Below are 144,179 nucleotides of genomic sequence, written 5' to 3'. Positions count from 1 at the left end.
TCACAACGTGTACCTCAGTGAGATCTCCCAGCTTGTGTTGCTGCTGTGTCCTCAAGATCTTAAAATCAGACAAGCTGAGTGCCTGAGGTAAAGGTGACATCCATTTCCATGGGAGTCAGTCACCTCACCTACCTTCCTGCCACTGGGGGCTCCCTCCAGGGAAGGAAGACACCTCACCACAGTCAAACTGGTCTTGCTCTCAGCTCATCAGAACTGTGCCCTTTCCTAGCACAGGGCTTGACTTTATTTACTGCGCTTTAAGTGTTTCCCATGCCCTTGGGGGCTCCAAATGAAAGACTCCTTTGCTCTATCTAAATCAGGAGGGTTTAGGCATAGGCACAGGCAAGGGTGGGGGGCTTTGAAAGTGCCCTCACAGACTCTCTGATGCGGCTGGGCTACATCTGTGATCAGATTGACTTCAGGCAGTAGGAATTTTCTGGCTTGCTGTTTTGTTGAATAAAGGCACAGGAATTAGAAAACAATGTAGTTGGAGAAATGAGCATATTTTACTTTTATTAACAATTATTGGGCCTTAGAATACAATTCCCAAAAACATAGCACCTTGGAAACTGAGAACATTGCAGAAGCAGAAAGGTCACTACCTGATCTTCCCCAGCCTTTCCATGTGAGAACTGAGCGTAAAGAAATCCTCTGGCCTGCCTCTTGAGGAAAGGTCATAAGACCCTCCTGGAGCAGGGGTCCTGCCCTATGGCTGGGGCCAAGGAGATCGAGTGGACAGACCTTGCTGGGCCCCTGCCCAGTTTATCACCATCAGACCCCACCCTTTTGTCCAACCATACTCCGTACAGTCTCTTCTTCATGGAGCCTAAGCATAAAAATGCAGTTTTTCCTGGGCATTTAGAGCTTCATTTCTGAACGTTCTTGTGTCATTTAAAACTTTGGTTAAATAAATTTGTTATGCTTTTCTGTAGTTAGTGAGTCCTTTGCTATTGGAAGCCAACCATAACCCATGTGAAAGGCAAGAAAAAAAATTACTTTTTCTCTACTACACCATCATACTTTGCAAGTATTAGGAATTTGGGGGAGATCATATACTCCTCCCACACAGCAAAGTGAAGATTTGCTGATAGTCTGTCCACAGCCACTAGTATCCTTGGGGGCTTCCCCAGGCACCACCAAAACTGCTTGGCATAAAGGCAAAGTCAAATGTGTTATATACTCTGGTAAGGGAGAGTCCAAAACTCAGAGTGTCTTGGAAAACAGGGGGCAAAGTAGGGGGTGGCTGAGGGTTTGAGTTCTGAGTTAAGTAAGTTTTTGATGTGGGGATGAGTTAGAATTGGGAAAGTTTGGGACCTTATAGTTTAGGATCAGGCAGGTAAGGATTTGGGCTATACTGATGATCCTGAGAGGGGGTTTAAGTAGACTGCATTGTGGGAAGTTCCACAAACAATAAAGTGACCTGTAGTCTTCTCTTCCCAGGGTTCCTGTGGCAATGGAGTCAGTGATGCAGAAGGTACAGGAGCAGTTGTGGGAAGACTGGCAAGGTACTGCAGGCACATGGATGGTCCCTGCTCTTCCCAGGGCCCCCAGGAATGCCTTTGTGGCATCTTGTCCTCTGTCTTCATGACTAGCTTCCCTCTTGCAAGTTCCTATCTCATTGAGCACAGGCATCTTTGGAACCAGTGTTTTCAGACAACTTGTATCATAAACTCCCCTTCTCTTCTTTCTCTCTTGGACACAGACTGGCCAAGTTTGAGATGAAGAAGGCAAGAGGTTCCTGGGCACCTGAAAGGTGCCTGAACATTAGGCCTTCAGTGCACACGAGGAAGCATCCTGACCAGGTGGCAGGCCCCTGGGAACCTGTTGCATCCTTAGGGCCCCCCAGCTTCCCTGAGGCACCAGCGATCTGCTGCTGGGGCAGCCTGATCAGTCTCAAAGGGTCCCTGAAAATTTCAAAACTTGTCAGACTTAATTTTATAAATGTATATTTGACAAATTAAAATATATTTAAAGTAGTAAATATGTAGAGAAAATTTCCCTTTTGCATACTTTTAAAAAATTATGTTAAAATATACATAACAAAATTTACTATTTTAATCTTTTTCAGATGTACAATTCATAATGCTGTGCAAACATCGCCACCATCCATCTCCAGAACTTTTCCATTCCCTCAGATAGAAACTCTGTCTTCATTAAACAGTGTGTTAGTTTTCTGTCATATTACAAACACACAAGGCAATCAACCTAGAAAGAAAAAAAGGCCTATTTTGGCCCGAATTTTAGAGGTTTTATTCCATGATTGGTGGGCACTGTTACTGTGGGCCTGAATGGTGCATCATGGTAGGAGTGCATAGCAGAGCAACACTGCTCACCTCACAGCCAGGAAGTGGGAAAAAGAAAGGCAGGAGACTGGAGGCTGCAATTCCCTTCAGACCCGCCCCCCGCAATGGCCCAAAGTCCTCCCCCTCACCTCTTACAGTTTTCACTCTTCCCAACAGCACTAATCTGGGGGAACTAAGCAATTAACACATGGGTCTTTGGGGGACATTCAAGATCCAGTCTGCAGCAAGCAGTAGTTCTCTGTTCCCACCTCCTCCACCCCTGGAAACCACTATTTTACTTTCTGTGTCTATGAATTTAACTACTCCAGATACTTCATATGTTATCTCTGTGTTGTGTGTAATCATACAATATGTGTCTGGCTTATTTCACTTAGCACAATGTTTTCAATTATGTACAGTTTTTCAAAAAATGTAAATCTTACTCAACATCATCTCATAATCATTTAAATTTTAAAAATTTAGATAGCAATATATCATACATATGCCCCCCCACTTAATATATCATACATACCCATGTATTTAATTGAAGGTAATATTTTACAGCATTTGTCTCATGATTACTTTTGTAAATCTTTACTGAGCCATGTTCTGCTGATTAATAACCCAATTTTACTTGCAGCTCACATACAAAGAGAAGCAGTATAATATAAATGTTAATACGCAAATAAATGCTGTAGCTGCTGGCCTGAATTCAGATTAAGATCCACCACTAGTTGTATGACTGTAGACAACTCACACAACTTTCTGGGAGTTAACTTCCTTCACAAGAAATTGGGAAGATCCTAATAGCATCTACCTTATTGCTACTGTCAGGAGTGAATGAGTTGGTAAATGACTTACACTGATTCTAGTAACTTCTAATTGTTAATTCATTCAAGACATAACTGCAATTTCTTTGCAGCCTCTTTCCATTTCCTTCTACTAGCCTCATGTTTTAAAACTTTAAAACATCTGGTTGATCACTACTGATTTCCTCATTTGTCAAAACAATCGGGTCTGGCTTTGGCCTTTGTCAGTCAAGAAGAGCTAGCAACTGCCATGCACAGTGGTGCACACCTAGAGTCTCAACGACTCTGGAGGGTGCAGCAGCATTGCTCGCTGCTCCCAGCCCTCATGCTTGGTGCTCCTCCCAAAACACATGGGAGGTTTTACTCAAAGTGAGGTCCCAGGAGATGGAGGGACCTCAAAGAAGCATTTCACAGTGTTCGGGTGTGTAAGGGTCTCTTATAGTAAGGAAGAGAGAGAAGAGGGAATACAACGAAAGCCTAGACAACTCCAATCTTGTTTCATCTACTCCTGGCCCTTTTAGGCTTCTTTCCGCTTGGTTCCTTCCCTAGAAACCAAACTCTAACCTCTTGGGGCCAGCATCTGCACATTCTGCCCATTTATCTCAGCGAAGAAGAGGAGGCAGTGGTGGTTATATCCTCAGCCTAAGGAATTTTGGAAAAGTAAGTTGTCCCTAAAAGAAGAAAATTCCAACTTCTTTTTTTTAAAATTAATTTTATTGGTACATTTTAGGTGTACAGTATAATGACATTCATCATTGGAAATTTGTACCTTTACATAATCTCTCTTGGTTCTTATTTTTTTCCCATTCCCCTGGTCTCCCTTTAACCCCTCCACCCGTCCCTATTTACAGACACTTTGTTTCCATTTTTTCATTTTCTCATATTAATTCCATTCCCTTCTTTCCTTTCCCCTACCCCTCCCGCTTCCCCTTTGCCCCTTTTCTTCCTATTTCACATTATCTATTATAACTTTTAGTTCTTATTAACACTTTCAGTTTCTCACACTAGAGAAACTACTTGGTATTTACACATGTGTGTCCTATTTATTTCACTTAAGAGTGTCAACTCAATGTGCATCCATTTGGCTATGTCTCTAATTTCTCATTTTTTATGGCTGAGTAGTACTCCATTTTATAAAAAAAAAACCAGTCTCCAGTTGATGGGCAATTGGGCTGCTTTCAAGTTTTAGCTATCACAAATTGTGCTGCTATGAACATGGGTGCACATATATCACTGTGGTATGATTCTTTTAACTCTTTGAGGAAGATACCCAGCAGGGAGTAGCTGGGTCAAATGGGACTTCCTGTCCTAGTGTTTTGAGGTATCTCCATACTGATTTCCACAGTGGTTGCACCACTCTACACTCCCACCAGCAATGGAGAAGGGTTCCTTTCTCCCCACACCCCTGCCAGCATTTGTTATTGGTTGATTTCATGATAGCAGCCATTCTTTCTAGGGTGAGGTGGAATCTCAGTGTTGTTTTCATTTGCATCTCTTGAATGACCAGTGATATTGAACAGTTTTTCATATGTTTATTTGCTATTTATTTCTACTTCTTTGTCTGAGAAACGTCTGTTCATTTCAGATGCTCATTTTTGGATTGGGTCTTTAAATTTGGGAGGTCTGATTTTTTAAAGTTCTTTATAGATTCTAGATAGTAGACCTTTGTCTGAAGAACAGCAGGTGAAGGTTTTTTCCCACATTGTGGGTTGTCTCTTCACACTGTTGGTGGTTTCTCTTGCTTTGTAGAAGCTTTTTAATAAGAAGAGATTTCACTGGTTGATTGTTTGTTCTAGTTCACAGGCAACTGAAGTTTTGTTCATACAGTTTTTTCCTACACCAATATCTTCAAGAGTTCTACCTAACCTGTGTTCCAGCTGGTTCAGCATTTCTGTTTTAATATTTAGATCTTTAATCCATTTTGATTTTAGTTTAGTGCATGGTGAGAGATACAGGTCTAGTTTTAATCTTTGGCAAGTTGAAACCCAATTTTTTCACCACCATTTATTAAAAAGGCTATCTTTCCTCCAGTGAGAGTGTTTGGTTCCTTTGTTGAAGATGAGGTGGCTGAGTGCGTCTGGAGTTGTTTCTGCATCTTCTAATATGTTCCACTGATCCTCGAGTCTGTTTCTTTGCCAGTACAATGCTGTTTTTAATCACAGTACCTTTGTAGTATAGTTTCAGGTTGGGGGTTGTGATACCCCCTGCCATGTTTCTGTTGCCTAGAAATGCTTTTGCTAGTCTAGGTCTCTTCTGGTTCCAAATGAGTTTTTGGATTGTTTTCTCAAGGCCCATGAAGTATGCTGCTGGAATTTCAACTGGGATTGCATTGAATCTATGTAGTACTTTTGGAAATATGGCCATTTTCACTATGTTGATCCTTCCTACCCAGGAGCAAGAGATGTCTTTCCATTTTCTGATATCATCTTCAGTCTCTCTTTTCAGAGTGCTATAGTTTTCAGAGATGAGGTCTTTTATTTCTTTTGTTAGGTTGATTCCTAGGTATTTCAGTTTTTTGGATGCTTTTGTGAAAGGAATTGTTTGCCCTATTTCTCTCCCAGTGAGTATGTTGTTCTTGCAGAGGAAAGCTATTGATTTTTGTGTGTTGACCTTGTATCCAGCTACTTTACTAAATTTGGTTATTAAGTCTAGAAGACTTTTGGTGGCGTTCTTGGGGTCTTCTATATAGAGTATCATGTCATCTGCAACTAGTGACAATTTGACTTCTTCATTTCCTATCTTTATTCCATTTATTTCTTTCTCTTGTCTAATTGCCGAGGCTAATGTTTCCAGAACTATATTGAACAGGAGTAGTGATAGTGGACATCCTTGTCTTGTTCCTGATTTTAGTGTGAAGGATTTCAGTTTTTGACCATTTAGTATGATATTGGCTGTTGGTTTTTCCTAAACGGCTTTTATCAGATTGAGGTAGAGACCATATATTCCAATTTTTTGTAGGGTTTTTATCATAAATGAGTGTTAGATTTTGTTTAATGCTTTTTCTGCATCTGTTGAGATGATGATATGGTTTTTGTTCTTGGCTCTCTTGATACAGTGTAGTACATTTATTGATTTGTGTATGTTGAACTATCCCTGCATCCCTAGGATGAACCCCACTTGATCAGGGTGTATGATCTTCTTGATGATCTTCTGCATTCTATTTGCCAGCACCTCATTAAGAATTTGTGCATGTATGTTCATTAGTGAGATTGGCCTATAGTTCTCTTTTGCTGTTGCGTTTTTCTCTGCTTCAGGAATCAAGATGATGCTTGCTTCCAGGAATGAATTTGGGAGTACTACTTCCCTTTCAATTTCATCAAAGAGTTTAAACAGTAGTGGCAGTAGTTCCTCTCTAAATGTCTTGTAGAATTCAGCAGTGAAGCCATCAGGGCCCACAAATGCTAACTTCTAAAGACCTAATTTGCCCTGTCAGTTATAGTGGGAGGAATGCAAGTCAGGTCAGGCTGGGCAATTTAGCAAGACTCTGTGTCAAAATAAAAATTTTAAACAGAGGACCGGGGAATGTAGCTCAGTAGTAGAGTGTTTGCCTATCAAGAATTTATTCTCCAGGACACCCTTCAAAAAGCCAGAGACCCCTTGCCACCCCAGCCAGAACCCCCGTGGGGTTTCTCCCTAGGTGGTCACTTCCAGCCCTGGAACATACAGTCAGTACTCAGAAGTCCCTTTATGAATGGTACCTGCCATTTGCAAATTCTACCATACTGTTTGAAAATTGAACATCACAGAACCCCCAGTATAATTTAACAAGGGGATGAGAAGGTAATGCTTTTTAAATTTGTACGTAAATTCTGGAATGATTTAACTTCAAGGAAATAATTCTAATAGCTTCTCCTCCATCCTTCTCTCATCCCCAGTTCATTAAAAGAGTTTTGCCTGAATGTAATTACTTTTTAATGTCATTTTTAACAGGAAAGATGTCTTATAAGCCAATTAGATGGCAGTCAAAAGATGAAAGGGAAATGCTTATCTTACTTAAGTATTAAGACAAATGTTTTTCACTGGTGCTGCTCTTCAAATAAAGTGCTAACTACACATAATTTCTTATTAGAGGAAAAAAATCTAAAACAGGCAAAATAATTTCTGTTATATGGTAAGGGTTCAATAAAGCCAGTGATGACATTAACTTTGCAGCAACTAATATGCATCTGTAGTTCCGTCCATTCACATACACAGGCACACAAGGACAGACATGAAATTTGGACACCCTCAATAATTCAGGTAATTCATCAGTAATAATTCACCGGTTTCCTCTTTCCCCAGTGCACACTCACCTCTTATTGCAGTGGTATGTATATATTGTTTTTTGCTGCCCATGCAGACCCAAGCTGGAGCTGATTGTGTGGACATGCTGCCCTCTGGAGGACGTTGGAAAAATTGCATGTTTGGCCAAATGAAAGAACCGCCAAGATAAGAGCTCAGCTATCACATTACAATTCTATTTAACAGTGAATAGATGAGGAGAAAACTATGAAGGAGACAGAAGAGGAATGGCCAGACGAAACACTCCAATAGGTCCTAGGTCAGCGAGGAACACCAGGTAGCCTCCAGTAGATATCTGTTGATAGATTAAGAGGATAAGTCTTGGGGCTTCACGTGGTGTTGGTTCCTTGGAACTCGGAGTGGAGCTAGATGCTGGCAATGGCAGTGACCGAGTAATTCTGCATAAGAACAAGAAATCCTGCTGAGTCTTGAAAAATTTGAATATTCATTTCCAGTAATCACTTAATTCACTCAGCACTGTTAACAAGGTGTGAGGCTTCTCTCCATCAGCTCTTTGAGTTACAAGCATTGGAATAGCCAGCCATTTTCCACTCAGAGTTAAAGGGTTTAGAGATGAAATATGTATTCTTGACAAGTGCAATCCAGGCCCTGGAAACCTCACTTCAACCAGGCATCGATATTTGATGCGCAGTAGCAGTTTTTCTCAGATTAATTTCAAGAAGGAAATAACAAGTTTTTTGGGAAGGGGCAAGCCAGAGAGTTGAGAATTTAGTGTAGAGGTAATACAATTACAGGTCAGGATAGACAGGTCCCTGGCATGTTTGCCAATCTTCTTGCAGAAAGATTTGCAGCTTTTAGCTACACTTGTTCCTAGTTTACTTGTCATAAATAAGATTAGCACCTTTTCCCAGGACACAAGCTGTTGCTGAATGAAGAGATAAGACAAGATGCTACCAGGTGCCCTCAAACTCCGAATCAGGCTTCAGTCTCCTTTTCCAGCCAAAGCTTAAGGGGGAAAAGGATATCAAATCCCATGTAGAGGGTTTTCCTAGAGTGAAGATAGCTTTTTTGCTTATGTGATGCATAGACGATATTAGAGCTGTTTACAGGTACTTTGGCCTTGTAAACATTAACAAATTTCTTCAAAAGATGACTAAATAGGAAAAATACCATTTAACTCATGGAAAAAATGAAGGAAGACCCTGTATTAAAGTCACTTTGCATATTATAGGACAAAGGATTGTAGGAATTAAACTTACCTGGGTAGGACAAGATCTAGGGTGGTTCAATGGTGGGGATGTTATGGAAACAGAATGTCAGACTAAACCCTTAAGTGAGTGATTCTCTAACATTTGGTAGGAAACTGCTGCAGTTCTCAAGAAACTCTGGAAAATTATACCCCAAACTTGGTCCTTGCTGAGATGCTTGAAAACCACTATGAACCTTGTGTCTGCTGTGGCCACCATGACTTTCTGAAGAAAACCACTTCTCCTTGCTTCCTGTTTCCAAAGCTCAGATGTGTTCCTCTCATTGAAAAACTGAAGTTGAGCTATACAAGCCAGGGAGGGGGAGTGCAGTAAAGGGAAGTCCATTAAGAAGTGGACGGCAGTGGTGCAGAACTGACAGTGGAACAAATAACTCAATCCCAAACCCTGAAATTCTACCTCCTAATTATGTGGGACTAATTGTTTATTCATTCAATAAATACTGAGTACTTACTATGTACCAGACTTTGGGTTAAGTGATAGAAAAAGACTTAACTACCAATATGTAGAAGGATTTCTTCCTGCCTCTCATATAAGAGACACAACGTGATATTTAAGCTTGTGGGTCTGTTTTATTTTACTGAACATTGTGGTTTCAAGTTGCATCTATTTTCCTACAAATAATTCAAATTTATTATTTTTATGGAAGAGTAGTACTCCATTGTGTATAAATACCATATTTTCTTTGTCTAATAATCTGTGGATAGACATATAGGCCACTTCTAAGATTTAGCTACTGTGAGTTGTGCTGCTATATACATGAGTATGCATGTATCATTGTAATATGACATCGTTAACTGTTTAGGGAAGATACCTAGAAGGGGCATAGCCGGGTTGAATGGAAATTTTAGTTTTAGTTTTTTTTGGAATCTCCATATTGATTTCCACAGTGGTTGTACTAGTTTACATTCCCACCAACAGTATGGAAGAGCTCCTTTTCCCCCACAGCCAGCATTTATTATTCTTTGATTCCTTGATGTTAGCCATTCTTTCTGGAGTAAGAGGGAATCTCAGTGTTGTTTTAATCTGCACTTTTCTAATAGTCAGAGATATTGAACATTTTTTCATGTGTTTGTTGGCCATTTGTACTTTTTCTAAGAAGTGTCTATTCATTTTATTTTCCCATTTTTTGAATGAGTCTTTTATTTTTGGGGGGTGTCTAAAATTTTTGGGTTCTTTGTATATTCTAGATTTTTTTTTATTAAATTCTTTTATTGGTACATTGTAGGTATACAACACAATTACATTTCTCATTGGGAATTGTACCTTTACATAATGCATCTTGGTTCTTATTTTTTCCCCATTCCTAGCCCTCCCTTCACCCCCTCCACCCTTCCCTATTTACAAAGACTTTATTTCCATTTTTTCCATTTCTCATCATTTTGCCTTTCCCTTCTTTTCTTTCCCCTGCCCCTCCCACTACCCCTACCCCTTTGGACCTTTTCTTCCTATTTTACATTATCGATTATTCATTCTAATCATTGGTACATTTTAGGTACACAATAAAATGACATTCATCATTGGAAATTTGCACCTTTACATATTCTCTCTTGGTTCTTATTTTTCATCCTTGCCCCACCCTCCCTTCAACCCCTCCAGTCCTCCCTATTTACAAAGATTTTGTTCCTATTTTTCCATTTTCTCCTATTAATCCCATTCCCTTCTATCCTTTCCCCTAGCCCTCCCACTTCCTTCCCCGTTGCCCCTTTTCTTCCTATTTCACATTACCTATTATACATTTAGTCCTTATTTACACTTTCAGTTTCTCACACCAGAGAAACTATTCGTTATTTATTCTTGTGTGTCCTATTTATTTCACTTAAGGGTATCACCTCAATGTGCATCCACTTAGCTATAAATGTCTCTAATTTCTCATTTTTTATGGCTGAGTAGTACTCCATTTTATTTAAAAAAAACCCACCTTTTCTTTATCCAGTCTCCAGTTGATGGGCATTTGGGCTGTTTCCAAGTTTTAGCTATTACAAACTGTGTTGCTATGAACATGGGTGCACATATATCACTGTGGTATGATTCTTTTAATTCTTTGGAGAAGACCCCCAGCAGTGGAATAGCAGGGTCAAATGGGACTTCCAGTCCTAGTTCTTTGAGGTATCTCCATACTGATTTCCACAGTGCTTGCACCAGTCTACACTCCCACCAGCAGTGGAGCAGGGTTCTTCTTTCCCCACAGCCCCACCAGCATTTGTTATTGGTTGATTTCATGATAGTAGCCATTCTTTCTGGAGTGAAGTGGAATCTCAGTGTTGTTTTCATTTGCATTTCTCCAATGACCAGTGATGTTGAACATTTTTTTCATTTCTATTTTTTTGTTTCTATTTCTACTTCTTTGTGTGAGAAATGTCTGTTCATTTCAGATGCCCATTTTTGGATTGGGTCTTTGAATTTGGGAGGTCTGATCTTTTTAAGTTCTTTATAGATTTGAGATAGTAGACCTTTGTCTGAGGAAGAGCAGGTGAAGGTTTTTTCCCACATTGTGGGTTGTCTCTTCACACTGCTGGTGGTTTCTCTTGCTGTGCAGAAGCCTTTTAATAAGAAGAGATCCCACTTGTTGATTGTTTGTGCTAGTTCATGGGCAACTGAGATTTTGTTCATAAAATCTTTTCCTACACCGATGTCTTCAAGGGTTCTACCTAACCTCTGTTCCAACTGGTTCAGACTTTCTATTTGAATATTTAGATATTTAATCCATTTTGATTTTAGTTTAGTGCATGATGAGAGATACAGGTCTAGTTTTAATCTCTGGCAAGTTGAAGCCCAATTTTTCCAGCACCATTTATTAAAGAGGCTATCTTTCTTCCAGTGAGGGTGTTTGGCTCCTTTATTGAAGATGAGATGGCTGAGTGTATCTGGTGTTGTTTCTGCATCTTCTAATCTGTTCCACTGGTCCTCAAGTCTGTTTCTTTGCCAGTACCATGCTGTTTTTATCACAGTAGCTTTGTAGTATAGTTGCAGGTTGGGGATTGTGATACCCCCTGCCATGTCTCTGTTACCTAGAATTGCTTTTGCTATTCTGGGTCTCTTCTTGCTCCAAATGAATTTTTGGATTGTTTTCTCAAGGTCTATGAAGTATGCTGCTGGGATCTCAATTGGAATTGCATTAAATCTCTATAGCAGTTTTGGAAGTGTGGCCATTTTCACTATATTAATCCTTCTTACCCAGGACCAGGGGATGTCTGTCCATTTTCTGATATCATCTTCAATCTCTCTTTTCAGAGTGCCATAGTTTTCAGAGAAGAGGTCTTTGATTTCTTTCATTAGGATGATTCCTAGGTATTTCAGTTTTTTGGATGCTATTATGAAAGGAATTATTTGCCCTATTTCTCTCTCAGTGAGTCTGTCATTGGTGTAGAGGAAAGCTATTGATTTTTGTGTGTTGAGTTTGTAACCAGCTACTTGACTGAATTTGGTTATTAAGTCTAGAAGACTTTTGGTGGAGTTCTTGGGGTCTTCGATACAGAGTATCATGTCATCTGCAAATAATGACAATTTGACTTCTTCATTTCCTATCTTTATTCCTTTTATTTCTTTCTCTTGTCCAATTGCCGTGGCTAATGTTTCCAGAACTCTATTGAACAAGAGTGGTGATAGTGGACATCCTTGTCTTGTTCCTGATTTTAGTGTGAAGGATTTCAGTTTTTGACCATTTAGTATGATATTGGCTGTTGGTTTTTCATAGATGGCTTCTATCAGTTTGAGGTAGAGACCATCTATTCTAATTTTTTGTAGGGTTTTTATCATAAATGAATGTTGGATTTTGTCAAATGCTTTTTCTGCGTCTATGGAGATAATCATATGGTTTTTGTCCTTGGCTCTATTGATATAGTGTATTACATTGATTGATTTGCATATATTGAACCATCCCTGCATCCCTAGGATGAATCCCACTTGATCAGGGTGTATGATCTTCTTGATGATCTTCTGCATTCTGTTTGCCATTATCTTATTAAGGATTTTTGCATCTATGTTCATTAGTGAGATTGGCCTATAGTTCTCTTTTTCATTTGGGTCTTTCTCTGCTTTGGGGATCATGGTGATGCTTGCTTCCAGGAATGAATTTGGGAGTATTGCTTCCCTTTCAATTTATTGAAGAGTTTAAACAGTAGTGGCAGTAGTTCCTCTCTAAATGTCTTGTAGAATTCAGCAGAGAAGCCATCAGGGCCTGGGCTTTTCTTAGTTGCTAAGTTTTTAATTACATTTTCAATTTCTTTTGTTGATATTGGGTTGTTCAGAATTTTTAGGTGTACTTCATTCAACTTTGGTAATTCATACTTATCTAGGAATCAGTCCATTTCTTCTATGTTTTCTATCTTACTGGTATATAGGTTCTTAAACTAGGTATTGTTGATCCTCTGGATTTCTGCAGGGTCTGCTGTAATTTCACCCTTTTCATTCCTAATTGCATGGATTTGGGCCTTTTCTTTCCTTTTTCTGTTAAGGTTGCCTAAAAGTTTGTCAATTTTGTTGATTCTTTCGAAGAACCAACTCTTGGCTTCATCAGTTTTTTTGTATCGTTCTCTTAGTCTCCATTGAATTGATTTATGCTCTGTTCTTTATAATTTCCTCCCTTGTATGAGCTTTGGGTTTGTCCTGCTCTTCTTTTTCTAGAAGCTTGAGGTTCAGCATCACGTTGTTTAATTGGGCTCACTCTGTTTTCCTAATGTGAATATTCACTGCTATGAATTTCCCTAGTAAGATTGCTTTCATTGTGTCCCATAGATTCTGATATGTGGTATTGTCACTGTCATTTAATTGAAGGAATTGTGTAATTTCTTCTTTAATTTCCTGTGTGACCCATTGGTTATTCAGAAGTGTGTTGTTCAATTTCCACATATTTATGAAATTTTTTGAGTTTCTTTTGTTATGGATCTCCAATTTCATTGCAGTATGGTCTGATAATATACAGGGAATAACTTCAGTTCCTTTGCACTTACTTAAACATGTTCTAGGTGTGGTCTATTTTTGAGAATGATCCATGTGCAGCTGAGAAGAATGTGTATTCTGATTTTGTGGGGTGGAAGACTCTGTAAACATCTGTTAAGTTCATTTGTTCAAGGGTTTGATGGAGTTCTAGTATTTCTTTACTTACTTTTTGTCTAGTTGAGCTATCTATTTGTGACACTGAGGTGTTGGGGTCCCCCACTACCATTGCATTAGTGCATATATGACTTTTCATGTCCATTAGTATTTGTTTTATATAGTTGGGTGCACTAGTGTTTGGTACATAGATATTTATGATTGTCATCTCTTCCTCTTGTATTGTTCCCTTTACAAGTATGTAGTGTCCTTCTTCATCTCACTTAATCAGTGTTGGTTTGAAATCTACTTGATCTGCCAAGAGGATAGCTACTCCTGCTTTTTTTCGGGTTCCCATCAAATGCAGTATTGTTTTCCACCCTTTAACTTTCAGTCTATGAATTTCCTCTTGAATGAAGTGTGTTTCTTGTATGCAGCATATTGTTGGATTTTGCTTCTTGACCCATTCTGCCAGTCTATTTCTTTTGATTGGTGAATTGAGACCATTAACATTGATGGTTATAACTGAAACGTATTGACTTGTCATTGCCATGTCTTTTTCTTTTTGTTGGGTTCTCCCCCTTTACATTTAATTTCTTGTCATGCCAGATGGGTTCATTCTGCTTTGCTTCCTGGGGTTGTGATCCTCAATGTCTTTTCCTAGGATATTGTGTAAAATTCTTTGGAGTGCTGGTTTGGTATTCATGAAGTTCCTAAGTTGCTCTTTGCCATGAATGTATCTTATTTCTCCATCCATTTTGAAAGATAGTTTTGCAGGGTACATCCATCTGGGTTGGAGGCTATTTTCTTTTAGGGCTTGGAATCACTCCAAGCTCTTCTTGCCTTGATGGTTTGTGTTGAGAAGTCTGCTGTGATTCTGATGGGCTTTCCTTTGTATGTGATTTCCTTCTTTTCTCTGACTCCTTGTAGAACTTTGTTCTTCTGTTGTGTTTCTGGAATCTTAACAATTATATGCCTATGTGTAGAGTTTTTTTGATCAAGGCTATTTGGAGTCCTATATGCCTCACTTATCTGTATGTCAAGCTCTTTTCCCCTGCTTGAGAAGTTTTCTGCCATTATTTCTGTGAAGAGATTTTTTATGTCATCTCCACTCTCTCCTGTTTCTTCATTGAACCCAATCAGTCTTATGTTATTCTTCTTTGCATAATCTAGCAGCTGCTGGATTGATTTCTCATGTTCCCTTATAATTTTGAAGTGATTTTTCTTTTCCTGGTCACTAATTGCAATCTTATCTTCTATATCTGAAATTCTGTCCTCACATTGACTCATTCTGCTGTGTAGACTTTCAATGGAGTTTTTCATGTCCTGGAAATCTATTTGCATCTGTTTTATGGATTCCATTTGTTTCTTATGTTGGGATTCCATCATGTTCCTCAGCTCCTCTCTAGATTTATTAATCATGTCTTGCACTAGGGGCACAATTTCTCCTGTTATCTGAGAAATTATTTCTGATTTCATTTTTTCCAGATCCCCTTTTGTTGCCAGTTCAGTGGGTTCAGGTGGTTGAGTATCAGAGTGTTCCATCTCATTTCCCTTTCGGATTGCTGTAGGTGATCTGGAAGCCTGGCTTTGAGATTTATTTACTTGTTTTCTCATTTCGACTGAGGCGGGGGTCTGTTAGAGCCTGCACGGATTACCTCCTCTGAGCTGGGTGAGGTGGGACAGGGGCCGGGAGCAGAGGTAGGGATGGTGGCCCAAAAGCCCTTTCCTGTGGGCTGGGAGCAGCCGGAGGGATGGTGGCCGGGAAGCCCCTTCTTCTGGACCAGGAGCAGTGGGACAGTGGCTCAGAAGCCCCTACCTCTGGGCCTGGAGCAGCGGGACTCTGTACCTTGGTCTGGTGGTCTGATGTCTTCTGTGTCTTTGTAGTGTGGAACCAGGTGGCTGCCTGTCTGCAGTGGAGTGATTCGGCGTCTTCCGTGCGACTCGGGAGCTCGGTAGCACGTGCACGGACCTTCCTGTCTGCAGTGGGCTGATTCAGTGTCTTCTGTGGGACTAGGGACCTCGGTGGGACGTGGGGAGACCTACCTGTCTGCAGCAGGCTGATTCGGCATGTTCCATGCGACTCAGGACCTCAGTAGGGCGTGGGCAGACCTGCCTGTCTGCAGCGGGGTGATTTGACGTGTTAGGCTCAACTCAGGACCTTGGTAGGGCGTGCACAGACCTGCCTCTATTCTAGATATTAATCTATTCGTGGAATACCTAATAGAACTTTTTCCCATTCTGTTGGTTGTCGCTTTTCGTTTTTGATTGATTTCTTTCCTGTGGTGAAGCTATTTAATTTAATATGACCCCACTTGTTGATTCTTGATGTTTTTTCTTGTGCAATCGGGGTTCTGTTCAGAAATTCCTTGCCTACCCTATGTCTTCAAGGGTTTTATCTATTTTATCTTCCAGTATATTAAATATTTGTATTTTAACATTTAGGTCTTTGAACTATTTTGACTTTATTTTAGTACAGTACATGGTAAGATACATAGGTCTAAATTCAGTCTTGCATGTGGTAGCCAGTTTTCCTAACACTGTTTATTATAGAGGCTCTCTTTCCTCCAGTGTCTGTTTTTGGCCATTTGTCAAGCAAGGAGTACCCTCACTCACCTGATTTGAAGCTTGGAGAGACCATATGACTTGCTTTGGTCAGTAAAATGTGAGCAGCAGTGATGTGTAACTTGCATGTGGAAGGTTTAGGAATGGTGAAAGATTCTCCAAACTCTTTCTCTCATGGTAAATTTGTTGAGCTGGAGCTTGGGATAGTTTGAGTCTTGAGAGATGAAGGACAATAGAGCTGACTATTCTCTAAAGAAAATCAAAGAAAACTGATTAACTAAAGACACAGAGCAGTGAGCAAAACAGACCTCAAAAACCAAACCTTCCTAATGATACCCCTAATCTCTTCCTCCCCTTTTGTATATGGTATTCATAGCCTCTCCTTCTGGTTTGATTTCAGATGATGGCGAACTACAAGATGGGTGAAGATAGAGTAACAGTGTGTGTGTGCTTTAACTGTTTTTAAGATGATAATCAGAATAAGAACAGACTGAAAAAAAAAGAATCAGAGTAAAGAACCATAAGATCCCAAGGATGTGTATCCAATTTGAAGACTGGTCAGTAAGCAAGATGGTTTAATGCTTATTTGGGGGGCATTGATAAGCTTCTAGCTAAGTATCAGTCAAGCCTATTTACAATACACAGGAATCAAAACACAAAGATCTTGTCACAAGATGATGACAATTGAAAGTTTTTAAGTTTATAAATGCATTCTTTTCTGATCATATCTATTTCTGATATGTATTTTTATATATGTAAAGAAAAATATTTTCAATGTTTGTATTATACTATGTATAGTGTTTTACATATTTTCTAACTTTCCTTTTTCCCTTACTACTGTATTACTTATGCATTTAAATATTCTTTTCCCACATAGAAACAACATGAAATATTTATTATACAGACACACTAAAGAGAGTATACTCTATACACTGCTTTACACTGGAATTTTTTCATTTGCTATATTGTGAACATCTTTTTGTGTTATTAACTATTGTTCTAGGGCATCATTTTAAATAATTGCTGTGCTTTATCATATAAGCATTATTTAACTAATTCTCAGTTGTAGGAAACTTATGGCTTAATATTTGTGCATAAACATGGTTTTTTTAAAGACTAAATTACTAGAAGTGGACTAGCTGAGTCAAAGTGAGTACATCATTTTAAGGATTTTTGTGTTTCCAAACTACCCTCATGAGTTATTCCAATATATACTCTCACTCACAGTATATTGGAGTTACTTTTTCCCCTCAACCTTTCCCGTCCCGACAAAATGGACGAAGTCTTGTCCAACAAATATTAAATTTTGTCTCATTTTAATTTAAATGTCTTCTATCTATAGCAATGGATACAATTGGTTATTGTTCTGCACTTCCCATTGTGAATCCAAGGTCTTTGGGTTTGGGTGCTACCTGGCTGAGCGCTTCACAGGGCTCCTCAGTACAGCCCTAGGCCCTTTTCGAGGAGGATGGGCGACCCCTCATCTTGCTCTCTCCCCTGAGCTCAGCTACCAACCACCACAGTTGGTGAGCATGAGAATCCTTAAAACTCTACCAAAATAGCAGCATAGGGCACAGTTTGTTACAATACATGTTCCATATTTTCATTTCATAGAAAGCTTTCCTAAGGTCCTACACCAGTAATGGACAGATCTGAAACCGGAGCCCACATCTTTGAACTCTAAGCTGGTATCTTTTCAGGACCTCTGAAATCCAAGACAAATGAAAGTGGCCAGGGGCAGTGGAAACAACCTGCAGGCCTTTCTCCCCTGACAGATATTCAGATAACCATTTTTGACGACCTCAGAAAGGTTGAATCATTCTTTCAACACGTACTTATTAAGTACCTACTATGTACCTAGAAAGACAGTGTGCCTATATCAGTGAGCAAGAAACAAAAATTTCTGCCCCAATGGAGCTAATTATAAAGTGGCAAGCATTCCAGTTTCCCATAGCATAGTTCTGGGTTCATGTGTGGGTTCATGTGAATTCATTTGGGATCCCAGGTGCAGTACTTGCACTGTCTGTTCCTAAATGTTCCCATCTCTAAGTGGGGATAATGATCATAGCTAACAGATATAGTTGTAGGTTTAAATAAGATGAGATGATACATGTGAAAGCCCAGCATACGTGATCAGTACTTGCAAATGTTGATCATGATCATTACTGCAATTCTTTCATGGAATCTCTACAGATGAAAGCATTTATATTCTTAATAAATAATAGCTAATATTATTGAGCATCTATAAATCAGCATGGACTTGGAAGCCTTACATCTGTTGGCTCTTTATGAAACAGCAGTGTTTTCTCAGCTTCCTTGATGGTGATAATCCTTTGGGATGTTTCTTAGAAAAATATTCCCAGATTCCCCAATCTCCAAGTCAGAGCTTGCTCCAGAGAGTTCTGGGAATCTATGTTGTTTTTATTGTGGTAAAATATGCAAACATAAATTTACCACTTTAACTACTTTTAAGTGTACAATTCAGTGGCATTACAACATTCACAGTGTTGTGGAATCATCCCCATTGCCCATTTCTGGAACTCTTCATGTTCTCAAACTGAGACTCTGCACCTGTTAAACATCAACTTTCCTTTCTCTCAGCCCCTGACAACCAACATTCTGTTTTCTGTCTCTATGAATTTCATTCTTCTAGGTATCTAATATAAGTGCCATCTTACAGTACTTGTCTTTTCATGTCTGGTTTATTTCACTCACCCTAGTGTCTTCCAGGTTCACCTGTGTTATAACATATGCCAGAATTTTCTTCCCTTTTGAGGCTGAATACTACTCCACTGCAGTAACTACCACATTCTGTTTAGTACCTGTTCATTAGTTGATACATATTTGGGCTATTTCTGCCCCTTGGCAGTCTTGCCTCTAACCCTACACATCACAGCAGCAGGAACCACTCATGACTTTTCTGGCTTTGTGGGGCAGGGGGCAATTCATCTGACAAGTTCAGACTCTTTTTGAGCACTTAGCACCTGTTGATCTCATGTGTGAATTGAATAATTCATCAGGTTTAGAGAAGGGTACTTAATTCCTATCCAACAATCCTTTCCCACATCACATGGGTATTATTGGCTGAAACAATTCCCTACATGATGCCATGACACGGGCCAAGCCTGAAGATGGCTCTTCGTCCGTTCCCTACTCTCTTTTTCCTCCATGGAATAGGTGATCCATAAACTATCAGTCCACATTCCATAGACTGTGTCTGTTCGACAAAGATTGTAGACCCTGGATGGCACAGCCCCAGGAGACAGTTATATTATGTATCCTTCTTCCTTGTTCCCTTTCTGTGCATGCCCTGTTCACGAGACAATCATGCTACATTCAGCCTAGGCCACATACCACTATTGTTACCCCACCTTCTCTTCCTGTTTGCCTTACGCTATAAATAAAGAGCATGCTGGACCCTAGGTGGCCATTAGCTCAATGGGCTATGATTTCACCTGGTCCCAGCTTTCAAGCATAATTTTGATACGTATCCTTCTTTCTTGTTGTTTTTCATCTTTCTTCATCTCTCACCGCTCTCCCCAGCTTGGGACCCTACACTGTGTGGGTCGTGGCAATGCTAGGCTCCATGCCTTGCTCTGTTCTTGGAGCTGTGGGACACTCTTGGGCATATGGCTCAAAAGCCATGTTGGCCATGGCTCTGACAACCTGAGCTCTGCTATGGTTTTCTGTAGCTCCATGACCCTTTATTTTGGGTGCTGTTCATAATGAAGCCACAGACAAGTAATAGCTGAACTGGGTGTATGGTCACCCTATCTGCAGGATAATTTCATCTAAACATTTTCTGGGTTATGGCTGCTGCCTGAAGAAGAGTCAACACTTTTAATCAATGCAAACAGGTAGCTGAGGCTGCTGCGGTAACCCCTAGCATACCAGTGCTCGTCAGCACACCTTACCCCTGTTGCTCTGGCCCTTTGGAGTTCTGATAGCAATCACTGTCCTATCATATGACGAGGTGCTGGCCCTTGAGGATGCATGAGGTGGGAGACCTTCCAGCTCTCTCCTGGTTTTTGCAGTGGAGGAGGCAGCTAGAGACCTGGTTCTTGCCTGGGAAGGAAAAAGTCAGAAATACTGTGATCTTCCTATGAAGGCCTGCCTCTAGCATAGTTTTTCCCCTCTATATCTCTACTCCAGGTATAGGAGAAGAAAAGCTCTCCTTCATCTGGTTTTCTTTCACCTTTTTAGTACTATAAATGAAACCAAACCATCCTCTAGAGATTGCTAGTTACCCCCTGGCCCTCAAGTACTATAAACAGAAGTTGGAGCTGACCCAAATGCACCATAGGAGAGATCGTATTTCTCAGCCTCCTGCACAGCTCTGGGTTGCCATGCTAGATAAGAGTGAAAGGACCATGCAAACCCATTCCTCTCACATTTTCCTACTGACTGAGTAAGGATACTTTATTTTGAGCCACCTTTGACCATGCAGGCAAGAGCAATGGCCTAGGGAAGGAGACAGCAGTGAGCTGGTTGGAGCCTGGACCCCTGGATGCTCACGTGGTGCAGAGGCGTCTACCCAGATCATTGTTCTCTGCATTGTTATATCAGAGAGAAAGAAATGCGTATTCTTTCTTTCTTTTTTTTTTGGTACTGGAGATCAAACTCAGGATCTTGTGCTTGGGAGGCAGGTGCAGTGCCCCTGAGCTAAATCCCAGGCCCCAGAAACACGTATTCTTAACTGTGTTATGAAGCCAAATAGATTCTGTAATATAAAACCTTCCAATTGAAGAGAAAAGGGAAAAAATGGGAGGGAAGAGAAGGTCTGCAAAGAGAGGGAGAGAAATAGAAATGAAGACGCAGATAAAGGAAAAAACTGGGCAGGCAGATATTTTTTCTCATCCCAACCCCAAAAGCACTCTCAGGCTTAGCCTTGTACCCAGAGATTGGAACATCACACTAACCTTTCTATTGATCATTATATAAATGTTTGATAAAGAAACATACATGGTATTCATGAGAAGAATATGTCTTTGTCCTGAAAGCCCTGATAAAATGCTGCAGTATGTTACTGTGAAAGTAATTAAGAATAAGATTGAGTATCTAAAGTTGTCTTTCCAAATATTATATAAGTGACTTCTAATTATCCATCTTCATTTTATATTTTGGGAAAATGACACCTATTCCAACAATGATTTATGAAATGAAATTTTGGGTAATGTAATCTGTTTTACCATCAATCTTACCTGAATGCACCTAGAAAAATAAATGGACCAAGATATATCCTGTACTTCACATCAAATATAAATGATTTAGAGATTATTCCTAAAAAAAAAATTCTGTTCACTGGCTACCGTCACATGAGGTACTGGCCCCTCATTGCACGTGGATGGTCACCTTGGCTCTCACAGAGTGGCAGTCTAATACCCTGGTGGCCATAGGGAGCTGTGCCTTCTAGGGTTCACTCCCTCTCTGGTCCTCTCCTCTGATCTGAGCTGGTTCTGTGGTTTGACTAAGTCAATAGAGTGTGGCAGAAGACACGTGGTGGTATTTCCCACTTCAGCCAGAAGGCTTGGTAGTTCTGCCTATGAACTGTTGGAAGCCCTGAGCAGCCATATGAGAGTGCCAGCCCCTGTGCTGGAGAGACCGTGAGGAGAGGGAGAACCCAGCAGCCCAGCTCCCTGACTAAACCCAGCCCCAGCAAGCCCACCACAGAATGTAATTATAGAAGTGTGACCAGCATGCCCTGCAGAAACACAGCAGTCTATATTGCACACGTGTAAACTATGTCATGACGGTTGTTTTAAGTCAATATGTCTTGGGATGTGTACACATTGTAATAATAAGTGAAGCACTAGGCTTCCTTTTTCCCTCCCTTTTTTTGTTCCTCTTTCTTTTCTTTTTTCCCTCCCTTCTTTTTCATTTTTTTTCTTGTGGTACTGGGAATTAAACATAAGGAGTTTGCACTAAGGGACATTCCTAGCCCCATAACTTTTATTTTTTATTTTGAGATAGGGTCTTGCTAAGTCACTAAGTCACCCAGGCTGGGCTCAAACTTGCAATCTTCCTGTCTCAGCCTCCCAGAGCTCTGGGATTACAGGCATGTGCTACCAAACCTGGCTAGCGCTAAGCTTTCCTGAAACTTACAGAGCTCCTACTTATGGTTGGAGTGGAATTTTCTCATATTTCCATTTGCCACATTATGTTGTGTTCTAAGTTTATAAGCAGTTAGAGTTGCCATATGTTTGTGATTGTGTGGGTTGTGGATTAGCTTGTTAAATAAAGCAGGATGGCAAAGCCATCTATATTACCCTGCTTTTGGTGTTTGTATATGGAGCTTCAAGCCTGGGGAGGCTTGGAGCTGCTCTGCTCCCTGAGTGGGGACCAGGCTGTGCACCATCAAAGATCTCTATTCACTTTACTTATTCAGTGATCCAAAGCACAGGTCTGAGTCAGAGGAGCTGGTCTCCAGGGAAAATTCTTTTCCTTACCATTCACATCACAACTGGAAAGAGAAATGTTCCAATACACTGTGCGAATAAATGGACCAATGTGACACGGGATACACGTTGTCGAACTTTGTAATCTTACCCTTCATTAAATATTCAACACAATTATTTGATCTCTTCCTTTTCTCAGCTTCCCTCTTCTTCCTCCACACTCTTCCTTCATTTCTCTCACCCACCTCTCTCCCCTGACATTTCATCCACCTTCTAGGAAGTGCTGAGCTGACTCAAAATCACTTTTGTGTCAGGGGTGCAGCCAAGGGGATTTCTAGACATGCATTTAGAGAATAAAGGTATCAACTGGTTTCTTTGAGTCCTTTATGGACCCCTTATGGGAAGTGCAATTGTAGGTTCATGGGATTGAAGCAACCATGGCCTTGAGATGTGTGTACCACTGTGTGACTATTCCAGGCTACACCTTGACAATAAGTGATGAACCTGATGGTAGGAGAAAAGATGAGGTGCTCAGCCGAATCCATGCCAGAAAGTCATGGGGTCCCTAGACAGGTGCTCTGTGAGCATGTGGGCTGTCTCTGACAGCATGGCCAACTAGCACCTCAGTGGGCACCTCCCGCGATGTCCAACGTGATGATTACTCAGGCCAGCCCATTTGAGCCTGTGGATCTTCACAGATACTGAACAATGCAAGGCCTCTTGAATTATGACCACATCCAAAATATATGCCTGGGATAATAGTGTGGGAACTCTATGGTGGGAGATGCAAAATAGAAGTAATGATAATAACATTTTTATATTATTATAAAGTACTTTTGATTGAGAAAATGTAAGTTAAGTGAGCTCTATATTGCCTCATTTTTGTTTATTTTTATTGTATATATTTAGGACACACAACATAATTTTTTTCTCCATTAAGTTTATTGGTACATTTTGGGTAAACAATACAGTTACATTCATCATTGGGATCTTGTACCTTTACATGATGCATCTGTAATGTTTTAATATACATTTCTGAAATGTTCATCATATCACATAGTTACCTGTCTTCTGGGGGGCAAGAGCACCTAAAATCTATTATTTTGGCCACCCCACAGTATGATGCAGTATTATTAACTTAGTCCTCATGTGGTACATTAGATCTCTAGACTTACTTATCCTATATATCTGTATCTTGCAGCATTCTTCACAATAGTCAAGATATGGAACAAGCAAAGTGTCCCCTGATGAATGGACAAATAAAGAAACAGTGGTGAAAAAGAAAAAAAAGAAACAGTGATGTATGTATACAGTAAAAATTATTCAGACTTAAGAAAGGAGATCCTGCCAGGAATACTAGTATATACCTATAATCCCAGATACCCAAGAGGCTGAAGCAGGAGGATCAAGGCCAACCTGGGCAATTTAGTGAGATTCTGTCTTGGAATAAAAAGGACTGAGTTTGTAGTTCAATGGTAGAGCACCCCAGGTTGGATCCCCTGTACTGGACTAAAAAAGGAAACCCTTTTCACTTGCCACAACATGGATGGACCTGGAGAACATCATGCTAAGAAAGAAAAAAATTCTGCGTGATCCCATATATATGTGGAATCTACACACAAAAAGTTGAATACACAGAGGTAGAGAACAAAATCATGGTTGCTAGAGGAAGAGTGAGAAGGGTGGGAGGAAATGGGGAGATGTAGGTCAGAGGATATTTTATTTAAGCACTCATAATATATACTTTTGATTGAGCAACAATGAGATGTGCTAAGCACTCCCTCTATATGATCTCATGTAATCAGTACAGCAACCCTATTCAACAGTTGATATCTATTTTTGCAGATGAAGCATCCAAAGTGAGAGTTTAAATGATTTTCTCAAGCTAGTGGGCAGCCAAGCTGAGAATCAAACTGAATACAGTGAGGCACAAGCTTACATTTCTTCCTGCCATCCTGCTCTGCCCTCAGGGTATTAGCATCACTACAATATGAGGCTCCACAGGAGAGGCAGGTGTTCAGTCACCCTCTTCTACATTTGCTGCTCAGGGTCACCTCTGTCTGGCACTGCTACAGAGAAAAGCCTCTGGATGGCTCCACCACTGTCCTTGAATTCTGCCTTTAATTTTGAGAAATTCTAGAATAAAGTAAGGTTAGTACTGACTCACTTTACATGGATTGTCTGGTAAAAAAAATTAGAGATCTTAGATACTTCTACAAGGAAGAGCAAGTCTGTGTGTACTCCACAAGGAATATAGCCCATAACTAGGTTGGTGTGCTGGGGCTGGGCTGGGCTGAGGACCAGCCTCTTCCCATCTTTGCTCAGGTGCTCCTCCAGAGTCCTCCATGATGCCAAGAAAGAATCAAGCCCGGGGTGCCTGATTTGAGATTTGAAGGGCATTTTTAGTGTCTTCAAAATACTTCATAAAACTTCAAGGTGAATTCATACCCTTCTTATAGTTGAGGCCATGAGAATAATCTAAGCTCAACAGAGGCAGCCACCATGCTGTTTGAATTTCCTTTATCCTGCAGTGATGACAAGTTTTTGTGTAGGAAGATAGCATACTCTCCCCTTGACCACTTCTGTAGGAGCTCCAGGGGAGGATGGCTTTGGTGCTGGCTTGGCACAGCAGGTAAGGAGAGTCAGCTAGTTGGATCCTGACAGCTGCTAAATGTCCTGTCCAGTAATATGCTGCAAATGCTTTGCAAGTTGATGTCAGTATAATTTTCTCTCCATGCTCTTCACAAGTCTGGCCTTTGGGAAGAATCCAGCAGGGAAGTAAGAACAGAGAGAAGGGAGGGGAGTACAGAGGGAGGTTATTTTATTCACTTTGTGATGGAGATATTAGGTCATGAATGACATTCTGGATGGGAAGGCAAATGTAATATTTATCTATTTATGCTTTTTCTCAATATGTGTAGGATAAACATATTCATATACCTACCAGCATAATTTACTGAGAAAGACTGGGCTGCCACAGTCCCCGGACACCTATGAGAAGAAATTTCTCCAGTGGTTGTCCATTTCAGTGCTTTGATATTGTGCTCAAGTGAAACCGGGGAAATGAACCAGATTGGGACCTCCTAGGAGCCCTTGATATTGGTGATTTTTGCATCAGTGGCAGCAATGGGGCATATTGGCCTTGAAGCCAGAACATCTAGACTTACACAAGTCTCATAGCCTCTTCAGGTTACCCCTTCTTCATCTCTGAACTGATGACTACCAAAGATGGTAATAGAAATGACCTTTCTCTCCCAAGGAAGCTGTAAATATTAAATAAATTAATGTCTGGAAATGCTTCATCAGCTTGAAAGCCCTCTGCAAATGTAAGCCTTAAATGCTTTTACATATGAGGGGCTGTGTCCCAACAGTGCCTAACAGAATGCCACACACAGTGGATACTGTCAGTATGAATGCTTTTATAATGTTATTTTATAGCTATGTACGTAAAAGGCACAGGTATTATTTAAGGGCAGGACATATTTTTAAATGTTTTTCTTTGTATCTGATAAAACTGTGAACAATATTTCTTTCAAAAAGTAAAATAAGGGCCAGGGATTTAGCTCAATGGCACTGCACCTGCCTCTCAAGTGCAAGGTCCTGAGTTCGATCCCAGGCACCAAAAAAAAAAAAAAAAAGGTAAAATAAAATAAATCCCAGAAAATAGCAAAGAAGGAAACTGTGCTAATACGTCCATCCATCCATTCATCCAATAACACTTCTGTATACAATTTCTGGGGTTCACCACCCCTTCTAACTCCCATGCTAGCTTAAGAAAATGCCTGTCCTAGAGAAATACAAGATTCACCTCTCCAAATGCAAGCCTAGGAGAAATAGATTGTGTAGAGAAAATGAGTACAATGATGATGTTTAGCATCTGCCTGAGAAAATCCCTAGGGGAAGCATCCCTGGGAGACTAATGTACTCACACAATGCTCTTGACAAAATAGTCTATGTCTGATTGCAACTGGCCTAGATTAAAATGTGCTTTGGCTAAAGAATGAGTCTATCCCACATATGTAGCCAACCTTGAGCTCACTGAAGCTTTTGTGTGAAAAGTCGTGGTCAGGATACCTGAATCCTCCAGGCTCCACAAAGGGCTGCTATCCGGTGACTGCTAGGAGGTCCCCTTACTGTAGGGTGAGGCTCCTCCAGAATGCTTGGGTGCCTGCCCATAGCCCGGCTTATCAGGGCATCTGCAGGCCCCTGCCAAGGGCCCTGGCTGTATTTGCCTTGGCCCATTTCGGGGGACTGGATTTTACCCTGAGCAACACGCGATTTTTGGCTGACAGGTGTCTGCTAAGCAGGATTTCATTTTGTACTCAGAGAATTCAGCACCAGGGCCAGCTCAGCCAACGTGGAAATGCAATAATTCACACCAAAGGAAGTCAAACAGAAAGAGACCATGTCCAGAGACGGGAAATGAAAAGGAAAAGAAATAACTGAGCAGGTAAAGCAGATTGTCACATTTTCCCCATTCAGCTGAATCCTTCCATGGAAGAGCATAGAACATTTTTGCACCAAATTGTTTGCAAGGTCAGCCAGGCCCTTTGCTTTTGAGCTCACAGCGATCTACCCTCCATCTTCAGATAGACTATGTAGCCCCCTGGTTATTGGATGTGAGTTTCCCCCCATGAGATACGCGCAGCCAGCCAGACGGCGCTCGCTGCTATTGCAGAGATCGGAGCCTTCTGGAAGGCAGATGGCTCAGGCCCTGGATGTCGGCTCCTCTACCCCCAGCTAGATCAAGTGGCAGCAGCGAAGGCAGCTGGAAGACACCCACGGAGAGAAACCAAGCACCATGTTCAGAAAGATCCACTCCATCTTTAGCTCCAGCCCGCAGAAGAAGGCGGCGGCCGAAAGCCCCTACTACACCGGAGCCGGCTCAGGGGTAAGGCTGATTCGTAGCAGCTCCATGTATGTGGTCGGGGACCATGGCGAGAAATTCAGCGAGTCATTAAAGAAATACAAGAGCACGAGCAGCATGGACACCAGCCTGTACTACCTGCCTCAGGAAGAGGACCGCGCTTGGATGTACTCGCGCACCCAGGACTGCCTGCAGTATCTCCAGGAGCTGCTAGCCCTGCGCAGAAAATACCTCAGCAGCCTGGGCGACCTCAAGCCACACCGTGCCTCTCAGGGCATCTCTTCAACCTCCTCCAAATCCTCCAAGGGAGGGAAAAAGCCCTGTGGCCAGTCCATCCCCAAAGAAATAAAGGTAAGTGCAGCTGAGCAGAGCAGTTTAGATGGGGTTTCTTCTCAGAGCCGTGGACACCCCTTTGAAATATTCTTGCCATCTGTGCAGGCTTAATGAATCTGACAGACTCCCAGCAAGGGGGTCAGTAATCCTCATGGACTTTCCGTGGGTGTCTCTAGTGGAATAAGCTGATTCCACTCTTAGTTTTTAATGCTGAAGGACATAAAGAGGAGCACTTAGTGGTGTCCACCAAGGAGCCTGGTGGGACAGGCTTAAGCTTTGGTGGTGGGCGCTACTGAGTTGGCATCACTTTTTACTCTCTGACTTTATAGATGAGATAATGCTTACATGGAATTTGGGTGGTGGCAACTAATTTCTCAACATATTATTGTTTCTGTAAAATGTATTATGATCACATCTAAAAATCCCAGGGAAAAGGAAATCTTTGAGGCCTAGGAGTGCACCTCAGTGGTAGAACATTTACCTATGTGCAAGCCTTAAGCCTCTGGGTTCAAATCCCAGCACTGCAAAAAAAAAAAAAAAAAAAAAAAAAGAAGAAGGAGAAGGAGAAGAAAAAGAAGAAGAGGAAGAGGAAGAAGAAAAGGGGAAATCTTTGATTGTGATAGGTGATTTAAAATACTTCTGTGGCTACTTCCCCTCTAGCAGTACCTTCAACTGAGATGCTCCGACAGCTCAGTCTGTGGCTTGAGGAGATTGCAGATGGCTTTACTGGGTACTGGGGCTGTCAGCCAGACACAGCCATGTAATTAGTAAGAGCAATCACTTGCATTGTGTCATTGTTAATACTATCATAGTTTCATAAATATTATTTTTTGAGCATTCATATAATGCCAGTGCTGAAGGTGGAGAGGAACTCCCTTTTCACAGAAAGGTAAACTGAAGCTCAGTGACTCTGTCTCTGCCTACTGGCTATGTGACCACCCCCCATTCACTCTGTTGTTCTTTCCTTCATTTCCTCAGATTGGTTTTATTCCTAATGCCTGTGGTTTACATCTCCTTTGTCATTTATTTCCATTCCCCACTTTCCTGATGGCTAACTTGAAGGTGTTCAGAGCAGGCCTGCTTCCTACTTCCTCACTGGCCCTCAGTGTCCTGCAGCCTGTATCAGTCCTATTAATGTTGAATGACTGATTGGACTGCTATCAAATCTCAAGGGCTTGGCTTAACCAACTGGTTTCAACTGGCTGCATTTAATACCAGGTGGGAGCAGTTTAAATAATTATTCCCACTGCAAAAGTATGTCAGTGCTGGGGCCTGTAGGGAAGGCTCCTAGTTTTGGGTCCCAGGGATGACCCTACCTAAACCTTGATCTCAGACTTCTGGCCTCCAGAATTGTCTTGCTTGAAGCCACCTAGCATGTGGAACTTTATTATAGAATCCCTAGGAAATGTGGACTTCTTCTGTAGAATTAGCCTCTTTTTCTCTTCTCCAGTCTTAGTGCAAAGCCATCTCGGTTGTCACACCCTAGTACATGAAGTTTGTTAAAATGTGTTAGGGAGGTGTGAGGCAGTGTTGCAGTGAACCTGGTAAACTTGATGAAGAAACAGTATCTTTTCCATTTTTCTACCCTGGAACATAGCAATGGACCCCATTGGTCATTTGCAGGTGCTTTGTAACCTTTGAAGGTCTGATGTCTTTGGTGCCATAGGTAGGGAAGAACAGGGTTTCCTGAAGAGTGAGCCATGTTCTCTGGAGCCGCAGGGCACCATGGCAGCCTCTCCTTCCCCCTCCAAATGTTACCCCCTTGCCAGGCCACAGAACCCAAGTTTCCTTGTCTCTTCTTCTTTCAGAGGCAAGATAGTGGCTTTTTAACTATTTTGATTAAGACCAACAATAGTAAGAAATATATTTTATAAATTGACCCAGTTTACCCCAATGTATAACCAAAAGTTTCATAAAATAGACTTATTTCTGTTCCTTGCTTGGTACTCTGATGTTTTCCAAAACATTCTGTGCTATATTATTTTATTTTTAAATTCTGGTCATGACACACCCATTTAATTTCACAAGGCTGTACAGGATCAAGACTTGCAGTTTTTCATGCTCTGGGGTAAGGCATTTTAACAGACCCCAGTGAAATTCTAATGATGTCTAAGGCATTAAGGACCAGGGGGCCCGATGGTCTGTGACCCCAGCCCCTGGTGAAACCCTGAGCCAGGAAGGGCACCCGTGTGGGTCAAAGAGTAGAAGTGAGAACTGGAAGGAAAGTGCACCTGGAGTGGGTGGATCAAGTACCCCTGGAACCCTCTATGGTGAGAGTCCCAGCCCGGCCCTGTGATAATCTGCTCCTCCCTCAGAATGGGCCCTCATTACAAAAATGAATAAAAAACATTTTTTGCAACTTTAAAAATTAAAACAACAAAAATCCATACCTGAGGACTTTTGTGTGTTGGGCATGAGCTATTCTGGGACTTGTTATGGTTTAAATTTTGAAAGTCTCTTGTTCAGAGGTGGGGCCAGTGAGGTCAGGGGAGGCAGGTCACTGGGATGTATTCTTGTCATTGCCTCCTCTCTCTCTTTCTCTGTTTTCTGGCTGCCATGGAGTGAGCAGCTTTCCTCTGCTATGCCCCTTTGCCATGCCATTTCTGCCTTGGAGATGACCAACCATGAACTGAATCCTCTAAAGACCATGAGCCAAAATAAAACTCTCCTCCTTTAAGCTGTGGGTATCAGGTATTGTGTCCTAGCAAAGGGGAAGTGAGTATTATAAGACTAATTGAATGCTTAAATATTAGAATTTCCACAGGGCATAATGTATATGGTAGGAAGAAGCATATTTAGAATGGATCCTGTCCTGAAATGCAGTCTCTGAATCAACAGGGCAATATACCCCTCTGCTGTGGGCACTATGGGTGTTTCTACCAGTGAAGAGGAGTGGTCTACCATTTCCCCTGCTTATGTACCACAGTCTAGGCAAAATCAGGGACAATCAGCAGTTATCCTTGACTTTAAAATGCCCCCAAAACTGACATGCAGAGTATTATCCCCATTCTATCAATGAGAAAACTGGGACTCAGAGATATAAAGTGATTTATGTAAGACTATGCACCTGTCAAAGAGACAGCCAGGATTCAAACACAATTTGTATTGTTCTGTGATTTATTTTCTTGTCAATGTATCCACAGCATCTTCCCATTGGAAAACATATTTTCAGCTCACATAACATTCAAGATGTCAGCGTGTGCACAGGATGCATCTTGGAAACCTGGGCCAGGGAAAGTTGTCAGAGTGGGGCCTGCCCTGCTTCTGCTCATGGACTTGGTGCTGGGGATGTCCCCCAAGTGGAGCTGCATGACCCAGGCTGTCTTTGTCCAGAGAATTCTGGTTGAAAGGAAGTGACTGGAAGTCATGCTGTTAGCTGCCCCCTCTCCACAACCCATGGATAAAATCTTCTAACTCACATGGCTATCGCTGATTCCATTTCACTCTGGTTCTCCATAGCATGGAACTACTGAATTTGTACTACCTACTTTTGCACTCTCAACCTACCCTAAGAAAAGCGCTGGGCAATCAGTGCAGGTCCAGTTACCAGGGGTGCTTCATTATAGGTAGGCATTGAGTCCTCAAATCACTTCAATAAAGGGACTCCCCAGCTCATCCCATAAAGTATCAGAAATGAACCACACACCAGAATATTGAAGTAGCCACAGAGTTTGGAAAACCAGGAGAGAAACATCCAATGAAAATTAACACCTCTGAAAAGAACATGCAGCTCATGCGAGCTAATTTAGCTGCTATAGATGAGCTTAGATTTGGCTCTGTGAGTTGGACTTGTTTCAAAATTCTGATGATCTAAGGAGAATTAGACCCATTGCTTAGGAGAAGTGAACTTATTTCCTACCTTTGAATTCCAAAATTTCTCATATGGTTCTTGACATAGGGCATTTGTGTGATGTGGTTGTTAATGCCCTCAATAATATTTTGATAATCATTCATTGATACATTATTAACTCATTCATCAGTGCATTTTTATTGAGCACATGATGACCAAGACAAAGTCCCTGTCCTCATCAGGGAATCAGTCTCGAGAGAGTGACAGCAATAAACCAGTGCAGAGTTCTTAGTGGAGAGTCTCAGAGCCCCAGCTGTGATGGCCAAGGACACGGCCCTGAGGTGCATCTTGGTGAGTGTTGAAGGATAGCACCTGACTAAGCTGCTGCCAATCCCTCTGAGCTCAAGCAAGAATTCAGGTGCCCAGGGTATGGGCACCCTCTCACATCAGACTTTGTCGGTTTTCTCTAATGATGTGGTTCACCCTGGGACCAAAAAAAGGGTAAATAATTGTTCAGCTGTGTTTCTTCCTGTCCATCTCCCATCCATTCTAGTGTATTAAAAAGCCACGTGTCCCTCTGTGACTTGTTCTGGACCATGTCTGGGACAGGATGGGCTTCAGCCTCTTTCTTTTCCTTCTTCTTGCTCATTTCTTCAAGCTGTAGCCCCTCTTCTGCTGTGAGGGCCTCTGGAGTGTTCAATTCCTCTCTTTTTTCTTCTCCTCGTAAACATCACTTCTCTCAGCTTGGCTTTAAAAAAATAATACATATAATTTACCCTCATAAAATCAGTGGGCTTTTGTTGTTTTAAATTTTGAGACAGGGTCTTGCTAAGTTGCCAAGACTGAGCTAAAACTCACAATCCTCTTGCCCCAGCCTTCCAAGTGTTGGCATTACAGGGTGCACAGCCTCACTCAGCAACTCTGTGGCTTTGAGTCTATTCAGAGTTTTATAGCTGTCACTGCTCTTTAATTACATAATATTTTCATCATCCATTTCAACTTCTTTTTCTTCTTTCTTTCTTTTTAGTGTGGTGAAATGAATGTGCCTTTACCATTTTCAACCTGGCACTTCATAGTTTCTTTAAGTGAGTGCTTTTTAGTGTCCTCAGATTATGAGTGGTATATTACAGTTAATGAATTCTTCAGAAATTAAGTACCTTTCTTTGAATAATTTTGCAGCAATTTTTTAAAAAGTAAAAGTGGATAATACTAAGTATCTTTCAAATAATTAATTGCTAGACAAAAGCCAGGGTATTTCACATTAGATTTCATGAACCTTTCCAAATTATCATTTCTGTAAACCCATAATAACTCATCCAAAGACTGTTAAACTCCAGTTAACATATTTTAAAACACTACAGAAGTATTGCTAGTAGTACACTAGTAAATGAATCTCTTAAGCAACATGAAAGCTCTAAAATACTTCATTTAGGAATCAGGAGAATGTTTTCATAAAAGTTTTAATAATTACTTCTTTAAATATAAAACAATCTTTTAAAGTGGATTACTTAAAAATTTAAAAACTGTAGCTAGGGGTGTAACTCAGTGGCAGAGCATGGGCTTAGCACTGGGAGGTCCTGGGCTCATTCCCCTGCACAAAAAAGAGATAAATATTTTTTAAATTACCTTTTAAACTTTTTTTAGTACAATTCAGTGGCATTCAGTACAGTCACAGTGTTGTGTAGCTGTCATCACTATCTAGCTCCAGAATTGTTCTCATCATCTCAAACAGAAGCTTTGTCTCTATTAAACTCTAGCTCCTTATTTCTCGCTCCCCTGAGTCCCTGACAACCTCCTTTCACTCTTGGTATCTATGAATTTGCCCACTCTAGATACCTCATATCCAGTCAAGTGCCGTGTAATGAGAGGTCTGCATTTTGAGAAACCTGCCATTCGGTGACTTTGTCATTATTCAAAGATCATAAAGTGTATTTACACAAACTAAGACAGCTACGATGTCCCTACACCATATAATCATATAGGACCACTCTCAGTCATGCATTCGACCTGTTGCTGACTGAATTGTCAGGGTGTGACATGGAATCATATGGGATTTGTCCTTCTGTGTCTGACTCATTTCACTGAGAGTAATGTTTTCAAAGTTTGTTTATGTTTTAGCAAGTGTTAGAATTTTCTTTATATGGCTAATCACATGATTTTGGGGTTGATTTGGGTTTTTTGATGGCAAGTGAAGAGAGGAAATTTGAGATTATGCTGTTTTGGACAAGTGTTTCCTGGCATTTGGGGTCCTCACTGAGGAGAGTTCTCACACCTTTAGGACCACAGGAACAAGTGCACAGCCAGCATCCCACCATGGGAACTGGGCTACATGAGTGGACTTGGCCTGAGTGGACTGCAGCAGAGAGCCTCAGGGATGCTGGGCACAGAGCCAGAACTGGTGGGGTAGCCCATCTAGGTAGCCAGGCTGCAGCACCCTTTGGAAACCTACAGGCCCAAAGTATTTCCCAAGGCTGGAGTTACTGGTCACCCACCACAGTCAAAGGGAATCTCATTGACTTTTCCCTGGACCACCTAGTTCTGAACACCTTGAGCTCCAGATATGTCTCCCTGCATTAATTGGTTGCAATCCTTCCCTGCCCCCAGACTAAAGAAATTCACCTGCTATCAGAAAGATTTTAAAAGACCCAATTGAATTTTGGAGAAAGCTAGCCAACAGTAATTGATTTTTCTATTAAAATAGTTTTATTCTGACAGTAGTTAGCTTTCAGAATCAATTTTCTATTGTGGTCACTTAGTCTTGGTTCATAAAAGAAGACCCTATGTTAATGGCAAATAGAAGACACCCTCTCCTCAAAGGCCACAGGGTCTGAATCTAATTCAGCTAAAAAGATTCCAAAGCATCCATAGATAAATTGTATGTCAGATGAGAAGCAGGTCCTGGATCCATTTTTCTCTGCTGGGGATTGTTTTTCAGATCTGTTAAGGAGACTTTCTGCAAATGTGGTGAAATTAAAATGCAGATTTTCTGTGAGCATCAGTTACTAGGGGGTGGGTGGTGGAATCTCTATCACTTGGCCCATATTTGGTTTGTGGAATTGAAAGGCAGTAAAAATTCAATATGGGCTGCAAAGAATATTCCATTATGGTTGGCAGAGCTGTCTGCAAGGCAACAGCCAGTATAATAATGATTGATAACAAAGCATATCTCCTGCAGCCCCTTTCAGTCAAGCCGCAAAATATGTAATTATTTTTCCCAGTCTTTCCTCCTAGTACAAGCTGTTTGCAGTCCCTAGAAACAATATTTTTTTTCTCCCTCTTTTCTCTCCCCTCCACCCTGTTCACTGTCCTATCTTCTTGTCCTTTGAGCACTCCACCAGGAAGCCTTACATCCACTCTCCGGCTCAGGTATTTCCCTCCTCCACCTCAGTGCTCAACACAATGGCTGTAATTGCACAGCCCTTTTGTTTGCTTATCTCTGTCACTGCGTGTGAGCTCACTGGGCAGAAGCTTCACATGTTATTGCTCTTTTTACTTCCAATCTCCAGTGCAATTTGCAGCACACAGTAGACCCTCAAGAAACAAAGAGGCCAAGAAACTCCAATTGTAAAAGAAGAAAACAGTTACAAAGTTTGATGGAAGGTCTAGAAAAGTCATGGGTTAGTGATTTTGCAAAGTACAGGTTTGTCTTTTCTTTTTAATGGAGTAGGATATAGTTTGTGTACCTTTCTATGGAATCACATCCTCAGGATCAAAATACTCAGTGTGTTGTTGACCAGATCCCTGTCTCAAAAGGACATCTTCTGATCTACACATTTTTGATGGTAATTATATTTGCTCATTAGGTGAAATTTATAAAACACAGAAAGTAAAAATAACTTAAGAATTTTATCATATAGAGATAACCATTATATAATCTGTAAGTGCACAGTTTTTCATTCATTTTGTTCCCATGTATATTTGTATATATGTATATTAGGGTTGCAAAATAAAATAAAGGATGTCTAGTTAAATAAGAAGTTCAGATAACTGATGGATAGTTTTTTTAGTGTAAACATGTCTCATGTGACATTTGGTAAATACTCATACTTAAAAATTATTCATTGTTTATCGGAAATTAGAACTTAATTGCTATCCTGTATTTTATTTGCAAAACCTGGTAACCCTAATTTGTGTGTGTGATACATATATGTATATAATTTTGAATTTTCTTCAATTAATGTTATGTATTGTGGGTTCTTTTCCATCTCCTACTTTTTGTAAATGAAGGTTTGAAAGGCAAAATTTTAACAACTCATTTTATTTTTATTTTATTCATTTATTTATTTATTTATTTTTGGTACCGGGGATCAAACTCAGGTCTTTGTGCTTTCGAGTCAGGCAGCGGAACCACTGAGCTAAATCCTCGGCCCCAACAACTCATTTTAAACAATGATTAAACACGATAAATAAATACATCTTAGACTATAGATGTTAAGGCATTTTAAAAGCAAAGATTCCTAAAACAAAAGTGAAAATGGAAGAAATGGAAACAAAGCTTTTGTACATAGGGAGGGGAAGGGGCTTGAAGGGAGGAATGGATAAAATGAAATTTATTGAAAAGAAAAAACCCCAGAGATTCCTAGAATTGTGACGGATAGGTCATAGATTAAAGGTCATTAATTGTTAAAGATTCTTCTACATATATGTGATATTGTGAAACATACTGTTAGTCTTCATGTTTCTTTCCTAAAATTCATCTTCTGAAATCTTTGTAATCTTCAAAACAGTAAGGGTTTTATTGATTGACTGTTGGGTGGCAGTACCGAGATAGCTTAGGATTGAGGACCAGTCGTAGAAAAGACCAACCTCTGGGCAAGAGAGAGGGGCTGAAGTTAAGCTGACCACCAGAGGCCAGTGATTTAATCCATCATGCCTATATAAAGAAGTCTCCATAAAAACCAAAAAGACTGGGTTCAGGAAGCTTCTGGATAGCAAAACACCTGGAGTCCTGCAGTGTGGCATCCACTGGAGGACATGGAGGCTACTGGCCCTTTCCCCCATACCTTGCCCTTCCCGTCTTTTTTCTAGTGCTCATCAGAATTCTGTGTAAGATCCTTTACAATAAACAGTAAATGTATTTCCATGAGTTCTGTGTGCCACTCTAAGAAATTAGTCTAAGATGAGCTGAAGGTTGTAGAAAACCTGATTTATAGCCAGTTGGTCAAAAGCACAGGTAAAACAACTTGGGGCTTGCGATTAGCATTTGGGGGGAGGCAGTCTGGGGACTGAGCCCTCTACCTTTGGCATCTGTAATTTGCCCGTAATCTATCCAGGTAGACAGAGTCGGAATGGAATTGAATTAGAGGAAAACCAGCTGTTTTCTGCCACAGAATCGCTTGCTTTCTTGAAGTCTGAGGAGATTCCCTACACATTTGGTGACAGAAGTCTTCTCAGTTGATAACACTGAGTGAGAGTATAGTAGGGAATGAAGGTCATTTTTCTCCTCTCACAATATTGACTTCCAGAAAAATTTTGCCAATCTTCACTTTTTCAACAGTGGACTATTATTACACTTTATCAGCAGTACTGTCATTAATTTTCAAAGTTTGTCAGTTTGATAGATAAATTGTTTTTTGAAGGCACCTTTGTTTGATTACTGCTTGAGTGAAAATGACCTTTTTCTTTTGGTGCCGGGGATCCAACTTGGGTCCTTGAGCTTGCAAGGCAGGCGGCAGAACCACTGAGCTAAATCCTCGGCCCCTAAAATGACCTTTTTGATTGTACCAGTGCACACTTCTTGCTTAGTTGATCATATATTCATGTCTTTATACATTTTTCTTTTGGTGATGCTAAAGTTTTATTATTTATTTATAGGAACTCATTATATTAAGGCAATTAGGCCATATGTGTTAAAATATTTTCGCCAATTTATGTCTTAATTTTATGACATTTTATGATGTACAGATGCTGATTTTTATGTAGTCAAATGTAACAACTTTTTGTTTTTGTCATTTCTTCCATTGCTTTCATATTTAGTCCTTTCATGTCTCCATGTCTCAAGGTCAAATTGTATACTTGCTACTTTTCTCCCTTTTTTATAGTTCTATTTTGAAAAACCAAGTCCTTTTATCTATCTGCGAATTATTTTGATATGTAGTAGGAGCTAACACTCCAACTTGATTTTTTTCTCAAACAGCAAAGTTTCTCAACATCATTTATTGACAACTTCATCCTTTCTTCACTGGAGAATGATGTTTTACTTATTGCACGTGAAGATTTTACACTATGTTTTGAATATGCTAATTCAATTCTATCAGGCTTCTAAATGCATAAATGTAATAATTTTTTAATCAGTGTTTTGTTAAAGTCCAGTGATCAATTGATGACGTATAAAATAAGGTTACCAGATGCTTGTAAATGAAGTAATGGCTGTAAGATTATAAAGCTGGGAAGAAAAACAGCTAACCAATCAGTTTAATCCTATGATCCTACAACCTCTGTTTCCAAAGATAGACATGTAGTTTATGAAACAAGAATTATGGATATAAAATACAAACTACTTAGAAAAATATACAGTCTGAAATTTAGAGACAAGATAAATACTACTTTTGATCTGTTCCTGAATATCCATCTGAAGCATGGCAGAAAGCAAGGAGGATAAAGTAGTTGGAGACTTTATACTGACAACCTTCTTTTGATGATGTTAAATTTCTTGTGGATAAATGTGTGGTATTCTACTTTTAATTTCACCCAGATAATGATTAAATGTTAAAACCATCTTGCCAATGTAGACAAATTCTACATTTGACTTTGTAAATTACATCAATATTGACATTCATATTTATAAGTATGATTAGCCCAGTGGGCTATTACCAGTATTTCATAGAAATAAGAAGTACAGATGGTCTGCAATTTAGGATGGTTACACTTATGATTTTTCAACTTAATGATGTGAGAGTGTTCCCACTCAAGCATTCTCTTTTTCATTTTCATCAAAGTATTCAATAAATTGCATGAGATAGTCAACATTTTAGTATAAAATAGGCTTTGTATTACATACTTTTTCATGTGTAGGCTAATTAAGTGTTCAAAGTACGTTTAAGACAGGCAGGTTAGTGCTCAGTGGGTTAGGTGTATTATATTCATTTCCAACTTATAGTATTTCCAGCTTAGAGTAGGCTTATCAAGACAGAATCCTGTTGCAAGGTGAGGAGTATCTGTATAGAATTCTTAAAATTTGTCAAGTTAAATCTAAGAGTATAAATTTGCTCAAATAGACTGCGGACTGTAATCACTAAGTAGTGACATGTATATAGGACACATTCATTCACTTAATAAATAGTTTTATTCCACATCAGGCACTGAAGGTGCTCAACGTTTACAGATGAAGACATGTTTGCCCAAATACAGCCCACAGTCTGAAGTGGTAGCTGTCATGATCATTGCCTGAACCACAAAGGTGTGTTGAAGATCCTTAGAAGAGAATAGGTAGAATTACAACCAGAATGTTGGGAGTTTCCATTATTCTACAAACCGTCTCATATATGTAGCAGCTGGCAGGGAGCATCTATCAAAAGGAATTATGTCACATTTGTGAGTATTACTTGCTAAAGGCATCTTAACAAAAAAGTTGGTCACTTACACAGGATTACACATTGTGCCACAGTGGACTTATGTGTACAAGGCAGAAGGGTAGAAAAGTGTGCCTAGGTCTGTCTGCTGCAGTCAGTAGAACCTTTAGAGAGGTGGTGACACATGCACTGAGTTTCTGAGGAGGGGAGGGCATTGGCAAGTAGAAGAGTGGTGAGGGGCCTGGATGTTCATGGTGATCTCCTTGGCACTACATGGATTTAGAATGCCCCTCTCCCCTATTCTCTGACAGAATATTGCTGTTGACAACACAATGTTCATTTAGTAGAATTCAGACTTCTTATTGACAGAACCCAGAAAAGAATGGACAGACTGGAAAAGAGGGTTGCCTAAGTACCTAGAGGTCAGGTGAAGCCAGGCAGGATGCAAGCTCAAAGCACAGACAGAAAAATATTGGAAAAAGGCCTCAGAAATTTAGAAGTTTAAATGATAAATACAAAGGAGTTTGGTTTTGAAAAATGCACAAGAGTCCTTCTGGGAAAAGTAACTCAAGACCCAGGTCTAGCCTTGGGGTAGGGGGAGGAAGGCTTGGAAAATGATGACCTTAAGGCCAGTGATGAGAGAGGGTTGATTGCAAAAGACAGAGTGGAGTCAGAAATGTGATGCAAATGCTCTTAGAGAACGGTTCCTTTTCCCTGGGGCTGCTGCAGGGTGGAGGCAAAGGAACCCCTCCAACCTCAGGACCAGCCAGGCTATTCAAGTAAACAAACTGTGTTACATTCTGCCTTTCCAAAGATGTAGTTCAAAAAAGTCAAGATTCTGCACTAGAAAAAGTCAAGATTGAGAGAGAAGCAATCTATGTTTGCCTGTAGTTTGGGAAGGGAAGGTTATTTTGGGATTTGCCCAGGGGTGTTGATTGTCATGCTGACCTAAGTGGGACCCTCTCAACAAACATGATGCCCTCCACAACAGGAGGAAACATGCCATCCTCCAACAACAGGAACCCCTAAAAGGCCATGCTGCCCCCAGCAAACAACAGATGACCACAAAGAAAGTTAAGGACAGGACACACACTCTACCCGGTGCCAAGAAGTCCAATATTATTTGCACACGTACACTGACTGTCCTGGGAACTTTGACCCCAGGCGTTCCACCCCAGATTCCTTAGGATTACAAGCCCATGTTCAAACCCTATAAAATTTTTGTGTCTTCTTCTGAAATTTCTGGTATCTTTCTCAATCTCAGCCCATCTACATCTGGGTGGAATAAAATCAGCCTTTTGCTCACACAAAGCCTGTGTCCAAGTGGCCTCTCGTGTGCCATTTGTAACATTGATAACTGAAATTACATTTTGTATAACCACCTTTCAGTGAAGTAGATTTTCTCGTGATAGTAGCCTAAGCCCTGAACCCTGAGCCACTCACTGTTAATACAGTTAGAAGAATCATCAAGAATGTAGGTCAGAAAGTTCTATGGAAGCTGTGGGAAAGCAGAAAAAACTAGATTCAAACTAAGACTTGAAAATATCACAGCTAAAGGGTAGCTTAGCCTTAATATGTAGAAAGTCATCACAAAATCAATTTAGAGACATTTCAAAATGTACTTTATAAAGGAAAATAGAAACTTGGTTGAATAACTAACTTGCCAGATTACTTGATGTTTACTTACTAGTTTGTCTTCAAAACATACTCCCAGTAAGCTTGGCACTTACAAGTGGATCTACTCCCATACTTGGGCGTTACTGGCAAAGTTCAAAATGACATATAAGCAAGACTTTTCATTGCAGTACTCATTGTTATAGCAAATGTTTGCAAACAACCCAGGTCCATCAGTAGGGGACTTCCTACAGTGTATCTGTACAATAAAAAACAATGCAGCTGTTAGAAGGGATGAGGAGGCTGACTGCTGCTAGGAATAATCATCTGGATACATGAAGTGAAGAAAGTAATGTCCACAGGTGTAAATTACATGCTCCCTTTTAAACAAAAGTGGGTGAATACAAATACATACTTGATTATATTTCCAAAGAGAAATGATGGAAAAAAATAAATACTAAAGAAAGAATCAAGAAAATAAGAAGGGGCTGACATAGAAACAGTTCTCTCTTGAATGTTAGTTACAGTTTTGAATGTGGAATCATGCATATTGTTACATATTTTTAAAGCATTAAATATAAAAGGAAAAAAAAACCCAATCACTAAAACTTGAAAGCCAACTGAAACACATGAACCTAACTGATTACCAAATCAACAGCATACTCACACAGAAAAAAATTATCTCAAGAGACTTTAAAATATACAAATGCTGGCGGGGCTGTGGGGAAAGAGGAACCCTGCTCCACTGCTGGTGGGAGTGTAGACTGGTGCAAGCACTGTGGAAATCAGTATGGAGATGCCTCAAAGAACTAGGACTGGAAGTCCCATTTGACCCCGCTATTCCACTGCTGGGGACCTTCCCCAAAGAATTAAAAGAATCATACCACAGTGATATATGTGTGCCCATGTTCATAGCAGAGCAGTTTGTAATAGCTAAAACTTGGAAACAGCCCAAATGCCCATCAACTGGAGACTGGATAAAGAAAATGTGTTTTTTAAATAAAATGGAGTACTACTCAGCCATGAAAAATGAGCAATTAGAGACATTTATAGCTAAGTGGATGCACATTGAGGTGATACCCTTAAGTGAAATAAATAGGACACACATGAATAAATAACGAATAGTTTCTCTGGTGTGAGAAACTGAAAGTGTAAATAAAGACTAAAGGTATAATAGGTAATGTGAAATAGGAAGAAAAGGGGCAAAGGGGAAGGAAGTGGGAGGGCTAGAGGAAAGGATAGAAGGGAATGGGATTAATAGGAGAAAATGGAAAAATAGGAACAAAATCTTTGTAAATAGGGAGGACTGGAGGGGTTGAAGGGAGGGCTGGGCAAGGGTGAAAAAGAAGAACCAAGAGAGACTATGTAAAGGTGCAAATTTCCAATGATGAATGTCATTATATTGTATACCTAAAATGTACCAATGATTAGAATGAATAATCGATAATGTAAAATAGGAAGAAAAGGTCCAAAGGGGTAGGGGTAGTGGGAGGGGCAGGGGAAAGGAAAGAAGGGAAAGGCAAAATGATGAGAAGTGGAAAAAATGGAAATAAAGTCTTTGTAAATAGGGAAGGGTGGAGGGGGTGAAGGGAGGGCTAGGGAAGGGGAAAAAAATAAGAACCAAGATGCATTATGTAAAGGTACAATTCCCAATGAGAAATGTAATTGTGCTGTATACCTACAAGGTACCAATAAAAGAATTTAATACAAAAAAAAAAAATAAAAGGATTGCTTCTCGGCAAAACCCCCCCCCAAAACCCCAAAAAACAAAACAAAACAGAATTTTGATTATACATGCCAAGGACAAAGACACACACAAATGTTAAATTGCATTCAATGGGCTAGTGTTGTTGTTTTGGAACTATTTTATATAGTAGGATAAAGAAGTGATTTTGTTAATGTCTTATGGAACTGATATTTTTCAATATAGCAGGGATAAATACAAATTAAAGAAGTATAAATAAAACTTGGAACATTTAATTTGAATTTGATAAAGTGTCAGTTTCTGCTCAAGATATAGAAAGCTGGACATAACATCACTTCCATCCTTATAAGAACAACAACAAAATTTAGATCAAATCCAAGTTTATGATTTTTCTTGAAACCACTTCTTCTGTGTGAGTATAGTGTTGACTTGGTAATCATCTGCAGTCTCAGGGAAACTGACCCACCTGAAATCTAAGGGAAGAGAGCCACCTGTAGGGAGTGACAGGAGAGCTTTACCTGCTTCAGTGGGACAAACATAGACAGACATTGGTAAGACTCCACCTAGAATTGTTAACAAATTGGTGGTGATAGAGTGTGAGGTGGATTTTCTGAGGGCTTCCATAGGTGGAGTTCACATTCACTCTCCATGAACCTCAGAGGGTCCTCACAAAAGATTGGTAGAGCCTCAAGAAAGTGACCCTTATGGTGCTGGCCTGGGGAAGAGGGTGGCAGGTGCTGAGGGAAGTTCATGGAGCCCTGCCTAGATCATTCTTTCTACCTCCCCTGAAACAAAAAATTTATTGGGCAGGGAAATCTGGGAATGATTCCTCAGGTATACTGGCCCCAAAAGTACTGCTAGGGGAAGGCTACATCCTCAGAGTCACAGTGCTAACTCAGACCCAGCCATTCAGAAAACAGTGAATGTCCTCCTGCCACTCACTGCCAAGAAAACAAGCACCCAGTAGTAAATAAGAGTAGAATCTTAAAGGGCCCCCAGAGAGAACCTCTCACAAAGGTGAGACTTAAAGCTGAGGTTGCAGCACATGGTGAGAAGAAATTCCCTGAAAATGAGTCTCCATCTTAAATACAAAGTATTTCAAGAAAAATTTAAAGTCCATGATACTCTGAGAGTAACCATAGCAATAGGAGACCCCAATTCCAGATAAACGCCTATCTAGAGAGACTAAAGCCAAACTATAGTCCTAGCAAAGCAAAGAGCAGTTCTAGACATTAAATCCTCAGTGTCTCCTGACCAATACAGGATGTCTAGTTTTCAATAAAAATTATGATTTATATGAAAAAAAAACAAAAAAAGAAGTGCCAAGAAGCAAAGCAATAAATACAAATAAATTCAGCTATGACATAGTCATAGAAACCATCCATTGGGGATTTAAAAAATCCCAATGATTGATATGTTAAATGCTTTTGTGGAAAACATGCAAGATCAGATGGAAAATTCCAGTAGAAAGATGGAAACTTTAATACAGAATCTAAGGAAGAGATAAGAAGTAAACAGTAAAGTAGCAGATGAAGAATCCCTTTGATGAGCTCATCAGTAGACATGATACAGCCAAGGAAGGAATCAGCAAATTTGAAGATGGGTGAAAATAAAACTGATGCACAAAGAAAATATAGTATCTAAAAACTGTGTCACAACATCAAATAGTCTAATATAAATGCAATTGGAGGCCAGAGATTTAGCTCGGTGGTGCTGCTGCCTGCCTCACAAGTGCAAGGACCCAAGTTCGATCCCCAGTACAAAAAAAAAAAAAAAGCAATTGGTAGGACAAGTGGGGCCAGAAGAAATGTTTGAAGAAACAATGGCTGAGAATTTTCCCAAGTTAATGACATCCACTAAATCATAGATAAAAGAAACTTGGAAAGCACCAAGAAGTGTACATAACAACAACAACAACAACAAGAACAACAAAACCTAGGTACCACATAATAAAATTGTCAAAAAGACTAAGGAAAAAAGGCACATCATACACAATGGAACATGGAAACGACAGCTGACTTCTCATCAGAGATGGTAGAAGCCAGAGGATAATGGTGAAGTATCTTTGAAGTTCTGAAAGACAACAAATGGAAATGTAAAACCTGCTGTCTTAGTCTGTTTTTGTGTGGCTATAGCAGAATACTAGAGAATGGATAATTTATAAGGAATGGAGATTTATTTCTTACAGTTCTGGAGGCTGAAAAGCTCAAAGTCAGGGGGACCACATCTGGAGAGAGTCTTCTTTTTTTTTTTCCCCCAGTATCAGGGATCGAACTCAGGACCTTGGGCTTGCAAGGTTGGCATGGTGCCACTGAGCTAAATCCCTGTCAAGAGAGTCTTCTTTTTCTGCCATCTGATGGTAGAAGAAAGAATGGCAAGAGAGCACACCGAACTCATCCTTTTCATCAGGAACTCATTCCCTCAATAACTGACTCAGTCCTGTAATAATAGCATTAATATATTCATAACAGCAGAACCTTCATGACCTAATTACCTCTTAAAAGTCCCACCTCTCAACATTGTTACATTGGAAATTATGTTTCCCACATATGGACTATGGAGGGCACATGTAAACCACAGTACCTGTTGACACTACACTCCATAGCCATGGAAATATCTTTTAAGAATGAGAATAAAAAATATTTCTGAGACAAACAACAACAATAATAGCAGCAACAACAACACAAGGAATATTTATTGCCAAGACATCTATAGCACAATAAATATTAAAGGTGTTTTTCAGGAGGAGAGAATGTACCAGACAGAAAGTTAGATCCACACAAATAAATGAATAGCACTGTTAAAAAGACAGGGAGGTAAAATACAATTTATGAAATTTTCTTATTTTTAATTTCTCTAAAATAAAACTGATTATTTCAGAAAAAAGTAATAGTGTAATGTGTGTTTATAGCAATTTAAAGTAAAATTGTTTGTAACAATAATCAAAAGGTAGGAGAGAGGAATCATGAATGTACTGCTATAATCTGAACTCTCGAGTATGAACTTAGGGTTTTTTCTTTTTTAAAAAAATTAATATTTCTTAGTTTGCTCCACTAAAAAGGTTTAGAAATAATGACAACCATGTAGCTCTAAAATGCTTAAAAATATACATTGAGGTGTTTAAATATCACTTCCAAGTAAAATCAAAGGTTCCTTGGAGAAATAACAGAATCCAGGTTGGAGGTAAGAAGTGCACAATTATGAATGTACCCTTTTTTTTTTTTTTTTGGTACCAAGGATCGAACTTGGGACCTTGCACTTGTGAGGCAGGCACCAGAACCACTGAGCTAAATCCCTGGCCCCAGAAGTGCACAATTATGAACATTGGACATCTTGTGTTTAAAAGATTGGAAGCTCTCAAAGATGCTAAGATTATGTCAAAGGGGCTCAGAACTCATTTTTTTCTTCTTCTTCTTTTTTTTTTGGTACTGGGGATTGAACTCAGGACCTTGCGCTTTTGAGGCAGGCACTGGAACCACTGAGCTAAATCCATGGCCCCTAGGAGTCATTTTTGAAAGGTTTTTTTGCTGCCAAAATATGGGACAATTTGAGAATCAAAAAAGATTATTAAAACTGATAAAAATGTATCTACTATGTTAAAAGCCTATAAATTGACAATGGTACAAAAACAAATCTCACTGAACATCTTACGAGCTTTCCAGGTTATCAATTTATTTCTTTAAGAATGACTGGTAAGGGAAGGGATCAATCATTTATTCTTCCATCCCTAAACAGACTGTACAGTGGATGAGAGAAAGTTTTTCACACTAGAAATGTAGTTAATAACTACAGAAAGATTATGCAATTTGAAAGGTAACATTTTGCAACCACTAATAAAATAATAGTTGCTAAAATCACTAAGTAAAAGGAAAGCCAACATTACATAAACCCTGTATCAATCTTAACCTCACTTTAAATGGGAAAATATGCATTATGTGTCTCCTGATATGTTGTTTACATCATCACTAGTGAATTATTACAGGGACTATGGGGTGGAGGAACATGCAAATCAATACCAATGGAGACACCCAACCTAGAATGGGAGAAAGTCTCTAGAGCAATGACTCAGATTCTTCAACAGTTACACGGCATGCATAAAATAATAAAGGAGTCTAAAAAACATCACAATGTCCACCTTGCTTGTGTCCTAATTGGAAGAAACCAATTTATACAACACATTTTTGAGTCAGCCAGGGAAAATAGAACATAGGCTGGATATTGCAAAATCATGAATTTTGGTAAATATAATAACATTGTGGATTTGTTTAGGCATAATAACATTTGTGGTAGTATTACCAAATACTTATTGGTTAGAGGTACATTTTGATGAATTTATGAGTAAAATCATATTTCTCAGAATTATCTTTAAAAAGCAAGGGAATAATAGGTAAATAAGAATTGCAGAGTGTTGATAGTTGTTGAAGTTGGTGGTGAGGACATGGGATTCATAGTTCCATTTCCTATAGATTTTATATTTAAAAATGTTTACAACAAAAGACTTTTTAAAACTGAGGAATGGCTATATACTTCCCAATGATCACAAGTTGAATATTTGCTTAATAAAATTGTTATTTTGCTCTCAAACTGGTTTCTATTACTTGGAGTTATTACCATAATTAATTTATCATACGTAATTAAATTAAATATGATAAATTATAAAATATGGCTGTGAAAAAAACCAGAATTTCTTCTATGAAAACTAAGTTAGATGCTTTAGAAAGAGTTTATTTTTGAAAAAAAAGCGACAGAACAAGGTTTGGATAAGGCAAATATGAAAGGCTTAAATAAAATCATAAAGATCTGGAAGGATTTTGTATTCAAATTTTCTTCACATTTAATCTCCTGGATCACTTTAAGTAAACCAAATCTGGAAATTTTAGATGAGATAGAGTGGATCAGACTCAGGCAAGAAAGATAATGAAGTACTCAAATTCTCCTCAAACAAGTGGTGATCAAAAAAATGTGAATTTGAGTGAAGAACTTACGGAAATATGGTGCATGTATGTGGTCTCGTGGTAGTAAAATGGACAGTTAGCTTATGGCAGGTGGCAATTTCCCTAAGACTTAGGGAAATGAAGAGATGCCACAATGAGTGGTATGGATAGAGGGGCGAGGTCATTTGTCCTCCAACTAGGGACACTTTTGAGAGTAAATGAGGTACTATTCATAACTATGCTGGGATAACAACCTAAACTGGGAGGATTCTTAACCAAACCAAGGTGTTTGGTCACCCCAGCAATAGGAAACAAGATCAGAATCCCCAGCCATTTAAATTCACTGGGTCAGCAGCTGCATCTAACTAGAATGAAGTGTAGCCGAGCTGAATGACACTGAAACATGGAGCCCAGGAAGCAGACAGCTGGCATCAGCACAGGCACTGGAAACTTCTGGTCAGGAGGTGGTCTGGGTCAGGTTGGGGGATGAGAAGGTGCACCTGGGGGAGGTTGCTCTCCTGCCTTGGTAAGGTGAGAGGACCAGGATTGGCCTTGTTGTGTCCTAAGCACTAGGAAGTTCACAAGGACACAAGGAGTCTGGGGACTTTAGTCCAAGAGATTTTGTTTTCTGTGTCCTGTCCCCTATGCCCTTGTTGACATAGAGTCATTCCTGTCTGCTCTTGTATAGCCAAGAAGTAAGACTGGTATTTGAGGTTTTCATTCTATCTCAGACAGGTAGGCTCCTTCCTCCATGCTCAGGTCTCTGCAGAGCGGTAGTTTTCAATGGCTATGCATCAGAGTCACTGCTTGGATGGTGATGGAGTCTGAGTTCATTGGTGTAGGAAGAAACTAGGCATTGATGTTCTCTCAGCTGGGATTGGGCACTGCTGTTGCAGAGACACCTTATCATCTTTTAGACTTGGCTTTCAGACTGAAACAACGTGCCTTTGGTTGCAAGGAGAGAAAGTAAAGCTAAATAGTAAAGAAAGCACTTTTAAATTCACTTCTGTCCATAAACAATCAGAGGAACTAATGAGTAATTGGGCAAGCGGGGGAAAGGAGGAAAGTCTTCTCTTGTGATGAGACTTGGTCATAGGGCACAAATAATGTCACCAGCATGCTACCAAAGGCTCACTCTGCAGCCACACCAGGATCCAAAAGCTCTTCTAAAGGAACATGTTTTATAATGACAAGGTACTGAATGGTCTAGCAGAGACCCCAGGAGTAGGATTCAGAAGAGTGGGCTCTTCTGCAATGGCCAAGGAGTTCACCTGTCTGTTTCTGGGTGAACCTGGGCTGGCACTCACTGGCATGCCTTGCAGAAGGGGCCAATTATGGGAGTGACACCCAAGTCTTGACTTCTAAACTTGAAATCTTGGAAGTAAGCAGCATAATTGAATATTAAGAACAATCAGTAAATGTGTAGCCACATTGACTGCTAGCTTTTTTTTTTTTTTTTTTGGTACCAGGGATCAAACTCAGGACCCTGCACTTACGAGGCAGGTGGCAGCACCACTGAGCTAAATCCCTGGCCCTTGTCTGCTAGCTTTGACGACAGGGAGTTCTGCAGCTAAAGTGGTGATTTTTAGGCTAGTGATTTATTATTATTATTATTTTTTATTTGTAAATGTTATCCTAGGGGGATAGTGCTAAAGGAGATTCAAGAAATTCACAACAGGTCACAGGATAGCGATTGTATTAACACAAAATTAAGAGTAGTGTGTTCCTTATACTTATAGTTAAGACATCAAAGTTGATTCCCTTCCAAGCCCTCTAATGAACATAAGCTTCTGGTTCAGGCTGCTTTGAGCTGCTGGCCAAAGTCTATTTACTTCCTGGAGACACTTAAAATTCAGTCTCTTAGATCAAGCCACAAGGTGACTTAAATGAAAAAGAATGTATGATTCAGTGTAAGACCAAGACCCTCAAATTTAGCCCAACAGTGATGACAATTGCCATCTAGAGATGTGGAGCTGTCCCTTTGATGTGGCAATGGGTTTGGGGATGCATTACTCTTGAATAATATCCCTCTTCCCTTTAGGTCAGTCTGGATTGTGTGACCTCCATTCTTTGCTTTTCTCTCTTTGTCTCTCTTGCTTCTCAAGAGCATTCTTTAAAATGACATGTCACAGAAGGATTGGGTTAGGTACTGAGGACCACAGAAATCTAGAGGAGGGAGGTGGATTTCCTAGAGGAGGGACTGTCTCAACAAGTGTCATTGAGAACATTCATTTCATCATAAGGTGGAGAAGCATCGAGAGAAAGCAAAGGGAGGATAGGAGCCTACAGACCTGCCTCCAGCAGGAATCTGGCTGCAGGAAAGACACCTGTCAGCCAGGCCTTTAGCACTCTCAAAGACTTTCAACCAGTCCACATTCACCCTGAACTCTTGGTGAACCTGCTGTCACCAACTCTGGAGCATCTGTGTTTTCAGAGGATCAAAATGTACTCTTCTCAGCTGCTTCATCTACACCTGACACCCCCCCACCCCCCGTTCTCTTTGCCCCTGAGGTTTTTACTTTTTTCCTCTCTTTGCTTTCATTTTAGTTGGCTCTTTGTAGGGGGGTGGATAAGTAGATGAGAATAATATTCTACTTTTAACAGAAGAGATTCAGGTGTATACTGTGGTACTTCAATGTTTCTTTCTGAAATCTTTCTTTAAGAATAGAAAAAGAAAATAATACTCTAGCTTAAAAATGTTTCCCTAACAGTAAGAAATGCCCACATATCAGACAGATCTTGAACACACCTAGAGATGCCATCCTTTAATTCCCAACATGCCAGTCTGTAATTTAATCCTATTCATATTTTATACTATCTCATTTCCAAAATGCCCACATAAAATAAAAGAATTCTACATTTGATCAAAATAGCCCATGTTAACAAATATTGTCTCTCATTAGCTAAATTCCTCAGAGAGCATTTTATTCGGTGGCATTTCAGTTCTGTCCTTTTCCCTGGGAGTTCTGCATGGAAACGCCACTCTCCATCCCCAGGGACCTGGACTTCTGTGATTTCTGTTGCTCTGGGCCCTTTGTGTGCTGTAGGGAAGAGGATGACAAACTGAGACCAGGAAGAACAAGTCAGCAAGAACTGGACCTTGATTAGGCACTGGACAGGTTTAGTTAACTTTATTCTATCATCTTTATACTTTTCAAACAGCCATTCTAAAATTTCTTCAATTTATTCTGTGAATTGAGCCTAGATTTGCTGTTTTCAAAATTGATGAGCGTGATAGAGCATTTTCAACATACCTTATCCTCTTCATCCTTCTGTGAGCCGTTCCTCACCTCTATAAGAAACCATTCTAACTTCTATGAGTATTTATTAGCAGGGAACAAGACCAGAGAAAAATGAATTAAAAGATGAATTATTTCTGTCTAATGTCTGATGACAAATCTGTGACCAAGAGCCACAGTGGATCTTGTTGTCCTTTCATTCCCCCTCCTTGAGATAAGCAGAAATCTGTTGGCCTGAAGCAATTAGGGATTTGAAGAATCTACCTCACTGCCACAGATCAAGTAAATGACCTTATCTTTAAATTTCTTTAATTGACAAATAATAGTTGCACATATTTATGGGGTACAGTGAAATAATTCAGTATATGTATACCTTGTGTAATGATCAGTGAGGGCATTAGCATTCCCATCTCCAGAAAAATGTATCATTTCTTTATGTTGGGTATCTTTAAACTCCTCCCTTTTAGTTCTTTATAAAACATGCAATAAGTTGTTGTTAACTCTAGTGATCCTACTGGGCTGTGGAACATTGGAACTTACTCCTCCTATCTATTTGGTACTCATCATCTGCCCTCCTTCTGTCTCTCCTCCCCCTTCCTCTTCCTCTAGTGATCACTGTTCTACTCTCTACTTCTATGAAGTCAACTTTTTAAGGATTCACAGGTGAATGAAAATATATGGTGTTTGTCTTTCTTTATCTGGCTTATGTCACCTAACATAATGTCTCCCAGTTCCCTCCATGTTGCAGCAAATGACAGGATTCCATTCTTTTTTTATGGCTAAATGATATTCCATTGTGTGTATGTACAGCATAGTTTATTTATTCATCCATGGATAGACACTGGTTAATTCCACATCTTGGCTCTCATTTTACCTTTGAAATCTCACAAATTCATGACTTAATATGCATTTAGTTTTAGCAACATTTAATCTTTTTTTGGCATCTCTGGCTTATGTGGTTGAGAACACTGAGAAATAGACTTAAGCAAATCTCTCTCTCATCTTCACTTCTAGCAGAAAGCAACCCTAAAGAAATACTCACAGTTCAGTGCTGATGTGGCTGAGGCCATTGCCTTCTTTGACTCCATCATTTCTGAGCTGGATACAGAGAGACGGCCAAGGGCTGCCGAAGTTGACCCACCCAATGAAGATGTGGACTTTGATGGTGAGTGCTGAGGTGACCACTGGGCCTGATGTGGAGACTTCTCGGGATCTACTTCCTGATGGGAGCCCCTCACCTGCACCCAGGCCCTGGCCCCCATGCTTGTCCTTTTTGGGGACCTCTCACTTCAGTTGTCCCTGCTGCCACTGCTCCAGTCTACTCTCCAATGTTTGGGGTTCTTGTTTGAACGAAAACTCTTCCCTGTGGTCCTTTTATGAGAGCTGAGACAGGGTGGAACTGTCCTAAGACTCCATGTGGGAAAGTGGCAGAGAGGTGATTAAAGAAAGAGAATTGAAGGGGAGTGGTGCATAGTGGGGACAGGGTTGCGGTCCCATAAGAAGAAAAAGTTCAGGAGATTGCTTGTGTGTGTGCTCTTAATGGTGCGGGATGGTCCTCTTACAAATGGTTAGCATGGTATATTTTATGTTATTCATTCTTCAACAAATTATTTAGAAAAGAAAGGGAATGGACAAGCTGTATTTGAAAATCCAGTTCTGACCCTACCTCCGGTAGGCAGGGAGTGTTGGGTGGGGGAGGAGATGCCAGTGGGTCCTCACGAGGGAAAGAAGGTAAGGGCTGAAGTCTTGCTTCTCTCCTTACCCAAGGGTATTGATGCCTTTCTTGTGGAAAGTAAAGACTTCCACCATGGTCGTGAGTTGAGCCCAGTTTAAAATTACAAGTTTGACAATTTTTTTCATCACTGACTTGCCCTCCCCACCCCATGTAATGTAGTGGTGATTTTATTCAGGGGTTCAGTAGATCGTGGACACTCAGGTAACAGGTTTTGGTACCAAGATTAGATAATGTTGGGAGTTTCATGTAACGCTAAAAAGATGACATGCTTATACGTTATTGTTCCGGCCTCAATAGATGTGTAGCTGTGAGATCTGGATTTTCAGATTGAGTTTTGTGCTACTGCACAGGTTATTCCTGTTCCCCAAGCTCATTCCCCCTGTGGGTCTACTGCCTCCCTCTCCCCCATGCAGCCCCATCAGTCTCTGACAAAGGGTAACCATCCCAAGACGGGGCCTGGGAAATCCAGGGTGTGGGTGAAAGGATGGAAAAATCCACTGAGGACACAAAGGTCATCCTTGCATAGTTGTAATCTTCTAATGAAAATACTTGTCATGGGGTGGCCATTTTTTTCTGAAAAAAAAAATCTATGTTCTTTGTAATTTAGATCAAACAACATACTAAAGTATGAAGAAGAAAGTAAAAATATATGATCTTATCACTCAGAGAAAACCATCAGCACATAACCTTTCAGAAGTGTTTTTAACACACACAGGTGCACACACAGACACCTTATTTAGTTAACAAAAATAGGATCTCTTTTCACTTACAGTATGTGATATATCTTGGGCATCTCTCCAACTCAATAAAAACAGATCTTTGTCTTTTTTTGTTTTGTTTTTGCAGTTACGGGGATTGAACCCAGGGGTACTCTACCACTAAGCTGCAGCCCTGGCCTTATTTTATTTTTAATTTTGAGACAAGATCCTGAACTTGTGATCCCTCTGCCTCAGACTGCAGAGTGCTTAGGATTACAGATGTGTGCCACCATGCTCCACTCTGTTCTCACTTTCAACATACACACTATTTCATTCCACCCTGCACTATAAGTTTGGAGTCAGATCCCCCTTGCTGGGCCATCCAGGCCTTTCCAAGAATTCACTGTTGTGAGCACAGTTGTGTCTACCCATTTCCTGTGAGTGCTCAGCCTGTCTATCCCCTCCTTTGCCTTCTACTCCTCCGGACATGACCTCCCTTCCCATGTCATCTGCCTCTCTCTTCCAGTGGCCACCAGCTCCCGGGAGCACAGCCTGCATTCCAACTGGATCCTGCGGGCACCTCGCAGACACTCTGAGAACATTGCAGTGCATGCTGCGCACACCTCAGACAGCCAGTTTTGGAGGAGCACAGAGCGCAGGACCATCTGCTCACAGAGGAGGCTTGAGAGGCACCCCATTTACTTGCCCAAGGCTGTGGAAGGGGCATTCAACACCCTGAAATTTAAGCCCAAAGCCCACAAAAAAGAGTAAGTGCTTGGGCCAATAACATAACCAAGATATTCTCTTAGCCTGCAGACTCCTGGGGTGGTCCCTCAGGTGCATCGAGTCCCCATGCTACATACCAAGATTATTCTATGTATTTTGGGGTGGGGGAGAGGTCATGGTTCACTTTTTTTTTTTTGATAGTCTACACCCTAGCCTGATTCACTGTTGCTACCTTGGGTCTTGCTTCAGCCCTGTAGCTATCTCCCTTCTCCCTGGTCCACTTAGCCCACATGCTTTGGACCATCTGCTGTCATCAATAGACACTGACACACTGTGTGCCGTAGATTTTTAATGAGAATTTTGAGTTGAATAGAGTAAGAAGGAAGCAACATCAAACTAATGAGATGCTGCTGTTGGGCCAACTGCCACCACCTCCTGTGGCCTCTCCTTCCAGATCCTCCTTTCCCAGGACTATTTTCTGTCACTGAATCCTACAGGCCTGTGGTTTATGTGTGCAGGGCAGGAAGTTGGCCTATGGAGACTGTCCCAGGCTTTTTCTTTGAATCTATGAAAGGCACTCAGCTATGATGGAATCAGGGATTCCTACTAGTGTTTTCCTCTTACAATAGTACATCAAGTACTGGACATAGTAAAACTCTGATTCAGCTCTTGTCACCTATCCTCCTCCCCCAAGTCAGGCTGAAGCCCACCTGAGGTTCATCCACAGCCCCCCATGGCTTGGTCCTCGCACAGCCCAGGACTGCTGGGCTGCACAGGCATGGTAGGGATGTGGGCATCCCTCCCTCTACGCTGCTGGCCAACCTGAACTTAGACTCTCTGCTTCATTCCTTCCTTCCAGCCTGGGGAGTTCCAGGCAGATCCTCTTCAACTTCTCAGGAGAAGACATGGAGTGGGATGCAGAGCTCTTTGCACTGGAGTCCCTGGCATCTCCGGAAGAAGACTACTATGAGACGGAGAACCCCAAAGGGCAGTGGCTGCTTCAAGAGAGACTCTGGGAGAGGACAGTACCCTGACTCCACTCCTTAACTTGTCTCAGGCTCCTCCCTGAGAAGGTGTCTGGTGTCAGTGCAGCATGTGGCATTTGGTAGAGTTAAAAATGGAAATTGTAACACAGTCAAACTCCTTTGCACACTTCCTGCTGGTGCCCAGCTAGTGCCAAACAGACTCGTGGCTTCCCAAAAGACATACCTCAGGACACCTGGAGCCTGGGCATTCCTGCATGGTGGGCGGGTAAGCAGGGAGGCAGAGGCCCTGTGTGTGCCCGTGTTAGGCTCAGTGGGAGAAAGGAACCAAGCCAATGAGCTTTGGGCCAAAGTTTTCAAGGAGGTAGCACCTGTTTCCTGGGGCTCAGAGGTTCTATGGTGGCTTCATTTTATGCAGAATGCAGTAGAGGAAGCAGCTCCTTTCGTTCCAGCTGTCCTCAAAGTTTTCCAGAAACTTCTGCAGAATTAGGCTGAAGACTAGGTCAAAGCCCTGGCAGGTGGGGAAGGGTGTGTTGGGACACTGCCTTAGAACCCCACTGTTTCCTCCACCCTCAAAGCTCTGCTCCATTTCCCAAAGGCAACTCACAGAGAAGGAAGAGATGGATTCTCTCTTCTCTTCTCTTCTCTTCTCTTCTCTTCTCTTCTCTTCTCTTCTCTTCTCTTCTCTTCTCTTCTCTCCTCTCCTCTCCTCTCCTCTCCTCTCCTCTCCTCTCCTCACTCTCACTGAGCAAATCTAAGCATCCATGCAACCAGTTTGTGACAGGCTATGTATATGTTTCTTGTTCCTAATTAAGAGGGTGATCAGAACCATAGATTTTTTGGGTCCAGAAAGGATATCCACATTTGAGGAACTGCCTGAATCAGAATTCTATTTTAAATATATTCCTTGTATTTTCTAGCATACTTTCTGAATATTTACATATAGTTTGGCTCACTCAGGCTTGAGAACCACTAGTTTGGAGAACACACTGCACTTTGCCTTATTTCTTCCTTATTTCCAATTCTCCTTATTTCTTCCTCTTTTTTTTTTTTTTGAGACAGAGTCTCATTATGTAGTTCAGGTGGGCCTTGAACTCACTATGTAGCACAGGCTGGCCTCAAACTCACCACAATCCTCCTGCCTCAGTCTCCCTGTGTGCTGGGATTACAGACGAGGATCATCATGCTTGGCTTTCATTCTACTTATTTTTTTTTCTGGAATTTTCTTGTTCACCAATCACCTGAGGGGCATGCATGGGGGTAGGTGGCAGAGGGTTATATATAAGGAGAAGTCAATCATTCAAATCAAGCCAAGGACACTCCAGGCCAAGGACTCTGTGGGAACTGAATAAAACCTTTTCTTCTGCCAGACCTGTGTGATGATATTCTTATTGTTTAGTTTTAGTTTTAGTTTTTTAGAAAAAAACCCTTTCATTTATGGGAGTCTGATTATTTAACTCTAAGTGTTTTTTAACTTCTAAGGGGCAGGGGGAAACACACCAAAACAGAACTAGTAATTCTGCAGCATTCTTAGAAATTTTATATCAATATATTTCCAGAATGAAAAGATAGTGGAAATATTTTAATACTTCTCTTTATTATTTTTGGAGTGCTAATGCCAATGATCGAGAGATTGCGTTCATTTTGTTTCTGGTACTTACCCAACTATAGCCAGAAGCTTGACTGAAAAATAAATGTTTAGAAAAATTGTTTTATAAACTGTGTTAAAGCACTGCTTTTAAACCCATGGACCCCACCTCCCAACAAATGTGGCCTTTTTCATGGTCTCAGTTTGAAAGTTCCCTGCAGGGAATAAACTTGCCTCTTATCAAACTAGTTTATCATAGATCCACCCTGACATTGTGGAGAAGGCACAGTATGCATTTTACTTTTACAGATAAGAAAAAAATAACCAGGACAGAGAGGATGTTTGGGGTCCTTTTTTGTTAAAAAAAAAAGCATTTATTGCTTATGGGATATAAAACTGTGCTTTTCTGCCTTGCTTCATATTTTGTATGCTGTTGTCTCTGATAAGACTGTACACAACCTGCTTAAAAAATTCCATGGTTCAGAAACAATGATGGGTTGCCTTTTGGGATGATTTTTGTGTCTTTGAAGTTGGTAATAAACTCCAGCACCTGGGTTTTGCCTGAGGAATCTGGACTAGGATCTGCTGCGTTTGAGATAAATCAAATCTGAAACAATAAAAGTTAATTTGGAAAACCAAGCTGATTTGACTGATTCCTGTCCCCCTTGAGTTAACTCACTATTCAGTGGAATCAGCTGGTTACTACATTAGCAGCTCTGGCTTTCCCAAGTCTGTCTCCTTTTGTATACATGAAAATCCACCTAGCTTTAGACAGAATAGCAATAAAAGAGGGTGGGATCTTGTGTCACCTGGCTTGTTCTTTAGCCACTGGTGTCTTGCTCCCACCACAAAGTCCTCTTTTTCACAGAGGAAAGTGCATGAGAGCCCTTAGTCTGATTTGAATTGTGTGTATCCATCCCTTTGCTTGGTTGCCATGCAACTGGGAACAGGGCTGCCAGGACAGAGCTTTCTATTGCCTACTCAGACACAGAGCCCAGAGTGATTCTCACAAGAGGCTGTATCCCCCCTTCTTTGCTGGCTGCCTTTTCATAGTGGGCTAGTTTCCTATTGTTACTGTAATAAATTGCCACAAATTTAAAACCTAAAAACTCACAAGTTTATTGTCTTATAGTCTGGAAGTCAGAAGAATCAAAATTAGCCATACTGTTATTATAGGCAGCTAAGTTAGGTAGAAATTGTTATACAGTCAGAGAGACTGGGCTCTCAAAGAAGTCAGTAAAAATACAAATATCAGAATTGTAGCTAAAGCCTCATTTGAAGAAGGCAGGGCCTCAAGATAAAGTCACAATGGCCAGACTTACTTACTTCCCTAAGGGATAAGCAGAATTTAAGACTACAGTATACTGTAATTTTCCATTAAGTCTAGAAATGCATCAGACACCCGGGTGGGTCACCAGAACACCTGAACTCATTCCTTCCCAAAATGTTCCTGTTTTAGAAGTCGTAGATAAGCCAAGGTTAATGATACCAGCCACATACTCTTGCTACATGCCCTGCTTCCCTATTGGATCTATACTAGCTAAGCAGATATACTTGTAATCTTTTTGGTTGATTATACTTTGACCCACATCGTACCCACATTTATGACTTTGTTGTATAAATTACCCCTGACAAAAGACCTCAGTGGCCACCCGCTTCTGGGTCTCTCCTGCCTCTCAGGATCTATCTCTGAGTAAACCTTTCCTACTCTTAACCTCCCTTGTTCTTTGGAACTCATTTTTTGACTTCAGTGGACATGAACTTGGCAGTCTGACATCTAGCAGGTTGGGGGTTGTATTTCTCCTATATCACTAGGATAAGTCAAGATGCTGGCAGGGCTATAGGGAGATGCATCCATCTCCTGGCCTTTTGCAGCTTTAGGAGCAGCCTACATTCCTTGCCTGGTGACCTTTCCTTGTGTCCTCCAATCTCTAGCTTCTGTACTCAGATCTTCAAGTGTGCACTCTCATCTCCTTCCTGTCTCTTGTAGGGACCTTTGTGATTACATCAGTACCACCTGGATAATCCAGGACATCCTTCCTATATCGAGATCCTTAATTCAATAAAATCTGCAAAATCCCTTTTACTGTATAAAGGAACATTCACATGTTCTGGGAATTATGATGGAAACATCTTGGGAAGCCATTATCCATCCAACTGTACACAGCATCACAAGATATTTAGTTTTATTATTATGAACCCAGCCAATTCCTAAGCTTGATTATAACAGCCCAGTATGTGTGGTTAACTCAGACCTACCTGTCATTCCAGATCCCATTGGTTCTAGATTCTACCCTATAATTTTTTTAAAGTGAAATTCTGTCTTGTGAGACAGGTTTCAATTTCAGAAAGACTGTTTAATTACACAAAATTCCCAAGTGGAAGAAATGTGGCCCTTGATTCCTGCAAGGATGAGGAATGGGCAACAGTTCTGGATAAAGACTGCAGCTGGCTAACTGTAATGTTTTCCTTCAATCAATCCTTCAGATCTTCATTAAACAACTGCTGTATGCCAAGCAAAATGTTATATTAGATATGCTTTCTGCCCTTCAGCAGCTGCTGATCCAAAGGGGAGAAATGGGATGAAGCCAGATCCTACAGTGCTGAACACCTGATGCTTCATTGAACATCTCTGTCTGCCTGCAAGATGAGTTCAGTGAAAGGAGGAAGCCAAGGAGCTTGGCTAGAAAAGAATGTCATGGCTGCAAGGGACCCTAGGAAGATGGAGTTAGACTTCAGAAGGTGAGTGGAGGCTCACATTTCACAAGGGGAGTGACATGTAAAAGGACAGTGGCCAGAACAGTCACAGGAAGGAAGGGCATAGGAAGGCGATGCCTTTGACTGAAGGGCAAGGCTTCCTTTGAGCACCATGGAAGATCAAACTGGATGGTGGAGGAAGCCAAAAGAGGAGTGTTGAGTGGATTGGGATGGGGGCAAAAAGCCTAGACCTGCTTTTGAGGGGAAGAGTTCAAAGGTGAAGCAGAGGCCTTGAAAGATGCAGTAGAGTTGGGGATGGGGGACCCCAAGGGGCCCCTGAAACATGATATTAAACCAAACCCAAGTTGCCCACTTCCTAAGGAAGGTGACTCTCATGCTCTGGACCTGCTCCTGCCTGCCTCCTTGTCTGCTTGAATTTCTCCATCCTCTCCAATCTCTCTCCTTCTCAGAGACTGGTGTTTACTCTTAGATCTCACCTTATTTGGCCAGATCTGACTCTTGGGGTAGATTTTGCCATGGTCCCTTTGTGGTTTAGCTGCATCCTCAGAGGCTCTCTGCTTCCAGGCAAAAGCTGCTGGACATCTTTGTAGAACTCCCAGGTTACACAAGGTGCCAGTACCTTTGGTATGTGCTTTTGGGAGAAATGTACATGTGTGTTCATCCATTTATTTGTCATCTGACAAAGAGTTCTGAGCATGTGCCCTATCCCAGTCCTGTGTCTGAGCTTGTAGTAGAGACAGAACTTTCAGTCCACTGGGAGAGACAGACATTAGTCAAAGGGAAGTGTTAATACATGCAAATTGGAATTTGTAATAAGTTCTGTGCAGAGGCCCCTGATGGCACTTGTCATAGGAGAGTCTGAGCTCACCAGGGTGGCTTAGGGGGGACTTTCTAGAACCCTTATGGCTTCATTTGGTCAAATGTATCACTATCAGCTCTCAGAGAGGCCTTTCCTGACCACCTCACCTCACCCTCTCCATGCTGGAGTCCTTTCTATTGTGTTCACTCCGACCTAACACATGTATGTGTGCACACATGTGTGCATGCACACAGTGCCCATCAGATTATGAGTTCCATGAGAATGAAAATTTAGCTTGTTTCAACTTTGTTCCCAGTGCCCAGAACCACACCAGTGACTTCTTAATGGATTGATGGACAGAGTGCATGAATGAAGTGAGAATAAGCTGAGATCTGTAGAAAGGCATGAGGCATACAGATGTAAAAGGGTCAAGGCTGCAGGGAGGGATTTAGGATGAGGATATATTGTGGAAAAAGAGCTGTGCTAGGGGCCTGAGGCACATTTGCATGGGTTCAAAGCAATCATTACTTCATTCCTAAGGTACTGTGTATTTACTACCACTCCCATGCCCAGGTGCCAAGCACGGTCCCAGGCCCTGAAGGCAGAGCAATGAGACACAATTCCTGCTGCTAGAGCATTTAAATGTGGGGAGAGGCATATAGACAACAAGCAGTCAGTATCAGGGACACTATGAAAATGCAGACAGAAAAGTTCTGACAAGTTCTAGATGGTTCTGAGCAACAAAATCATCCAATCTGATTTCGTTTTTAAAAGATGACGCTGGCCATTGGGTGGGGTTTGACTGTGAGGGCAGAAGGGAAGGTGGGAGATCAGCTGGCAGCTCTGCAGAGGTTTGAACAAGAGACAATGGTGGCTGAGACCAAGGAGCGAGGAATGGATATGATGAAGGACGATTGGATTTAGGGTCAGCTCTGAATGAACGTATAGGCATTTGAGCCAGCTGTGAATGTGGTATGGGGATATGGGCTTTTGCCTGAGGAAGGAGTGATGGGGATTCCATTTATGAAGCTGGGTAAGGGAGAGGCTAATTAAATTAGCAGGGAGGGGGGTAGGCAAAGTCAAGAGTTCTATTTTGAATGTTAACTTAGAGCTTTCTCAAATAGAGATTTCCAATGGGAAATGAGATCTTTTTGTGAGGGCTCAGGGGAGTGGTTGTGTCTGGAGGTGTAGCAGTGGAAACTATCAGTGTAGTGCTGGACCGAAGCCATGAGGAGATGAGGTCATGACAGTACTGAGACCTAAGGGAGAGAGTGGTGGATGACTGCAGTCTGGAGTAGCCAACACTTAGAGGCTAAGGAACATTTACAGTAGGAGCAAGAGAGGCATGAGGAAAGGTCGAGAAAAGTGCTTTAGTGCTGGAAGGATGGAGCACAGATGGGGGAAGGGAGGTGGTTTAGGAATCACCAGCATGTGGGCATGTTCTAATGCCAGGTGAGGAAAGCAGTCTTGATTTTGATTCAAAATGAGATTGTGCACAATCTGGAGATCTTGGTGACTCTACTTATGAGACCCAGCTCCAGATGCCTGGGCTATTTCTAACACTCCCCCTTCTCAGGGGCAACTGAGTGCAGACAGGAACCCACAGGCCACTGGAGTCTTCACCTGGCTTAGATGTCCCTTTCCTGGGTGGTCTCTGGACTGCATGGGGTTGAGTTGAGAGTGGATTTCAGGTCACAAGTGTGCCCTCATCCAGTAAGCAAGCTACCCCACTTTCCTCATTCTCCCAGTGTCTCCTCCAAGATGCAGAGCCGGCAGCTTCAGCAGCTGAGTGAGGCCCTCTAGTACTTATTTTCCTCAAATGTGAATCAGGCATGATCAAAATACTTCTTAACTTATGGTGAGGATTAAATGAATTTACACCTGTTAAAGTGTCTGTTCTGCACTGATTGTTTAATTATGGTTTTAATGAAAGAATGTTGATTTACTGTCCACTTAGGACATTTAAAAATTTTACCACACACTCTGAAAACACCAATTCCTATGCCCACTGGCCAGATGGCCTCAGACATTCTGCTCAACTTCTACAGCCCTGGCCCTTATTTGTAACATGATCATATAATGACCATGAGTATCTTCATGGGGCAGACACAGCCCTGGCTCCACATAGAATAATGACAGAAAAGCACTCAGTGCTGCGGCAGGTGTACAGTGACCGCAGTCAATACTGCAGCTACTATTATTATCAGGGCTGTCAAAAAGCATCCATAGACAAGTTGCAATCAGTACCTCCTTACATGTGGTACCGAGATCATTTGATTTATTTTTGGCTTCGCCTTTCTGGAATGGAAGAATAAATGCGGTCCTAAATAAGCCCTTACCCCGACTGCCAGAGTGTTTGGCTTCTCACCTCGTCTCGCCTGATTTCTGAATGTAATGTATAAAGGCAAACGCATATTCACATTGCAGCCACAGGACCGCCACGGCTGTAGAAGATCACAGCTCCATCTTTCGCGGAGGGGAGCTGCCACTCGGAGACTTCTTCATGATTAATCCATACTGAGTCGCGCTCCTTCCCTGGTCAGGACTTGCAGGCTTTGGAAGAAGTCAACTCCTCACAGCAGTCTGTTGGTAAGCGGCACTTTGACCACACGGTGGCGCTCCGGCCCCACAATCCCGCGGTTCCTCTGCATGTCACTGAAAAGTTTAAATTTAAACTGAAACAGCCTTGCCCTCTTGTTCTTGCCAGATATTCTTGTCAACTGCCACCCAAAGCAAATGGGGAGCTGTTGGCTGTAGTGGAGGCGATCTGGGCTCTGTCGCTGATTGCCACTCTTCCTGCTCATTGCCTGGGTTAAGGTTGCAGAGTGTGACCTCGAGAGTTCAGCTCTTCAGAACACCGCCGTGGAGACCATGTATAAACCAAACGTCATCTGCCGGTTGGTAGATGAAAGAAGATGAGACTACACAAGACGGTGAGATGACTCTCCTGGAAAAAACATTTTTTTTTTTTAAAGATACCTCTTGACTGTAATACAGGCCTGAGCTCCTTTGGGGAAAAGGGCATTAATACCAGCCCTGTTTATTCTTTTCTTGGAAACATTGTAGGACACGAGCCTGAATTTGGAAACCAGCTCTACTCCTAGCTAAGCTGTGGAGCCTCAAGGAAGCTGCCTAATTTCTCTTTATCTCCATGTTCCCATCTTTCAAGGGAATCAACAATGAAGGACTCACTTTTGTAGGCTTGAGGTAAAGAGGAATGAATATTAAGCAGAACCAAATGAAACTGCTGATATTCATTATTCTTTGACTGTCAGAAATAGCAATTACGTGTGATTCATCCTAAAACATGGAAAGTGCTTTGTACCAGGCACATTGTGAGGCTTGGTAAAAATGAGCAATTGATTTTACATTCAGAAAAATAAATTACTGTATCCGCTGAATTTTTTTCCCCTGAAGACTCTTACTGATACGTCATGCCCTAGTTTCTGCATGCTAACTAATGTTCCAAATATGAAAATATGTCTGAAAGAAATCTGGCATTGTTTTAAGAGACAAGATCTTGCTATGTTACTGAGGCTGGTCTCAAGCTGCTGGGCTCAAGTGATCCTCCCCAGTAGCCGAGACCAGAGCCATGGTGCCTGGCCTGGAAATCTGGCTGATTATTAGCTTTACCTTTGGCCAAGTCCACCCACCTGAAGCCATTTTTAAGTGAGATGTTAGTCCCACCAAAGGACTAAGGCTCACCAAAGATCAAGGCTCACTGGGTACTACATGAGTAAAGTTGAGCTCCTTTCCCTGCACTGTTCCCCGCTCAATGGAGGTCTCCCTCTGCACAACTTCCCTCTCTGTACTTGGCTTGATATGGAAATTTACCCCTCTCTGCCTTTCAGACATATACACACCAAAGTTTATCTGTAGGATGTCCCCTACCTTCTTTCGTGAATATCAGCTAGGCATCAGCCCAAAGAATAGATAGTATAGTTATTTTGGTAGATGTTTTCAAAGCCATTGCCAAAAGGATTGAGAATTTCACACACCCGATAGGCTTGTGTGAGAGTACTTTGCTCAGAGGGGCATGTGGGACCCCAACCGTCCAGCCACAGCCTGTGACCCGAGACACCAGCCTCTACTGCTGCAGGCTTGGCAGGAAGCCAGCATGCCCAGAAATTGGAGATACATGGCACCAAATTGGAGCAACACAACCACTGTGAGAGGGAGACCCACCTGCAAGAAGGCAGCCAAGGTCCCAGAAATGCAAAACGCGCTCAAAACCCAGATAATGAGGATGTATTCTTCCCAGATTCTTCACTTTGAGCTTTCCTTCTCATTTCTTTCCTTGAACAATAGAGACTTACTCTAATGACCTCTTTATGGTGTACCTTGCTCTTCCATCCTTGTTCTATGAAAAAGAAAAAGGTTGTGTTTCTCTTTACATCACACCTAGACCACCCTGTTGGACCTTTTTAGATGTCACAGAAGACATATCAGTGAGGCTGTATTTGCATAACATATATCTAATTTGGGGGCTAATGTCTGACATCCGTGCACCAAACATGAATTAAGGTTAAGAAGGCAGACACAGCAGAGAGCATATTGTAGGAGTCAGTGTGTATGAAATTCAAGAGTAAATCTAATCCACAGTGAGAGCAATCAGAAGAGTGGTAGTTGCAGGTGATGGGGCTGGCTGAGAAGGGGCTCACATGAATTTACCGTGACAATGGAGATGTTCTATAGCTTTATCAGAGTATGAATTACATGGATATATACATTTGTCAAAGCTCATAGAAATGTTCATTTCGGATAAACAACAATAGCACCATATTTCCTTGAAAATCAGCCTAGCCTTGTCTTACCTGCTTAGCAGCTGCTCTGTAAGGCAGGTAAGGGAGATCGGGACTGGCATTTTTGATCTCCAGTTTTCAAGGCTGATTATTTTCCAGCTAGGTCCTATTTTGGGTGAAAGGGGATAGTGAAAAATGTCCCTTAAAACAATGATCATAGTATGGGCAGGAGGGCCCCTGATGTCACAGAAGAGAGAACATTTCCATATAGTGAAAATTCCTCCCTGGCTGTTTATGCAATTGAAAAACATATAAAACGTCAGCCAATTTTCCAGACAGTTTCAAAATCCAGGGACGTTTTTCTCCATGCACGCACTTGTCTATGTCTTTTCAAATGTTTACAGAGTATTTACAAAAAGTAGTCCTTTGGGTAGCAGTTGTAATTAGGGAAACTGGCAGCGAAAATTAACACATACCATAAAAGAGGGATAATTACTCCATTGCCATATACAATATTATTATCAAATGGTATTCACCCCGGGATCCAATTGGTCCGCACTTGCTAGACCTCCTTGTTATAGGGAAGACCCTCCCTTTCTTGTTACCCTGAGTATGAGCTGCCACGTTCCACGATGATGTGCCATATGGTACTTAACATCAGAATCAAAATGAGCTGTGCTTTTTGTGTGAGATGCTGAAATTTATTAGAAAATCAGAAAGCCTAATTTCCACCAAGTTCCTGGGACCTGCCATCTGCTGCATGAAAAAGAAAAAGGGATTTTTTAAAACCATTTACTTATTGTGAAATGTGAGCATGCGGGTGTAAGTATTTGAAAAAGCAAGGCAGGGGCTGGGGGCTGTAAGAGAGAGCCAGAGCAAGCCCACTTGGCAGGGCAGAAAGAAGAATTGTCAGCTGAATGGTGGTGAAGGCTGGGAAGCATAATTATGGAAATCATCTATTCCGAAGACTTTTTTCTCCCCCTGACCACATGTCCCTTCCACACAGCATACAGAGTCCAGGTTTTGCGAATAGGCAAAGTCCCCATTTCAGAAAGAAGTGAGGCTTAACCAGGTGCTGGTTTCTCTGAGTATTAGATCCCTCCGCCGAGCAGAGTTGGGAGTTAAGACAGGAGTGTAACCAACAAGGGTGCTGAAAAGCCTCAATGGATAGAGCACCAGGGAGGTGCAGAAGAAAGGCAGGCTTCATGGGCCCGGGCTCTGACAGGGGGAGGGCCAAAGGGAAACCTTTTAACAAGCTGGGATGCTGAGATCAAGATGTTGACCTGCTTTCTGGGTGCATCCGATGTCTGGATGTTGACCTCAGTGGAACCCTTGTCAGCTTCAGGAGCCCGCATCTTAATCATGAGTTACAACCATGCAGCTGCCCCCAGCTTCTGCACTGTATCCTGGTTTTATTGTTATTTATTTGTTTTTACCCTTGTTTTTACACCAAAGCTCGAGGACTGTTGGAACTGCTGCAGGCCTCATTCACTGGGTCTGGTGATTGGCCGAGATTCTTGCTTCTGACCTCAAGCAATGCACAGGAAATAGGCCTCTGGCAACAGCCTATTGGAGCTGAAACAGAACAAAGACAGGGTGGGAGCATCAGGCTTTCAGGCACCAGGGGTCTTTAAAGGGTGGACAGCTGGTTGAGGCAGGTCATTCTTGGAAAGAATGGTTTAATTAGAGGCCCCTTCCTAATAATCCCACATACAAAGTAGCCTTCCTGCAGGAGTCTACTCATATTTCTGAAGACAAATTCAGGGTTCTGTGAATGCTCTTATGACCCAAGCATTTGGGAGCAGAGCTGATGCCCTCAGCCCCTGCTCTCCTCAGGTGCTCATGATGGTGACATCACTCAGGCAGGTGACCCAAAATGATCTGTCAAACAGAAAGATGAGTGACTTTGCAAAAGCCTGCCAGGTTTCAGAAATCTTGGCTCCCATTTCAGTCAACCTCACTGTGGAGGAATGGAGCAGAAGAAAGGCCAAAGTGAGTTTCTGAATGTGCAGCTGGATTCCCTGGGAACAGGTGATAAGCCTGAGGGCCCAGCAGGACCAGGATGTGTCCTCTTTCATGCTTTTCCTCCACACAAGTAGCAAACTGGCAGCACCACCCCTCCCAGTGCTCCACAGTCTCTGCTGCACCAGGTACTGGCTCCATGCTCGAAGGATGGCACTGCTGTTGTGTTGGTACCTCAGGGAGGTGCTGCGAGTTTCAGGCTGAACCCCTGAGAGTCTAGCAACCCTCGGGGTGCCAGATAACAAGTCCCACTCGCTCCTGGGCAGGGGCAACTTATGTTTTACTCCCCAGTGACTGAGGGTTCACAGTGGGCACCTTGCTTGGAAGCTGGTGATTAGTTCCTAATTTCCCTCTGGACCACCCGCAGTGTATAAAACCAGCTTCTGGAAATGCCACAGATTCAACTGAACCACTAGATCAGGAGCTTGGGGTCTGCCACGGTCTCTTAGGCCTGAAGACAAACGGCTGGGCAACATGGTAAGCAGCTGTTAGAACCCTCGGTTCTGATGCCCTACCCAGCTCTTGTTGGTTGAGTACCTACTGTTTAAGATGCAAATTCCCTAAGAAGCCTGGCTATAATCTCTTGGGTACCATGGCCCTGTGCTTTTATACCTATTATAACTAAGAAGAAAACACCATTCTCATCCTGGTTTTCCAGAAGAAATAATGGAAGGTAAGATTTCATAAAGGGCCAGAGTCAGAGAGTAAGACTTGGAGTCAGCCCTCTTGGTCTGACTTGAGAACAATTACTCTATAACCTCACGATAGTCTTCCAACAGAGCAACACTATTATTTCCAACTTAGCTCATGAACAGACTGGGCTCTGAGAGGTTAGGCAATTTATCCAGGGACACACAGCAATAGGGCACAGAGACAAAAGTCCATTTGGCTCCAGAACCCAAGTCTTTCCCTCTAAGCTGTACCCATGTCTGGGCTCACTGAGGCTCTGTTGTGCCATGGAGCCTCATTCCCAGCCAAATAGACTGTGAGCACAGTGAGACTGGGCATGGTATGTGAAAAGTCATCTTTACAGGAAGCCCTTAACATTTTCAGAGGTTTTAATATTTCTTTTGAATACTGATGTTTCTCAGAAATGAGAAAACTAGGCCTAAAGTCTAGTTTTTTCAACCTGAAAGATTCGGGGACGGGGGGCACCAGCCCACGAGAGCCCTGGCCTGCTAGTTGACCTAGCTGGTTTAATGGTGCGAGTTCCAGAGTGTTAGTGGGGTTCAGTGCTGGCTAGTGATTCTTGCCCATTTCCACCAGACCCCAGAATGTAGAAGGAAGGAGAATGTCCTACTCAGCATCCCCTGCCATCTAGGTCTAGGACGTGAGCAACAAGTATCAAGGCCCTACTGCACCCTGGGCACATTATGTGGGATCAGCCTCAGTTGCTTCTTTTTGGTCTTGATAGAAGTGAAGTACTCTGTTTTCAGTGGGCAGGAGAAGGCATACTGATAATCAGCAGAGAGTGAGCTGGCTTCACTATGACCCAGAAGCTTGGACCCCTGGTACTTAGTTATGCCACCACTTTTGGGGATGGTGAACACCAAAGGCAACTGCTGGGCCACGTATCTCACTAGCCCTGAATTAATCAGACCAAGGCGCATAACTATGTGGTTATGGTGAGATTATAATGCAGCAGCAGCCTATGGATTACCCTCTGCCTCAGTTTTCACTGTTACACAGCAGAAGGTAGAATCAGTCACTTGGATTTCAGCCAGTGAGCATGATGCTGTCATTTGAGCTGGTGTTCTTTTACCAAGATTACTAGAAGAAATAATTACAGTTTTTGTTAATTACTAATCTTGATTGATTTGAAATACCTGGGAATATTTAAAATTTTTCTTGAGTTCAGACTCTAGGCTTCAACTGAGTACTCATTTACACAATGAGTAATTATTGAATGCCTACTACATGCCAGGCACTGTCTTGGTACCTTAACCAAAATATAGATAAATGACAATTCTTAACCCCAAGGAGCTTGTGATTTGGCAGGAAAGAGGAAGAACCTTGCCCAGTGCAGAAATACCAGATGTGCCTGGGGAAGGGTGGCAGGCATTTGGGTTGAGCCCAAGGCTGCAGAAATGGGTGTCAGAGTGAAGCACACTAAGACAGCTCCAGAGTGTGCCCAGAATGCCAGGCTGGGGTACAAGTCATGGGGCAGGTAGAGACAGAGAAAGGTGGAGTCAAGTGTGAAGATAACATGACGGTGGGAATTGGAAATACAGCCAAACAGGAAACACACAGGGAGGGAGCTGTGAGGGCTTAGCATCCCTTTCAGAAAGGAGCTGCGTGAAATGAGCGTCTCCTCTATTCTGTTGGCACCAGGGTCTCTTTCTTTGAGAAATTCCTATCTATGAAAATCAAGACGTATAAAATAAATCTTGAGCTTGATACTTGTGGGACAAACGGATTCTTCACTTTAAAAAGAAACACTCTAAAAATTCAGCTGACCCGGTGCTTTCAAACAATCCAATTGCTCACAGACCCTTAGGTTAGAAGCCCTGAGTTGAGGATGGTGGGATAGCCAGGGTAGAAGGGCTGTCCCTACTGAGCAGGCACAACTGTGGACCCTCCCTTTCTTTTTTGATGGAGGAAAGAAGAAAGCATAGATGAATAAGTGTATTAGAAGAAAGTTCATTCTGTTAATCCGGTTCAGTTATTTATTTATTTGCTGTGCTAGCTATGGAGCCCAGGGCCTCACACATACGAGGCCATCACCTTACCAGCAAACTACACCTGTGGCCCATCTTTCTTTGCTGTTGGCTTTACCTCTATTTTTCTCCATTCTCACCTCTCTACACACACATCCAGGCCTAGGTTCATTTGATAAAGAAAAAAAATTCGTTCTTTCCATTGTGGATCTAACCTGAGGTGTTAGATCTCTCCACTTTGCCATTGTCACTAAACTCTGTTCTTCCCAGACAGCTCCTGACCCAGAGAAGATTAATATGAGCTGTAAGCACCTCCTTTAACCCCCTCTGATAATAATCTGATTGGAAATTTGGAGATTTAGTACATATGTTTTCTCTATGGAAACAATACAAGTGGTGGGCTGTGAGGTTTGCCCTGCATCAGGTGGGAGTAAGCCCAGCTATGAAATGAATAAAGTCAGGGGAAACTAGGAAAAGGTTCAGTGGTGGGAAACCTATGGTATGCGAGCCACAGCAAGCTGTTTGTTATCATTGAAAGCTCTAAAAGTTTCACCATTACTGGAGTTGGTTTCCCCAAGGACGACACTGCATATTTCCTAAATAATTTTGTGTTTTGTTACACACACTTTCCCTTTTGTTTTGTGTTCTAGTATGGATTTATCAACACTTGTCTTCAGTCTCTTGTGATAGAGAAATTTGGTGAAAAGACATGGGAAAAACTGAAGTAAGTATATTAAAGGAAAGCTGAAGTATCCTTGCAGTAACTGGCAAGCCTCTAATTTTTTAAAGGGTTATAGCTTTATACTGACCTCTTGATCAAGCCAGTTAGTTAATTGACTCACTATAACATTATAATTTTATTCTTCAAGAGACTCAGATACTAGGGAGATTAATTCAAGTACCTTCACCGTACTAACTAGATACAAGAAAAACTTAATTAACTGTCTTTAAGAAAAGCATCAGTCTCCATTCCTAAAACCAAACCTAAAATAGGGTCCCAAGGTAAATAATGCCAACATGATTATTCTCACTTTTATGTCATGAATGAATTCTCCTTTTTCTTTCTAATCATGGAAGAAAAAGCAACATTATTATTTCCATTACACATAAATGAAGTTGCTGGTCAGGGAAGGGTGTATATATATATATATATATATATATATATATATATATATATATATGAATCACTCCTTAGGTATTCTTTAATTTAAAAATTTTTTATTTTAATGTATTACAAGTAGATATTAATAAAGAAAATATAAAGGCCCTTTTATGAAAAAATAATTTTTCATAACAAAATTATTAGAGAATAACCATAGTAAATACACTGTGTATCATGATCTTAAAGAATATATTTTCATTTGCTAGTCTCTCAGCTCATTTCCTAATAATACTGTACCTTTTTTGCATAAAATATTTTAAGTATTGACAAAGTATCTCACATTCTGTATAATTTTGAACAACTTCTTCCTATTTAATATTTATTATTCTTTGCGGTCCTTATTTACTTTCAGTTTCTCACACCAGAGAGACAATGTGATAATTACATATGTGTGTTCGATTTATTTCACTTAACAGTATGGTCTCAAGGTGTGTCTATTTACCTAGAAATGTCTCAAGTTTATCTTTCTTTATGTATGCCTAGTACTACATTTTATAAAAACTCACTTCTTTTGGGCATTTGGGTTGTTTCCAAGATTTAGCTATTATAAACTATGCCACTATAAACATGGGTATGCATATATCAATGTGGTATGATGCTTTTAATTCTTTGGGGAAGATACCCAGAAGGGGAATACCTGGGTCAAATGGGACCTCTAATCCTAGTTTTTTGAGAAATCTCCACACTGATTTCCACAGTGGTTGCACCAGTCTACACTCCCACCAACAACGGAGAAGGGTTCCTTTCTCCCCACACCCCTGCCAGCATTTGTTATTGGTTGATTTCATGATAGCAGCCATTCTTTCTGGCGTGAGATGGAATCTCAGCATTGTTTTCATTTGCATCTCTCAAATGACCAGTGATGTTGAACATTTTTTCATGTATTTATTTGCTGTTTCTATTTCTTCATCTGCGAAGTGTGTATTCATCTCAGATGCCCATTTTTGGAATCAGCCCATCTTTTGTTAATTTTTAGTTTTTCCTTCCTGGCTCTATCCAATAACCTTTTAATGCTGTCATTTACATCTCCAAATAGTCTCATCTGGCTGCTTTCTTGGAGGCTCTCAGCCTTAAAATGCTATAGATTGGGCCTGAAAGGGTCTTAGAAATCACCTTGTATATTGAAAAGAGAGGAATACAAAAATATGGAAAGATGATTGGCTTTCTCAGTTAATCAATGACATGCAAATTAAAGTAATTAGGTACTGCTTTGCCTATTACATTTCCAAAAAATTTAAATGATAATAACCAATTCTGCTTAAGTTGCAGCAAAATGGGTAATTGCTGATGGCGTTGCAAATCAATGCACCCCTTTGGAAAGTAATTTGACAACATGTACCAAAAGCCAGAAAAATGATCAAATCCTTTGAAATTGTGAGTTCATTCTTGAGAATCTATTCTCTTAGAAACATACACTTCTACACACACACAGTCCACAAAATATGTAATATAGCTTTATATTAGTAAATAATAAAAGAAAAATTAAGTCATTTGTGGTAAAAAATAAACCAGCAAACAAATGGAATGACAAAAGAAATATGCATCATTGTGCAGTGACTGCAAAGCCCATAAAATTATCTGTAAAATTTCATGATGATATTAATTTAAAATGCCCAAACAAACAAAAAACAAACATTTACATAGTTACTAGGTAAACCAGAGAAAAGAAAAAAGACTAAGAGAAAAGCCAAAATAATAACTTAATTGAATTAGGAGGATGAAATACTAGATGCCTTTTTCTAGCATCTTTTTTTACTTGCCAATTTTTTCTGTTTTTCATTGCTTTTGTAATATAAAAACAACTTAAAATTCTTAGTGCAAAATTTTCCTTTCTCTCTAACTCTCATTTTTTCAAATAAAATAGAAGCAAGAGTGCAGTGACTTTTTTTTTTTTTACAACCATGAGGCTCAATCAAGGCAGAGCCAGGCTCTGTGCCATTCCGTGGCCCATGTACCTTGTCACTCACTGCAAACCACTGTCCATACACGTGGTGGCCAGACTGACTCCCTTATTTTAGGTAAAGGCAGCCCACGCGTATTTCTTCAGCACCTCGGGGTAGTTCACTTAGAACTCCATAAATTTGGATGGGAAAAGAGTGCCTCTGACCTCATAGATATGATAAATACACATTTATAAATATATAAATCAGAGGAACCTTGGACTGGTGGACTGGTGGGCTTTTGAGAGGTCATTTAGACCAAAGATCTTTATTTTACAGGTGAGAAAACTGAGGCCCAGAGAGGTTAAGTGGTTTGGCTGAGACTGGGCAGCCAGGGGGCAGCAGGACCAGGATGTGATGTCACTGTTGTAAAGTGCTTGTCATCCACCGGCTATGTTGCCTGGGGAGAGAAGCATTTGATAACTGAGACTTTTACAATGGCCATTGTGTTGCAACAGGTAACCTTAGAAGGGTTAGAGGAAGGAAAACAACTGCTTTCTTACAGGAAGCCTGTGCTTTAGGCCAGGCACCTTACACAGTGACCTGATTAAAGCCAACAAGAGCACTGTAAGGGAACTCTTCTTTCCTTTCTGAGAAGGAGGTCTTTGGTGGAGGCAGCAAGGTACAACAGGACCAGGACTCACACCGAGGTCTGTGACTGTAAAGACTTCTCTTTCCATTAGGCCACTCTGCCTTCAGAGAGGAAATGAGACTAGAAAGGAAAAAGCATCTCCATTTCTGCTGAGTCTCTGGGTGCAATAAAGGGCATCTCTTTGCACTTGTGTGTACTGGATGCCTACAGTATGCTAGGTGCTGTGAAAAACCTGGGAGGATAAAGAATCAAGCCTTTTGCCTGCATGCTTTTGTAATCTGCAGAAGCTTTACATGTGTATCTGGAACACAAGATTTTGGGTGCTGAAGACCCATGTCAGATGGGACAGTGGAATTTTTTGTTCTGATAGAAACTGGACAGGGGCATTGTCAGCTAAATCCTTGTGCCCCTTTGCCTGCCATAGGATTAGCTGCCCCTGTAGAGGCATGATCAGTCTTAGCAGGAAGAGGAAGGAGACATGGCAAGTTCAGACAGGCTATAGGGTGGATGTTCCAGGATGTGGTAGGAAGCCACCTTGTATTCTCACAGGTCACTGGACATGATTGCAAACCCCTAGGAAACTGGTTGGATTCAATAGAGACTCTGGGCTGATGGGCCAAAGCCCAGAAGCAATGCTTACAGTCTGTATAACCCTGGGCATAATACTTTACTCTATGGTCCAGCTGTTTCATCATTAAACAGTGATAAAGGTAGTAGCCACACCCACAGAGGGTGTATAAGTGTTAAATGAGATAATACAAACCAGACAAAGGAAAAAAATGCCTGACCCAAGATGAGCAGTTAACAGATGTCAGCTACTGTCATTGAAATTGGCGCTTGCTACTAGCTCATTTTCAAGATACAAGTCCTCAGATGTGTTGCAAAAAGTATAGAGGGACAATAGGCTGCTCATCTCACTGGAACAGATTCAAGTCTGGATCTGCTGCTAAGAACAGCAGACCCAGGGTTCTTGAGCAGGTTGCTTCAACTCTTTGAAGCTCTGGTTCCTCATGAATAGAAGGGAAATGATGCACCTGTCTTCTAGGGCTAAGGACAGGAATAGCAGAACAATCTGCCCCAAAGCACCTTGTAGGAATTCAGTAAGCATTGCTACACCCCTTATCCAATCTAAAGGCACAATGTTACACAGCAGGCTATATTTGACATTAATAGAAACCTCTGCTGTGGGTCACTGTGCCTTCTGTCCTGAAAAAACATCCTGGAAAAGCCAGACCTGGCTACCTAAGGCTAATATGACTTGATGGATTGCTGTGTCTCTGTTCCTCTTTTCGGAGTGAACCCCTGACACCCTGTGTGGGCCACTGGCTAGCCTTTCCTTGAGGGACCCTTATAATTGCCAGGGATCAGTCTGTGAGAGTGAAGGATTGATTTTGTTAATTAATTTTCTTGACTCAAAAAATTTGTACCATCTGATTTTCTGGTTATGACCTTTAGCCTCAGCTCAGCTGTTGCTCAGAGTCAGTCCTGCATAGGATAATGGCAAAGGCCCTGGAAATAGCTGGAAATAACAAGAAATAGCTAGAACATGTTGGAGCCAAGGTAAAACAACAACATGCTCAGCTCTGTCTAGGACAAGCAGCTGTGAGGTACTGTTCAAGGAAGGCAAGGACTCTGCCCTCCCCTGTATTATGGAGTGTGTGTAGAGTGACCAGCTACTGGAACCTTCTATTGTTTGAGATGCTCAGCACATCATTCCAAATCAGGCTTCCATGTGTAAGTAAATGGAAGAGATTTTTTTCCCTTTAAATTCCTTGGGGTGACCTCACTGAATAGAGGGAATGTTAGCTCTTCTCACCTTAGCATTCCCAAGCAGACAGGGTGCACTGGCATCCAAAGGAACTCCACGGTGATGAAGGACATTTGAGCTAGGGGCGTAGGCTTGCAGGGAAGTAGGTTTGCAGGGGAATCAGAGAAACGATACTGGGAGCCTCTAGAGAGCTCAGCAAGGCCATTTCCTGAGTCTCTGTTGCTAGGTTTTATCTCTAATTTTCAAGTATCTGCTTAACGGAATCTGAGAGGATATGTTTATATAGTGAACAAGATGCATCTATGTGATTGCTTTGGAAATGCATCGTTAAGGCAAAAGTCAAGCCTCTTTAGTAAGTCCAATCAGCTATGAAAATTCACCATATGAGAATCTGCTCCTAAAAAGCCTGTAGTACAGACAACTCTACTTATAAAACAGATTAAGGCAAGATTATTTGTGGTGCAAAAGGATTTACTTTGGACTACATTTGAATAACAAGTTCCCTAGTGCTTTTAAAATGGAATTTTTGCTGGAAAGAAAAAAACTCATCAATTCCTACACAAATTTTAAGAAGAAATGATTAGGTAAAATGAACTATGTCTCCAGACCTTATGACATAGATGTTATTTTATATGAAATAATCAGAAACAGATGTTTCTCCACCTTTGTTTGCTTTATTGATTTCCCTCTTACATAGTCTAAATTTATAGATTTCTAATTATGAACCACTATTTTATAACCTTGTGTCTAAAACCTTTATGAAAACTTAAAAATGAGAAGCAACTAATAAATTGGGAGGAGTCAAGCCTTTGGAATCATTTTCCTGGCTCCCTAGCTATTTTGACTTGGGCACATTTATTCAATAGGTGATTATTTAGCTCTTAGCTTGTGTTGAGCAGAGTTCCAGGCCCTGGGGGTAACAGTGAAAGAAATGACAAGGGAATGTCTCTGCAGATGTATTTTAGTGTTAGAGACAGAATATAAATAAGTAAATGAATAAACCAAAATCTTTCAGGTTGTGCAAAGTGCTATAAAAATAGAATATTTGAAAGTGATTGCAGAGAGAAGATTTGAGTTTTCCTGAGGTAGTATTGAACTGCAAGCAAAGAAAGAGCCACCCTTTAGTCAGGGAAATATTAGTGTCCTAGGGAAAAACAACGGCGAGTGCAAAGGTCCTGAGGTGGGACTGTGCTTGGTGAATCTGAAGCCCAGAAAATAATCCATTGTGACTAAAGAAGTATCCTGAATGAAATATCTGATGGGAGATACAAACAGACAACTCATTGAGGACCATAATATTTACATGCATAGACGATGAGAAGAAATTGAAATTTCATTCTAATTGTCATGAGTTATGGAAGTCTCTCAGTCTTACTGGACTTACTTGTAAATGAGTTGGTAATGGTATTTACTGGTCCACTTATGAGGCCTAAGATGGCTTACAGGTGAGGTAATTAAACGTCCCCATGAACCTTGGTTATGGAACTTAGTCCAGAGTTTTGCTTTCAAGGATCAGCAATGCACTGTGTGAGGTAGAGTTTAAAAGAGTTAGTGCAAAGATTCAGAAGACTCATGGAGCTCAGCAGCAGGAAGTACTGAGAAACCTCAGAGGAAGTAGAAGACAGCAGCCTCTCTATGTCTCTGTGTCTTTCTTTTGCCTACTCTAGTTTCCTGATTCTAACAGAAAAGTCTCTTAAAACTTCCACACTTTTCTATATGCCCTTTGGACTCAAGAGCTCACATCATCTGAGTGTCCGTGTCTCAATTTCTCCATTCCTGCTGCCTGAGGCAGTGTCTGATGGGCCAGCAGGGTCCCAAAGAAGGAGTTATGGGTATAACATTAGGATTGGCATATATTCTCCAGTATAAAAACAGATGCATGGAAAAGGAATGAATGGTTCAATGAATTTAGGTGTGGATGAATGGAAGAAAGATAAAAGGGTGGGAGATGGATGGATGACAGCTGAGGTCAAACCAGTCAGCATGGGAAGAAAGCAAATAGGATCTCTGTGCCAGGACTTCTGAACCAGTGGTTCATGGATGCACTTGAGAAAACAGAGTTATCTGAACTTACCTATGGAGATGCTGTATACATGAGTCTATGTGTATTTTCTGGGGAGAGGGTTCACAGTTTTCATCAGAATCTCAAAGAGCTCTATGATCTAGAAGAATTCCGGAACCATTGCCTATACACTCTTGGCATTTTTGTTTTTGCTAAGTAGAAGTGCTAAAAACATTCTGAAATCTCAAAAAAACAAACTTTCAAGTACAGACAGTCCCTTACTTATGATGGTTTGACTTAGGATATTTTGATTTTGTGATGGTGAAAAAGTGACATGCATTCAGTACTTCCAAAGTGAAATTCGGATCTTTTCCTGGCCAGCAACATTTGGTACAAATCTCTGATTCTCTTCTGATGCTGGGCTGCAGCAGTGATCTACTGTACCCAGCTAGTCACATAGTAAAAGTGTACCGTATTGTTCAATAAATTATGTGAGATATTCCACACTTTATTGTAAAATACACTTTGTGTTAGATGGATTTTGCCCAACTGTAGGCTGATGTAAGTGTTCTGAGCATGTTGAAGGTAGGTGAAGCCAAGCTATGGTGTTCGGTAGGTTAGGTGCATTGAATGCCTTTTGGATTTAACACATTTTTAAGTTATAATTGGTTTATTGAGATGTTGCCCCATTGTAAGTTGAGGAGCATGTCTATATTGAAAAACTATTTGAGCCAGAAAAAATCAGAATGGCTTCCATCTGTCCCCTTTTCTGCTATGCCTTCTTCATCCTGTTAACTCAACATGCTCTTATCCCTTCCTTTGAGACTGAAAGCAGTCTTTTCCTCCAAGTTCTCTAGCTGTTCCATAAATAAAGCCTAGTTAAAAAGGAGCTGAAAACAAACAGCTATTATTTTTAAGCTTTTATCTGAGTGCTGCTCTCTTCCCATTTCTGCTCATTCCTGGCTGTGAACTTGTTTACTGATTTCATGCCCCTGTCTCGAGCCAGACCCATCAGAGGAAAACTTAGAAACCAATGGTGTAGGAAATTAAAAAAATATAGTTAGTTTTATAATATTTTGTATAAATTAGAAAATTTTTCTGATAAAATCATGAAAGGTAAAGCTTGAGAAATATTTTTGTTTAATAGGACTGTATGGGCAATAAATTTAGCAGGAGTAGAAACACATTTTGAGGTCTGACACATGTAATTTAGAAGGCTTTCTTTAAAAATATTAAAAATTATAAATAGAAATTTATATACAAAACCAAGTATGTATCAAAATAAAGGAATAAATTTAAAGTTGACATATAACATAAATACTAAAAACTCAAAGATAACATGTTTTTTATTACTATCATTCATGAACTAACTGACCTGTTTTGATAATGTTTCCCTGATTTTTGGCAGCATTTAGTTTCCTGATCATATGGCAATGATTTTATGTATTTTCTGTATAGAGAATAGCATAGCTATTCCTCTAACACGGCTGGCTGGAAGTTGTTTTTATTGTATTTTTTTGGTACAGGGATCAAACTCAGGACCTTGTGCTTGCAAGGTAGGCGTGGCGCCACTGAGCTAAATCCCCAGCCCTGTTTTTATTGTATTTTATACTTATTGGTAGCTTAGACAACTTTCTTTGGCACATTCATGGTGTCCTCAGGAGTTTCTTGAGGAGGCCTGCTTCTTCCTTGAGGTGGTTTCAGGAGAATTTCAGCCCTTGACCTAACTTCTAGCCGCTCCATCCTTCTCTCTCACCTTCAGGGAAAGTGGGACCGGGTGGCCTCACAGGGCATCTACAGCTTCTCCTTCAACACCTGCTTTGAGGTCATGTTAGGATCTGGATGCTGGTTGAGTCCATGTGGAGCAGGTGGTACAGGGATGGGGGGACTATAGCTCCATCCAGAGGAATGGAGGGTCATTCAACAGCAGTTTGGGGAAACCCTCTAGGCTTGAGATGGCAGAAACTAAAGCGGGTAGAGTGGGGCTACTCCCTGTCTATCTTGGAGGGAGCTTCCAAATAAAATCTGACTCATTCTTGGTTTAAATCAAAATAAAACATTTTGGTTTTAGGAAGCATTTATACCCTTAGAAATTATAGAAGACCCCAAATATCTTTTATTCACTTATTATTACTTAAAATAATACAAACAGTGAAAAGTTTTAAAATAGCTATTTTTAATTCATCTAAATATTAAATCTTTATGTGTTTGCATAAATAACACAGTTTACTTATTTTTTTGAGACCACATCTCACTACATAGTTCAGGCTAGCCCTGAAGTCACTATGTACCTCAAGCTGGCCTTGAACTCTCAGCAATCCTCCTGCCTCAGCCTCTGGAGTGCTGAGATTACAAGCATATGCCACCACACCTGGCCCAATAACATAGTTTAATAATAAGTAACTATATTATCCAAATAAAAGTTTAGTGAGAGGACATTGTTTTATGTTTCTGCAAATCTTTTTACTGTCTAACTCAATAGAAAATAGCTGGATCCTATCTTTTGAACTCTATAATAGCTTGATTTTACCTGTTGCACTCTGTCTTTTGCAAAAGTGGTGTGTGGTTTTGGTTGGAATATATGAATGAAATGTGGATGGAAGAACTTTAATGCACTTCTCAGATAATTGTGGCTATTTTCTTTAAGGCCCACAAAACCTTGACAAGTGGCAAAGACAGTCACAGTGTTGAATCTGAAATGGTACCAATGACCTTCTTCATAGTGTGTTATATTAAAATGCTGTGATCTGAGTTACACTTGGAAAGAAATCTTTTTCCATTGTTTTGTGCTGTCATGTATTAGTCATTGGGAAACTATTAGTTTACCAAGTCCTGCAGGTCTTACAAATGCTGCCATGTTTCCTTATCCAACATGAAAATCGCATTTGCCAGTATCCTCGCCACAGTCTGACCAGAGACACGCCTGTGAATGGGAAGCTTACCAGCAGCAGATGCGAATTTCCCCAAAGTTCTCACTTTTATTTGAAAGCTTGAGGTTTATCACTGACAACACATTCTGCCAGTTATTTCCCTTGAAGTGGCAGGCTTTGTTCATTTTTTAAAGAAAGTGTCTGCCAACTATCCAAGTCTGAGTAACCATAGTTCATCTGTCAATGGTTCTTCCAAGTAGAAATTATTTTCAGAAAAAAAAGTAGTTAATTCAGCTCAACTCAATCGTGCAAGTGCTTTTCCTCAAGGTGACTATCCACACTCTTGTATGTAGCAGAATTACTTCATGTGTCTGTATTTCTCTTTTTGTCCTACAAAATATTTAAAAGATGTGTACTCAGGGTCTATATTTACTAAAATTGATAATTATCACTGACTCCAAAAGTACAATCTGCAGTGAAATTGACATTTTTTTGTGTATGTGTATGGTAGCAAAGAGTACAGTGACAATCAGAAAAGAATATAATGAGAAATATAATTGGTTCAGCTTCCTTGAGTCATGATTTGGCACCAATCATGTTTTACTCACCAATGTTTTTTCACTATTAACTCAAGTAGTAAGCAGTGAAAAAAAAGGCAAACGATGTCTTAATTTTGTTATGAAAATAACTCCTACCTCACAGATAGTTAAAAACACCTTAGGGTCCCTTGAGGGGTTCCATAGTCATACTTTGAGAACTGCTGCTTTAAGGACCAGATTCTTTCACAGTGAATCAGTGGTCAGGTGGGATATATCACTGGTATCAATTCCAGTGATACATCATTTGACCAATTCCAATATTATCATTGTAAAGATGAAGAAATGCAGGCACTGTGAGATTTGTTCCAAGTCACCCAGGTAGACTATGGTAGGGCCAGAATTAACTCCGAGATTTCTTCTTGACTCACGCAGAGTGAGTATGTACACCTCTCTCATGTGAATTCCCAAATCTCGTATAAGTATGGATCTGGGTCCTATAGTGTGCCAGGTCCCATGCTAGGAATCGGAGAAGAAAGCAAATGCCATTTTCCTGAGCTTTAGATTTGGTAGCATAAAAACACACAGATGTGTGAATTAGAGGTTATCTGCACAATCAGTACTTAGGTAACACAGGGAGCCTCAGAACTCAGAGGGGGACCATGTGATGTGCATGTGTTGTCCAATGACCAAGTCAGTAATTCTGAACTTGAGTTGTGAAGGAGCTGGATAAGAGGTAGTGAGAATCTACCAGGTGGAAAAGAGCTTGTGCCAGGTTGGGAGGAGAGAAGTGTGAAGATCTGGTGGAATGGAGGTGCAGGGGAGATGGCCAGCGGGTAGTGAGGAGGGCTAGGTCATGGAGGGCTAGAGATGTCCAGCTAAGGATCTGGACTGTCAAAAAAGCATGAGGAGCTGAGGAAAGGCCAGGCAGGAAGGCAGGCTGGTGCTTTCTCTAACTTCTAGATGATCACAACCCTTCAACTCTCTAGGCGCTAGAGTCCTCAAATACATCCGTGTCACATAGCTACAGGCAGGTTTGTTATATGAATTCCTCACTTATAGTAAGGGAGCTCTTAAAGGAATAATTTCTCATCACTTAAATGGATCCTGTTTCCTTGGCCTAAAATTTGTTACAAAGTGCTTTGCATTTTTCCTGTGAGCTTTGTGACTCACTCTGAACTTGGAAGAACCATTACATCATCAATTTAATAAGGTGGAGTAATGTAAGATCTATCATTCTTAATTTGTTCCCTTGCTGGATTGAATCTAGAAAAGCTTTCTAAGCAGTGGCTTCCAAACAGGGGGAAAGTGGTTAAAACCATAGAGTCCCAGACAGGACCTCTGAGAGCTCAGGAATCTCTAGGCCTGCTCTACTCCCCAAATTATTCTGATACTTATGGCCTGGATCTTGTGTCCTACCCAGATAATTTGGGTATCCCTAGTTGGAACTAACTAAAGAGGAGTACATATTTAATGCCTTGCTGATCCAACTAAATATTTATCCCCTAGTCTCTTTCTATTCTTTCTTTTTTGGTACCAGGAATCAAACTCGGGACCTTGTGCTTGCAAAGCAGGTGGTGGAAGCACTGAGCTAAATCCCGGGCCCTATCCCCTGTTCTCTTGCATGTGTGGACCTAAGTACCTATGTGGCTGGCATCTCTCATGCTGTGTGAAATTGTTCTTGCTTTGTAGGAATTGGAAACACTGAATTCTTCATGTCTCACATTTACTGTTTTCTAACTCCCAAAGATTTTAAAATGTTTTCTGATAGTCATTTTTCTCTCCTTCCCTTCTTAGTAGAATCTTTGCTATCTCATTAGAAAATGTCAATTGGTTTGTTTTTTTTTACATAAATTCATGGTGAGCATATTGTTTTACCAAAGCAGTTTGGATGATTATACAAGCATGTGCGTTGATTGTGGGAAATGTTACATGCAAGATCACAAAAATTAGTAAATGAGGCTGGAAATCCCAGTGATCCTAACTTTCTGAACATGTCTGGCATCCCAGTAATGTGCGACACCTATATAAATCCAAATAAATATTCAACACTAAAGTACTACCAGTTCTGTATGCAGGAAAAGAGATTGCCCAGCCTAGATGGGGGTGAATGGGTGGTCTCCTCAGAGAACTGAGGAGAGCTGCAGAGTTTGTTATATTCCCAAGAGTCCCAGAATTTACATCATCCTTTCTGGGGTCTCCACAACAAATTATGACAGTATACCACATTTAAATTGGGGTCTTGCCCGTTATGTCTCCATTTTGCTCCTAGGCACATAAGGAAGGTACATGTTTCAAAATGGTCATAGGCCCCTGAAGAGCAAGTAACCCCAACATGACACAGAGCTTCCCACTTAGAGGAGTAATGGTGGTTTATGCCTGGTCATAAACCACCTAGTCTGTTCTGGGCTCCACATCTGGCTTCTCCGAAGTGCTATATCTGATAATGCTTAGAAACCACTGGACCCAAACTAGAAATCTAACAGGTGGAGGGAAATTCAGAGACCATCTAGCCCAGTAACCCTCAAATGTAGGCGAAAGGACCCTAATCTGTGTGACAGTCCCCCACAAATGTGTGTCAAGCACAGTGCCACTTTCTAGTTTCAAAGATAAAAATAAGTCACAATGCCCACCCTCAAGGAACTTAGTATAGGGAGGGAGACTGATAACATTTTTCTCTTTTCTTTTTGTGATATTGGGGATTGAACCCAATACCTCTGCTCTGAGCCACATCCCCAGCCGTTTTTTGTTTGTTTGTTTGTTTTTTGAGACTGGGTCTCACTAAGTCATTAAGTTGCCCAGGCTAGGCATAAACCTGCAATCCTTCTGCCCCAGCTTCCCAGAGTGCTGGAATTATAGGTGTGAGCCACCGTGCCCAGCTGGGACTGATAATCTTGATACAAGTTGGAGAATACAGAGCCTATTCAGAGTATGCGAGAAGAAAACTCTTGGCTCCACCTGGGGCCCAGGGAAGGCTCCTGGTAGGTATTGAAACCCAAACACTCCAATGTCTCGTGTTCTTTATGAACAGGAGTAGATTGCTTCTACTATATCTTACTGGGTCAGTGGATATATGCTAGGAATAAGTTTTAGTGGCAGGGGATTCATTGCACCTTAATTTATCTTCCAGAGTTTCTGCAGAAGTACAAGATGACTTCATGACCTACACAGTGTATGATGATACTATCACCATGAAGCTCATACAAGAGGCTTCCAAGGTGCTGGGTAAGTATGAAGGGCTTGTTTTGGTTTCCTTAAGGCTGCTGTGACAAAATGCAATTGATTCTCTTTATTCATGGTAGTTATGTTCTATGAAGTGGCTACAAATGCTGTTAGTGAATACTAAATCGTTGCTCTTTAGGAAAATGCAGGGCTAGGCTTCTGAGATTCTCTTACCACATTTTTGTCAACTGGTCAATGCATAATCTTGGTTTATATCTGCTTCCATTTAAAGACATTATATATATATACAATGTCATTATATATATGACATTATACATATATAATGACATTATATATATAATATTTATGTATATATGTGGACTCACTAAGATTGAACTCATAGTCAATAGCACTATTAATCATACCTGAATGAAGCTAATCTAATATATCTATTTTCTCTGTAAGGGACATAATAACTTTCTTGTGCTTAGGGATACTAGACAGCACTTTGATGCTAAAATGGTTTGGGGGGTCATTTTAACCAGTAATATTATCAACAAAAAGTACAAAAAAGTGAAATTATGGTACTAATAGTCTGTAGCAAGATACTTGTTTGAGAACTGAAATAAAAACACAGAATATCGCCTTGTTTGACCTTAGTTTAGAAACATTTACATAGGATAATGTAAATTTTTCACCATATCTATCAATGATCTTGGCAGCTCTATCACTGTTGATGTTAGAACTATTGGTAAATTTCAACAGGCAGAAGATCTTGCAATTATGGAATCCTCAAACAATGAGAATCGACTGTATCACAAACAGAATAGCTCAAAACAATAGAAATGTGTTCTCATAGTTCAGAGTCAAAAATTCAAAACCAAGTTGCTGGCAAGGCTATACTCTTTGAAGGTACTAGGGGAAAATTCTTGCCTATCCCAACATTTGGGGGTCCCCAGGTGACCATGGTCTGTGGCAGCCAACTCCAGTCTGCCTCCGTCTTCAGGTGGTTCCTTCTTGTGTATCTATCTCGGGGTCTAAATTCTCTTCTCACAAGCATACCACTAAACGTATTTAGTTTAGGACCCTCCCCAAATGACCTCTTATTAAGTAATTATATATGCAAAGTCCCGATTTCTTTCTTTCTTTTTCTTTTTTGGTACTGAATTGAACTCGGGTCCTTACGCTCATGCAGCAGGCGGCGAAACCACTGAGCTAAATCCCCGGTCCTCAATTTCTTTTTTTGAGGGAGGGACTCCCTTTGTAGTTCAGGCTGGCCCTGAACTCACTATGTGGCCCAGTCTGGCCTCGAACTCCTAACTCAGGCTCCAATTTCTAAATAAGGTCATATACCCAGGTTCCTGGTGGATGTAAATTGTGGGGGACACTCTTTAACACAGTCCAGGGATCATGCGTGATCCTTTCTATTTGAGTAGCCTTAGATTTCTTGCACATCTAAACTATGAACATCACTTTGAGTTTCATCATCTCCACGACAAATATTATGTTTGGACTTGATGTTGGCTTTGACAGGTATGTTGTGATACCTTTGAAATATTTCACTACCATTAGGTCTGGGTGTCTGGAAGAACAATATCCAGAATTCCCTTATGCCACATTTGTATTAATCTGAAAATGGGCCTAGGGTGCTGGGCAGAATATCGAGGCCCTTCTGCCTCTGCTCTACCATGTTTTGTTTGTCCATCTGCCCGGACATGAAAATGCCATTGTTAGGGTAATAATGGGGACCACATGGTCCTGTGTACAGTGCACTTGTGCTCCCAGGATGATTTCTCCCTGGGGTGTATCAGTAAGGGATTGTTTCTTTTGTCAACCTGCTCACTCTCCAGGCCCTCAGGGGAAAAGGTACAGGACAAAAGAGAATTTTAGCTTTGCCTCTTTCTCCTTTAGTAACCCAAGTTGAGATCACAGTTTCCTCATTGTTCAAGCAAAAATGGTAATATCTACCTTTCAGAGTTGTTTGGAGGACTAAGTGAGCTAATGTATGTGAAAATATCTGATGTAGTATCTGACACATACTGAACTATTGAAAAGCATTTCCTTCTTTCCTTTCCCCTGCCTGTTCCTCATCCACAAATCCTTGTGAGAATGTGAGGTGGCATCTGAGGATTATTATAGGCAGATGCTGCCTCAGCATCCACCTGACACCTGATAGCCCGAGATGTTGGAAGGGTCAGGTTAGGTCCTGCCACTCAGGACCTTCAAGTTGCTTCCTGTGCAGTGTCAGGCAGCAGGGGCTGTGCTTTTGAGTTCATTCTTATAGTGCCTTGTAGAGCCCAGCAAATGAGCTGCCATCCTCAGGAGCAACTTGTGAGGTAGTTACAGGTTACAGCCACCCACAGGAACTGCAGTAACCAGGCTGAAGGTGCTAACACTGAGCCCACAGGGACAGGTGGCTTCTCAAATGCAGTAGTGATGAGTAACGTGCTTGTGTGGGGTGAGGCCTTGAACTTATTTCCCTCTTCTCTGAATTTCAGAGAGATTCTAAAAGATTAGAACAACTTGGATCCCATGTACCTGGAACTGATAGAAGGGAGGGCTTTTCCCTTGATTTTCATATGGCAATTTGACATCTGGGTCTCTTCTCATGTTCATGGTCATCTCCTGGATGCAGAAATCTTCCAAGGAAAGGTCTCTGCCAAGCCAGTAGGGAAAAGTCATTGAGACTTAGGCGGCTGGGTGCATATGACAATCAGAGTCCTCTCCAGAAAAAGGTGATCATCTGCTTTCCCTGCCAACTCTGCACCACCTACTTCTCTGGTCTGTCTTAGAACTACAGAGCCACACACGGATCAGGGGTGCCAATGAGGCCTGGCAGGATGATGATGATGGTGATTGGAGCTAGGAGGAAACTGGCACCAACTAGTCATTAAAATAATTTCCAACCACACATGTGGTGGCCCCTGATCACTTGCTACCTGCACTTCCTGAGAGAACTGGTCAGGAAATACAGCATAGCCGGAGACGGGAAATTCAGTGCAGGAGTGAAAGGGGTATTTGCTCCTTCAGTTCCCCAAGCTCAGTCTCCAAGAGCAGCACTACTTCTGGGACCCTTCTACTGCTGGCACTTGGCTTCCTTCCATTCCAGTGCTAAGCTCAAGCAGCCTTTCAGCAATCCCAGCTGACATCCAGGGCCCCTAACAAAAATCTTACAGAGAGATGTTAAGAAAACCTGGTCCAGAAACTGCAGAGTATCTGTGGCCTGCATTCCACCCCATTCCTGCCCATCCTGGAAAATTTTGGTGAGGCTGTCACCCAGACCCCTTGGCTCCCCCCACAGCTGACAGTAAGAGAGGCTTATGTGGGGATGGTGGTGTCAGGCTTTCTAAGGTGGTGCCCTCTAGGGCACTGCACTTGCCCTGCTGGGCTGAGAGCTAGGGACCTGGGTTCTGGCCTCCTCTCTGATTCCCTCAGCACCCTTTTGTTCAACAAGTAGCAGCAGCTGCACCTCTCACCTCCTTGTTTGATATACTTGCCAAAGAGAGGTTCTGTCAGTAGTTGGAGAAAGCGTATTGGACTAAATTCTACAGCTGTTCATGGTAAAAGCTATCAGGAGACTAGAAGTAGAACAGAACCTTCTCAACAGATCAAAGACAGGTACTCTATACTTTCAACAAAAACTCCTTCTATGAATGGAGAAGATACAATGCTTCCTCCCTAAAGTGGGGAACAAGGGCATATATACCTACTCTTCATCTGTCTATTAGGCTTTGAAACATAGGTCTAAATCAAAATAGACTGGCAATAAAATGACACAACTAGGATAGGATTGGCATGGCAGAAGCAAAGTCTTTATATGTAGATGAAATGATCATCTACAGAGAAAATACTAAGAAATCTCTAGGAGCCCCTAGAACTTGTACTTGAATTTAGCAGGATTAGAAAACACAAGGTATATATAAAACTTCAGGTCTGTGTATACTTGCTATAAATGAAGAACTGGATATTGAAACTTTAAAGTTATGTAGGAGTACAAAGGACCCAGAAAAGCCCAAAACAAAAACAAAAACAAGAACAGTGTTGGAAGACGTTTAGCACCCAATTTTAAGACTTCTTCTAAAGCTACAGTAATCAAGGCAGTGTTGGTGTAAGGAAAGACATACAGATCATTGGAATAAAACAGAGAATCTAGGAATAGAACCACACATATATGGTCCACTGAGTTTTGAAAGATTATTTAACATTAGCATTTTATAGACTATAAACGCAATTCAAGAACCCAGGAAGAGATAGTGTCTTCAGCAAACGGCACTAGAACACCTGGTATCCGTATATAAAAAATTAACCTCAAGCTTTTTTTTCCATACATGAAAATAACTTGAAGGGATCTATGAACCTAAATAAGAAAGCTTAAAAGTATAAAACTTTAAGAAGAAATTATAAGGGGAAATATTTATGAATTCAGGGCAGGCAAGAACTACCTAGGATACAAAAACCATGATGTATAAAAGAAAAAAAAATTGATGAGATTCCATCAAAATTTAGAACTTTAAATGACATCATTAAAATGAAAAGTAGTCCTTAAACAGACCATATTTACAAAGCATATAACCTATGACCAGAATATATAAAGAATTCTTAGAGCTCATTAATAGACAACCCAATTAAAATGTAGACATAAGAAGATGATAAATACCCAGTATAGCACAAGGTATGGTGTGCAATTCTAGAATCAGAAATATACTAATCAGTACAATAATAAGATTGAATTATAAACTCATTAGGGAGATGAAGTCAAAAGTTTTAAAGGCCTTGTCATGACCTTTTCTTTTTGTTGGATTCTCCCCCTTTGCGTTTAATTTGTCACACCCAATGGATTCATTCTGCTGGGTTTCCTGGGGTTGTGATCCTCATTGTCTTTTCCTAGGGTATTGTCTAAAATTTTTTGGAGTGCCGGTTTGGTATTCATGAAGTTCCTGAGGTGCTCTTTATCATGAAAGTATCTTATTTCTCCATCAATTTTGAAAGATACTTTTGCAGGGTACATCAATCTGGGTTGGAGGCTGTTTTCCTTTAGGGCTTGAAATACATCACTCCAAGCTCTTCTTGCCTTGAGGGTTTGCATTGAGAAGTCTGCTGTGATTCTGATGGGCTTTCCTTTGTATGTGATTTGTTTCTTTTCTCTCACTGCTTGTAGAATTTTATTTTTCTGTTAGATTTCTGGAATCCTAACTATTATATGCCTATGTGTAGAGTTTTTCTTGATCAAGGGTAGCTGGAGTCCTATACGCCTCACTTATCTGTATGTCAAGTTCTTTTCCCCTCCTTGGGAAGTTTTCTGCCATCACTTCTGTGAACAGTTTTTTTTTATATCATCTGCACTCTCTCCTCTTTCTTCATTGACTCCAATCAGTCTTATGTTATTCTTCTTTGTATCATCTAGCAGGTGCTGGATTGATTTCTCATGTTCCCTTACAATTTTAAAGCAATTTTTCTTTTCCTCCTCACTAATTGCAATCTTATCTTCTATATGTGAAAGTCTATCCTCACATTGGTTCATTCTGCTGCTCAGACTTTCGATGGAGTTTTTAATCTCTTGGAAATCTGTTTGTATCTGTTTTATAGATTCCATTTGTTTCCTATGTTGGGATTCCATCATGTTCCTCAGATCCTCTATTTTTTTAATCTGTGTCCTCTCTAGATTTATTAATCATGTCTTGCACCACCAGCAAAATCTTTGCTGTTATCTGAGTAATTATTTCTGATTTCATTTTTCCCAGATCCTCTTTTGTTGCCAGTTCAGAGAGTCCAGGTGGTAGAGTATCAGAGTGTTCCATCTCGTTTCCCTTTGGGGTTGGTGTAGGTGATCTGGAAGTCTGTTTTTGAGGCTTGTTTATGTGTCTTCTCATTTCCACGGGGGCGGGGGTGCTTCTGGCACCCACGCAGCTCACCTTCTCTGCCCTAGGAGCCTAGGATGGAGGTGGGGAGCTTCCTTCCAGGCGCTGGGGCTGTTTTATTTTCTTAGCATTGCTTTTTTTTTTTTTTTTTTTAAAAAAAACAAACAAAAAACATGATTGTGATGTTAAACATGCTTTCAAACCACAAAGCCAGACATCTTCTTAATCCTAATACATGCCACCCCACCTAAGGAAGGCCCCCCGCACTGCCCCTCACCCCCCACGACTGTGCAAGTCTGTGACTCAGAGTGAGTGCTGGTAGCCCACAAGCAAGTCTAAATGTTTAAAGTTGCATCCTGTCGTCCAGGTAAGTAGAAGGTACATTATTTATTCTCTCTCCAGAAAGAATGCAAAATATCATGAGATTTCGGTAATGAGAAGGAGATCTGAAAAGCTGGAGATTTTTGGGGGGGCGGGATGAGTCATAATTTATTTTATTTTATTTTTTTGTTGTTTATTGGTACATTTTAGGTGTACAATACAGTTACATTCATCATTGGAATCTTGTACCTTTACATGATGTATGTTGGTTCTTATTTTTTCCCACTCCTCTGCCCTCTCTTTACCCCCTCCACCCTTCCCTATTTACAAAGACTTTATTTCCATTTTTTCCTTTTCTCATATTTTTTCTTTTCCCTACCCTTCTCACTTCCCCTACTCCCTAGACCTCTGAAAAGCTGGAGTTTGACAGAGAATAGAATATAAAAGGGCAAAGAAGCCTAGAGTGGAGGGCGATGTTAAGTCCACCTTCCTGTGTTTTATTTCAGGGATCCCAGTAGCAGAAAGAGGTAGTGGCTGTGTCATACAGCCATGGATTGGTTCTTAGCCCTCTGCCAAGGGGGATCTTGTTGGTCTAGAATGAGCAGGAAGAGTTGGATTCTGCTCTGTCATACCAGCTGTGTGACCTTGGGCTGTGACAGTTCCTCTCTTCCTCAAGCAGGAACAATACCTCAAATGGCTGTGGGAAGGAATGAATTAAATCAGATAACAAATGTAAGGTGTGTAATAAGGAGCAGGGCATTCAGTGGGTGTTCAGCAAATGAGAACTAAATGTTGAATCTGAAAGGAAGGCAGAGTCTATTTCTATGGTTTGGACCATTGAATGCTGTGTTCTAAAAGTGGAGAGAGGTTTTGCTGTTCACTTCAAATGGCTGGGTTAAAAAATAAAGTTCTGAGCCCTATGATCAGTGCTGACAGCCTGACCAAATCTGGGACTCCTCCTGTTTTTGTAAGAAAGTTTTATTTTGCAGAAAAAAAATTTGTTATTTCATATTCTAGAGAGTGTATCTTTCAACAGATTTTTAAAAAACATTTAAAAATCAATTTTTACTTAAGAACTGCTATGGATTGAATTATGTTCCCACAAAATTCATAGATTGAGGCCTTAACTGCCAAAGTGATGCTATCTGAAGATGAACTTTTGGGGGAGATAAGGGTCATAAAGGTGTGGTCCTGTGATGAGATTAGTGCTCTTATGTGAAGAGACACCAGAGAGCTTGCCCTTTCTCTTTCCTGTTGAGTGAGAATATGATGAGCATCCAGGAAGAGAGCCTTCACAGAAAGCAACCATGTCTGCCTCTTGGTCTGGAACTCCTAGCCTTCAGAACTATGAGAAAATAAATTTTTATTTTTAAAAGTCACCTAGTCTTTGGTGTTTTGCTTTGGGAGCTATAGTGGACTAATACAAGAACTCTTTTTAGATCGCCAGCAAAACTTGGTATATCTAAAATCACCCTAGTCTGTTTTTGTAACTGTGCTTGTGAGCACTGTGTGGTGTGTCAGTGCTGTTAGCAGAAGGATGCATCTCACACCTGCTAAAGTCGTATCTCCAACCTACCAGCCCATGTAGAGTTGATAGACCTATGTGTGGGCTTAGCCACATCACCCTTCTACACAAAGCCATGGCTTATCATTATGACTTCTCTCTGCCTCACATTGAATATCAGAAGCCTTTTTTTCTTCTTGTTTATCTTTATAACATCTGTTCCCCCACACCTAAAAAGGCAGATGAATACAGCAATTTTGCAAATAAAAGGCTGGGGTGTAAAATCCAGTTAAACACAAGCATGAGATTTGGAATCAAGATGGCCCTGGGAAGCTTGAGGCAGCAGGTTATCTGTAATATATACAAGTCTCCTATGGTGTAGAGGGAACCCCAGACAAGGAAAGGCTGGAGGAGAAGGGTGTTTTATTGTTTAATAAAATACAGTGGTCAGTGGAGCCCAACTTCTCTCTATGATAAAGAGAAAAGCAGGCTCAGTCACCACTTGCTTTCCAAGTGGACTCCAGAATACAATTTCACTACCTTGAAGCAATTGTTGGGGCTTTTCCAGACCCCTCTGCCACTGCATAGCTCTGTGCTTTCTAATTAGCATAATTCAGGATGGGACCAGATGGCAGGTTGAGCATTGCATAAGGAATTGTTCTGTATATGAATAAGTGCCTACTTAGTGTGTAAGTAGGTTATTAGTGATCTGAAGTGACAAAATTCAAAACAACACCCAACAGCCATTTGGCACAGCTGTGTCTGTCTAGACTTTGCCTGCTAAGAAGCTCATAGTAAAATGTGTTTCAACAGTTAGCTATCAGTAAACGCCAACAACCTTTCTCTGCATGCACTTCTTTAAAAATAAGTAACAACATAAAATTTACAAATTCAAAAGTAACCCAGGCTGTGCAAACAACTGAAGATGGAGACTTAAACTTGGGCCTTCTGATTCCAAAGCCAGTGCTGAGTCAAGCTGACTGGAGGAGTTATCTACAATGTCTTTAGTGAGGATTTTGGAATCAGACATACTCAGGTAGGCCTCCTGGCTACACTGGCTCCTAACAGTGTAACCTGGTGGGCAAAGTCCTCTTTGGTAAAAAGCAGTGGTACCTGTGACACCTATCTCAGAGGTTGTCCTACACATAATATCAGTTGCTGTGAGTCAAGTGTTTAACTCAGCATGGATACTTAGCAAAGTACCTGGTCCTTTCCCTTCCTGCACATGCCACCCAACAGAGTCCTGCCCTCTCCCTGGCCCTGGGTTGGGTTGATGGCTGTACCAGGAATAAATGAGACTGCCTCTTCCCTGAAAAGGACTGCCCACCAGAGCTGCCTTCATCTATTTCCCACCTTTTTTTCCCTTGATACCCAAGTGAACTTATTGCTACTCCTGAAACTCAGCTCTCCCAATTTATTCTGCTTCCTCCCTGGAAATGACAGTCTCAGTGCTGGTAACTATGTCTCTCCTATGCTGAAGCTCCCCTTTCTCCTCCTCACAAAACACATTCTTACAGTAACTTATGCTTGATCTAAGTGATATCATTTGAGAAAGAGTGTATATTCCATGAATGGCTCTTTCCAGATAGCCAAAGCTTCATCCCTGGAATACTAAAGTTTTGGGAAAGTAAAAATTTGGGGGCCTGGGATTTAGCTCAGCAGTGCTGTGCCTGCCTGGCAAGCACATGGTCCTGAGTTTGATTCCCAGTACCTCCTTCCCCCAAGTAAAAATGGAAAACTTTGTAAGATATACTTCTCTGTCTTGGGAACAGCATATGCTTTTCTGAGTGACCCAAGAGGGCCCCATGTTGAATATATCTTGGGTGATCGGGAATAGGGAGGGATTGTGGGAAGTCCAGCCCTGAGCCAGCCTTTTTCCCAGGAAGTTCAGTGAGGCAGTGTTAGCTTTGTGTAATCCTCCACCTCCATCTGCCAGCCTGCATTGAACCTTCAGCAGGTGGCCTGTTTCCCCCTTCCCTGGACAGCCCACCTCTGCCCGTCCCAGTACCTGGAGCTGTAACCCAGTAAGAAGTAAACATTTCCTGGGAATACAGAAGAGCCAAGCTTGTTAAGTCAGCAAGCTTAAGTTAGTACAACATTCCAATTTAAAAGCTTGTTAGAAGACTCCACAACTGTCCTTGGAAGCCAACCATAGATACTTTGTGATGGTTATTTTCCTGCTAACAAAGGAGTCTTTCATTTAAACAAAATGAAAACCCCCTTTAAAATAGATATTTAATATATACAAAAGTAGAGAGAACTGAATACTGAGACCTATGTGCTCTCTACCCAGCTTCACTAATTATTAGTATTTTGCCAACTTTATTTCATCTGTTTGGTTCCTCCACCCATTCTCTGTTTTTGTTTCTGCTGAAATGTTTGAAAGCAAATCTCAGGTTTCCATAATTTCACCCATAGCTATTTCAGTGAGTCACTAACAAAATAAAGACACTTAAAAATATAATGATGATGCCCCAGTTATACCTAGCAAAATTCATAATATTACAGAGGTCCTGATTCCACCTGTGTCTCAGCTGTTCAGTTGGTCATGGATAGGTGGTCTTTGTGGCCCTTTTGGTCTCATTACAAAAGATCTCCTAAGGTCTCTTCAGGGCAATCAGCAAAAACTTTTTTACACTGACATAAATTCAAATCCATAAAAGTAAGAGTCTCTGTGTTCTATAACTTTGATATCTTTGGAAAGTGCTGGTCAGCTGTTTGGAAGAATGGTCCTCAGTTTTCGATTATTTAATAATTCCTCCTGGTATAATGAGGTCATGCTTTTCTGGCAGAAAACCACAGAAGTGATGTTTTATTCTCCCCAGTTCATTGTGTCAGGAAACATAGGATGTTGCATTGTTTCAGTTTTGGTGATGTTAAATTTGATCACTTGGGTAAAATAAAATCGCTAGGTTTCTCCGCTATAGTGTTACTGTCTTTCTCTTTGGAGTATCTTGTGAGGAGGTATTGGAGGTACTTTCAGATTATGTAAATATAGTGTTAATTCTCAAACTTCTTTTTCCATGATTTTAGTATTCATTTATGATTCTTGTCTGAACTAATACTTGATGGTGGTCAAAGGGTTATTTTCTAAGTGTATTATTTCTTTTGCATTTACTAATTGGAGTTCTATAAGGAAAGATTTCCTCCCTATTCAGTTTATTTATTTATATCAGTGTGGATTCTTGATTTTTATTTTTTAAAATAGGATTTATTTATTTATTATTACTTTATTATGATACTGGGTATTGAACCCCCAGCCCTTTCTAGTGTTTTTTTCCCCCCTTGGAGACATCTTAGCTAAGTTGCTAAGTTGCCCACGCTGAGCTTAAACTTGCAATCCTCCTGCCTCAGGCTCCCAGAGTGCTGGAATTATAAGTGTGTATTACTACACCCTACTTTATTTTGATGCTCAAATTTTTTAAGATCCAGTCAGTGGGATCCCCTCCAAACTGGCCCTGTTTCCTATTTGACATGTTCCTATTATTTTTATTACCTTTTATTTTCTGGCATGACAAAATGCTGTAAGTTCATCTCAATTTCTCTGCCCCAGCTCTGAGATCTGCAATTTCTCCAAGGAGTTCTGATTCCTGTTAGTGGAGAATGCCATTTCAAAACTAATATCTGAACCCTAGGTGAGCTCATTGTTGCTTTTAGGCCTTGTCAGGAGACAGGGTTGGAAAACAGATGCTACACATGCATCTATCTCTCTAGCCATCATCCCATGATAGGTTTTGTGGTTTTATTATGTAAGATTCTTCTAATCCAACACTGGAGAGTTCTTCTAACACTAGAAGTGATCTTCTTCTTCCCATAATTATAATCTCAGTCTCAGATAGTGAGAAACCAGACTCTTACAATCTATATAGTACATTTATTTATGTGCTCTATCTTGAATGCCTAGGAAATGTTTTCAGAATTGCACTAACCCACACTAATATTGAAGGGAAGCCTACTAAGAACAGTTAAATGTTTGTTCAAAATTCTTTTTATCTTTAGCCTTAGATCAAAGCAGTCTTCATTATGTTCAAATGTTGCTGGATTAACATTATGTTATTCAAAACTTTTCTGTTGAAATATTGTCCTCTTAATTAGTTTGTGTTTGTGTTCCATTTTAGTATTCCTCCTTATTCTTAATAATATTATTATTTTAGGTATATGAGATTCACATAATTCTTAAAATCACAACTGTTCAAAAGTTATGCTCAGAAAAGTGCCATCTTCTTCTTTTATCACAATTTTCCTATGTTTCCCATCTTATTCTCACTGCTGTCCTATAGGTGACCAATCTCAATAGTCCCTTGTTAATCTAGCTGGTACTTAATTTTGCACAAATAAGAAAATAGATGCCTATTTCCTTATTCTCTTTCTTTCTTATACTAATTTAAGATAGAAAAACTACAGATACTATAGATTCCTTTGCACTATCAAATAACATTTTAAAGCATCCAAGACTTGTGGTTAGTTCATTCTTGCATTTTAAAAACCATTTTCTATAAACCCCTGACCCCTTGTGACTAGAGGGCTCTTGGAATTCTAGACTCACTGAGGCAAAACTGTATAAAAATGAGACAGGTGTTGATTTTAAAAAGAGGTCTTTGTCCTCTGCTAGATAAGCATTCTGAACCAAGAATTTTAGAAGCAGCCCCAAGTCCAGCATAGATAGAAACCACCCAAGTCCAAGACTATTGTTTAAGGAGCAGTTAGTCTCTCAGCCAGAAGTCCTTTCCTGTTAATAGAGCTGAACACTCAGAAATAAAATAACTGGGGTCTGAAATAAGCGACTTCTGGGAATTTTGTGTTTTCAGATTTAAAAGAAAAATCAAACAGGCAGTCTTTCTATACAAGGCTTCCATTGTCAGTTGAATATAACTGCTTGCCTTGCATCCAACTTAGTTCTGGGGAGAGAGGTCCCTCTGAGAAGGAAGGCTTTGGGGACCTATGCTTTTCCTGGCAGGTGACAGGAAGCACCTGCTTTGAGTGTCATCTGCAGGCTGCATATCATAGCTGCTGTATTTTCTCAGCTTGCATATGCCCGATTTAGAGGGAAGGGAAGGATGGGAAGAGAAAGTAAGAAGAAATTTCACACCAGTTCATTTATTTTTATTTCTCACAGGAACACATAAGCATTGGGAAGGACCTGAGTCAAATTTATTTCAGTTCACTTAGGAGTTCGCAGGTGTCTTCTGATTACTAGCATAGCCAAGATTCCCTGCATCTATCTAGGATGAACCCACAAACAAAGAACCCAATGGAGGTAATTAACCACCTCCCACCCTGCCATCAGAGCTTTGTCTAAATTCAGAAAACTTGACTAATAATTTTTGGGAAAGACGTACAACTCATCTCTGACAAGAGAGACCACATCCTGCTCTGATAACAGAACAATTGTCTGCCCAAAGTTCAGGCTGTAGAGAACCTGCTGTTCAGACTGTCTGAGGAAGCAAGAAGAGGCTGGGAAGTACCCAGACCTCCTGTAACCCCTGTCAGAGATTCATCCCTGGAGAGCTCAGTAGACCTGGAATGCCCCTTTCCTGTGAATTCCAGGTCCAGCCAGAGGATCAGAGTCCATGAAGGATGCAGCCAATGTATTGTAAGTCTTGAAGGTCTCCCATGAACCTGAGCATTCTGGCCTTCTCTACTTTGGAGGACTCGTTTGAGTTACAACCCCATCATAAATAAGAGTTTTCCACAGGAGCTCAAGCCAGCAGCAGAAATGGATGCTCTGCTCCCATGCCAATGATGACAGCTCTAAGCAACTATTTCCTTTGGGGGAGCCTTGTTTCTCTAACTCTGCTCCAGGGGCTGCAGTATATAGTACTGAAAGCACTGAATTTAGAATTATAGCCTCTTCAGCAAATCTGGTCTCTGCTACTCTATATGATTGGGGACAGTTCACAAAGGTGACAGCCTCAGTGAGCTCATCTGGAAAAAGGGGGACATAATAATAAGATCATCCACCTTCCAAGATTTTGACAAGCATTGAGAAAAAGAACATGACTAATGGATGTTGCAGGAAATAGACTATTCTTTAAAAATATTTGCTATCCAAACAGTGGAGTCAGGGAGGGGGAGAGGTAGGTAGCAGTCTTCACCTACCCAGGAATTCAGCAAACACCTACTTTGTGTCTAGCTCAGAAAATATGTAGGACAAGTTTTTTGCCCACCAGTGTCATTCTACATTTTAAAAAGGGAGAAATGCAATATTTAGGAAGAATAAATTTAGTGTGACCTGGGATATTCCAAGACATCTTTGTGGAGAATATAATGTAAAAACTAGACTTTGAAGGGAGACTAAGATCTGACATGGCTAAGAGAGAAAGGAAAGTCATTGCAGAATTTCCTATCGTCTTTTAGGTGAACCAAGAGAACATAGCCTTGGAAATGTCTTTGCATTGCAGTATTAAATGTTTCTCAGAGGTAGCCTTTCATTACACTTTAAACTTGTATTTGAAGATGTTGGAGGTGAATGGGGAAGATGGCAGAGGGCCATCCTGTGCTCTGCCCAGAGTGAACCTTGATCTGGGGACTGGATTTAGTGGTGAAGAGGGTACAATAGCTCAACTAAGTAGCTTCCCTAAGTAGGGAAACATTTGGCATGGATGCCATGGAAAAGATGTGGTGAGGTTGACAGAAACTCATGAGTAATAAGCACCTAAGGGCTGTGCTGGGTTCCCTATGATGGCCTTCTGCCAATGACCTTATTATTTCACTGGTAAGCAAGGTGAAGGCTTAGACAGTAGCTCAGTTAAGAATCTCATGGTCAGGATTTGAATACATTGTAGATAAAAGAAGGGAACTCAAGGGAGAAAATTACCTTCACGAGGTTTTGTTGGGGGGTATGCTTTGGATTCTACAGGTGTGTCCCTGGAAGCCATTCTGAAGCTCTTTGGAGAATACTTCTTTAAATTCTGTAAGATGTCTGGCTACGACAGGATGCTTCGGACACTGGGAGGGAATCTCACGGAGTTTATTGAAAACCTAGATGCTCTCCACAGTTACCTCACCCTGTCTTATCAGGTAAGGCTGTCAGAGCTGGTTTTGATGGTCTAGAGAGGAAGCAAATAATCAGTGGTTTTGGGTGATCTCCCTCCCCTTAAAGAGGAGCAGTTGCAGAGCAACTTCTTCCCTTCTTTTATGCTCCAGAATCCTTGGTCCCTGGACTCAGTGGCCCAGGAGTAATCTTGGGAAAGAAAAAGAAAAGACATATCTGTTGACCTCCTTTATAAACTGGCTGACAAAAAATATCAAAGAAAGTTTCAGCTTTGTGATGAGAGATGGACTCTTCAATAGGGGCAGTATGGGCTTGAAATGAAATCTAGGAGCCTAATCACCATGGGAACAAAGGCTGGAAAACAGCCAGGTTTCAATAGATTTGCAAAATCTCTCCTAAGGTTTCCTGGCCTGGATGGAGCTGATAAATAGCTTATGCAGACAGATTCACATTATCCAAGTATCAGAAGGAAAGACTTGACAAGGCTGAAAGCCAGAATCGGAAACCATCCAACTCTGATTAACCCACGGGGTGATTGACTGAGGTGTTAAGAAACTAATTTCCCTACTGGGATATGTCTTTCTGGAGTTCATGCCTTAGTTTTCTTCTTTGTAGAGTCATTGGAAATTCAGATAGCAAGACTCTTTTCTTTTATAGATAAGAAAATGCCTTATTGAAAGACAAAATATTTACACATCATAGTAATAGTTTATTATTTTTTGTAAGATAGTTTATATTTACTTTTAGGGCCCTTTATAGCTTCACTATTTCTATTTTCATGTTCATAATCACCTTTTCAGGGTTGTTATGAGGGTAATATAGGATTATTTATGTTAATGTGCCTCATTATCTATTATGCACTCTTATAATATGGGAAAACCCGTATTTTGCATAAGGAATCTGAGGTTTTTTTGGTACTGGGGATTGAGCTCTCGGACCTTGTGCTCTCGAGGCAGGTGGAGGAATCTGAGTTTTGAAAATCTTAATAGACTTTAAGTAGAATGAGTTCTTGGGCCTTTTCTGTTGTTGTCATGTGAACTTTTTAAGGACATGAGTGAGAAAGAAGATCCCTGGCAGTGGGGTCTGATGAGCTTCCACCACTGTCTGACTGGCTCTGCAACTTACAGGCTGTGTAATCCTGGACAAGCTAGTTGTCCACTCTGAACCTCAGATTTTTTACCCTTACTTATTTAATAAATATTTATCAAATGCCTACTACTTACTAAACACTTTTTAAAGCATTGGGCACAGAGACAAAAAGGAATAATAAGAACAAAATAACTTACCTACTTCATAGTGAAGTGTGGATTAAAGGAGATAACATATAAAAGTCCTTGACACTGTAATAGGCATTTCTACACATACTAACTCTTATTCTTCCTTGTTTCTCTGTTCACTAAGGTGAATTTTAAAATTACAAGAATTTTCATGGCAACCTCTTGTCAAATTTCCTGCTAAAAAGCATAACAATTAGAATATAAAGAAATACATTTAGTTCCATTATATTTTAAAATATCAGCTCCTTCACCTGAAATTTGATAATATATTGATTCATAGTTCTGGATAAAGTATTAATAGTCTTCTATTCATTCATTAAGTAAAAGACATTATAGAATGTCTTTCATGTTTCAGATATCATATTACTATTACCTTCATAAACAAGAGGGGAAGGAATAAAGTTTCTGAAATTCCAAGTTCATTATTTTTATACCTAGTCCTGCTACCCTTTTTCTGATAGTCACCCCCCATATACCAAAACTGTATTGTTAGAGAAGCAATAAAATAGAATCTGTCTGGAGATTTATGAGGACATTTTGCATATAAGAAAATAGATAAAATATTTAAATGTTATAGAAGTTGGGATAAAATCTGTGAAATAATACTTGATAGCTATATCCAGTACTTTATTTATTTGTTTATTGATTGATTGATTTTTTGGCACCAGGGATTGAACTCAGGTCCTTCCACTTACAGGGCAGGCAGCGGAACCACTGAGCTAAACCCCCAGCCCCTGAAGTACTTTATACTAGACAAAATATTATAGATTGTTTCTTTAGGCAAAAATAAAATAAACCATTCACTTTTGCTTTTAATCTTATTTTTCAGCTAACTTTTATTAACTGCTAATTACAAGAAGCAGATGTTATGCTGAGCAATTTATGAATGATGATGTATCCTCTTTGCATCCCTAAGATTAGGGACTCTTATTTTTCCCTCTATACATATGAGAAAATTGAGGTCCAGAAAGGTCAAATAACTGTTGTAAATCATGCACAATGTGGTGGCTGAGGGAAAGCCCAAACCCAGGAATGTCTGTCTCCAAAGACTATGTTTTGGGATGCTTGTTATCATTTTTCCTTTTTTTTCACTCTCCAATGTTTAAAAAAAATCCTCACTTTAATCAAGAAATAAAACTATTATTGTATTATTGAGAGACTGGGAGAGCTAAAAGCAAGAAGTTCTAGGAATGTCTTTGAGAAGAGACTGGCAGGGGATCGGGGCATGAGCGGGGAAGAGCCAGAGTGCATGGATCTTCATTTCTGCCTCTATACTCTGTTATTTTATGTTCACTATGGAGCCTTTGGATAATTTTTCCAAATTAATTTTGACTTCCCTCTTTTTCCATATGTTTCTATATGTGCTTCCTCAAATCCCCTTTATATTTAGTCAAGATATGAACATACATACGTACAAACATGTATATTTTTATCTGTGTACATACTTTTGGATAATAAAATAAATGTTAGTGGAAAAAAAGGAAATTCATTGTAACTAACAATTCTCCACCATGGAAAAGGACATGAAGCTACCTCCTCAAACTTTTCTCTCACTCAAATTGAAAACTGTGTCTACAGGGTGCTGAATTGCCCATGAATCAAGCAGAAGAGAACACTGCTTCTCTCAGAGAATTTCCCAGGCAAAGTTTTTTTCCTCTCCTAACCTACATCTCATCTGTGGAGAGATAGGGCATATTTAAAAGTCAACACTTATTCCTGGAGAAAGAAGATTTCTTCTGATGTGTCCTTGGGGATATTTGTTTCCCAAATGTGTAACTTGGTACCACAGATAGTAGTATGATCTTTCCAGAACAAAGAATTTGTCAATTCATTCCACTTGCAGATTCTTCTGAGCTGGTGATGTTCCTGCAAGTGAAGGTGCCCACAGTCATTTGGTCATAGGCCAAGCACTGGAGAAACTCACTAAGATTTCCTCTTGCTTGCACTCCCCTTGGAGTGTGGGTGGAAGTAGCATGGCATGGTGCAAAGGCTCATTTCGAAGGCCAATGATCGTTCTACTATTAACGTAGCTTTAATTTCCCTGAGCCTGTCTTCTCCTCTCTAAAATGGGGATAATACTTTCCATATGGAGGCATTTGGGAAATTAGTACAGAATAAAACTCTTGACATGTAGAGGCTGAAACCATGGTAAGTGTTATGTGATTGGAGAGAGTTTTGAGCTATAATCCTATTGCTATAGTGGAAAAGTGCTATTGTTTCACAAGGTCTTAAATTTAAACAATTTGCATTCACTGGGAATATCACTGTGTTTTTTAAAATTAGGAGATGAATGCACCATCATTTCGTGTGGAAAAAGGAAAAGATGGGGAAATGCTTCTCCATTACTACTCAGATAGAAGTGGTCTGTGCCACATTGTTCCAGGTATGAAATGCCTTCAGAGTCCCAGAGCTCTGAGGCCTCTGGACTGAGGAGGGCTTCACTACAATTCTCCTGGATGGTGAAGGGCTGGTAGCGGGTAGGGAGCTCTTATGTATAATGTCTAAGTCCTTGCTATCTTCATCATGACTCTCACAGTCTTTGAGCTTGTAAAATGTTTTCAAAATGTCAAAAGAAGGAATAACTTTAAATATTTTTAAGCAATTTTTAATTATGCAAGTGTTTACATAATCATGGTAATTCTACAAATATCATTTTGTATCAGTTTTTTGTATTCAGCATTAGAAAGAGCATGCTTCAATGTTTTCATAGTCTTTAAAATCACCTCTTAAATGGATGAGTGATATTTCATATTTTAAGTATCTTATTTCCCTATTTTTCATTTTTAGTTGATATTAATCTTTTGCTATTGTAAATAATACTGAGACGAACATCTTCACACATTTTTTCTATATTTTATATTTTAATTCTGGGATAAACTTCCAGAGGAACAGTTTTGGAAACATGATCCTTGATGCTTTTACAACTGAATTTTGCCTACATTATTTCCAGTTGGCCTGTTTGACAAGTTAAATGCCTCCCAAAAAAACAATAACAACAGATGCTGATCTGGAAATTAAAATGGCTGGGATAAATCTGGTATCCACACATGTCTAACTTAAATCTCTACATATTTTCACTTCATTAATCTGTTGTATGCTGTCTTGAGTCAGGGTCTGAACTTGGAGAAGCCTGGGAAGTCTATCAGAAGTGTTAAATTGATTTTTAAATGATTTTTCTGACACACTGCCTTCTGCTATCCCTTACCAATAAGTGTAATTCTGCTGCAGGTATCATTGAAGCTGTGGCTAAGGACTTCTTTGACATTGATGTAACCATGGATATCCTTGACATGAATGAAGAAGTGGAGAGGACAGGGAAAAAAGAGCATGCTGTGTTTCTGGTTGTACAGAAGACTCACAGCTGGATGAGAAGTACAAATCCAATCAGGTTACCAGATAGCGAGGTCATCCAGAAAGACCACAAGGTACTATGTTTGCTATGTCTTTAGAAAGCACAGTTCCCCAGGGCAGAGCTACAAGCCTTGGAACAATCTATGCAAACAACACAATAATCTGGACCTCCTACTAGTAGAATAAAGGCAGGGTTTCTTAATCTTGGAATTACTGACCTTTTGGATAAGATAATTTTTTGTTGTGTTGGGCTGTCTTTTGCATTGCAAGATGTTTAGCAGCATCTTAGGTCTCTAGATTCTAGTAGAACCCTGCCTCCTCAGTTGTGGCAACCAAAAATATATGCTGGAATTACCAATGTCCCAAGTAGGGGACAAAATCATACCTTGTTGAAAACTACTGAGTCATTGTTCACTGATCATACTCTGGAGACTTTCTGAGATATACCTTAGGCTGGAGAAATATTCACTTATAAAATTACCAGTATGAAGTGTTTAAAACTTGGACCTGATGCCTTGTTTCACTTGGACCTGATGTCCCCTGGAATAAATTGGCCTGTTAGATCCCCAGTGCCCACATTGCAGCTGGAGCCAGTCACAGATCCAGAGACCAAGATCCTATGCTTGGCTACCTCAATGGCAAAGTCACAGGGTGACTGCAGGCTTTAGCCCCAATTTAGATTCCACACATGTCAGGGGAACAGCTCTCTGTCCCATGTAGCCTATATAATACCCAGCTATGCCTGTGATACCTGGAGCACAGGGTATGTGTGACCTGGAGCATGCAGAACACATCTCAGGGTCTAGTCATTGCTGCTTCTTCATCCACAGAAAAAGAAGATGTTCATGTGTAATTTTCCAGCCACATATCACCCTAACCAGGGGTAGGAAACCTATGGCATGCATGCTGCAGCAGGCTGTTATCATTAAAAGCTTTAAAAGTTTGGCCATCACTGCCCTAGACCATTCTTGAGATTTTATAAAATGTTCTTGCTTCTTTGGTAGAGAGAAAACATGAGTATTAATTAGATAAAAAGCCTTGGGAGCTCTAGACTCTTGGTCTGTCTGGTCATGACACCATTCCACATGGAAAGACAGCCCAATAGCAGCAGATGGGCTTGGTGCATCTGCAGTCACATGACCAGGTACCCTTGCTTCTCTCCTTGCCATTTGCAGACCCTCGAGGCAGCTTTCATTAGGATGAAGGAGAAGTATTTGAAGGTCTCTATTTGTCCTGGGAAGAAATCTCACTGGGATGCTGTAAGGAGTATAGTCATGGTTGGAAAAGGTAGGTGGATTATTGTCCCAGTCTCTTAGTTCAGAAAGACTGCCTGGTTCTCCGGGAAAGTAGCCTCAGGATGCAAAGCTGGCAAAGCTCACTGTGATTCTGATGCCCCTGCTTTCTTCAGAGCCTGGTTTTTAACTTTAAAATATTATGTTCCAACTCTTATTCTGTGGGCCCTTCTGTTTGTACAAGAAACATGGAGATACTCTCTCCTGTAATCAGAAAATGTCACCAGAGAAAGGATTGGAATCAGTTCCAACTGGGGACTGAGGAAGACAAGGAGGATGGATACTGATGTATTAATTACCAAGGATTAGGAATTTCCCATAGCTCATCTTCTGGATCCAGGCCTTCTCAATCGGGAAGCATTTCTGGACTAGAAAGCTGTGGATAATAACCATGGTTGCCCAGTAGTGCAAAAAACAGTGGATCAAAAGCCAAGAAATTTGATTTTTGGCTCTGTCCCTGAGAAGCTGTGTGACCTTGGACAAGGTCCTTTATCTTTCCATTTGCAAAGTGAAGGCAAGAAGCTGTCTATGGTACTCCTATGCACATTGAGCTGGCCTAACAACTAGCACCTAACACCTGAGTGGGAATAAGGGGTCTGATTCACTAGGAGAAGGGAGCTAGATGCTCCTTGTCATGGCTGATGGGTCAGATGACATGCATCTGGGAGAAGGTCTGTAGAGCTCAAAGAGCTGCATTTTGAGTCCTTCAAGCTGTGGCAAAGAGTCAAACATGCAATTGACATCCTTTGTCTAGGAGATTTTCATATCAAAAAGGCTCCATTTCAAATCTCTACCCCCTGCCAAATAAGACTGTTGGTTAAATTTTCATGTGCCACCCAAAACTGTCAGTCTAAAAATCTCCATGGCAAATGTTCCTGATGCTGGGCCCAGCGCACACGCTCTGCTCTACTAGCTCATTGTCTGGCTGTCATCATTTCAATACAGACTCTGTTTTCATGGGGAGACGTACTCAATTGGCCCAGAAACTCTTCAGCGGCGGGCAGAAACTTGGCAGGGGGCAGGAGGGCTTCTCAACCTGGTAGCAAGTTTTCTGTTTGTTTTAATTTGGAAGAAGAATTGCCATGGCCATCTGGAGATGCTGAGGGAGCCTGGGATAAAGAGTGGGGGATAACACTTCGCCTGTGAAACACTTAAGATTCTATCCCTATCCCAGGCTTGGCTCTGTAAGAGGGCCACAGCAGGAGCTGCCTCTCATTAGGGCTTTCTCTTTCTGTGTCCAGGGCACCTCAGCAATGCCTTCAAGCCCGTTTATCCCGAGAGACTCTGGATGGAAGTGAAGACATTCTGTTCTGCTTTTCCTTTCCACATTGTCTTTGACGAAGCAGTAAGAGGCCCTTTCCTTCTGGAGCTTGGAGTTGGAGATAAACCAGGAAAGGGGCATGCTTTATAGTCCTTTACATCCCAGAGAAGTTTCCCGGCCTTAGGGAACTAGATTTTAGCCCAACAGGACCACTGACTTCATTTCATATTGTAAAATCTTCTGGAAACCAGAATGGAGAATCTTTTTGGTAGAGAGGGAAGGAGGTTTGCATTAGTGAATGAATGGGAAAGTTTACCACTAGAAAAAGGGAAAAGGAAATGAAGTTGAGATTTACTACATATAGAGACAGCAGAATATGGTCATAGTAGTGGTTGGATGGAATGTTAAGCACGACCTCTCACCATCCTTGTGATCACCAGGAGTAATGTCTGGATCCCACCATGCTTCATATCCTGTATCTTATGAGGGAGAGGTCCAAGTTGATCTCCTGCCATGTTTTGTGTGGGCTGTGAGAGGACTAAGTTTGAAGGTTATTGATTTCCTTGGATAAATATATGTCGACTGGATTGTTTGGGTTTTTTTTGGGGGGGTACCAGGGATCGAACTTGGGTCCTTGCGCTTGCACAGCAGGCGGTGAAACCACTGAGCTAAATCCCCGGCCCTTATGTAAATGCTTGTTTGTGTTTTTTTTTTTTTTTTTTTTGACTGGATTGTTTATGCATTCATTTAATGAACAAGTAGTCAAACTAATGTGTTCAAAAAAAGTTAAAGCACTGTTAGCCATTGTATTTTTCTGTGATATTTATTTGGACCCATAAACATATTAAATCATCACCTACCAGATGACTGCTGATGCAGATTCTATGAGTCTCCACCCAAAAAGAAATTATGATCTCACTGAGGTAAATGAACACCCCTATATGGTGCAACTGGTACTTACCATATAAGGCAACCTCAACTTTTTCCCATTGCCACAAAGATATTATTATTATTTTTTCACTGTTAATATTTTAAGTTATGATTTACTTTAAAACTTTCTTTCAAGTTTTGGGCATAGATTAACAGAAAATTTAATGATACTTACACATATGCCAAGAGATAAAATCAATTTCTATAGCCTAACAATCCAGTGGTTAGCACAGTTTAGTGTTCCTGGATGTTATGCTGACACTTGATATTATATGCAAGGATCCCCATTTTCTTCTTCCTTCTGTTTTTTATGTGGAGACAGCAGTGAAGGATCCCCTCACCCCTTTGAAAGACTACTGTTACCTAGGCCTGGATACCAGATTCAATGCCACAGAATTTGCTAGTTTATTTATTAGCTAGATAGACAAAGACAGAAAGAGAGAGAGGGAGGGAGGGAGGGAGGGAGGGAGAGAGAGAGAAGGGCAGAGAGGCAGAGACAGAGAAACAGATACACAGAAAGGTGTTAGAGAGCTAAGAAAGAACCATTGGCTCAATTGAGAGTTTTAACTTATCTTTCTTCACTAGTCAGAAATATGCTCCTAAGTATGCTTATACTATTGTTTTCCCCTTTCGACATTAGCTGCAGATATAATTGTTTGAAACAGTTATTACTTACATGATGTTTATTTCATTACTGACTCCCTTTCTCCCCAGTGAGTCACAAAGCATAGCCAAAATATTATTTCTGAGAAAAAGTTTATGGTGGAAGTGGCTTTCTGTTCCCCAGTCTGACATCTGTCCTCTGTGGATAGCTAAGGGTCAAGCAAGCTGGAGTGAATATTCAGAAGTATATCCCAGGACTCCAGACCCAGAAGACTCAATTAGATGAGTATTTCTCCATCGTTCACCCTCAAGTTACTTTTAGCATTTCCAGCATCTGCAAATTTATCAACAGTCAATTTGTTCTGAAGACACAAAAAGAAATGATGCCCAAAGTATGGAAAAATCAGCCCACACTCAAACTCCGAGGTAATAACTCATTCCTTCCCTTTGGTCTTGGCCTGTTTGGGAGACTGATCAGAAGAGAGAGAGGCACAGTTTTCCAACACTGGGGCAGGAACTGCAGTGAGGGCAGGATGTTTTTCTGACATTTCCACTTGGCCTGATCTGTAAGCAATACATTTTATTCTTAAATCACTTCTGATTTAGACATAAATGGACTATACACATACATTATGTATGTTCCCAGCTTGCATAGCCATTGCCACCATTCCATCTCTAGAAATTTTTTCCATCTTTTATAAAATGCAAACTCTATACCTATTGAACAATAATGTCTCGTTCCTCTTTTCTCCATTTTCTGGCAACTGTCATTCTATTTTTTATCTCTATGATTTCAGCTATTCTAGATACTTCATATACATGGAATCCTACAGTATCTTTCCTTTGTAACTGACTCATTTCACTTAATGTAATGTCCTAGGGGTTCATTTATGTTGTACCATTTATCAGAATGTCCTTCCCTTTTAAGGCTGCATGATATTCCATCGTATGTATATGTATTTTCTTTATTCATTCATTTCTTGATGGATGCTTGGGCTAATTCTACCATTTGGCTAATGTGAACAACATTACTGTGTGTGCAAGTGTTTCTTAGAGTCTTTGCTCTTAGTTATTTTCAGTATATCCAAAAGTGGAATTGCTGAGCCATATGGTGATTCTATTTTAAATTTATTGAGGAATTATCATACTGTTTTTCATAGCTACTGAACCATTTTCAACTCCAATCAATAATGCACAAGGGTTTCAATGTCTCCACATCCTTATAATCACTTTATATTTTCTGTTTTTTTATTAATACCCATCATAATGGGCATGACATGGTTTGGACTTTCATTGCCCTAATGATTAGTGACTTTGAGCATCATTTCATCAGCTCGGCCATTTCTACAGAGTTTTTGGAGAAATGTCTATTTGAGTCTTTTGTCTATCTTCTACCTGTCTTGAATTTTTTTTGGTGTGTGTGTGTGTGTGTGTGTGTGTGTGTGGTCGAGTTGTAGTTTTTCATATACTCTGGATATTAACCTCTTATCAGATATATGATTTTCAAATATTCTCTCCCATTCCATGGGTTGCCTTTTCACTGTCTGTGGTAACCTTTGATGAACAGAAGTTTCCCATTTTGAAGTAGCCTGGTTTATCTGATGTCCCTCTTTCTACCTGTGCTTTTGGGATCATGGCCAAGAAATTATTGCCACATCCAACATCATTTTCTTATATTTTCTTAGGGTTTCTCAATAGTCTTATAAATTTAGCTCTTACATTTAAGTATTTGATTCATTTTGAGCCAATTGTTGTATATGAGTGAAGGGGTTCACATTTTGAGCTGTCTTTTTATTAGACTGATGATTAAGTATGCTAGACATACATATAGGCAGAGCTGGGGAGACAAACAGGAGGAAAACCTCTTCTGGAAGTCTAGGTTAATTGTAGAGTGGGGTGATGGGAGATGATGCTGGGAAGATGAGGGCTTGAAGATGCAGTTGGAAACATTTTTAAAGGTCTTCCTTGATCAGATTTGAAGTCTAGAATGACCACTTTGGAGGTGTGTGAAAGATAAAGATTGTAGAGAAAATGGAGCTTGGGAGGCCAGGTGGAGGCCGTCACTGGGATGTAGGTGAGAAGATTAAGATGAGGAATGAACTCAGGTAGTGGCAAAGGAGGAACAAAGTCATAGTTAAGCCAGAGAATAGCAATTTGATGTGGGAGTTAAAAGAGAATAGTTCAGATAACTATGAGTATCCTTCCTTGGTTCACTGGGAGATGAATATGTGATTAACTGAGAAATACACAACTTAAAGCTCTTGAAATATGACTTATGGTTTTGTCAGTTTGAGTCACTGCTGTATCTCTCAATGCCTAAAATAGCATGGCTGACTTACAGTAGAGAGTAAATGCTTATGTGATGAAATAATGAGGAAAGAGAAGTGATGAAAGGTGAGCTAAATTGCAGGCATCCATAAGTAAATACATAGGAAATAAAGATTAAAAGGCCAAGCAAACAAATAAAAAGCAACTCTGTTGATAGAAGTATAAATTCTTACAATCATTCTACAGAGCAATTTGGCAATATGTATCAAAAACTAAAAATGAGCATTTTTTTGCCCAGGTAATTCCATGTCTAAGAGTATATATTCTTAGACATGTAACAATATAGCCTAGGTTATACTCAAAGAGTTACCTCAAGCTTGTTCATTACAATGTAATTTCTAGAATGATAACTAGATATGATGTAATCAATGCCAACTTTGTACTTAAATAAAATACAGTATAGTAAATATAGCCAGCAGAAATTATGACTCATGCCTATGTTGAATACTATGGAAGGATGTTCTATAATTTTATGTGAAAATTTAGATTATGAAAAGATGCAGGTAGTCCCATTTTTTTGTAATATAAATATTTATTGCAAAATATTAATTGTCTGTGATGTGATTATGGGTGATTTTCATTATTCTCTTTCACTTTTATCTTTTCTGCAATGAATGTATATTGCTTTTATAATAGATTAATAAATATATCAATTTTAAAGAAAAGAAATAAGTTAATAAACCTATCTATATTTAAAGAAAGAATTTTTTTTTTTTGCAGTACTGGGGATAAAACTCAGGACCTTGTGCTTGCGAGGCAGGTGCAGCACCACTGAGCTAAATCCCCAGCCCTTAAAGAAAGAAATTTTTAAAGAAAACATCTCTAACCCAGGAAGCAAGGCTTTTCTGGAAATTCAGGTTCATTGTCAGCATAGTATAGGGCACGGTTACATAATGCTAAAGAGAATACCAAGACAAAGCCAGAATTCTGAAATTTAAGCAATGAGATTTTAAAAGAAATTATAAAGAAAAAATTTAAAGAAATAGGGAGATTTTCAGAGAGAAAAGAGTTTCAGAAAGCCTTGGGAAGCAAGATTTCAAAGAGGGTCAGGTTAATCTCATCAACAGCAGAAAGGCTGGGCAAATGTAAGACTTGAATCGGAGTCAGCACTTTGGAAGGCCTGAGTGGGATCCTCCCAAAGCCAGGAAGCAGCCACAGAGAGATGTGCTGTGCAGAGAGGGGGATGTGAGTAAGTGGAGGCAGAACATATAGATAATTCCCACCACCCTTGGCTGAAAGGGAGAGAGTGGAACTGTGCCAGGCCTAGAAGGTGTGCTGTGTGGGTGATGCTTGCTTCTCTTGCAAGCTCATCTCACCCCATCTTGGTGATAGACTACATTGTCTCTTTTCTCTTCATGATGGGAAGGCCAGATGATCTGGATGGAGTCCCTGCGGTGCATGATTTTCATGTGCTCACCAAAGCTCCGAAGCCTGCAAGAGCTGGAGGAATGCAAGATGCATCTCTCAGACATTGCCCCCCACGACATCACCAGGGATCTCATCCTCCTCAACCAGCAGAGGCTGGCAGAAATGGAGCTGTCCAACCAGCTAGAGAGGAAGAAGGAGGAGCTTCGAGTCCTCTCCAAGCACTTGGCTATTGAAAAGAAGAAGACAGAGACCTTGCTGTATGCCATGCTGCCTGAACATGTGGCCAATCAGCTGAAGGAGGGCAAAAAGGTGGCGGCAGGTAAGGCATTCCTTCCCTGCATAGGCACCTCTGAGCAGGGCACAGTGTGCCTTTATGGTTAGCTGTATGGGCTTTGAACCAGGCAGATCTGTGGTTGAATTCTGGTTGCATCACTTGTAAGGGTCACCATCTTGGATTAATTGCTTAAGCAGCATCTTCTCAGTTTCTCCTTTCTACATTGAGAATAATATACATAATGCAGTGAAATGTGGATTATATAAAAATGCTTTTCAATGGTACACACACACACACACACACACACACACACACACACACACGGCTATTTAAGAATTTAGGCTGTGTCCTGAGACTGCTGTCATTGCTCAGGAGCCAAGAGTAGGATCTTTAACTACAACTGGAAATAACACATCCACAATGAACTATGAAGTTACGGGGTGTCGGGTGTCTCGGTGGACCATTCTGGTCCTGTTTACTCTGAATTCACTTTCCATTTATCCCAAGGGTGTGTACATTCTCAGACATGCCTGGTGAACTTAGTGCCAGGTGCTGTGCCAGATCCAGGGCACCCAAAGGAGCTTACAGCCTGTGGGCTTGACAAACATATCCAGAATAAATTAATGGGTGTGAGAGTGGCCAAACATAAGGAAAGTAATGTGCATTAAGAAGCAATCACTGTGCCAGGAATTATGTCAGATATCTTATATATGCTGTTTTATTTAATTTTCCGAACATTTCTATAAGGGAAGAGTTGTCCATTCTGTACAGCTGAGCATGTTGACATTTCATCCCAATTTATGAGCTGGAAACTAGTTGTCAATATAACTCCAAAATCCATTCTCTTTCCACACACACTGTTTCCATGGGATGTGGATACGCAGATGACAGAGTAATTAATAATAAGTAAGTGTCAGAAGAAAAAGAGACAAGAAGAGAGGTGAAATTGTGAAGGCCATTCACAAAAGTGTTTGGCACTTGAGATGGGCCTTGAGGTGAAATTTCAGTGAGTGGAGCCAGAAAAGACACTTCGGGAGAATGGAATGGAGAGAGAAAAGGTAAGGCTATTTGAAAATAAAATTTTCAGGCAATGGCAGTCCCTGGCATACACGAATACAAGGAAAAGTTGTGTCTGATGAGGCTGGGGAAGTGGGATGAGGCATAAAGAGATACAATGATGAATCTGAATTATTATGGAAAAAGACATTGTTTTTGGCTGCAATGTTGTGAATGCAATACAGCGAGGCAGGCTAAGAACCCATCAGAGTGCAGGGGAGTGAAGTTCAAGGCCTGAAGGAAGTCAGCACAAGGAGGAGCTGGCAGGCTTTCATTCCCCTGATGGGGAAGGCCAGAGTCCACTGTCAGTGTGGAATCTGAGATTTCCAGCATAGGAACATGTGATGCTTTCCAAAGACAGAGTAGGAAGCAAAGCAGACCTGAACGGAAGCTGATAAGGTCAACTTAAAGCTGTTGAGTTTGAGATGTCGATGGGATACTCCACATAGCAAGACCAGCAAGTAGTTAGAAATTGTAGGGAAAGTTCTAGCTTGGAGATATGGGTCTGGGAGTTACTGCACTGTAGGGGATGGTTAATCATAAACCATCCTATGATGATGGATAAGGTGAGAAGAAGGTGGGGTATTGAACATCAGGAATACCGAAGATTTAAGAAGGATGAAAAGCCAGTAAAAGATTTAAATAAGATCAAAAGATTGAGAAGAATATGAAGAGAGAATTGGTAGACCAGAAGCCAAAGAAAAGAAAATGTTATATGAAAGGGAGATTACTACCAGAGGTACAAATAATTTAGAAGGCACTCAGGTGTGTTCAAGGAGTCATTAATTCACTCAGTCTATAATATTAATTGAGTATCTACCTACCCCAAGCTGTAGGAGCAATAGTGGTGAACCTATGGCATGCATGCCACAGTGGATTGTTTATATCATTAAAAGGTCTAAAAGGCCCGGCATCGCTGGGCTAGGGATACAACAGAGATCAAAACTGTCTCTCATCTCATGAACTTTAGAATCCCAATGGAGAAGGTAGAAAATAGCAAAGTAAACAATTCATTAAAAAAGTATGCCACCTAAGTCTTATGGAATAGAGAACAAGTGATCAGATTAAGAAGATAGAGAGTCTAGGGCAGTGGTGGAAAACCTATGGCATGTGTGCCATAGCAGTCTGTTTGTTATCATTAGAAGCTCTAAAAGATTCACCATCACTGGTCTAGGGGCTGTTATTTAAGATGGTGTGGTCAAGAAAGTTCTCAGTGAGTGGGTTACATTTCAGATATGAATACTAAGTATATTTGAGAAGAGTGTGTCAAACAGAGATATGACACATGAAAAGCCCTGAAGGTAGGAGACACTTAACATGCTAGAGAAACTCCCAGGAGGCCAGTGTGACTAGAGTGGAGTAAGCCAGAGAACAGCCATGAGACTTGAGGTCAGAGAGGTGACAAAGACAGAGCAGAAGTCTTCTGTGTAGGGCATGGTAAGGATTTGGGGCTATATTCTAAATGTGATGAAAGTCATAGAACATTTGAGGTAGAAGATTTGAGGTAGAAGAAATATCCTATGATCAGACTTAACCGGACATCTAGCTGCCATGTGGAACTTAGTATGAGTGGGGACCAGTATGGAAGCAGGTACATGAGTTAGGAAGACATGACAGTTGTCCTACCACACGAAGACAAGGAAACTCACGACTTCATGATAACAAGTCTCTTCTAGCCACAACCCTGGATCTTCTGTAGTTCAGGCTGTGCTTGGGTCCACTTTTTAGGTGCCATATCTGTCATCCCATGGCACTTTTCACATCTTACTAGCAATATTTGTTCACACTTATGCCCCCTTCAGTAGACTGGGAACTCCTTAAGGGCCCTGTCTGCTTGTTTCACCTGCTAAGATCCTCCTCCCATGATGACTAGCTCATAACAGGAACTCAATAGATATGTTCACCGGAGATGACAGGTGAATGGCATTCAGCTCCTTTTCCCCCAAGGCATAGGCAGGTTGGATTCCCATAAAATATTTGAATCCAGAATTTATAGAATTATTATCTTTATCTTTGGCTATCACTGATACCTAGTTTCTATTGCAGGAGAATTTGAAATCTGCACTATCCTTTTCAGTGATGTGGTGACATTTACTAACATCTGTGCTGCCTGTGAACCTATCCAAATAGTGAATATGCTGAATTCAATGTACTCTAAGTTTGACAGATTGACTAATGTCCATGAGGTTTACAAAGTAAGTGTCTGCATAGTGTGATGTGTTCCAGGACTCAGGCAGGACTTGATCCTGAGTCTTCTTTAGACTCTTTGCACCAGTCTGGGGTTTGGTGTTGATGGGAGTAGGGTGAAGAAAAGAGCTAAAAGGGAATTGGAAGTGTCTAGGACAAGTAAGATTTGATCCTCAGCATCATAACTAACTAACTAGCTAACTAATTAGCTAACTAAATGGAGAAAGACCTCTTGGCTCTCTCATTGTTTCTGGAGTCATGTTCCTTCCTACTTCCCTCATACCTCTAGAAAAGTATCCCCAGCTTCTTTAAAATGGCCCTTTTGTCACTATTTGAAAAATGGCAAACATATTTAGTAATGGGTTTAATGCACAAGGAAAGCTCTCTGAAGACCATTTTTTTCCTGGCAGGTGGAAACAATAGGCGATGCCTATATGGTGGTAGGTGGTGTTCCAGTGCCTATTGGAAGCCATGCTCAAAGAGTGGCTAATTTTGCTTTGGGAATGAGAATTTCTACAAAAGAAGTGATGAATCCTATTACTGGAGAACCCATCCAGGTAAAGAGCAAATGAGAACTTTACTTAATACCAAACATCTCACATGGGAAAAGCAGAGTTCAGGTCTGCTTAGGTGGTTACTGCATATGTTAGTGTAATTAAAATTGGTGATTTCTGAAAACTCTTTTCTTCCCTTGCCTGTGTTCCTAAGAAATAGAGATGTTACAGTTCCTAAGAAAGATGTTACAGTCTCAGCTTCTCTTAAATTTCAGAAGAGGCCGCGGTGGCTGAAGTTATCTCATGATTCACTGCAATCTTCCTTTGTCCACAATTTAGGATAGTCCTGAGCATCTGTCCCTGTTTACATTGTAGGGTGCAATCCATCCTAAAACCCAGCTCATTTGTAATTTCTGCTTTTTTGTTTAAAAATTTCAACAGGTGGCTCGGGTTTACTGAATAGCCAAATATTCTCATTTGGAAAATCCATCATGCTGTCTGACAGCTCAGAGCTCAGACTGAGGAGTCAAGCTGCCTCCAGCACATAGCTCAGGCACCATGGTGCTGTTAGGTATTCAGAACAGCTCTCTTTCTTCCACGTGGCTAGCAGGGAGACATCTGCTCACCTTCCTCCTAGGAAGCTATTCTTCCAAGCAGGAAAGTTTAGTCACATGATAAAAGTTGGAGAATCTGAAGATGAAAAGTAAATATCCTCTTTTGCTGGCTCAGCAGATCCTGACCCCCACCCCCACCCCCATGACTAGGAATAGTGTCTCTCTGCCTTTTCACATCCTGTTTCATCCCTAGTTCCTGTCAGTCAAAAGTTCAAAATAAACTTAAAAGCCAACTAAAAATAAATAAAACCAATTGTAAAATGGAATATGATTTTACCAAGTTATAACCCTTTGCAGAATGTCCTGGAAATGTATTAGCTCTCACCACAGCAATTTGGAAGTTGAGAGATAGTGCAGATACTGGCTATAGTGTCCATACTAACCTTAAAGTAAAAGCTAGCTTTAGGGCACCACAAGAGCAAAGCATCCACATTACTCAACTTGTTGGAAGCATACAGTATTTATGTGTTGAATGAAAACCTCAATGTATCAATAAAAGTTTGGGGTGGGAAGTAATGAGAGGGTAGAGATAAGAAGATCAGATAAGAGATGAATGTTTCAGTTAAAGGGCCTAGGGCCTGGAATTTAGCTCAGGGGCTGGGAATTTAGCTCAGTGGTTCCACCACCTGCCTCAAAAGAGCTAGGTCCCAAGTTGGATCCCAGCACCCCCCCCCCCCAAAATCAATTAAAGGGCCTAATGTCAGTCACCAAGAATCCAGAATAACCCAAACAGTCTAGAACAATAACAAAATTGGAAAATGTATGCTATATAATTCCAAAACTTATTCTAAAGTTATAATAGTAAGTGTAGAAGAAAATTGGCAGAAGGATGAGCAAATAGATTGTTGACATAGTAGAGAGTATCTAGAAATAGACTACATATTGAAAGTCAATTGATTTATGACTGAAGTACCAAATCAATTCAGTGGAGAAAGCAAATTTTTTTTAGGAAATGCTTCTGCTATAACAATATCATAAGGAGTGGAAAAATTTTACCTCATTTCATATATGAAAAATAATTTGAATATGTATCATGGTTCTAATTGTAAAAGCTAGATTAATAAAACTTTTTGATGGAAACAGAGGAGATAGTTTTATGGCTTTGGGGCAGACAGTGATTTCTTAGCACACAGGGCACCAACTGTACAACAAAAAAACTTGTTATACTTTATTGTTGTGAGCTGAATTGTGTCCTACAAAATCGATATGTTGGAGCCTAAGCCCTCAGTACTCAGAATATGACTGTTTGGAAAGAGGGCCTTTAAAAGGGTGATTAAATAAAAATGAGACCTCACGGCTATGTTCTACTCCAATCTGACTGATGTCCTTATAAGAGTGGGAAATTACCACATGGTAAGAGACACTAGGGTGAGCCACACAACAAAAGGCCATGTGTGGACACAGAGAGAAGGCTCAGGAGAAACTAAATCTGCTCACACCTGGATGTTAAACTTCCAGCCTCCAGAACTGTAAGAAAATACATTTCTGTCATTTAAGCCACCCAGTCAGTGGTATTTGTCATGGCAGTCTGAGGAAACCAATATGTTGAACATATTTCCTACCAATTAAAGTTACTGAATATACAAGCCCATAGACTAAGAAAAATGTCTCACATATCCAAATAGGGTCATTGGGCTGGGAGTGTGGTGCAGTGGTGGCTTGCTTGTCTGGCTTATGTAAAACCCTGGGTTTAATCTCTAGCACCACACACACACACACACACACACACACACACACACACACACACACAACACAGCAGAGATGTTAACAATAAAAAATAAACAACCCAATTTCTTAAATGAGCAACGAGCTTGAGAAGACTTCCCAAAAGAGGATATATGAATGGACAATATGTGAATAAAATTATGCTTAACATCATTAGCCACCAGGGACATGTAAATGAAAACCTCTAGAAGAGCAAATGATGGTGACAATGTGGACTGATTGGAAATGTCATATTGCTGATGGGAATGGAAAATGGAGAATTGGAAAAGGAACTTTGGAGAATTGTTGGGCAGTAGTATTTTGTTTTAGCAAAATTAAATGTGTATTTATCTTGTGACCCAGAAGTGGAATTTTTGGTTTTAGGTATTTACTTAAGATGAATGAAAACCTGTAGCCACAAAAATACCTGTATAGAAATGTCCATAGCAGCCTTAATTAAAATAGCACTGATCTGGAAATAATCTAAATGGTCATGGAGAGGAGAATGGATAATGAATCATTGTATAATCTCACTATTCGGCCATAAAAATAATGAACTACTGAGGCATACAGCAATATTAATGACTCTCAAAAACCTTATATTGAGTCAATAAAGCCAGATATAATATTATATGCTATATGATTTCATGTATGTGCAGTTCTACAACAGTCAAAATAATCTTTAGTATAGGAAGTAGGAAAGTGGTTCTTTCTGTTGGGACAGGATAGGGAGAGAGTGTAACTGGAAAGAGCCACAAAATAATTTTGGAAGGTAGTGCGACTATTTTACATTTCATTTTGGTTGGTGGTAATAAAGCTATACACAATTGTCCAAACTCATAGAGCTAGTATCTGTGGTTTTTATTTTATAAAAATTATGCCTTAATTTACAAGTAAAAGCAAAAGGATTAGATGGTCTCTCTTCAGTGAGTTTCTCTCTGTACAGATTAGAGTTGGGATCCATACTGGCCCCGTCGTAGCAGGTGTTGTGGGAGACAAGATGCCCCGGTACTGCTTGTTTGGTGACACTGTGAATACAGCCTCCAGGATGGAAAGTCATGGAGTTCCCAACAAAGTACATCTCAGTCCCACAGCCTACAGGTAGTCATTTGTTTATTTATGCCTTCCTTCGCCTTCTCCTCTTCCAGAATTTACAGAATAACTAGCAGCCATTGGATGGGATGAGTGGAGAAAACTCAGGAATTTTCGTCCCATGCTTTTCTAGGTTACAGAAGACAGCACATATTGTTGAGCCCCTACTGTCACATAGTTTTTACTCTTAGGGAGCATATGGTTTAGTGCAGAGAACAGAAAATTATAATTCATAGATCAAATCCAATCTGTAACTTCTTTTTGTAAATAAAGTTGGAACACAGCTGTATACCTTTATTTATATATTGTCTATGACTGATGTCACAGTACAATAGAAGAGTTGAATAATTGTGAAAGACTGTACATGCCTGCAAAGCCTGAAAATATTTATTATCTGGTGTTCCCTAGAAAACATTTACTGGCCCCTGATCTAGTGGAGGAAAGAAGAAAATTCACATTTAATTATTTTTGAAGTGGGAGAAGTGTAAAGATAAAGATATAAAACAATACTTACAATTTCTTGAGCACTTCTAATAAGCCATATTTGGTTCTACATTCATTTACACATGTTCATTGATTTACTGTTGCAATAATTCCACGAAAATGTACTACTGTTTACAGATTTACAGATAAGGAAAAATAAGGTGAATAACTTGCATCAGGTCCAGGTAGATCAGGAAGGAAAAAACTATAGATGCAACTCAGGGATCCGTGCTCAGACTCTCCTCTCTTTACTTTCCTGTATGTAGGAATTGGAGTGTGTATCATGGGAGCTCAGGGATAGGAGCCTGATCCTGGAAAGAGGATTTTACAGTGGAGAAAATGTCCCAGCTGTTCTGAACAAGGAGTTCCATAGTAGAATTTAGACAAAACATGGGTACTGAGAGTGAAACTCAAGTAGTACAGTAGAAATGAGGGGCTGCACAGATGGGAACCTTGGAGAGAGGAACAGGGTTTGGCCAAGTCCCCTGGGCCTCCCTCTGCCATCGGCACAGTGTTCAGAACATCTGACTTTCATTCCTTCTTGCTCTCCCTCACTCCCTTTGCCCCTGTCTGTAGGTCCCTGGTGATGTCTTGTATCCTTCCCACTGTTGTGTATCTTGGTTTCTGACTTTTCCTTATGTATCTCTGCTCATTGTAGCCCACTCTGTGATCTTTGATATTTGGTGCATCATTTTCTCTGTGCAGAGCCCTAGAAAATCAAGGGTTCGAAATCATTGAGAGAGGTGAAATTGAAGTGAAAGGAAAAGGGAAAATGACCACATACTTTCTGATCCAGAATTTGAATGCCACAGAGGATGAGATCATGGGAAGACATAAAATAACATTTGATTACAAGGGTAAGCAACAAAGAGACATCTTATCACTAGCATTGGTATTTTTTCCACTAAGCACTTCTGCTATGACCTCGGTCTACAGGGTGGACGTGGGTAGCACCCCACCCACTACAGTGTACCTGGGTGGCTGAAACTCCTGATCATCCCAGCCAGCATGTCCTGAGCACTATCCTGTTACATCCTAGAATGTCTGATGCTACTTGAGCTGGGCCACCAAAGTGCCACCTCCATGGTACAGAGGGTTCTAGAACATTTATTTTCCTTTTCTCTTTTTTGTTGTCAGAATGGAGAAAGTAAAAGGAGAGATGAAGGATTATGCCATGTGATGGTGGAAGAAAGGGAAGCAGGGCTGTGCCCAGTTCAAACCCTGTACCTCTCTGTCCTGTTTGCCTGCAGGAGGTTCCTATGCTTTCCAATTTGAGAAACAGCATTCTAGAACTTGGTCTTGGTCCATAGAATCTAACCTACTTCCAGATCTGAGCTGGGAGCAAGCAATCCTGAGGAGAAAATGAGTATAAATGTCTCACCCAGAGACCTTCATATGAAGCTTGAGAAAGAGGAGGGAGAGATGGGTTTGGAAGAAGGGGAGGGCTACCATCCCCTAGACCAGTGATGGTGAACCTTTTAGAGACAGGTGTCCAAACTGCAATCCAAAACTCATTTATCACAAAGTACCAGCACTGCATTTATGCCTAAATACTGAGGTTTTAGTTTAGAAAAAAACAACTGATACACTAACATCTTTTGTCTTAAAAGAAAAACAAGTAACGTGTGCCATAGGTTCGCCACTACTGCCCTAGACCATAAACAGTCTCTGTGCAGATTAGGAAAAGGCAATTTGGGCTAATTGGAAATTTGGGTTAAATGATCCCAGCATTGCTTATAGTAGAAGAAAAACTGCTCCTCCCTCTGGGCTAAGGTCAGCCCTCATTGGACACACTTGGCCAGGTGGTCCCATACAGAGAAAGTGCACAATCCTATATATGGTCAGAAAATGAAAGATCTAGCCTTTTCTCTTCATGCTTCTATACATCTCCCTGTCCCTTTCCCTCTTCCCAGGACCTTGGATTTCCAGTTGTGAGCCTTAGTTGTCAGGCTCTGGGCAAGGGCATCTCTGTTTCTCTGGGCCTGTTCTTGTGGTCCCTGCAGGGCAGTGCTGGAAGCTCCAGGAGGAACAGGGAGGCTAGGAACTCTTAAGGGATGGCCAGGAAGATTCTACTTCTGAAGAGACCTTAGTAATCTCCAGTGGCCCTGGAGCATCTTCCCCTAGGGACCACTGTTGTCTCTGTGCAGCCAGATGGAGTCTCTCAAAGCCAGTGATGGAGGAAGAGATGTGGAAACACTGCTATGTATGCTACTACTCTTCCCAGGCCTGCTTCTTCCCTCACGTGATCTCAGGGACATACAATTTGCTTTCTGGATAATATGTGGAAGAGTGGTGAAATGAATTTCAGGCGACTGAATTAAGGAGCAGCAGCATTACGAACTATGTCTCTACCAAAGAAATGCATTGGTGGAGATAGGTCAACAGAACTTTGCCTTGTTTCTCCTGTACCCTCCACACAGGTGACAGACTCCACCCACCCTTCCATGAAGAGACCTGGAAGGAAATAGGAACAAGGAACTGGTTGGCCAGGAGAGCTCTTCCTTAAGCTGCCTTCATATTTTAGGGATGTTTAATGTCCCTCAGGCTCCCCAGTGTGACATTTCACCTTTGGGATTGGTGTCTCATCCTTCATACAATGGGCACCTGAAGGAGACATCCAGGGGTTGCTGAAGTTTCTCAGCAACCAAGAGAGCCCCACCCCTGCCCTGGTAGCCCCTCACCTTACTTCTTTCTTCACACTTTCTTGCAGAAGCAGGTGCTCAGGGAAAGCAAGTCAGGAAACCTATTGCTGTCCTGAGGTGCAGTGACAGTGGGCAACTGCTCCCCAACAGTACTGTGGCAGATGGTAAGCATGCAAGGGTTGGCTTCTAATACTCCCAGCCCTGTGTTCACATCAAGACCTTGGGCTCATGTCCAGTCCCTAGAAGGAGACAGGGGTATGCTTCATGGGGTGGGAAAGGGCCAGTAAGGGCCAGCACTGACACCTCAGACTTGGTGCTTGCTGTATTTTAAGTAAGCTTTTGTTTTGAGCTCCCTACACCCTCATTCTAAAATGTCCTTTCCCCTCCTTCCAAAAGAATACACTACTCAGAAAAATGTATTGATTTCCACCTACCCACAAAAGGAGCTTTCCCTTGGCAATGTGGCCCTCGAAGTGTGCTTCCTCTTATTAAGCAGTGCAGAGAACTCCTGGCTGCATAACCCCTCCTTGGCATTAGCACCAGACATGAAAACAGGGTTCTAGGAACTCCCATATCTGCTTTGCCCCCATGGCGGGAATTGAAGAACTTTCTCAATTCCTGCTCACTCCTTACTGCTTTTGGAGTCCTTCAGGACTGACACAGCTTGGTTTTGAATATGATGCCGCAAAAGAGGAATGAAGGACCAAAGTTGAGCCTGCAGAATGTCCACCACCACCATCCTTTCCCTTCTGGAAACCCCGTGCCAGGCAATCCAAAGAGCCCTATGGAGTTAATCTCCCCAGTCAAAGCCATGGTGAATATATGTTATACAAAATTACAGCCCAAGCAGTTTTCAAAAACCATCACTGGTCATTGAGACAATTTTTAAAGACAAATGATACATCCATGTAAAGAGTTTGAATAGTTTAATAATCCACATAAAGAGTTCAGCTATTGTTATTTTTATTAGACAGTGTTTCCGGAGTGCCACTTGAGACCTTGGCATTGAGCACTATTTGGAGGGGCCTGAAGACTTTCCTCTGGTTTGATCCCAGAATCTGAGGTTGAGGGAATTCTCAGAATCCTTCAGCTCTATAGAGAGAGGACACAGAGCAAATCTTCCCTTACTGGGATCTCAGGGTGAGTGGGAGTTTGTACTCTGTGTCATGAAAAGCTTAAAGCAGACCTTCCACAATGACCCAGGGGCATCTCCCAACCTTTCACTTTGTGTTTCCCTAAAATTGCATGTTTCTAGCAGTGTCCAAGTCTGAATAGTTGTCCAACCTATTACAGGATATTACAGGATAGTATTATAACAGCCATGGATTCATTCAACAATGTTTCTTGAAAAACTTTTGATGTTCCAGGAATAGAGAATGACCAGGCATGTCAGGCACCATCCTGGGTCTCTCCTTTCACACAGCTTGTGTTTCAGTAGGGAGAATCAGATACTTCATAAGTAACAAAATGAGTAAGATCATCTCAGGTGGTGATGGATGCTAACAAGAAACTAGACCCGAACAGTGGAGAAGAGGTCCTTCAGGGAGCAGTGTCTGAGCTGAGACCAGGGGCAAAGAGCCATCTTGTGGCTGCCTGGGTGGAGGCGTCCAGTCAGGGCTATGCCCTAGGGCAAACACAGGCTGGGTGAGGTCAAGGAGATCCGAGGCCAGTGTTCTTTCAGAAAGGGGTGGAAGGGGAAAAGGTGGTAGAGGATGAGGTCAAAAAGGTGGACAGGGCCTCCAACAGTCTTGGCCTTGAGCACTTTTATCCATACTTAGAAAGTGAATTCAGAGGTGAGGTATGGGGTTGCTGCAGTTCCATGGGCACTTTCAAAGGGAGCAGGTCTCTGCTCTTTGAATACCTAAGTGACCCCTCCCTAGACTGCTCAGAAGGGCAAGTTTCAGAACTCCCTAGGCTCCAGGAAGGTGAGCAAGTTTGTTTTTGAGACTCTTGCTGCATGAGATGCCACCACCAGGGACAAGACTGGGCGGGACTAAGCATTTCATTTCGAGGCAGGAGTCAGACCTTTTCAGCTGAGCCCCAAATTGGTACCTCTTTTAACTGTTGCCTTCCGGAACAAAAACCAACAACAATAATTAGAGAAGGAGAAACTGAGCCTATCTCAGTTTTGGGAGCACTGAAGTGTGGAGAGCACGGATTTGTTGGAGAACTACTCTGTGCTAGACATTTTACTCACATTGTGTCACCTGACCCGACAGTTACATGACCTAACAGTCAAATGATATAACAGTCATTATCACTCCTTCAACAGAGGCAAGAAACTTGAATCCACAAAGGCTATGTGATTTATATAAGCTCTCACAATTAGAACATGGAAGGAGTAGGATTTGAACTTCAGGCTTAGTTGCCTTGGGAAGACCACATCCACATGAGCCCACTGTCAGTAACAGATCAGAACAATTCCATAACTTTCCCAATGGCAGGTTGATTAACTTTGAAGCCTTGGCTTTGCCATGGCTCAGCCATATTTCTCAGATTTCTCAGGGTCCACCTGAACAGACTTTTGATCACTTGGTAAATAGCAGGAATGCCAGTGACAAATCACTTGCACACTATAGGTGAATGATAAACTGTCAGATGTTTGTGAGAGGCTTGGAGAAATAAGCACACAGCCAGCTGGGCCACAGAACCCAAAGCTTCTGAATCCCAAACCTTTTCACAGCTTTCTCAGGTAATATGAATTTTAGTTTCCTGCCAGTCGAGCCAGGTTTCTTCCTTATGTCTCTTGTTGGATAGCAGACATAGCATTTAGCTTCGCAGGACTCATGGCTTCCTCTCATGGTGTCTGCTTTTCATCTTGGTTCCAGTGCTAGTTCCCATGGGTTTGCAGGCCCAGCTTAGCTCTGAAGTTGAGAGGGCCACAAAAGGGCCACTGTGGGAGCAGCTCCCACCCCCACCCTATGTGAGTATGGTGATGGGGAAGTGTTTCCATCAGTAGCTGAAGCCTGTCAAGGCTGTAGATTTAGGCTATGCATGGGCTCTCACAACTTCGGAGATTTATCTGCTTCCTAGGCTCTAGGCAGTTGGGCAAACATTCAGAACTTACCTCATTGATCACATCTTTCATGCACCTCAATCCGTTGTCATCATGGGTAACATGCCATTTTATCTGATTTGGCTCCTGGATGCAGGATGTAAGCAATCCTCTGCCCCCACTCTGCCTTCTTCAGGTATCATTGCTCCTGACAAAATATCTTAGGGCCCTGGCAACACGTGGGACACCATGTAGATGATGCCTCTCTGAGGACCAGCTAAGGCCTGACTCTCACTCTTTCTTTCAGCTCTCCTTAAGGGGATCTCATTGAATCTCTGAAGGCCCAGCCACCTTTTGCCATAGCAGTAGGAAATATTAGGCAGGATCCAGGCCTGAAGGCTGCATGCAGACCCTCATTTGCACCTCAATAACATTCTTTTTTTTTTCCACATCACTATTATGTAGTTGTTTGTTAGATGTGTCAGTGGAGAGACTCCTCAGTACAATTAAATGGGACTCTTGAGCCACAGAAAAATCAATGTATATTGACTTACATATTTAAGCAACCGCTGTTCAGTATCAACTAAAAATTGGCATTCCAGTTGTCTCTGCTGGCAGGCTCTTTTGACATCTCATCAGGCCCCTGTTAATATGTTCTTCAAATCTCAGCTTGCTTCAACTTGTCTCCTAACTTATTCTCCTGACAATTAGACTAATGGTTTCCAGGCTGACCTGCACACAACTCCTAGGCAAGTAGCCCAGACCTTTCTCTGGAGATAACCTCTCCTTAGAAGCCACAGTCAGAAGGTGACCCCTTACTGGGTTTATGACAGGTCTCATCAGCTTGGGAGACTTCTTAAATCCACTCTTAATTGTTCCTCTGGAGAATTTTAGTGGTGAAGATCTCTCTCCTGATGGAGTTTAGGATTTAGTGGTCTGCCTGCTGGGGGGAGGGTTATTGATTTCCTCCAAATTTGACTTACTCTTCCAAACAGGAAGAAACTTCTCACCAGTTGCAGTCTCCCTAATGGGTAATTCTTGGATGGGTTTGTGGTCCTTCAATTGCTAGAGTCCTTGTCCCTTACTTTCCCATCTGGCATAGCTGATTTCAAACTTGGGCTTTCTAGAAGTTAGGCTGTTAACCCAGCAGGATTCTATAGAAGGAGGATACTGGGAGATGTAAATGGATTCTTTACAAATAAGATTACTAACACAGAACATACAATTTTCAGTAGTTAGGACTAGCCTCCAAAGTCATTTATTGTCATGCTGGATATCACAGGCAGGGATGTCACATTAGAACTGATTGGCAGAGGTGACAGTGGGTGTGAGGCAGCAGATTATTGTGGAACAACTTGTGAATGGTATAGATGGTGGAATTTTACCATCTTGGTGCTTCAGGAGGTCCAGATTCCTGACTGGTTTGTTAAGCAACTTTAAAGGGCACTCTCCAGATTTGGGAACTGCCATCATGATTGAAAGAGCACTAGATTGAAATCAGGGTTCCTAGGGCTAGGTCCAAATCCAAAGTAAATCCTCCTAATTTGTCTTTCTAATCCAGATGTGATGGAAAGCCTGCTTGTTGGAAGTTAATGACATAGAAGTTATCACCAGAAATCATAGTGTTTGAGATGCTCAGACACACCACCTGCTCAATTACTTGGGGACCCAATTGCTAGAGTTCATTCAGACGTAAATACGTGGGTCTTAGGAAAAAGCTATAAGCAGTCATTTAGGGGGATTAGAAAACAGACCTGCTGTCCTCAGGGAGATTTAGAAGAGCAAAACAGACAGATTTGCTCCAAAACATCAGGATTCCAGCCTTTCACAGAGTGGCCAGGATTAACAGCGAGCACACATAATGCTAAATCTGTGCTAAGGACTCAGAGGAGGTGCAGGTGATGGTAGAAATGAATATAGGCAAGAGTCTACTCTGATCACTGGAGAATGCAATGGCTTCTGGAAGCTGGAGACCTGTTTTCTTCATGGCATGGCCTGATTTTTCCACTGATGGAAATAGGAGGGTAAATAGAGGCAGTTCAGGAATGGGAACCCTTCTCTACATCCTGGAAATGCCATTACATCCTTATACACTAACATGGAATTGTCCTCTTACTGGTAGAGCTGCCCTTCAAATATTTCATTTCTGGATTCTATGGATCTTTTTTATGTTTACACTTCTGACATGGCTGCCCTATCCTTCCTCCAGAGCAGGTAGATGCCTTGAAAAGCTAAGTGGAAGCAAGAGGGAGGGCAGAAAGTGGAGTCTACATAGAGTAAAGGCCAGGCCAAGGTAGAGGTCCAGGAGACTGGCCAACAACAGGCCCTGTACCACCAACTAGCAGGGTGAGGTGAAGCCTCTGATGGGGTGAAGGTATGGTGGGCAATGTCTTGGGGACAATAGAAAACACCCAGCAGAGTCTGACTTCAGGCTCAGCTCAAACCATCTGCCCCAGTCATGGAGAATCAGGGTTGAGGCATAGATGTGGTCTTTCATAGCTTCTCATAGAAGAAACAAATGAAGGAATAAAAAACCAGATGATTTTATTCACAAAAGGTAGAATTCCTTCTTGTAAACCCATATCACATCCTGTATGATTCATAGGGGCCTGTAATAAGCAGGCAATTGTCCAAATTACACCTGTATTCCCCAAGGCAGCAGTGTTCCCCCAAAGTCCACACTACTCTCATTATACTTTAGCACCCCTCATTCTCCCAAATTCATAACTGACAATGTGGCTCATAGAATGGATGTTTTCTAGATGGGAAGATGTCTTCTACAACCTGTTCTTAATATATTTTGAGATGGGTTTTGTGCTGTTTTTAATACTGGGCTGTGTGGTTTGTCTTATTTATATGAGAGAAGGAATATATATTTTTATTTTATGAAAATCAGATAGTGCAGATAGACCAAAAAAAAGAAGAAAAGAAAAGAAAATCACCTATAATTCTACCACCTAAAGAGACTACTATTAAAACTTGGGTGCATATCTTCCCATCTTGTATAAGGGTGTCTCTGTATTTGTGCATTACTATACTTTTTCTTACAAAAAAATGGGAATGTTACACATATACTCTTGTAGTTTGGCAGGTCATGAATTTCTTTCTTTTGAACATTTAAGCACATTTTAAAACAAAAGAGAGTTTTAAAAGGACATAGTGCGCTTGCCATTGTGTCTTGTTTCCTATATGATCTTGCTATTACATACCCACACCCACATTTTTAAGATATCAAATAGAAATCCCATTATCATTTACATCTGCACATCTGCAGATCATCTGTGATGACCTCGATATTATGCAAGTCCTAAAGTTTCCTCTGAAACCTTCAAGGAAGAGTATTCAGTCTAGCTTTAGTGTTTAGATTATCCCAGGTGTCTAGATGTTAATAATCCATAAGAGATGAACCTTGTAATTCCCACTCAGAAAATGTAAGCAACTAGAATTCTACCTTTCTCAATTGTGCACAATAATGAGCATTAAGTAGAGCAAAATAATAGTACTAATAGGCAGTCCTTGGGGGTTGTTAGCAGCGATCTTGTGGGTGTGAAATGCAGGTATGATGGATAAAAATTCATCTCAAGTATACAAGGAGATTAATTCACCATCTGGATTACAGAATTGGACTGAGGTGAAGTGTCAAACACGTATGTGTGGAAATTTGGAGAGAATTTTGTGATTCTGTTTTGACAAAGTCTCATTTGATTATCAGGTGGTACTGACTCTAATAGATGAAATTATGCCTGGCTTATCTATTTTCTCAGCACAATCTAGCTGGTGTCTTTCTAGGGCTTATCAAGAAATTTTTCTTCAGGGAGAAAAAAGAAAATGAGGCAAATGAACTTAAGGGAAAGGGTAGTAGAAATGGAGATGAGAATTCCAATACAAGCAAGAAAATGAAACATGGACAGGTTAGAAGAGAATAAAAATATGTTTTATAGGCAGGAGAGATGAATCTATGGTAAGAAGCCAAGTTTAAAAATTTTCGAGATGATAAATCAGAAAGAAAAAACATCATGAAAAAGTACTGAATGAAAGGGAGACTAAAAGTTCTATGAAATGTTATTTGCAGGCATTGAGTATACTTCACAATTTCTTTGTGAGAGATTAAGCGAGCAAATGGATTACCCATCTAGTTACCAATAACTCTGTGATCTCTGGAAGCCAGAGTATGTCATGAACAGAGCCTGATTGCTGAGAGGTAAAAGGGAATGACTTCCTTTGCTGAATGTATGCTCATTTTAGCAAGCTCAACTTTTTCTAGCTTCATTTTTTTTCACTTTTATTCATGTAATCGTTACTTTTGGTACAATTACAAGGGCATGAAACAAATTCTGTGATCACAATACAATTTTGTGGAGATTGTTCTCTCACAGATTCTTACATTTTAGAGTTCAGTGGCAGACAGATGTGTAGTATCCTTTTACATCTGGAGAAACTGAGCCATAGGGGGATGTTAGAAGGGGAGAGTTTAGTTGTCCTTTTTAGTGCTGAAGGGTGCAGATGAGTCCAGAAGCAGGAGGCTGAATTTTCAATAAAAAAGTAACACCCCTCTCTGGGATCTACTCCCAGACGTGGATTACACTTATAATCCCAGCACTCTGGGAGGCTGAGGCAGAAGATCAAGTTCCAGCCCAGCCTAGGCAATTTAGTGATTCAGAGAGATCTTGTCTCAAAATATAAAAATAGGGATGGGGTTGTAGCTCAGTGTGAAAGCCCTGAGTTCAAGCTCTAAAAATAACAAAAACAAAACACAGATACACATGCGTGCACACACACACACACACACACACCCCCTCCATCTTTCCTTTTTGCTGTGATATCAAAACAAAACTGAACCCAAACCTTTCAAGCACACTGCCCTTAGCATTTAACCTGTATGTTTCAACTTTTGAAACATACAATACCTTTAAAAATTACAATAATGCTTCCATCATAAAGAAATTTAATATTGCAATAAACTCCATAATTCAGAATAAAGGGTGTTAGAGGTAATACACTTAGTAGAGAATTAGCAAAAAAAATAAATAAATAAAAACTAAAAGCCCTCATATCTGGATATGTAACAACTTTTTTGTGTGTGGGGGTATACTACAGCTAGCTAGTGAATCTATAACTAATGACATCTACACTTAGCCAACTCCAGTTTGGCCACACCCTATAAAAATGCCACACTTGAGATTTACAAACTTTGATTCCTTGTCAACTCAGCCTTAATTTATGCATGAACTAACCATTCCTCATGATGCATCTGGCAGAGTTGACCCAAGGCCATTGCCCAGGTGTCCCAGGAACCCCTTTTCCCCTTCTCTGCTCCAGGCCTCTCTCCTACTGTTCACCTCTTCTGGGCCTGAGACTGAGGTGAGAGAGGAGACAGGTCTAGCAGCCCCAATTTTCCCATGCATGCCATCATTTACATTCATTAATGACCACTACATTAGCAAATGGAACTTGTCTCAGTCTAATTGTTTGTCCTGAAAACTACCCATTACTCTTAGGATCTTAAAGCAAAACGGATTATTGATCCAGGATTAGGAAGAAGCCTGAGATGCTAACAGGCCTTAATGGTGCAAAAAGCTCATGCATTATTTAATTAATTAAGGAAGGGAAAACTGAAGTTGGAAGCCCCTCTTGCTTACTTATTTTCTGGAACACTAACACAGAGCCCCTCTGAATGTGAGTGTCTCTGGAACAATGATTACTGCAAAAAGGAAATGGGATGATAGATGACTGTAAAATCTCAGATGCTGATCTTTCCAAATGAAACCACAGGTCAAGCGGGGGAGGTAGAGACAGAGTCCCCCAGCCAGTCTCTTGTCTCCATCCCTCTCCGACCCCACTCCCCCTCACCTGTCTTGGCAGCTCACAGTCTCAGAGTTCTTTGCCTGAACCTCCTCCCTGAGATCCCTTCCATACTTAGAAAGACTAATTGGCATCTTGGAGTTTGTATTTTGTGCAGGGCATCGTGTTAATCATTTGATATAAATCATCTAATTATTAGTTCCCCAGTTTACACATGAGGAAAAATGAGGCCCAGAGAGGATGAGTATCGTATTCACAGTCACAAGGCAAGCAGTGCTTATCACCAGAACATAGCTAGGTCTAAACCTTAGCCTGTGTGGTGTTGCTGCTCAGAACTCATAGACAGTCACAAGCCAGCAACAATGGAGACTTGATGCTACTATATGTTTTATAGAAGTAAGGGTTTGAGGTGTAGCAACAAGACGGCACAGTGTAGCACAAAAGAAATTACATAGAGAGTGTAGGTATGAAGACATCGTCCTGCCCAGGGTCGTGCTGAGGTAGGAAAGGCAGCCCAGAGGATGCAAGCTGTGTTTCCCTCACTAGCAGATGGCTCAGGTGGAACCCGAGTGCAGGCCTGCAGAGGCTCAGTTCCCTTCTCACCCCTCTGTTTCCTTCCAGTTTCTCAGGAAGCCACACCCACCGAGGGTACAAAAGGGCTCGGCCCCATGGAGACAGCAGATCAAGAACCGTCTTCAGATGAGATCAAGACACTTCCTTTTCCCAATGACTCTGTGCCATCTGCTTTCTGTGTTTTGTTGTAATAGGGGGAAATGACCCCCTGTTATTCATTTTCTCATTTAGTTCTACGGTGGCAAAGAAGTAACTTCATTTCTCAGCTCAAAACTTCTTAAACTGTGTCTCTTCCTCATCATCCCTTTGAGAATAAAAGTCTAGAAATGAAACAGAATCCTGACAAGTTGGGGAAATGTGTTTTGACTTTCTTAGTTCAAAGCCAGCCCTAAACCTTGAGCCTGGGCCTTTTGTTCTCAGACATTGTGACTTCAGCTGTGAGCTGTTTCGTTTGTTTTGTACAGGAATGGATAACTTCATGCTCTCATGGCCACAGCTTCCTGAGCCTCAGCCTGGAACAGGTGACTCAGGGCCAACTTCAGAAGATACCTTGACCTTGGGGCTCATGTTTGCAGTGCTTTATTTTAAATGTTGGGAGGGAGAGAAGGAGGAAGAGGAGTAATTAGAGGAAAGAGACCTGGACCCTGTGGTTTATAAATCAGCCCCTAAGACAGCTGAGACGTGAAAGGCACTCAGCCAGGGGTTATGAAAGAAAATCATTTTCATTCCCAGCTCTAGGAATTATGTGAAGCAACAGAACAAAGGCTGCATTCCCCAGAGATTTTTTTGAAAGTAAAATGGAGATTTAAATGTGAAAATCACTGGAAGGGAAGAGCTAGAAAAGATATGGAGACAAGACAGAGTACAGCCAGACACCCAGGTCCCTTGGCCAGTGGCTCCTCTGACGCTTCTGGCCATAGGTGTAGAAACTTTGTCTTCTGCAAAGGGGAGTGTGGGGAATGATCTCAGCACCTCCTGTAAGCCGGTGGACCAGGGGCAAGAGTGGGGAATGGATGCAGAAATTGTCTATGGGTTACTCATCTACATTTGTGATGGTGAGAAAACAGTCTTTGGGCCTGGATAATTAAAGACAATCTTAGGGGTACACACGAACCAAGTGTGTAGCTCAGCGATAGAGTGCTTGCCTGGAATACATGAGGCACTGGGTTCCACCCCCAGCAACTAACTAACTAACTAATTATAAAAATCCCAGGACAGTAGGGTAAGAGAAGGTGACAAGAATTGAAATCTTTGCTCAGGCCTTTCTAGACAGCAACCGTATCTTGGTCTAGAAATGCTCAGACATGGCTCATGGTCTGGCAGGGCCGAGCAAACTTAGGTTAGGCAGAAAGCAAAGGACAGTGTGAGGAGTTGTGAGTGATGTCCTGGCTTGGCCACTTCATGTCTTGTATTTCAACTTCACCAGCTATAAATTGGAGCTAGTGACAGCTGCCTTGCTTATATCACAGGTGTTTCGGGAGGGCTCAGTGAAATATACAAGCACAACTATGACACCAATATTCTAGCAGTTGCTAGTAATATTTATTGAGCATGAACTCTATGCCAGGCACTGACCCTGCATACACATATGTAATATGTTACTTCAGCTCCTTAGCAACCCTATAAGACATGTTATATTTTGCCAACTTGATTGATGAGGAAGTGAGAACTCTGGAAAACTTAGTACCCTGAGATTACACTACTGGTCAATAGCCAAAGCAGGGCACCTGAGGCTCACAGTTGCCATCCTGTTATATCTTGTATCTAGATGTCCATGAAAAGTCTCATGCAGTCATAGGTGGGGCTTTTCGGAGGTGGCTGGATTTTGGTATGTGATGCTAGGATCAAGGTTGTGATGCTAGGATTAAGGGTGTGAGTGTTACCCACCCTAAGGGAAGGTAGCCTGGATAAGGTAAGAGGGACAAAAGAGGGTCATCACTTGTGGCTTGCTGCTTGGATGCTTTTGTTGCTTTCTCCCTGCCATGAATTGTTTCTCTTCTGGGATGCTCGTCTGCCCACCCTGCCTTGGAGCAGACCCATTGTGGATTGAAACTGATGTTGGATATTTTGTCTCAGCAAGGAGGAAAAGTAACTAAGATACATCTCATAAAGAGAAGAAGGACAGCCTGAAGGTATGGATCCAGGAGCCAGATAGAACCGTGTTTGAATCCTGGCTTTATCACTCATCAGTTGTGTGACTTTGGCCAAGTTACTTAACTTCTCCTTCCCTTGGTATCCCTTTTGCAATATGTGGACAATCAGAAGATTTGCCTTATATGGTTGTCATGAGGGTTATATTAAATATACAGAAAGTACTTAGAGGAGTTACTGACAGTAAGCCCTCTTTAAATGCCAGGATCTTTTACTTTTTAAAATGCTCCCATCAAGTGATGAATCTCTCTGCTTATGGAGGGTAAGGAAAGGAACTTAAATGTCTTGTTACTTTCCTTATATGCTTTCCTTCAACATCCCTGACTCAGCTGTGAGTGAGAACCTCACCTAGAATGAGAGCTCTGTTAGGTGGTGGCATTACCTAGGGGAATAAGAGGAAAACAGTTATTTGTTGGGGGAGGTGCCTCTTTATTTTATTTGTGAAAGGAGAAAAGCAGGACCCTGTGATCTGAGCTCCCAGCTGGCAGCTTGCTTTGCTTCTGTGGCCACTGTAGCACATGTCAGTTTAATGTTCAGTTGTATCTGAGACTGCCAGGATTGGTGAAACAAGTACCTTGATCTTGGCTGAAAAAGGAGAGAATTTTTCTCAATGTTTATTATGACTTTAAAAATTGTTTCCAGTTGTAAATGAATGACTACACATCCATACATTTGGTGTCACCCTGGAGCATACTATTTATTCTTTTGAGTAAACACTGCTGGAGACAAACTTCAGGTGCCCAGGAAAACTAGCCAAGCTGATGAAGTGCTCCTTGGGCCCCAGAACTCCCAAGTGTGCCTTCATTCTGTCTTGCATCCATTTATCTGGATCTGAGGAGGATCTCAGGAGCCCTCTATGCTAAGGTAAGGTGTGTGGACAATCACTCAGAGCATAGAGACTCGTGGGATGTCTGCACCCTCGTGCACATCTGCAAATGCTATGCTCTAACACCAGCATCTGGTTGTCTGGTGGTCTGACTGATGTCCACCAGCCAACATTTTGCTTTCGCCCAAGAGAACAAACTTATTTATGAGCAGTAAGTGCTTTGCTCTGCTGGGTGGGCAGCATGGCTCCATGCTGAGCCCCTCTCAGCTGCAGAAAGTTGGAGGAAAGGAACCCTCCCACTCCTACAAGCTGATAGGCTCATTGTACTCCAGATCCCTGCCTCGCTCCAGCCCCCTGTAGCTCTCTCCACCTCAGGGCACCTGTCTGGGACACGGCATGTACAGATCGAAGCAGATGGCTGCTCCACAGGCCAAGGACCAACAAACATACTGGGCCCCAGTCATGGAGGGAGTCAGATACTTGCACTAGTTATAACTTGAAAACATTATCCACCATCCCTCTTCAGAGGGGCACAGAGCCAGCCCCCCCCCCCACCTCTCATACCAACCCTTCAGTGCAACATTGGATCTTGAAGGTCAAGGTCATGGATGTGGATTGAGGTCATAACAATGCATTGGGGGGCCCCTTTCTGCCCGCTTTTACCCTCTGAATAGCTTTCACCTTTGTGGTCATCTGAAGCCAGTTCTTCAATGCTTGGGGCCTGGTGTCTCACCGTTGCTCTGGGCAAAGACTTGCTCATTCTTCTTTACAACCACTCAGTGGTCCCCCGCACCTTCTCTCTTTTCCAACTTTCCTTCAGCTCAAGTTGTGTGTGAGAGAAAGAAGGCGAATTGGTGGCTGAAGAATGAGATCATTTCTCTCCCCTCTTAGCAGCTTTCTGTCTGCTAGCCAGGGTGAGGGAAAGCAAGCAGGAAAGCTCGCTCTCTGAGGAGAGCCATCTGGCTCCAACAGACTCACACAGTTGCTAATCTGTATGTCTCTTTTTCTTTATTCTTTTTTTCTTGTTTATTCTGAGGAACACTTCATCTGCAGCTGTAAATTCAGACCTGGTGCATGTGAAGGCGAGTGTTCATTTGGCGTGCGTGTTTATTCTTGCATTATGCCCCCGCCCCTGTTCCTCTTGTAGGTGTCAGCAAGCCATTGTTATCCTTGGTGGGTCTATGTGGATTTAATGTCAGGGCTGTACTTTCAAATGGAAATCAGGCAATTATGCTTTACTTGGAGAAATCTGGCAGATGCAGAGGTTTTACACCACTGGCCATGTCTAGGGGACAAAGGCGACTGGTGCTTCTAAGGGACTGTTAAATAAATAGAATATGTTTTAAGAGCACAGAAAATTTCAGAAATAATGAACTGTGTGATGAGAGTTCATAGATCTTGTGGCTGTTTAACTTCAAAATGTGATAATGATATGTCAACCAACTGCTTAGCACATCCTTGGAAAGGCGTCATTAGCAAACTGATTACAATGTGCATCGAACCAGAGGCAGGGACTGCTCTGTGCATCTGCTTTCTGTGTTCTAAATGGGAAGCTCTGGAGGATTTTAATTTGTTTCCTCCTCTCAGGGAGCTCCATTTGGCATCGGTAGAGGAGGGGTGGTAGCAGCTTGATGTTCTCCTGATGGACCAGCTTCATGTCTACATTCAGTGGTGTCTAATATCAGTGGTCTCTGTGGATGTGAGTGATGCCTAATACCAATGGTGTCCACCCAGGGATTTACGGTGAAAGATACAGTGACAATATCATTGTGGCTACCTTTTTTCTTTGTAGTGTGGAGGTTGGAACCCAGGGCTTTGAGTATGCTAGCCAAGTGCTCTATCACTGAACTGCATCCCCCAGCCCCTCATTGTGGCTGCTATCAATTGGTAGTCCTTACCACCCAAGTGCCAATCACCCAGCCAAGTGCTCTCCACACTGGCCTCCTGCAGGTGTGGGGAAGGCACTCTTCTTATGCATATTTCACAGAGAGGAATGGAGGCACTGGGCTAAGTGGAAGAATTCGCTTTTAGACTCAGCCTTGCCCAACTCTGATTTAACTCCAAGCCTCTGGCTTGAGCCCTCTCTAATGTTTCAACAGATAGAAGAAAGAAAGATGCACTCACTCATGGACCCTTTATGAAGCACTTTCATGACAGACATGTATTGTTGTATGATACATGCAACAGTGACTGGACAGGAGATACCTAAATAAAAGTTAAACTTATTTTTCCCCCTAAAATACCTAGCTATTTAAACAACTGATTAATTTAGAACCTGAAAGATGAAGTAAGATTCATCATTGCATGTGTCCAAAATGTACTTAAAAACAGATTATTTTATGGTAATGTCCACAGCTCCTCGGCACTGCTATCTGCTTTCATGGAGGAAGTAGCAGAGAGGAGTCTTCTGTCTGCCTGGTCTTCAGCAGCCCTTGGTTTCCCCACTGAGCAGCTGCTTTAGACTCCACTGCAGCTAAGCCAATGAGAACTCAGAAAAAGAAACTCTCAGAAAAATGTTTTTTAAACTAAGTATATGATAAAATATATAAATAAAATAGATAACTAGGAGTGGTGGCACTTGCCTTTGATTCCAGCACTCTGGGAGGCTGAGACAGGAGATTACAAGTTTCAGCCCAGCCTGTGCAACTTAATGACTCAGTGAGACCCTGTTACAAAATTTAACAAGACACACAAAGACCTGGGGATGTAGCTCAGGGTAAATGCCCTGGGTCCAATCCCTACTACCATAAAATAAATAAACAGATAAATAAAAGAGGTTTATATAAGAATCATGAATTCTTTCTCATATCAGTCATTGCCATTTTGTGAATCCTTGAGGCTCTACTGAGCAAATGCATGAAGCAAACAAAGCAGGAGGTTTCAGGAGACAAAACAGCAATTAATTTGCCAGTGACAAGAAAACATAAGTCACACTCGCAATATTCTCCCATCGTGTCTTATTTTACTTTTTTAAGGGTAGAGAAAATTTTAAGGAAATTAAAAACCTTTCATACCATCAGCTTTGTATTTAGATAAAAAGATTTTCTGTATTTGGAGAAATTCATTTGATTTTTTTCATCTTTAATGAACACATTGGCTTGAAAATATTACCATAATTAGCTCATATTTCAAATTTTAAAATACCATTAGTGTTCTGTTAGGGCTCAAAAAATGATATCTCAAAATATGGTGCCTTAGATGCTGATTTTTTGTTTTTATCTTTTGTTGTATTGGAGATGGAAATGAAGTCCTGCTTACTGAGCTATATTCTCAGCACCTTCCCTTTTTTAAATTTTGAGACAGGAATAAGGTTAGGGTTAGGGTTAGTCTGGGATTGAACTGGTGATCCTCCTGCCTCAGCCTCTCAGAGCGCTGGGATTATAGGCATGAGTCATCATGTCCAGCTTGGTATACTGATTACTTATAGACACCTGGGGATCAGTAGCTGCTAGACTTTGGTGTGAAGTAACATTATCTCGTCACATAAATAGGAGATTTTAAAAAATAGGAAAATCAATTTTTAAAAAATCAATATATAAATCAGCATTTAAAAATCAGGAAGAATGAAAATTTAGGTTAACAGCTCTCAAATTATATTCCATAACTGATGTCATTCAGTTCATGAATTTCCATGATCAGTTAGTAGCATTTCACTTTCCACAAATAACATCTTCAAGTTCTTCACAAATCAAAAAGGATTTTCTCTTTTTGTTTCTAATAGTTCTTCCCTATTTTCACAAAAACTATTCTAATTAAGCATTTGAGTTTTAAAAAATGATTACCTTACAATCTCTAATACTTTTCCAGATTCAACAAGTGCCATTTGAAGTGCACTACGCACAATTACAGAGAAAGGATGTATTAGCTATACAAAACTGGAGGTGTCAACTAATTTGGCTGTAATGATTAATAAACATCAGAAATACACACAAACACAATCATTAGTCATTTTAACTTCTTGAATATAGAAAGGCATTTAGAAAACAATTCAAAAACTTTTTGGTCATGAATTTATATCATAAAAAATTTTAATACTGTGATAAAATGAATTTTCTTTTTTTATTACATTTATTTGAAAATATAATAATCTTTTTTTGTATTAAATTCTTTTATTGGTACATTGTACGTATATAACACAATTACATTTCTCATTGGGAATTGTACCTTTACATAATGCATCTTGGTTCTTATTTTTTCCCCATTCCTAGTCCTCCCTTCACACCCTCCACCCTTCCCTATTTACAAAGACTTTATTTCCATTTTTTCCATTTCTCAGCATTTTTCCTTTCCTTTCTTTCCTTTCCCCTGCCCCTCCCACTACCCCTACCCCTTTGGACCTTTTCTTCCTATTTTGCATTATCGATTATTCATTCTAATCCTTGGTACATTTTAGGTATACAATATAATGACATTCATCATTGGAAATTTGCACCTTTACATATTCTCTCTTGGTTCTTATTTTTCACCCTTGCCCAGCCCTCCCTTCAACCCCTCCAGTCCTCCCTATTTACAAAGATTTTGTTCCTACTTTTCCATTTTCTCATATTAATCCCATTCCCTTCTATCCTTTCCCCTAGCCCTCCCATCTCCTTCCCCTTTGCCCCTTTTCTTCCTATTTCACATTACCTGTTATACATTTAGTTCTTATTTACACTTTCAGTTTCTCACACCTGAGAAACTATTCGGTATTTACACATGTGTGTTCTATTTATCTCACTTAAGAGTATTGCCTCAATGTGCATCCACTTAGCTATAAATGTCTCTAATTTCTCATTTTTTATGGCTGAGTAGTACTCCATTTTATTAAAAAAACACATTTTCTTTATCCAGTCTCCAGTTAATGGGCATTTGGGCTGTTTCCAAGTTGTAGCTATTACAAACTGTGGTACTATGAACATGGGTGCACAAATATCACTGTGGTATGATTCTTTTAATTCTTTGGGGAAGATCTCCAGCAGTGGAATAGTGGGGTCAAATGGGACTTCCAGTCCTAGTTGTTTGAGGTATCTCCATACTGATTTCCACAGTGCTTGCACCAGTCTACACTCCCACCAGCCGTGGAGCAGTGTTCCTCTTTCCCCATAGCCCCACCAGCATTTGTTATTGGTTGATTTCATGATAGCAGCCATTCTTTCTGGAGTGAAGTGGAATCTCAGCGTTGTTTTCATTTGCATCTCTTGTATGACCAGTGATGTTGAACATTTTTTATGTATTTATTTGCTATTTCTACTTCTTTGTCTGAGAAATGTCTGTTCATTTCAAATGCCCATTTTTGGACTGGGTCTTTAAATTTGGGAGGTCTGATCTTTTTAAGTTCTTTATAGATTCGAGATAGTAGACCTTTGTCTGAGGAAGAGCAGGTGAAGATTTTTTCCCACATTGTGGGTTGTCTCTTCACACTGCTGGTGGTTTCTCTTGCTGTGCAGAAACCTTTTAATAAGAAAAGATGCCACTTGTTGATTGTTTGTGCTAGCTCATGGGCAACTGAGATTTTGTTCATAAAATCTTTTCCTACAGCGACGTCTTCAAGGGTTCTACCTAACCTCTGTTCCAACTGGTTCAGAGTTTTGATTTTAATATTTAGATCTTTAATCCATTTTGATTTTAGTTTAGTGCATGGTGAGAGATACAGGTCTGGTTTTAATCTTTGGCAAGTTGAAGCCCAATTTTTGCAGCACCCTTTATTAAAGAGGCTATCTTTCCTCCAGTGAGGATATTTGGCTCCTTTGTCAAAGATGAGATGCCTGAGTGTGTCTGGCATTGTTTCTGCATCTTCTAATCTGTTCCACTGGTCCTCAAGTCTGTTTCTTTGCCAGTACCATGCTGTTTTTATCACAGTAGCTTTGTAGTAGAGTTGCAGGTTGGGGATTGTGATACCCCCTGCCATGTCTCTGTTACCTAGAATTGCTTTTGCTATTCTGAGTCTCTTCTTGTCCCAAATGAATTTTTGGATTGTTTTCTCGAGGTCTATGAAGTATGCTGCTGGGAACTCAAGTGGAATTGCATGAAATCTCTATAGCAGTTTTGGAAGTATGGCCATTTTCACTATATTAATCCTTCCTACCCAGGAACAGGGGATGTCTGTCCATTTTCTGATATTATCTTCAATCTCTCTTTTCAGAGTGCCATAGTTTTCAGAGAAGAGGTCTTTGATTTCTTTCGTTAGGTTGATTCCTAGGTATTTCAGTTTTTTGGATGCTATTGTGAAAGGAATTATTTGCCCTGTTTCTCTGTCAGTGAGTCTGTCATTGATGTAGAGGAAAGCTATTGATTTTTGTGTGTTGAGCTTGTAACCAGCTACTTGAATGAATTTGGTATTAAGTCTAGAAGACTTTTGGTGGAGTTCTTGGTGTCTTCTATATAGAGTATCATGTCATCTGCCAATAATGACAATTTGACTTCTTAATTACCTATCTTTATTCCTTTTATTTCTTTCTCTTGTCTAATTGCCATGGCTAATGTTTCCAGAACTATGTTGAACAAGAGTGGTGATAGTGGACATCCTTGTCTTGTTCCTGATTTTAGTGTGAAGGATTTCAGTTTTTGAGCACTTAGTATGATATTGGCTGTTGGTTTTTCATAGATGGCTTCTATCAGTTTGAGGTAGAGACCACCTATTCCAATTTTTTGTAGGGTTTTTATCATAAATGCATGTTGGATTTTGTCAAATGCTTTTTCTGCATCTATGGAGACCATCATATGGTTTTTTCCTTGGCTCTATTGATATAGTGTATTACATTGATTGATTTGCATATATTGAACCATCCCTGCATCCCTGGGATGAATCCCACTTGATCAGAGTGTATGGTCTTCTTGATGATCTTCTGCATTCTGTTTGTCAGTATCTTATTAAGGATGTTTGCATCTATGTTCATTAGTGCGATTGGCCTATAGTTCTCTTTTTCATTTGGGTCTTTCTCTGCTTTGGGGATCAAGGTGATGCTTGCTTCCAGGAATGAATTTGGGAGCATTGCTTCCCTTTCAATTTCATTGAAGAGTTTAAACAGTAGTGGCAGCAGTTCCTCTCTAAATGTCTTGTAGAATTCAGCAGAGAAGCCATCAGGGCCCAGGCTTTTCTTAGTTGCTAAGTTTTTAATTACATTTTCAATTTCATTGGTTGATATTGGGTTGTTCAGAATTTTTAGGTCTTCTTCATTCAACTTTGGTAATTCATATGTATCTAGGAATCTGTCCATTTCTTCTGTGTTGTCCATCTTATTGTCATATAGGTTCTGGAAGTAGGTATTGATGATCCTCTGGATTTCTGCTGGGTCTGTTGTAATTTTACCCTTTTCATTCCTAATTGCATGGATTTGGGCCCTTTCTTTCCTTTCAAAGAACCAACTCTTGGCTTCATTGATTTTTGGTATCGTTCTCTTAGTCTCCATTGCATTGATTTCTCCTCTGATCTTTATAATTTCCTCCCTTGTATGAGCTTTGGGGTTGTCCTGCTCTTCTTTTTCTAGAAGCTTGAGGTTCAGCATCAGGTTGTTTAATTGGGCTCGTTCTGTTTTCCTAATATGCATATTCACTGCTGTGAATTTCCCTCGTAAGACAGCTTTCATTGTGTCCCATAGATTCCTATATGTTGTATTGTGATTGTCATTTAATTGAAGGAACTGTCTGGTTTCTTCTTTAATTTCCTCTGTGACCCATTGGTTATTCAGAAGTGTGTTGTTCAATTTCCACATGTTTATGAAATTTTTTGAGTTTCTTTTGCTATTGATCTCCAATTTCATCGCAGTATGGTCTGATAATATACAGGGGATCACTTCAATTCCTTTGCACTTACTTAAACATGTTCTATGTGTGAGTATGTGGTCTATTTTGGAGAATGACCCATGTGCAGCTGAGAAGAATGTGTATTCTGATTTTGTGGGGTAAAACACTCGGTAAACATGTTAGGTTCATTTGTTCAAGAGTTCGATTGAGTTCTAGTATTTCAGTACTCATTTTTTGTCTAGTTGGTCTATCTATTTGTGACAGTGGGGTGTTGAGGTCCCCCACTACAATTGTATTAGTGCATATATGACTTTTCATGTCCATTAATATTTGTTTTATATAGTTGGGTGCACTAGTGTTTGGTGCATAGATATTTATGATTGTCTTCTCTTCCTCTTGGATTCTTCCCTTTACAAGGATGTAGTGTCCTTCTTCATCTCACTTAATCAGTGTTGGTTTGAAATCTACTTGATCTGCCAAGAGGATAGCTACTCCTGCTTTTTTTTGGGTTCCCATCACTTGCAGTATTGTTTTCTACCCTTTAACTTTCAGTCTATGAGTTTCCTTTTGAATTAAGTGTGTTTCTTGTATGCAGCATATTGTTGGATTTTGCTTCTTGACCCATTCTGCCAGTCTGTTTCTTTTGATTGGTGAATTGAGACCATTAACATTGATGGTTATAACTGAAACATATTGACTTGTCATTGCCATGACTTTTTCTTTTTGTTGGGTTCTCCCCCTTTACATTTAATTTCTTGTCATGCCAGATGGGTTCATTCTGCTTTGCTTCCTGGGGTGGTGATCCTCATTGTCTGTTCCTAGGCTATTGTGTAAAATTCTTTGGAGTGCTGGTTTGGTACTCACAAAGTTCCTAAGGTGCTCTTTGTCATGAAAGTATCTTATTTCTCCATCAATTTTGAAAGATAGTTTTGCAGGGTACATCCATCTGCATTGGAGGCTGTTTTCTTTTAGGGCTTGGAATATGTCACTCCAAGCTCTTCTTGCTTTGATGGTTTGTGTTGAGAAGTCTGCTGTGATTCTGATGGGCTTTCCTTTGTATGTGATTTGCTTCTTTTCTCTGACTGCTTGGAGAACTTTGTTCTTCTGTTGTCTTTCTGGAATCTTAACAATTATATGCCTATGCATAGATTTTTTTTTTGATCAAGGCTATTTGGAGTGCTATATGCCTCACTTATCTGTATGTGAAGTTCTTTCCCCCTGCTTGGGAAGTTTTCTGCCATTATTTCTGTAAAGAGATTTTTTATGTCATCTCCACTCTCTCCTGTTTCTTCTTTGAGCCCAATCAGTCTTATGCTATTCTTCTTTGCATCATCTAGTAGCTGCTGGATTGATTTCTCATGTTCCCTTATAATCTTGAAGCAATTTTTCTTTTCCTGGTCACTAATTGCAATCTTATCTTCTATATCTGAAATTCTTTCCTCACATTGGCTCATTCTGCTGTGTAGACTTTCAATGGAGTTTTTCATGTCCTGGAAATCTATTTGCATCTGTTTTATGGATTCCATTTGTTTCTTACCTTGGGATTCCATCATGTTCCTCAGCTCCTCTCTAGATTTATTAATCATGTGTTGCACTAGGAGCACAATTTCTCCTGTTATCTGAGAAATTATTTCTGATTTCATTTTTTCCAGATCCCCTTTTGTTGCCAGTTCAGTGGGTCCAGGTGGTTGAGTATCAGAGTGTTCCATCTCATTTCCCTTTGGGGTTGCTGCAGGTGATCCGAAAGTCTGGATTTGAGACTTATTTACTTGTTTTCTCATTTTGACTGAGGCGGGGGTCTGTTAGTGCCTGCACGGATTATCTCCTCTGAACTGGGAGAGGTGGGACAGGGGTCGGGAGCAGCGGTAGGGATGGTGAACCAAAAGCCCTTTCCTGTGGGCTGGGAGCAGCGGGAGGGATGGTGGCCGGGAAGCCCCTTCCTCTGGGCCAGGAGCAGTGGGACAGAAGGTGGCCCAAAAGCCCTTTCCTCTGGGCTGGGAGCAGTGGGAGGGATGGTGACCAGGAAGCCCCTTCCTCTGTACCAGGAGCAGTGGGACCATGGCTCAGAAGCCCCTGCCTCTGGGCCGGGAGCTGTGGGACTCAGTACCTTGGTCTGGTGGTCTGGTGTCCTCTGCGTCTTTGTAGTGTGGAACCAGGTGGCTGCCTGTCTGCAGCGGGGTGATTCGGTGTCTTCCGAGCGACTCAGGACCTCGGTAGGGTGTGCACAGAGCTGCCTGTCTTCAGTGGTCTGTTTCAGGGTATTCTGTGCAACTCTGGACCTCGGTAGGGCGTGCACATACCTGCCTGTCTGCAGCAGGCTGATTCGGCGTCTTCCACGTGTCTCTCGAAAATATAATAATCTTATAATTGTGACTTTTTTAGAATGATTGATTGGCAAAATAAAAATGTATTTGATGCAGCTTTTACAATTATATAAGTGCGTGCATGTGTGCTTTCAAATGTATATATTTGAATATTAAGCCTGTTGGCAACATATACATTGTGACTATATAGTTGATCTTGTAGGCCTATCATCACAAACCTCAACATCTTAAGAAAAGTAAAGTAGGCCAGGCATGATGATGCACACCTGTAATACCAGCAGTCGAGGAGGCTGAGGTAGGAGGATCACGAGTTTAAGCACAATATGGGCAACTTGCTGATTCAGGAAGACCTTGCCTTAAAATAAAGAAATAAAAACAGTGCTGGGGATGTAGCTTAGTGCAAAGGCCCTGGATACAATACTCAGTACTGGGGAAAGAAAAAAGAAAATGAAAAAAGAAAGAAAGAAAGAAAGAAAAGAAAGAGAAACGAAAGAAAAAAAAAGAAAAGGAAAGGAAAGGAAAGGAAAAGAAAAGAAAAGAAAAGAAAAGAAAAAGTGAATCCAGATAAATCAGTATGGTTGCAACAGAGCAGGAAAGCTTTTCCATCAGTCATTCCAATAAAAATGCATCGAACTTCTTTATGGGCATTGTGAATTTAGAGAAACCATACCATCTATTAAAAGATAAAACTAAACAATGGAGAAACCATATTAAAAACACAAGTGAGATTCTTTAGGTTACACTCATTTCAGAGTGAGTCACTGTTACTGATATATGTGGGTCACAGGCCTCAAACAGACTTGGGAGGAGGAATGGGAGACAGCCATTGATTCACACTGAAATGTGAACAGTGACCATCTTAGGAACT

The 144,179-nt window shown here is 40.9% G+C and overlaps 2 protein-coding genes across 2 annotated transcripts; both read left to right on the top strand.

Annotated features, from left to right (window-relative positions):
• Positions 1-27,296: 27,296 nt before the first annotated feature.
• Positions 27,297-56,948, top strand: CUNH13orf42 (chromosome unknown C13orf42 homolog). Its single transcript, XM_021257785.2, has 4 exons — positions 27,297-27,810; positions 51,603-51,750; positions 53,545-53,785; positions 54,604-56,948. The coding sequence occupies exons 1-4, from the start codon at positions 27,394-27,396 to the stop codon at positions 54,776-54,778; spliced, it is 981 nt and encodes a 326-aa protein (XP_021113444.1). The 5' UTR covers positions 27,297-27,393; the 3' UTR covers positions 54,779-56,948.
• A 7,441-nt stretch (positions 56,949-64,389) lies between these two features.
• On the top strand, positions 64,390-130,712 carry LOC101726611 (guanylate cyclase soluble subunit beta-2-like). Its single transcript, XM_087197389.1, has 17 exons — positions 64,390-64,417; positions 66,367-66,566; positions 69,904-69,977; positions 83,254-83,348; positions 97,828-97,988; positions 101,523-101,622; positions 102,468-102,664; positions 103,766-103,877; positions 105,124-105,227; positions 106,886-107,102; positions 110,371-110,691; positions 113,749-113,897; positions 114,300-114,446; positions 117,648-117,802; positions 118,982-119,133; positions 120,987-121,082; positions 130,337-130,712. Exons 1-17 carry the CDS (start codon positions 64,405-64,407, stop codon positions 130,477-130,479), a joined length of 2,436 nt encoding a protein of 811 aa, XP_087053515.1. The 5' UTR covers positions 64,390-64,404; the 3' UTR covers positions 130,480-130,712.
• Positions 130,713-144,179: the final 13,467 nt, after the last annotated feature.

Source organism: Heterocephalus glaber, unplaced genomic scaffold (assembly GCF_053883595.1).
Source record: "Heterocephalus glaber isolate CG9 unplaced genomic scaffold, H.glaber_assembly_v1.0 deba00001666, whole genome shotgun sequence".
Lineage (NCBI taxonomy): Eukaryota > Metazoa > Chordata > Mammalia > Rodentia > Bathyergidae > Heterocephalus > Heterocephalus glaber.
This window is presented reverse-complemented; position numbering and strand designations above follow the sequence as displayed.

Coding starts and splice junctions, on each gene's coding strand:
- CUNH13orf42 (XM_021257785.2), top strand. CDS start 27,394: ATGTTCAGAAAGATCCACTCCATCTTTAGCTCCAGCCCGCAGAAGAAG. Junction 27,811..51,602: donor CCATCCCCAAAGAAATAAAG/GTAAGTGCAGCT, acceptor CACTTCTAGCAG/AAAGCAACCCTAAAGAAATA. Junction 51,751..53,544: donor TGAAGATGTGGACTTTGATG/GTGAGTGCTGAG, acceptor TCTCTCTTCCAG/TGGCCACCAGCTCCCGGGAG.
- LOC101726611 (XM_087197389.1), top strand. Junction 103,878..105,123: donor TATAGTCATGGTTGGAAAAG/GTAGGTGGATTA, acceptor TTCTGTGTCCAG/GGCACCTCAGCAATGCCTTC. Junction 105,228..106,885: donor ACATTGTCTTTGACGAAGCA/GTAAGAGGCCCT, acceptor CTCTGTGGATAG/CTAAGGGTCAAGCAAGCTGG.